At 43.4% G+C, this 133,648-nt stretch overlaps 7 protein-coding genes across 10 annotated transcripts; 4 read left to right on the forward strand and 3 right to left on the reverse strand.

The window, feature by feature from the left end:
- Positions 1-39,780: 39,780 nt before the first annotated feature.
- On the forward strand, positions 39,781-55,499 carry mrtfbb (myocardin related transcription factor Bb). The gene is made up of 14 exons (XM_083649435.1): positions 39,781-39,991; positions 44,714-44,779; positions 46,365-46,420; positions 46,519-46,594; positions 47,044-47,205; positions 47,567-47,748; positions 48,316-48,456; positions 49,969-50,216; positions 50,600-50,762; positions 50,932-51,882; positions 52,674-52,811; positions 52,910-53,041; positions 53,141-53,201; positions 53,300-55,499. Exons 1-14 carry the CDS (start codon positions 39,892-39,894, stop codon positions 53,779-53,781), a joined length of 2,958 nt encoding a protein of 985 aa, XP_083505561.1. The 5' UTR covers positions 39,781-39,891; the 3' UTR covers positions 53,782-55,499.
- Positions 55,500-56,003: 504 nt separating this feature from the next.
- Positions 56,004-60,376, reverse strand: LOC310787644 (uncharacterized protein). Its single transcript, XM_083649122.1, has 6 exons — positions 60,359-60,376; positions 58,907-59,108; positions 57,655-57,786; positions 57,484-57,567; positions 56,675-56,796; positions 56,004-56,477 (listed from the first exon to the last, which is right to left on the reverse strand). Exons 2-6 carry the CDS (start codon positions 59,052-59,054, stop codon positions 56,436-56,438), a joined length of 528 nt encoding a protein of 175 aa, XP_083505248.1. The 5' UTR covers positions 59,055-59,108; positions 60,359-60,376; the 3' UTR covers positions 56,004-56,435.
- A 261-nt stretch (positions 60,377-60,637) lies between these two features.
- snrnp25 (small nuclear ribonucleoprotein 25) lies at positions 60,638-63,917 on the reverse strand. Its single transcript, XM_083648828.1, has 5 exons — positions 63,532-63,917; positions 61,651-61,741; positions 61,432-61,537; positions 61,259-61,333; positions 60,638-61,167 (listed from the first exon to the last, which is right to left on the reverse strand). The coding sequence occupies exons 1-5, from the start codon at positions 63,760-63,762 to the stop codon at positions 61,110-61,112; spliced, it is 561 nt and encodes a 186-aa protein (XP_083504954.1). The 5' UTR covers positions 63,763-63,917; the 3' UTR covers positions 60,638-61,109.
- A 322-nt stretch (positions 63,918-64,239) lies between these two features.
- Positions 64,240-65,827, forward strand: polr3k (polymerase (RNA) III (DNA directed) polypeptide K; the record flags this gene model as incomplete). The annotated part of the gene is made up of 3 exons (XM_083648805.1): positions 64,240-64,498; positions 64,946-65,033; positions 65,700-65,827. The coding sequence occupies exons 1-3, from the start codon at positions 64,388-64,390 to the stop codon at positions 65,825-65,827; spliced, it is 327 nt and encodes a 108-aa protein (XP_083504931.1). The 5' UTR covers positions 64,240-64,387.
- A 1,952-nt stretch (positions 65,828-67,779) lies between these two features.
- cdip1 (cell death-inducing p53 target 1) lies at positions 67,780-85,096 on the reverse strand. Of its 3 annotated transcripts, none has more exons than XM_083648804.1 (5): positions 85,016-85,096; positions 74,780-74,932; positions 72,554-72,706; positions 70,055-70,331; positions 67,780-67,912 (listed from the first exon to the last, which is right to left on the reverse strand). In XM_083648804.1, the coding sequence occupies exons 2-5, from the start codon at positions 74,862-74,864 to the stop codon at positions 67,801-67,803; spliced, it is 627 nt and encodes a 208-aa protein (XP_083504930.1). In that variant the 5' UTR covers positions 74,865-74,932; positions 85,016-85,096; the 3' UTR covers positions 67,780-67,800. The 3 variants fall into 3 exon arrangements, with proteins under 3 accessions (XP_083504930.1, XP_083504928.1, XP_083504929.1); XM_083648802.1 differs by having other exon boundaries at positions 72,554-72,709; XM_083648803.1 differs by lacking the exon at positions 85,016-85,096 and adding an exon at positions 77,332-77,373 and having other exon boundaries at positions 72,554-72,709.
- A 2,948-nt stretch (positions 85,097-88,044) lies between these two features.
- On the forward strand, positions 88,045-104,414 carry mgrn1b (mahogunin, ring finger 1b). 2 transcript variants are annotated; one of them, XM_083650176.1, is made up of 17 exons: positions 88,045-88,387; positions 89,696-89,814; positions 89,992-90,080; positions 90,202-90,348; positions 91,187-91,304; positions 91,511-91,577; positions 94,011-94,054; positions 94,165-94,212; positions 94,762-94,830; positions 94,939-95,098; positions 95,241-95,350; positions 95,677-95,891; positions 97,196-97,307; positions 97,390-97,435; positions 97,587-97,691; positions 102,350-102,395; positions 102,668-102,774. In XM_083650176.1, the coding sequence occupies exons 1-16, from the start codon at positions 88,300-88,302 to the stop codon at positions 102,388-102,390; spliced, it is 1,578 nt and encodes a 525-aa protein (XP_083506302.1). In that variant the 5' UTR covers positions 88,045-88,299; the 3' UTR covers positions 102,391-102,395; positions 102,668-102,774. The 2 variants fall into 2 exon arrangements, with proteins under 2 accessions (XP_083506302.1, XP_083506301.1); XM_083650175.1 differs by lacking the exon at positions 102,350-102,395 and having other exon boundaries at positions 102,668-104,414.
- A 25,104-nt stretch (positions 104,415-129,518) lies between these two features.
- Positions 129,519-133,324, forward strand: LOC310788434 (uncharacterized protein; the record flags this gene model as incomplete). Its single annotated transcript, XM_083649991.1, has 3 exons — positions 129,519-129,701; positions 131,430-131,608; positions 132,829-133,324. The coding sequence occupies 3 exons, from the start codon at positions 129,519-129,521 to the stop codon at positions 133,322-133,324; spliced, it is 858 nt and encodes a 285-aa protein (XP_083506117.1).
- Positions 133,325-133,648: the final 324 nt, after the last annotated feature.

Raw genomic sequence — 133,648 nt, forward strand, 5'->3', positions numbered from 1 at the left:
TTTGCTATTTTTGTAAACATGTAATTAAAACTGATGTGTGAGATTTATCATGGATTGAAAAAGTAAAGCTAAACAGCTTGGAGCAACATTCTGAATCAGTTAATTAAAGGATAATTATAGTTCTACCTTAAGAGACTACACAACGCCGACCAAGCTTTAACAATATTTATTGAATGTAAGATTTAACAAGATTTATTGAATGTAAGATTGTCTTTGGCGGAGAGCTCCTTGGCCAAAAGGGGGATCAGCCACGTGACCGGGAATCGGCCACGTGACGGATGATCAGCCACGTGACGGCGGACCTGCCATGGATTGGCAGGGGCGTCGGAACCCTCCCCCTCTAGGAAAGGAGCCTTCACCTGGTGGTACTGGGGTGGAAGCCGGGGAGGTGGTGGGTTGATGCTGCAATGCATAGGAGACAAGAGCAATAGACAGGTAGGAGGGGCACTCCTTTTAACCAGACCGCTTGGACGAATGGCAGGCTGTTATTGGATAATTGAATGTGATGACGTAACTAGTTCCGTCTCTTGGTAGAACTTCCGTAAACTCCCATTTCTACCTTAAGAGACTACACAACGCCGACCAAGCTTTAACAATATTTATTGAATGTAAGATTTAACAAGATTTATTGAATGTAAGATTGTCTTTGGCGGAGAGCTCCTTGGCCAAAAGGGGGATCAGCCACGTGACCGGGAATCGGCCACGTGACGGATGATCAGCCACGTGACGGCGGACCTGCCATGGATTGGCAGGGGCGTCGGAACCCTCCCCAAAAGTAATTTGACAAGACTTAGAGAAATGTAATTATGGACTTACCAGGGCAGTGCTGATGTGAGCCTGATAGTTAAGTGGACACAGGCTACTTTAGTAGACAGAAATGAGAGTGAGATTAATGTACAATGCATGGAGTGAACAGGCCACCCCAGACCACCAGTAATTGCAAATGAAGTTTAACGATGGATTTTACCTTTTAAAAAGCCATGGATTAGATCGGCAGTAATTGCAAGTCGAATTATGATTATGAATTTTACCTTTTAAGAGTCATGGATTTCTGGGCCTTGAGGCCGGAGGTAGGATCAGGCCTCACGTGAGAGGCATGAGTGCCAGAGGACCGCCTTCCCAGGAGTTTGGGATCCCGGTACCCCTGCATGATGGATATGGTTGCTGATCCTATTCTTAGGGAGTAAGAAGAGTAACAGTGGGGAGGAAGCCCACAGTGTTTCAGCAGGGAGGGCAAGTGAGAGAACCAGGTGTTTGAGGAAGACCTGGGGAAAGGGGGTACATGGTTAGAGGAAACGAGACCGAGAGGAGCAGGATCTCCAGGGTGATGGAAGAGTAGGTGCGCCTTGAACCTTTGAGAAGTAGGCAAACCGAAGGGTTAGAGCATTGCCTAGGGAAAGAAGGGTCAAAACAGCGGGTGAAGTTAGGCCTAGGATGCCGGGGGTTGCAGTTTGCTAGATTCAACAGACACACACTATGACGACAGAGACAGACAAGGGGAGCACTGGCAACAGAAAATGTGATGAGTGATAAGGAACTGGAAAACTGGATTCGCCCTGGAAAGCTCTGAATTGAGGCAGGAACAATGGCGACTCTCGTGTACTGTTTGGATGAGGCAAGGTGATGCTCTGCTGAAGCCACTGGCTGTGACCGGGGATATGCTTTGCTGAAGCCACTGTGCTGTGACCGGGGAGGAGTGCTGGAGCCACTGTGCTGTGACCGGGGATAGCTTTGCTGAAGCCACTGTGGTGTGACCGGGGATAAGCTTTGCTGAAGCCACTGTGCTGTGACCTGGATATGCTTTGCTGAAGCCACTGTGCTGTGCCCGGGGATATGCTTTGCTGAAGCCACTGTGCTGTGACCGGGGATATGCTTTGCTGAAGCCACTGTGCTGTAACCGGGAATATGCTTTGCTGAAGCCACTGTGCTGTGACCAGGGATATGCTTTGCTGAAGCCACTGTGCTGTGACCGGGGATATGCTTTGCTGAAGCCACTGTGCTGTGACCAGGGATGTGCTCTGCTGAATCTACTGCACTGTGACCGGGGAATGAGCTCTGCTGACCTGACCAGTTATGCCTGACAGAAACCCGTGTGATACTGCACTGCACCTTAAAGCCACGGTGGACTGGGAGGAGCACCTTTTGTTTATGATCGAGACTGTAGTTTCGTATACATTTGCCATACCAGAGTGAATCTTGTAGAGGAAGATCGATTCCCTACTGGGAGGAAGTGGGGAACTCGTGGTGCCACTTTTCTGCGCCATTCACCTCTAAAAATACCCCCCAAAAACCACTGATGGAGCCACATCAGTGATCTCTTCTTTTGAAGAGAGCGTTCACCCAGATTACTGATTCGGCCTGCTTTCTGAAAAAGAAAGAACACCATTTAAGTAAAGAATAAACCATACAACAATTTGATGTGGCATATGAGGATTACATGCCTGAATGCCAGCTGCTGAAGCTGGTTTATTAATGAATTGAGTGAAAGAACCTCTACAATGATTCACATCGTGAAGCCATTAGCATGTGAGCTTCTCAATGTGAATTAACGCCAGCTGCTAAAGCTGGCTGCAGACAAGAATATGAAGGCAAGATATGACACTCTTTATGCTTTAAACAACTGCCCTGGTGCCATTTTGGCTTGAACCAGAGGGGGACCACTAGGATGATCATTGTTTTATTGTTTATTGTTTTATTGGATCCCCATTAGCTATCACAATAGTGAAAGCTAGTCTTCCTGGGGTCCTAAAATATATTAAACAGCATAATTAAAACATTTCTCCTCTTTGACTGATCAGACCTGATTCCGTCCGGAGCCTGTTATAAATATAGTCACGTTATAGACAACTAACCAATGCTGGTGGCCCTTATGGGAACAATGATATTCGAAATGGTTAAAAGTTATACAATTTGGTCATTCAGTGGCATTTTACCGCCATGAAAAGTAATGTTAGCTGCTGCATTAGCCACAATAGCTGACTACCCCTGCTGCATTACATTATCCAAACACCCGAACGGCTCACGTTGCTTTTTAATGCATAAAACGAAGCCGATATACGATTCACATTGAAGAACACCACGTGTAAAACCACCGTAACGTAACAATGTACCAAAATCCATTTAATTGAGGCCCCGCAAAAGCAGGTTTGAACCCATAGAGGGCACCTTGTGAAATTGATGAAGATTGTAGAATATCTAGCAGTTTGGTCTCAGATGTGAAATTCTGGCCAGAATTCTAAACAAAAACACCCCCGAACCCATATATATATATATTGGTTAAACCTGGAAAAAGTTTTGGGTTAGTTAGAAACATTAATGACATTATAAACTGCTGAGGCAAGATAACGCACAATTTTAGAATGCAAATTTAGAAAATGAACTTGCAAAAGTGATGTGATTCACTGAGAATGTAGCCTATGAGCTGCTTGCTGTAAGGAAATATAATACAATACCTGCAAGGATAATTGTTATCACATTAATGACAGATAAACAGCAAAATCTGAAACGTGATGCCCGTGTTACGGTGCAATGCAAAGGAACAATGATCCACATCATACTGCATTTAACATGTGCCTTGTGAATGCTGAAGTAAAGCAATGAACTACATTTCCCATCATGCTTGGTGCTGCTCTGGTCTCTGGGTAATCACGTCACCCGGAAATGCAAGCTGCGGTGTTTTGAAAGAAATCCGTGTTAAAAGTTGGAATACCTCGCTTCTGCGTGAGGGAACTTTGCATCTGGCAGCCCTGGATTAGCCAAAGCAAGGAGTTTGGAGGACTGCTACTCTGGCACTAGGCTTAATGGATCTAAATTTATTACTTTTGCCTGAAAGCATGCAGCGGAAGACCGACCGAATGTGTCGCATCTTGCTTTGCTATACACTCTTTGGCAACGCTAAACCAGCCACGCGCATGCGCAGTATAGCATGGAAGTCGGTGGCTAACTGAGAAGCTTGCGCACTACTTAGCATAGACCGGAAAGTTTACAAGGGTTATACTTTATCTAAATGACTAGAATTGGACCAATAGATTGGATGCATAGGAGAGGAAACATGTTATGAAAAAGAAAAGTTGGCTGAAAACTAGGACTACAGAGCATGTTGTTAAACTCGATTGGAACCGGGAGAGGAATGCAGCCGCAGCAACATGGACCGAGTTGCTTGTTGGCTAGAGGTTGATACTACAGCCGCCGTAAAATGGATTTGCTTGTTGGCTAGAACTGCCGCAGCAAAATTGATTTGCTTGTTGGCTGAATTTGCTTGTAGACTGGAAACTGAGACTACACAGCCGCAGCAAATGGATTTGCTTGTTGGTCAGAACTGCCGCAGCAAAATGGATTTGCTTGTAGGCTAGAACTGCCGCAGCAAATGGATTTGCTTGTTGGCTGAACTGGGACTACACAGCCGCAGCAAATGGATTTGCTTGTTGGTCAGAACTGCCGCAGCAAAATGGATTTGCTTGTAGGCTAGAACTGCCGCAGCAAATGGATTTGCTTGTTGGCTGAACTGGGACTACACAGCCGCAGCAACATGGACTTGCTTGTTGGCTGAACTGGGACTACACAGCCGCAGCAAATGGATTTGCTTGTTGGTCAGAACTGCCGCAGCAAAATGGATTTGCTTGTAGGCTAGAACTGCCGCAGCAAATGGATTTGCTTGTTGGCTGAACTGGGACTACACAGCCGCAGCAAATGGATTCGCTTGTTGGTCAGAACTGCCGCAGCAAAATGGATTTGCTTGTAGGCTAGAACTGCCGCAGCAAATGGATTTGCTTGTTGGCTGAACTGGGACTACACAGCCGCAGCAAATGGATTTGCTTGTTGGTCAGAACTGCCGCAGCAAAATGGATTTGCTTGTAGGCTAGAACTGCCGCAGCAAATGGATTTGCTTGTTGGCTGAACTGGGACTACACAGCCGCAGCAACATGGACTTGCTTGTTGGCTGAAACTGGGACTACTGAGGCATGTTGTTAAACCCGATTGGAACCGGGAGAAAATGCGGCCGCAGCAACATATACCGTTGCTTGTTGGCCCCGGCCTGAAATGAGTGCAGGAGTAGTGCCGTACGTTTGACTGAAACCAAGGACAAATGTTTGTTTGATACTACGTGCATGTTTTGATGATCCCCGATTGCACACGGGAGGGAAGCGGCCACTGTTAGCCGGAACAGATTGCTCTGGGATTGCACATTAAATGCAGCCGCAGCAAATGGATTTGCTTGTTGGCTTGAACCTGGGACTACAGAGACATGTTGGACAAATGTTTGTTCGATACTACATGCATGTTTGATGATCCCCGATAGGACTCGGGACCCGATTAGACACGGGCAAATTTGATTATCCTGATTGGACTTTCGTAACTATAAACCACAATATGAATTTAAAGATGCAAACCCAACATGAATCAGTGCTGCAATGCAATACGATGGTTCCTCCAATTGAATTTTAAACAATTTACCCAATAAATTAATCAGCATTTCGTCCGACATTTAAGCAGCAACAGGAATGTAAACCAAAATGTAACCCATAATCACCGACCATTGGAGTCTCGAGAATGAAACTGAGTAGAGGTTTTTGGTGCTTCTGGGTGCTTCTGCCTTCTGTGCTTCTGGTTGCCTGACTTGACTGACTGAGTGAGTCAGCTGGTGAGTGAGTGGCTTGTTCCAGGTGCACTCAATCTCGTGGTAATGAGCGGCCATTTTGCTGCTGCATGTTTGGGAAGTGTAGTCTGCTGGTGCAGTGTTGAATGTGAGTTTAACTCGAACAGACTGCTCTAAGATTACACACCCAACATGAATGAGCGCTTCTCTGCAGCGTGATGAAACATTAGCGTTTAGCGATAGCTACCCACGATTTGGGCTCGCTACAATTGTGAATGAGGAAAACAGCGACTGAATGCTTGAGGGGAATCAAGCTCAAGACTGACTCACGTATGCCCAGACCGATCAGAGCTGGTCTGACTTGGAAGACAGACCAAGTGGAGAAGTCGACAGGAGAGGAGAGCCTTGAGCTGCGGCGGAGCGACGTCGGTGGGTCATCCGACCTGGAGCTGGTGAGTCTGACATGCTTTGATGCTGCAATGCATAGGAGACAAGAGCAATAGACAGGTAGGAGGGGCACTCCTTTTAACCAGACCGCTTGGACGAATGGCAGGCTGTTATTGGATAATTGAATGTGATGACGTAACTAGTTCCGTCTCTTGGTAGAACTTCCGTAAACTCCCATTTATTGTAGGAGCCAAAACAACAGTTTTGTTTGTATTTAAAGAATAATAATTATAATTTCAACGGTGTGGTGCAAGCTAACATAAGGAACTGGGAAAAGTCTGAGAGACAATTAACCTATTTCACTTCCCACCCAATTCACTCATTTGGGCCCCGGCTCGGATCACCTACATGGATTGGAAGTTGGAAACCCTCATTAATGTTTTGCTTGCACCTGTGTTGCTTCCTGCACAAAATTGGGTAGGAAGTGAAAAAGGTGAATGGAGTCCTGGCTTTAGTTGAGCGCAAACAGTTTTTTAACCATATAGTATCATCTCGTACATCTATCATCTATTTTCTGTCTTTCACACACACACACACACACACACACACACACACACACACACACACACACACACACACACACACACACACACACACACACACACACACACACACACACACACACACACACACACACACACACACACACACAGGCCACTGACTTCACTGTAAAGCTTTATGTAGCTTCAGTTCACCACCCGGAGGGCAAACATGTCCTTTCAACACAATAACAATGGGACATGCTTAGAGGGCGGGGCCGGCGCCATGGGGCTTTGCACCCTCAGTTCAATTTTCTGCCCCCCCACTTAAAGTTTGATCAGTTTAAGTTAATGTACCTTCTATAAACATAGCTCTGTTGTTTCAGAATTGGCATGGAAGCGCTATTTGCTGTCAGTTGGTTGTCAGAGATGTATTTATTAGATTTGAGCCTCACTGCATGTTGTCGTGATCATGTGATTTAAAAAAACAAACAAACAAACTGACCAACCGACACAGACGGAGCATGCCAGAGAGAGCTGCACGCCCGGTTAAACTTTTGTTTTCAGCTAAACCAAAAAGCACAGGATGGATATCAGAACGTGGCTTTCTAAAAAGAAAAAGGAAAAACACAGTAGAGACATCCGAGGAGGCTGCAACTCTACTGAGGAATGGTAAGAGAATTTAGCTGGTTTATTTTTCTGTTGCTGGCATGTCAGACAGACAGAAACAGATGCGTTTCATAGGGCTGTGCGGCGCTGTCCGCTTTGCTGAAATGGGATGGAGGAGAGATAAACAGATGTGTTTCATGCATGTTATAGGGCCGTGCGGTGCTGTCCGCGGTGCTGAAATGGGGTGGAGGAGAGATTAGATACATACACACATCACTTTGTTTGGTTCAGCCTGCTTTTCATGGGTGTGAATTGAACTTTCGGCCCTAATTCTAGGCTATTTTCTTCTCCATTGTAGCAATCCACATTGCACATTTGTAACCTAGGGGCCTAGTCTAGGGACTCTATGCCAAAAAAACAGACAACACAGGGGAGACCAACCATACATTTAGAGGGTCTTTTGCCTTTCCCATGATTATTAAACCAATATAAATTATCCATCTTTTAGGAAAGGACTTCTCAAGTACTATGGTGTCAGTCAGTTCTGTTCTGGTAGAGGCTGTGATCTTTTGAGGAGACAAAGTTCATGGCTAAGCCTTTGTTCAGCTGTTAGCCATCGACTTGGCAGTGATTCCACAGGTTTGTTCAGAGCCCTTTAATTTTATATTACTAACATGAAAGAACAAGATCTCCAGTATGGTCAGAGGTTTCCATAATTTATGTGAAGGTGAGCATATTGTCCACAAGTAGATGTGAGGAGAATTCTATATAAAATACATAAAAATATAAAATAGATAAATGGATGCAGAGGGACAGACAGACAGACAGACAGACAGACAGACAGACAGAGTTTTCCTCATTCTATAGGCTGCTGTGCACTTGCAGTTAAGTTGCCCACACGGTTGCTCAACTTCCCGCCATAACACTTGTCACTCATCTTGATGAGGTATCATACCAGTAGCTGCTCCCCACTAGAACCTCCAAACAACAAGCTCAACAGATATCTAGCCTGAGGCTGATAACCAGCATCCATGAAGCCACCACAGGCATTGAAGAAGCGAAAGCAGACTATCTGCAATCAAATAAAGCAGCAGGTCTATCTGCTGCATGTTTTGCTTTGCTGTTCTTTCTTTTCTTGCTGCTTTCTGCATAAGTATGGCTTCACTGCACTATGACTACTGACCTCACCAAAGGTCACAACCATATGACACACTCTAAATTCTCTCTAAATTATACACTCTCCAATGTCCTGTACATTAGGGCTGCAACTAACGATTATTTTCATTATCGATTGATCTGTTGATTATTTTTTCAACTAATCGATTAGTCATTTGGTCTATAAAATGTCCCAAAATGGTGAAAAATAATGATTTTTCCCCACATCCCAAGATGACATTCTTAAATGTCTAATTTTGTCCTGACTAGAGTCCACAACTCAAAGATACGCAGTTTACTGACATAGAAGTCTAAAGAAACCAGAACATTTTCACATTTAAGAAGCTGGAATGAGATAATTTTAATATTTTTTTATTAAGATTAATCAATTATTCAAAAAAATTGAATCGCAGATTAAATTTCTGTCAATCGACTAATCGATTAATGGACTAATCGTTGCAGCTCTACTGTACATAATTGAAAAGTCTTTTTCAGGTCAACAGTCAGGGAATTTAGGGATATACAAACAGGATCACAGACTCAGTGTGTAATACATTTATGTATTTATTTATTTATTTATTTATTTATTTATTTATTTATTTATTTATTTATTTATTTATTTATTTATTTATTTATTTATTTATTTATTTATTTATTTATATTTTTTGTTACATATTGTAGCTTTTAAGTCGAGTTTTATCAAAGTAACAGTACTACTTGAGTAGGAGATTTCATATTGTTTCCACCTTTGGTAGGGCTTAGGACTATAGACTTCTGCCATGATGCCTTTGTCACTTTCAATATCAGTCATTTGGCTGTTTGCTGCCATAGTCAGTTTTGGTCAGGTGGCCAAATTGTCTGAGAGTAAATCAGAGTTGGTCCCCACATTTAAAGGCACAACATTATGTCATTTTCTAGGCAAGGCCACTTTTTGATTGTCCACTGGGGCTTCCACAGCTGAGGCCAGATTGTTATCTTGACACTATCAACCTGCAACATTGAATCCAGGCATCCAGGAATCAAACCAGTGCATGATGCCTTCATATCTCTGCTCCATTCGCTCAGAGGGAAGAGTTCTCAGACCGTAGGTGCTGAATCTGATCAGCGTTTATTAAGGTATACTGAGTCAAAACTGTGAGCTTTTACTCCTGACTGTTGGCCCCCAAAATGCGGCCATGCCATCTTTAAGTACAGTACACCCCCAACCTAAAATGAATCTCCTCATTTTCAGTCAGTGCTCTTTGAATGCACTAGCAGATTGCCACTATGCTTGATTTCATATTTCAATCATGAGAGACCGGTCGGAAAGGTTTAACAAGAGACTTTATTTAGCAAGTGGCGTGCATGGCAAGTACTTTGGCGTATGACTCCATTGCAAGATGGCGCTCCCCCCACCCCCCCGGGATTCTCCAGGAGTCAAGACCCGTTGGTGGTGGACTGGGGAGGTGGGTGGGGTGAAATGACGGCTTCAGAGGATGGTTTCAGGGGAATGAACAGCCGCGATGCCGGCTGCTGCCCAGAGTTTGGGGTGATGTAGAATCCTTGCTACAGTATATATAGCGGAGGACAACTGATGTCATGTCTGACGTCACGGGCTGATCAGGTAATACAGATATGACGACCTCTCAGCTTGAAATTTGGTATGGATACCTCACTACTTCGGTCATACAGGAGGTACTGGAATAACCAAGGAGATCCAATTATGCTGTCTAGTTTTTAATTTTAGAGGGTTTTGTAGGATTGAGTATATAAAGGCTTTTAGTTTGGACAGGACAAGTGGAAGGTGCACCATTGTAAGTGATATTTTTTAGCTGGGGCCAGCAGGGGCACTCTGTTGGTTGGTCCACAGAAAGGAAATTCTGTTCGCAGATATTGTGAATTCACGTTTGTGTTTGTTTTTTGTTGTTGTCTGAAGGTCCATTGGACTCTAATGCCATGCCACAGATAACCACTCATTCAATGCTGTGGGCATGTTTTCTGAATTAGAATCCACCATGCACAATCAAATTCCCTTGAGATGTACTGAAGAGCCCTGATAGCAGCTTTGTTGGCAACCAAACTGAAGAACTATTAGAAATGGAAAGCAGTTTTCATAATCCACAACAACAATATCATTATGACATGACATTTTGAATGTCTTTCAGTGTAGTGTTACTATTGAGCCTTGAAATCACATTTTCCTGAAAATAAAAACGAATTTAACTACCATTAAAGTTATATTCATTTCATTTGTATGACAAGTTAGTTGATATGTACAGAGACCTGTATGTAACAGGTGTCTTCCACCCTGCACCCGGTCTGGTCCCGGACCCTCTGGTACGACCGTCCGCTCGGCAATCCCCCTCTTGGCCAGCTCGTGTTGGGTTGCGTTGGGCCGTTGCCTCAACATGAAAGGGGACTTCAAAAAAGGTGAAAAGTCTAGCTCAGAAAATGGTCACAGGTACATTATTCCATTCGTAAATCCATCAAAGGGTATTATTCTACCAAAATCCCACACATTCAACATTAAAGAAAGAAAGAAAGAAAGAAAATAATAATATTCTTGGTTTGTTCTGGATGAGTTTTCTTTTCCAGATGATTTAAGATGGTTCAGAGTGCCCGAAGCCACCTGGATGACATCCCAAACATGTATAATGTGCTGTTTTTATCACAGCAAGCCTTCACAGCTCTGGGAGAAGCTGGAGTATTAAAAACGATTGAAAACTAATTCTGCTTTATGAGGCCTCTGCCTCCCACCAGGTGTGAGGGCCTTATCTAGACAGGCACATTCATCAATGGGTCCTCCTTGTGCCCATATTTCTCTCTTTGGAGTCTGTGTTGCTAATCCTCTTGGCTTGGTATTTTCCCTTTGCTAAACTACTTTTCTTTTTTGTAATACTCCAGTCTTCCAAAAGCTCCCCTGCTTTCTGCTGTTTGTGTGAGTTGACCTTTTAGACTCCTCACTTTGTAATAATGGATGTGGTTTGTCTGGCAGCGCCCACAGTCCAGAACTCTGAGACATTTCAGGGGTTGGTGGCACCATTGAAACCAGACCTGGAATGCACACCATGTGATTGCTTTTATTAATGCAGGAAGACAGTGATGATCTCCTTTGAGATGGAGACAGACTGTTCAATGACTGTATAATATCTCACAGGGATCTTAAAGAAATGAGTGTGCATGATTATTTGCTGCTCCCCTTAGTTAGTTAGACTGGATCTCTACTGAAAATGCACCAGTGCAATATTACAAGCAGTCTTTGAGACCAGATGGGACCAATTTCAATTATTGGATCTAGTGCTAAATTACTCAACTCTGTGTAAACTCTGTTGTGTTTCTAATCCCTGTTGAACACAGAGGCTAATTCTTCTCTCATGCTGTCAACTATGGATCTATGTTTCCAATATCAATAGATTTCGGTTGTATTTTGATTAACCATTGGAGAAGCATCATTTGAAGGCCTTTTGAATCAACACACATCAGTTCAAGTTTTGTGGACAAAGTAGGCCAGTCTGTAGTGACTGGTTGTTCATCAATGTTCCCTTGCTGTCTGACATTTTCCCCTGTGTCTTCCTGTTCATTTGCTACACAATCAGAAAACAGAGGAGTGCAGAGAAATGTTGTCATGGTAACAGATTAAAAAATAGCCTGGATGACCATACGTGAGGAGCCTGACAGCTCAGTGTATTGTGCACAGTGGTTCATGACCTGCTACTGCAATGGTGTGATATTAAATTGATATTTCCTGCAGATGAAAAATAAGTTGTAGAAAGCAGTGTCCTTCAATGATCAGACAGTAGACAACAGACAAAAGGCTATGGTTTAGTTTAAGTTTAGTCAGAGCCAGATTGCTATACTCACAGAGGTTCAAGGATTTTTCTGTGTGTGTGTGTGTGTGTGTGTGTGTGTGTGTGTGTGTGTGTGTGTGTGTGTGTGTGTGTGTGTGTGTGTGTGCGTGCGTGCGTGCGCGTGCGCATTTGTGTACGCGTGTGCATGTATTAAGCACTTTTTTCATCTCACAGCAAAAGCTGCAAGGCCCAAATACATGAGCTTTCAAATGAGAGGGTCATGACGGCCTTCGACACAATCATCCAGGCCATACTGCACAACCTCTCCCTGGGAGTGCCTGAGTCCATCTGCAGATGGTCCACAGACTTCCTTCCTTTTGGCACTTGTCGTCTACACCATCACCGTCGAGTCCATCCTCACCTCCTCCATCACCGTCTTTTATGCTGCTGCTGCCCGCAAGGACAGCTCCAGACTGCAGCATCATCCACCATTCTGGTGGTCAGGTGCATCCTGCCATCCATTCAGGACCTACACACTGCCAGGATGCTAAAGCAGTCTCAGAAAATGATGGCCGACCCCTCCCACCCATAAACTCTTCAGGGTCCTCCTCCTCCCCCATGGCAGAAGACTGATGTCTAGCAGTACCAGAACCTTCCATCACAGGGACAGCTTCTACCCAACTGCCATCCGCCTCTTCATTGAGAAGAAAGCCCCCACGAATCATGACTTTGCACTTTATATTTTATAATTTGAGTTTTGTTTTTTGTTTTTTTATTCATCTTCTGCTATTGATGTGATCGCTGCGCTGCATACTGCACAAAGTCAAATTCCTCATTTATATATGATTACTCACTATGGCTATTAAAATGAATCTTGAATCTTGAATGATCAAAATGTCTTTTGAGTGTGATGAGGAAGCCCATGAGAAATGGGAATTTGTGAATGTACTCAAATGGTGGAGACAGTTGAACTCGCCTGAAGTGAACTCAAAAGTACAGTCACTCATGTGTCTTTATTTCCATCCTAATATTAATGTATTTATATTACTCAGAAATGTGGTGGTGGGCTGAGTCAGAGATGGGTAAGAAATATTTCACAATCTTTGGCAGGCTTCTGTATGGAATAGCCAGAAGAAAGACTTGAAGCTTAAGAAACTGCTTACTCGTCTTAGCGAGTTTAAAGCAGCTGTTTGGGGTATGTATATGTAAGTAGAATCTATTAGAGTTAGACATTTTTTATGTTTTTATTCAGATGGTTATTTTAGGAATGTGCCACTGTTCTTTTGGCTCCTCTTTCTTATTGTCTATTACCTAACCCAGTGATTCTCAACCTTTTTACACCAAGTACCACCTCAGAAATGACCACCATATTACCGTATGAGAGGGAGGGAGCCCTGCGTACCACCAGTGGTACCCGTACCACAGATTGAGAACCACTGACCTAACCTATTACCTCCCTACCTTTCCTGTCTGTCTACTGTCCTATCTAATAAAGGTGAAAATGCAAAAAACAACAACAAAAACATCTGCATACATCTCAAAATAACAATGGGGCCTAATTAACTCGAGAGCAGCACAGTTCTCCAAGCAGTCAGAACATATTCTTTGAACACTTCTCAATCATCATGTCTAAATTCGCCCTGTAAGTTAGAACTAAATAAAACTGTATTGTATTGTATTGTATTGTATTGTATTGTATTATTTCAATATTACTGTAGGCCTTGTATTACACAAAATATAAATATAAACACAAAAAGCAAAGTAAGGCAGCGGCCAGTGTGGAAAGTCTTGCACCACTCCAGGTATCTGGAGAATGACTGTATAGATACGAGTGAGATAGAGAGAGGAAAAACAAACAAACAACAACAGGAGCAAAGTAAGCAAAGTGAACTCGATCAGCCTCCTCTTTTGCTATAGAAACAACAAGAGCATCCAACAAGAAATCAGCCCTGGACCAAGTCAGGAAGAAACCCTAAATGAAAACTCTTGCTTTTCTTTGGTGAAACTTTACACTTGAACTTGAACTTGAACTTAAGGTCAGCACACGCCGCAGAGAGCAGTGGAGCCGACGATGCATGTCAGTAGACACTTAACGCAGCCCATTCAGACAGCCACCAGAGGCTGCGTTCACATTCCCAGTCAGCTGCAGAGCAACAGGGTGTCTGACAAGCTCCGGGTTGGCCTGCTTCCTGCCGGCACGCAGGTCTCTGGTGGGACAGCAGGCTCATTACAGCAGGATGAGAGTTCACGTCTCCTCTAAGTGAGTGAGCTTTACAGGAGGTAATGAAGCGCCGAGCCGAGCCATTGGGAGGAGAAGCGTGTCTAGCCACTGCAGGCTGTCTGCATGCAGCGAGGGAGCCATCACACTTTGTATTCTGTCTCTTTGATGCTGAAAGCCTGCCCAAGGATCAAAGATCAACCAGTCTCACAATTCACAAAGTTGCAGTGTTGTACTGTAGCTATTAAAAATTATTGTGTTGTAGCATTGTCATATTTTGCTGACACAATTGGAGTAGATTTATAATACCACGGAGGCAAGTCATTCATTTGATTACAATAATAGTTTGACTTCAAAGCTTGGAAACTTTTCCCCTCCCACTGCTGACAGTTGCTGCTGACAGTTCAGTACAGCTAACATATCTACAGACTAGTCACTTGTTTTATTGTAGATAGGTTTTAGTCCATTGCCAGAATGGCGCTTGGAGATGCTTCTTTTCAAAATGTCAAGGAGGATTCATTTCACCTTTCTAAAGCAGTCTTGCTGGAGACAGTGAATTTGTGGAGCATATGTGTGAGCGACTTGGAGACGGGGGACTGTGGCGGGGGGAGGGTTATAATGCTGGGAATATTAGCTGCTTGGAGGGGAAGAACTGTGGACCTGCCACAGCAGAGATATCCAGAAGTGGTCTGCCAGCTTGGCATGCATCCCAGCCAATTGTGACTTAACTGTGACAGTAATGTTGGAACGTTGGTCCAGTTTGCTCCCAGGTGAGGCAGCCTACTAAAATGCCCATTACTGTGTTCACTGTGCTGCTGGGCTTTTTTGATTATTTATAGTATGGCTTTCCAGCACAAGCATTAAAAGCAAAGTCATACTCAAATCATATTCGTATTTTAATACGAAGAGAAAACAAAGGAAAGAACAAACATCTTGTTATTCTGAGACCAAGATGAGAGTATCATATTATGATATTATTTATCACCTATTATGTATATTGTGACCTAATATTTAGCGAAGAATATAAACTCACAAAGGGCTTCATAGTCCATAAGTAAATTAATTAAAAACAAACTGATAACACATAGGCAAATGTCCACCATTAATGTATGTTTGGAGAGGAAATGTGCACATTTCACTAACTTTGGCTTTTACCCAGTAGTTGAAGCTGGTGTGCATCATGCAGTGTGGTGATGGTGATGATGATGTGACCTTCATTTCTGTCCTGTTGCATGATATTCAGGAGAGGAGACCTCAGTCTACGGAGCTAAAGAGGACATCAGTGAAAGTTTGAGCTGCATGGGAAGGCTTGGGTCTCCTGTGCAATGTAATATGAAACACTATTCTTCGATCAGGCCTATTTTCAGCCCACACATTTTACTGGAGCAAAGCTGATCTCCCTAACATGCACTCTGGGAGAATTTGGCACAAGTGTGCATGCACGCACGTGTACACACACACACACACACACACACACACACACACAGAGCAGACACTTGGCTGGCTGGCTTACTCAAGGTCTCGTCATCTATGACCAACTGCAAACAACTGCATTAAGACCAGTGCTGTCGTCGAGTAGGACTTGACTCGAGTCCGAGTCCGAGTCCTGGACTCATTTTCAGGAGTTGTTACTCGACTTGGACTTGCATTTATGCATTCGGACTCGGAAGGTGGAGACTCAGACTCTGACTTGTTAATTGTTTTTACCACGGCGCTGGGCCAGAGGCCCCGCCGGGGTCATAAGATGGAAAAGTCAGGACAGTCACTCTCACTAAAGGGCCGTAGCTAGGGATGGGAAGGTGGTAGAGAGTCAGGATTCGAGGGGTGGGTAGGATTAGTGGCTAGGGAGATATGGTGGTATTTGGCGGGGAGCATGGGGGGGGGGGGGGGCACGAGGGAAAAGTGGTTCCGTGGTCTAAAAGGTTTGCACTTGTTTAATAGGCACGAAGAATTTGGCATAAGATATTGATAGCTATATTAATACTGTGACATTATTCAATTTCGTGCAAGGGCAGGCACGTGTGTTCCTTACACCTACATGCAGATTCACGCTCATGTTCAGTAACTCTGGACTCGGACTCAGGTAATGGGGACTCAACTCAGACTCTTCTTTGGTGGCTCGGACTTGGACTCAGACTCGAACACTGGGGACTGCTCAAGTTGGACTCAAGACAGTGACTTTACTAACACACATTGAACTGGTTTCCTGTATGTGCTTTGACACAGACAAAATTAATTTACAATATGTATGGAGTCCATCCCTACTGTTTAAAAGTAGTGTTTGGGTGCCACTCTCCTTGGTCTCCACTTTTCTCTCACTCAATGGAAATGCAGGTTTAATCCGGATCACATACAAATTGTCACTCCTTTTGCAAATCGTTCTTCCATGAATCCTGATTCCTGAACAACACTTGATCATGTTTTAATTAATGAGCTGTATCGCTGCACGCCACTACATTTCAAAGCCTGGATTGTGACATTGTTTCAACAATGTGATCAAGCAACCCAATTTGTCTCAGGGCTAGGAGACTTTCCAATTTACGTTTCCGACAAATTGTGCTTTTGTTCCTGTCATAGCGATTGTACAAAATCCCCCCACCAGCTCAGCCTCACCTGATCAGTCACACCTGGGGCCCTGATTGGGCCACACCTGGGCTCAATAAAGGACGGCTGATTGGGTGAGGCTCAGTAGGCTCCAGACAGCAGTGGAGGAGGCTGCGTTGTCCTTCCCTTGATGGTCACCAATGTGCAGATGCATCATTGCCAGTAAGTCTTGTTATAGTTAGTCATTTCCTTTGTATATTTGAATTAGATGTATTATTACTTTACAGTTGAAGTTTTCCCTTGTTTGTTTGAAACCTTTGTTAATACCTTTTTGTGTTTAGGTAAAATCATCTGCATCTACCATCTGTTATTGGTCTACACCTGTCTGATGATTATCCATCTACAAAGGGATTTGCTTGAAATAAAACCCTTGCATTTGGTTCCTCTGAGTCCTCATTCTTACCGATGCCCCACTTGCTGAGGCTATACCTTTAACCAACACCTCAAGCAGTTTCTACATGGTCCTTCGAGCCGGATAGGCCTCAGCAAGTGGGAATGGACCAGAGGAACCAGCAACCAGCAGAGGGACCAAGGTGGGCACCTGGATACCATCAACAATATGGATATTATCCAGCCTTCTACTCTACTTCAGTAGCACAAACCTTCCAACCCCATCCCCCAACACAGTGTAATTGCCATGTGGTCGGGCATACACCTGGGAGACAGCCTAGCCAACCTGCACCATATCAACTTAGTGAGCACCATAGACACCTGTTGATGCAGGTTAGCAGGAGGCTTGACACGATAGAGCAGAGTGTGTACCGAAGAGGAGCGGCCCCTGCACCTCCTCTGCCTCGGGTGTTTCCTGCACCTCCTCTGGCTCAGGTGTTCCCTACACCTCCTCCACCTCATGTGTTCCCTGCACCTCCTCTGCCTCAGGTGTTCCAGGTGCCTCCTCTACCTCAGCTGTTCCAGGCACCTCCTCAGCCTCAGGTGCTCCCTGCGCCACCTCCTCCGCCTCAGCTGTTCCAGGCACCTCCTCAGCCTCAGGTGCTCCCTGCACCTCCTCAGCCTCAGGTGCTCCCTGCGCCACCTCCTCCGCCTCAGCTGTTCCAGGCACCTCCTCTGCCTCAGGTGTTCCCTGCACCTCCTCTGCCTCAGGTGTTCCCTGCGCCTCCTCAGCCTCAGGTGCTCCCTGCACCTCCTCAGCCTCAGGTGCTCCCTGCGCCACCTTCTCCGCCTCAGCTGTTCCAGGCGCCTCCTCAGCCTCAGGTGCTCCCTGCGCCACCTCCTCCGCCTCAGCTGTTCCAGGCACCTCCTCAGCCTCAGGTGCTCCCTGCACCTCCTCAGCCTCAGGTGCTCCCTGCGCCACCTCCTCCGCCTCAGCTGTTCCAGGCGCCTCCTCAGCCTCAGGTGCTCCCTGCGCCACCTCCTCCGCCTCAGCTGTTCCAGGCGCCTCCTCAGCCTCAGGTGCTCCCTGCACCTCCTCAGCCTCAGGTGCGCCCTGCACCGCCAGTCCCGGTGGCCCCCCTGGCTCCAGTCCCAGTGCCCCCCGCACTGCCAGTTCCGGTGCCCCCCGCACTGCCAGTTCCGGTGCCCCCCGCACCGCCAGTCCGGTTGGCCCCCCTGGCTCCAGTCCCAGTGCCCCCCGCACTGCCAGTTCCGGTGCCCCCCGCACTGCCAGTCCCAGTGCCCCCCGCACTGCCAGTCCCGGTGCCCCCCGCACCGTCAGTCTTGGTGCCCCCCGCACCGCCAGTCCGGTTGGCCCCCCTGGCTTCAGTCCCAGTGCCCCCCGCACTGCCAGTTCCGGTGCCCCCCGCACCGCCAGTCCCGTTGGCCCCCCTGGCTTCAGTCCCAGTGCCCCCCGCACCGCCAGTCCCGGTGGCCCCCCTGGCTCTAGTCCCAGTGCCCCCCGCACTGCCAGTCCCGGTGCCCCCCGCACCGTCAGTTCTGGTGCCCCCCGCACCGCCAGTCCTGGTGCCCCCCGCACCGCCAGCCCCGGTGGCCCCCCTGGCTCTAGTCCCAGTGCCCCCTGCACTGCGAGTCCCGGTGCCCCCCGCACCGCCAGTCCCGGTGGCCCCCCTGGCTCCAGTCCCAGTGCCCCCCGCACTGCCAGTTCCGGTGCCCCCCGCACCGCCAGTCCCAGTGGGCCCTCTGGCTCCAGTCCCAGTGCCCCCCGCACTGCCAGTACCCGTGCCCCCCGCACCGTCAGTTCCGGTGCCCCCCGCACCGCCAGTCCTGGTGCCCCCCGCACCGCCAGTCCCGGTGGCCCCCCTGGCTCTAGTCCCAGTGCCCCCTGCACTGCCAGTCCCGGTGCCCCCCGCACCGCCAGTCCCGGTGGCCCCCCTGGCTCCAGTCCCAGTGCCCCCCGCACTGCCAGTTCCGGTGGCCCCCCTGGCTCCAGTCCCAGTGCCCCCCGCACTGCCAGTTCCGGTGCCCCCCGCACCGCCAGTCCCAGTGGGCCCTCTGGCTCCAGTCCCAGTGCCCCCCGCACTGCCAGTACCCGTGCCCCCCGCACCGTCAGTTCCGGTGCCCCCCGCACCGCCAGTCCTGGTGCCCCCCGCACCGCCAGTCCCGGTGGCCCCCCTGGCTCTAGTCCCAGTGCCCCCTGCACTGCCAGTCCCGGTGCCCCCCGCACCGCCAGTCCCGGTGGCCCCCCTGGCTCCAGTCCCAGTGCCCCCCGCACTGCCAGTTCCGGTGGCCCCCCTGGCTCCAGTCCCAGTGCCCCCCGCACTGCCAGTTCCGGTGCCCCCCGCACCGCCAGTCCCAGTGGGCCCTCTGGCTCCAGTCCCAGTGCCCCCCGCACTGCCAGTACCGGTGCCCCCCGCACCGTCAGCTCTGGTGCCCCCCGCACCGTCAGTTCCGGTGCCCCCCGCACCGCCATCCCTGGTGGCCCCCCTGGCACCAGTCCCAGTGCCCCCTGCACCGGTGGCCCCCCCGGCTCTAGCCCCAGTGCCCCCTAGACCTCCTGCTCGGGTGGCCCCCGCACCTCCATCCGCTCCCTTGGCACCCATCCCTCGGCGCCGACCTACCGTGGCACCATTCCACCACCAGCATCCAGGTCGGCCTCCGGAAGGGTGCTGCTACCTGTGTCATCAGCGTCTGGGCCATCGTCCAGGGTTGCACCACCCTTCTGACCTTCCCCCTGGACGCCCTCCGTGGTGCCTTTCAGCCATCCTGCCTGACCTGGAGCTTGTGAACCCAAAATTTGTTTTCATGGGGCGGCGGGACGCCCATCTCCCTTGGCTGATGTATGGCAGCCTTTCCTCCTACAGCTAACCCTGGATTTTCTGGACCCTGACCTGAGTTTATTTATCAAATATAATGCTATATTTGAGGGGCGGCTGTACAAAATCCCCCCACCAGCTCAGCCTCACCTGATCAGTCACACCTGGGGCCCTGATTGGGCCACACCTGGGCTCAATAAAGGACGGCTGATTGGGTGAGGCTCAGTAGGCTCCAGACAGCAGTGGAGGAGGCTGCGTTGTCCTTCCCTTGATGGTCACCAATGTGCAGATGCATCATTGCCAGTAAGTCTTGTTATAGTTAGTCATTTCCTTTGTATATTTGAATTAGATGTATTATTACTTTACAGTTGAAGTTTTCCCTTGTTTGTTTGAAACCTTTGTTAATACCTTTTTGTGTTTAGGTAAAATCATCTGCATCTACCATCTGTTATTGGTCTACACCTGTCTGATGATTATCCATCTACAAAGGGATTTGCTTGAAATAAAACCCTTGCATTTGGTTCCTCTGAGTCCTCATTCTTACCGATGCCCCACTTGCTGAGGCTATACCTTTAACCAACACCTCAAGCAGTTTCTACAGCGATATTTCACCACAGCAAAGATGGACATTTATTTTGCTCGTTTTTCTTTGGCTCTGCAAATTTACTTTCCCCAAGTCATATATCTCCCTGCCTTTATTGCCCAATATTTTCTCAGCTTTATTGCTCAAGTGGTTTGTTGGAGTTAAATTGAAACTGACAACTGCAGGTATCACAGCTATAAATCTGGTCCAAAAGTAGCATTTTCATGTAGGTTTCTATTGACAGCACATACATATCTATTTGCCATTGCACTCAAATGACATACAAGTAAAATATACTAATGATCATAAAGTATGCTGTCTTATTGGCATTTATCTCACTTATTCCCCACCACTGACTCACAATCAATATTTTTTCAAATTGTATACCTTTTAGTATGTATTAGATTCCATGGATTAAATTCTGTGTTCAGCAGTTAGTGAGCATTAAATGTTCACATCCAACAGCAGAGATTACTGTCTCTCTTTCTCTCTCTCTGTGTCTTCTCTCTCTCTCTGTCTCTCTTTCTCTCTCTCTCTCTCTCTCTCTCTCTCTCTCTCTCTCTCTTTGTCTCTCTGATTTTCACTGAGATTTACACAACCTTTAAGTTAGTATGCAGCCCGATGCAACAGTTGGCGCTAACGGACCCCGTAAGCTATGTAACATTGTCTGGGCTGTAAATCTCTAACTAATCTCTATCTCAAAGTGACACATTATCAGATAGCACAAATCATAGTCTGCCATTGTCTAAAAGTAAAGATACAAATACACATACAGCAAGGAAACACCTGTAACCAAAGATATCTATGGCTGTAACCAGCCAAAAACCTCTTGAACACACACAGTTGTTTGTGCAATTTCAGTTTGTGTGTCTTTTATTGTGAAAAAACGAATGAATAACTATAAACTGAATGACATATGGAGGAGGGGCTAGATAGAAAAATAGGCTTTTCCATTTCCATCCTCGTCTTTTTAAAACAAATATCATGCTTCTCCTCTTCAGAATCCTTGGTGGCTCGAGAATCTTTGCCAAATGATCACAATATCTTCCCTCTAAAGTTGACTTGACATTTAATTCCAGTGTAAGTCAAGTTCAGTTTATTTGTATAGTGCAGAACACTGATCAAGTCACTCCCTTCATTACGAGTTCAACTTAGGCTATTTTTGAGATAAGCCACAGAGCAAGATACTTTCTATTGGTTGATGACTTTTGAAACTAAATTATACTGTGTCTGACATCCTGAGGTGTCAGTTACCAAATTGATATTGAATGAGGCTAATGGTTATTGCCATGGAAAATTGACTTGAAATATCAGTTACACTTACAGTAAGTCATGTATTAAAATAACATGTTTTTGTAGGTGCTCAGACCATCCGATGAAAATGGAATGTGGCATTTCCCGTATGTTACAACTTGTAACTTGTAACTTACAAGACATATCAGCAGCAAAATTCTTGTTCCAAATTTATTCTGATAAAAGGTGGAAAAAGCAAATAGGGAATCATGTTGAACAGACTTGCATGCAAATGGGGCACAACAAGGTGCATGATAATAACATGCACCTTGTTGAAAGTTGAAAGTTACACCAGTGATGGGGAAATGGATTTAATTATTATTTGCATAATCAGAAGTTGCCAATTACTGTAATAAGCATTTTTCTTGCCAGTTATATTAAGGTATTTGCAGCAAGTAAAGCAGCAAATGAGCATAACTGACATCCTCTAGTTTGTAAAATCCCTCAATCCCTCAATACTAGGTGTTAGGCTGACTCAAACGTACTTTGTGTACGTTTTCATCCTGTAATAGTTCCAGATCACACTACACAAAGATGATATAGATCGAAATGAGCAAAGTGATAACATAGTTTCCATTGTGTTTAATAGAAATTTAAATAGTTATTCTCAACATGGACACCTCAGCACCCGTTATATGAGCACGGCTGGACATTTCAGAACACATCCCACAGAGTCGTGCTGGATACACTCCATGATCCTCCTCCAGGGAAAAACTCACTGACTAATATTATCACACTCTTCATGCTTGGTTCTATAATTGAGACAAAGATGATGAGGGGCATATGGACTGAAAATATGTTATTCAGTGTTAATGAAACAACACTTTAGATTTAATTTTAACTTCCCAGATTCAGTGGAGCCAAGTGACAACACTCCTACTCATAAAGACTTCACTGCCCCCTTGTGTCTGTCACAACTGTAGCATCTGGTCCTCACCTCAAAGCAACACTGTCCAGTCTGCCACTTGTCCAATAAATGCTATAGTCCGAGATTATATTTTGTCATCCTCGTAACCCCATAAATTGACACTGTTTCACCCATTTCACATGTTATACATTTAAATCAATACCTGAAAGGAGATATACGGTTTTAATCCGCAAACTGAACAAGTATTATGTATTCTGAATGTGTTTTAAACCAGTTTTCAGTGAAAGGGCTTCCAACTGTTTTGTGGATGCTTGTTTGACGTTTGAGGGCTTTGGGGGGGTAAAAAAACACAAAAAATGCTCTAAAGCCAAACTTTGACCACAGCACTTGACTTTAGCCATGCCCAAATAAATCTGGATTTACCAGTTGTTTTTTAATGAACAGTGAGATAAACTCACATCAACAACCACACTGAGCACCCCCTGTTCTGTAGTCTCTAAATCAATCCTTCATGGCCAGTGGTGCCCAACATTGTTTGTGTTTATGTACCCTTGAGCTGTTTTGCCATGCAAATAGTGCTCCCTCACTCATGCATGTCGATGGTTCTCCTAAATGTGTCCCATTAAACTTATATCAAACTTTTAGTAGGCCTCTCCAGTACATGTTATTATTAAATGAAAATAATTTGAATGACTCCCCTTTATACAATTCTGACAGTTTTCAATTTGAAAAAGTTGTCAGTTTTACCAAGATGGGCCGATGAAATTACTTGGAATATTGTTTTTTTAAATCATTTTTGAAAGAAATTGTAATCCCCAATCTACAGTACCCCTAGGCTACACATACCCCTGGTTGGGAATCACTGCTCCAGGACTACAGATACAGCCTCCTAGTGGGCAATCTGTGTCTGTGTGACTGTCGCTCAGAGAATCCCTAAGGTGTCTCATATGGTGGGGCCTCGTGCAAAAATCATTGGCCCTCCTTAGGGTGAACTGTAGGCTTTGATGTGGTCGTACAGTAGGCCTATGTCTGATGGTTGTAGGATGTAGGATATTCTGATATAGCTACAATATTTTAGCATGTGCAAATTTAATTGATAATAAATAAATAATTAATTAACAATAATTTCAATGTATTGTCTATACTTGACCAGACATGCCAGTTTAAACATTGGAGTTTATTTGGACTCCCATTTGGAGAGGGGGGGCGGGGGGACTGTAGACAGAAACATCACAACTTGCATTTCTCACAAAGTTAAGCATCAACAGTCACCTTGTGCATCCTGGGCAGCAGAGGGCTCCTTCTCTCCACTTTGTGTCACTGTTTGGAGAGAGGATAGCTTATGCAGACCATTGACATAATGCAGACACGCACCTCTAGGATTTCAATGAGCTCAAGACCCACCAAATTCCTAATCACTGCACTAGATGGCAGTGTAATCCAAATGATAATTAGCCCGCTGATTAAATTCTGCTGAATTCTCACTTGGCAGCAATATTCAGAGCTGTCGGGATAATAATAATAATAATAATAATAATAATAATAATAATAATAATAATAATAATAATAATAATAACAACAATAATAATAACAATAATAATGATGATGATGATGATGATGATGATGATAATGATAATAATAATAATAATAATACAATCTGTCATTGGTATCATTTGTGCCACATCGAGTCATTTATAACGTTATAGGCTATAGCCTAATCCTATCCGTGTTTTCAACAAAGGTAAAAAATATATATATACAGTACCGGTATATACACGCCCACGCCCTCCTGAGTGAAGAGTCGTTTATAGCCAACACGAAGGGTTAACTTTAATTACATCATTGCAGTCCAACCGCTGAGCAGCCATCTTCCCCCAAGAGCAGTTCATTTTCGAGTGAAGTTTGTTTATCAATTAATTATTGGAAGATACGGAGAATACGGAGCGCAAATGACGAGCTGAAGTTGTGATAACTGGTGTAGCCATCAGGTAAGACTTGCTCGCCGCCGGAGTCGTGACGCTTGACACTTGATAACGACTCGTTATCAAGTGTCAAAAGCCGGTTCGTGATGTAAAACTACTGTCAATGTGTAAAACAGTGGAGTGAACCCAACGGCTTCACAAAGGGACGCTAAATAAAATGAGAACTGTCCTAATGACAAATCAATTTAATATAAAGCTACTTTTTTGGAGGTCTGAGCCATTTTCAATAGTGAGTTGTTTAGTGAGTAACCCAACCCCCCCCCCCCCCCCCCCCCCCCCCCCACACACACACACACACACACACAAAAAGCCCCCGAAAAAGAGGCTATTGTGTATTTTTCCATTAACGGTTAAAGGTGAGATAGGGCTTCACACTGTGAAACAAAATAGGCTAATCAATTTAGGCTAAGTAGGACTGCCCCAGAACTGCACACTTGTAGGCACAGTATTTGCACAAAAACGTTTGTTCACTTATACAGTAGCCTACATGTGGCTGATACACTGTAGATCAGTTGTGGATACAGTGTTGCTTAAAATAAATTGTTAATTATTGCATTTATTTACATTCCATGTGTGAAAGCAGCATGTTTATGCACTCCTATATAAGTAATGCACTAGTTCAGATCCACTACTACTGCAGTATCTAGTGTGGTAGCTTGTCAGCATACCGGTGATACTGTATATCACAAAAAGCAGGAGAATCCTCCTGCATCAGTGGGCTCCCATCCAATGTTCAAAGATAGCAGAACTGTAGTCAGAAAAATCACAGCTGGTAGTTCATGCCCCCTCTGGTGGAGTGTGAAAAAGTCCAGCGTGTTTATCTGAGACTGTCCAATATACAGCATGCGATTTTCCTTGATAGTTTGAACTAATTTAACAAGGAAAAATATACTAGTATGCTTTAGGAGGCCCCAAGCCAGAGGGGACCCGTCAGAGAGTTCAGGTGCTACTGTAGATACAGCAGGGTTTCTCAAACCTTTTCATATCAAGGACCCCCATTTGATGAGATTTTGTCTCTTGGACCCAGTCTGAGAATATTTTGTATTGTTATGATTTTGTCCAGAATTTATCTTTATTGTAGGTAGAGAGATAACAGAGAAATGATCAAAACGGTAATTCTTCCGCATTGTGTTACCTTCTTGTAAATGAAATAATGGTGAAGTTTAACAGTTCATCAACTTTCTGGAGACCCTTGGACTCCCCTCAAGCACCCCTGGTGGTCCTCGAACCCCACGTTGACAACCACTGATATAAGCTAAAGCTACACCAGCATCGTGTCTGGTCGGGGATCCCAGTCAGTAATTTGAAAGTGAAACAAAAGTTCAGTTTGGAAATCCCATCTGACCTGATGGGAGTACTTCACTTTATCACGTCTCTTCCCGAGGAATACCATGTAGTCTGTGTGGATTGAGAAGGATTCCTCTCCCAGGAACCTCTGACCCTAGCAGCCTACGATGCACATGCGATGTGGGTGTGGGATCTGGAGTTTATGCTGCTTCAGGCCTGAGTAAATACTGCAACCATTCCATGCATTGCTGTGAGTGATGGAGGAAGGAAATGTCTGTAATCAGAGTGACTTCACTGTTTCCCATAGTGCAGGCAGGAAGTCAATCAATTGGTGGGAGATGACAGTCGATGAATAGAGGGAACATGTCCGACAGACAGAAAGAGGGAGGTAGTGGGTAGGCTTTTAGTCTTTTGAGACCCAGTACTACAACCTACCCCTTTCTATTATAGCTTTCTTTCCAGAGAAGCAATCTGCTGCTTAGACGAGAGTAGTGGAAAACAGCTTAGGTCTGTACTGGCCTATAGCATTGTAGGGATGTCCATACTAAACACTTATAGTCAACTACTGCACTACAGCTGCTGTACATGGGATATGATATAATGCTCATAAACAAACCTTTTTCTTCAGTATCAAATCCTTTTTTTTAATGCCAGAGAAGAGAAGTGTCTTTTGATGATCAAACATGACTTTTCTTTTCATACGGGCTATTTGGTTATTTGTGGTGTTTTCAGTAGACAGGCTGTATTAAAACGTATTGTGTTTGTCTGGAAAACAACATGCAGCTTCAGAGTCAGGGCGTTTTTAGTGTTGGGTTGAATGCGTCCCTCGAGGCCTGGACTGTGTTCCCTCAGCCCGTCTCTCTCCAGGCTGGAGGCCACATTTAGTGTTATTGTTACCTGTTATTCCAATGAACAAATGTTGTTCCCAATCTTTTCTGGGGACAGGAAAATGTACACGTACCGCTAAGCCGTGTTGATGGAGACTCTAGGAGAGTTCAGGAAGGAAGATAGTCCAGGCTCAAAACCAAGATTTATTTTAGACTCACTTGTCTTATTCTTTCTTCTTCTTTTGTAGTTGCACACCAAGACAGTCTCCCCAACCTTCCAAACCAAATGAGTTGTGGTGTTTTGGTCAATTGAGAGTACTTGAGCAGTGGGGATAAACTTTTGCTTCTGCAGGTCTGGTCCAGTAATTTTGGATAACAACTTTCTTTACACCTTTAGGAGCTCCAACTTTCCACTGGGAGCTTTTTGGATGACATCATCACAACAGGCAGGCGCCAAACCCTAAGACCAGGTTTCTGTTGATGTCAATTAGATGAAAAGCACAGAAATCGAATGCAGTGCGAGGGCTTTAATGAACATAAAGTGAGAAGCTTTTCCTCGGAGTCAGCAAGGCTGCAGGAATGTGACTGTGTTCCACCAGGGACGACTGAGCTCAGTGCATTAAGAACTCTAATGCTAAACTCTTCAGGTATCTTAAATTACAGACAGGAATGGATTTACGAGTCCTTGCCATCTTTTCCCCCCTCCTCGCCCCTCAGATGTAGACAGATGGAGTGACGTAAGCTAGTAGGCATCTGACGGACGGATGCACAATATTATTTCAGTATTTTTATCCGATTCCAATAACCCATTTGATGTATTTTGCCGCCTTAATATGATTGTTAAAGTTACTTAATAGTTCCTCTGTTATCACTAGGATAAAACCGCTTTTCCATTTTGTGTTTATATTTGACCACAGATTGTCTTAATAGCTTAAGGTTCCTGCTTTTGTTTTTTGAAGTCCCCCCAACCCCCCATTTTCTCCCTAATTGTACTTGGCCAATTTCCCCTGCTGTCCCAGTCGCTGCTGCACCCTCTGCCGATCTGGGGAGAGTTGTAGACTAGCACCATGCTTCCCCCAACACATGTGCAGTAGTCGCCAGCCACTTCGTTTCACCTGACAGCGAGGAGTTTCATCGGCAGGACGTAGCATGTGGGAGGATCACGCTGTTCCCCATCACCCCCAAACGGGCGCCCCGACCGACCAGAGGAGGCACTAGTGCAGTGACAAGGACTCATACCCCACCGGCTTCCCACCCGCAGACACGGCCGATTGTGTAGGAATGTCTGACCAAGCCGGAAATACTGCTGCCGGTAATTGAACCGCTGGTAGGCGAGTGCTTTTACCTCTACACTAGCCAGACACCCGCGCACTTTTGTTATTTTAATGCAGGCTGGCCATGCCGGACAGTCATCCACAGAGATATTAGACAAAAACAGATAGCCTGCTCCCTCCCAGGCTCCCAGACCCACACCATTGCTCTCAGCATGCCAGTGAGCAAGCATGAGGCTATTTTTATCTGTGGTCCGTCACTCCCCACAGTCCCCCCCCCCCCCCCCTTCCTCCTTCACCACTGACTCATAACCGACCCCCTGCCAAGTGCAGTGCTGCCTGGGTCCAACCAGGAAAGAGGGGAGGGTCGTGTAGCAGCCTCTTAGTAATGGCCACTGGAGAGTTAATTAGACTTATGGGAAAGTTACGGTTGTTGAAATCAGGGAATGTTAGAAGGGAAGTGTGAAGGAGGAGTCGCCGTCCCTTGACTCTTAACTGCAGCATTTTGTTGTCTTAGATGCTGTCCAGATTGTGGTGACACCATTGTGCCCCAAGACAGAAACGGAAAGTTTTTATTTTTTATACCCCTTTTCAGCTGCTTATTCTGGCTTATAGTAGCAGCTATTTTTAGCTGCACAGTCTCTCCCTGCTTTATGGTGCGGAGTTAATGACTGGTTAATGCGGTTCAGGGTCGTTTGTTTTGTTTTATGTGGATTTCTTCCCCCTACGTACTAACATTTTCCTTTCCTAATTCTTTTAATATTTCTTTGCTCTTGTTGCTCTGTTCACTTCACTGTGTCATCGCTTCCTGTCTGAGAAGTGTCCGGCTGGCACATTTCAAACAGCAACAGAAGCTTACACAGGGAGATAAATCCTCAATTCTCAGTTGTCTTCACTATGCAGGAGACAATCTGCATTTCTGTCATTTAACTTGCTTTATTTATTTTTTCTGGTCCCACTTATGATGCATCACATTCCATCCATCACATTTAACAGTTAAAATCTGTTGCATGGTACCATTACACATATCTGTCACAATGATACAGTTGGTTTTATTGAACTCAATCAAGGCCATGGTGGCCATTAAAGAATGGTTGAGGGATACAATCAGAATGAGAAATAAAACAAAACTGAAATGGGTGGGATGTTTCTCAGCAAATTACCACACATATTTAAATAAACGCAGCCATCTGATGCTCTGACGCAACTCTGTTGTATCCTGGCCTCATTGCACCAATATGTAGTTTAGTCATAGTTTTGGAAAATCAGTAGGCTACAGTCAGGTTCCATGGAAGTTGACTGGCAGCCATTTCCAAAATCGAGAAAATCTGTGATGATCTTAATGCAAATATATCTCTAATGTCCTGACATTCGATTATTTTATATCACCAAATGAACAATTGTACAGGCCTTATTAAACTTATTGTTCACAGTACATAGGTAACACTTGTTTGGCTGTTTGTACTTGTAAAAAACTAGGGCGGCCGCTGCCGGCCTCGCCCGCAGCTCGGCTGCTGCGTGGCCTCACCTGCTCTATTGGCATGCGCAGCGCACAATTGCTCAACTTCGCATCACTGATGACAATACTGTCACTGATGATGTCACAATGCCTATGACATCATCAGTGCCTATGACATCACCGATGATGTCACAATGCCTATGACATCATCAGTGCCTATGACATAATCATAAGATGATTTTGGTCAATAATAATGTCACTGATGACATCACTGATTGTGACATCATCAGTGGGACAAAAATGGAAACAAACAGATAGACAGATTGCCCACTTGCCCCTTTTATAGATATAAACATATAGATAGATAGATAAAAGAAGTGTGGTAATTGTGGTGAGGCAGTTGTTTGAACTGTTACGACCTTATGCTTCTGTTGAGAGGTGGAAAGAAATGTCCATCCTCTGATTGCCCGGCTCATGTTACAGCTAATCTATATGAGCGCAAACACAGTCGAATCATATGTGTGGTGACCTGCAGAAACCCTTCACATGTCGCTGCTACACATTGTTGGCAATGAGCCAAAGAAGGTTTAAAATGAGTTTGGCAGGTATTTTGAGATTTTGAGTGATTTGGTTACTTTCATCTCTGTAGTACATCATGGTGAATAATTATTTTCATGAAACAAAAGGGAAAGTATTTTTTTATGGTTTTGGTGGAATGCCACTGTAGAAAATACAACATTGTGGAATGTTTAAAGCCATTTTTCCTCACATTTTACTTTTAGACACTTTTAGATTAATATACTCATAACTTTGGTTCTGACAGCTATCTCAGTCATTCAAAAAGTTATTGGGGAGAGTTTTTAATTTAATTCCCACCATGTGAAGGGGTTTTGCAGACCACCACACATTATGTGTGTTGAGTTCATGTGTGAGTATACAGCATGTACTCTACGGCTGTGCGCGTCTTTACAGTTTCTGTGCACGCGCGCGTGTGTGTGTGTGTGTGTGTGTGTGTGTGTGTGTGTGTGTGCATTTTGTTGTTGTTTTCAGTGATGGATGTTAATGTGAACAGTGCTGCCAAAGGCCTGCCGTTTTTAGCCTCTCCTGGCAGCTGCGTGGAGCGCAGCTTCAAAGTGAACTCGGAGGCCTACAGGGATTTCCCTCTGGCTTTCCCACCATCTGCAGAGCTGCACAGAGTGCTGCTGCAGAGCGCTGCACAGAGCGCTGCTGCAGAGTGGCGAGCAGAGGGCTTCATGGGATGAGGACTGAGGATGCGATGGTAGTGGGTGTTTTGGAGGCTCCCCTGTGAAAATGATGTGTCAGCTTCACCGCAAGCTCTTCCAACATATCCGTCTTTTAACATCAATGTGCTCATATTTATCCTTTGAATCATGTACTTTTTGAAATCCTTATCTTACTTTTAGGGGCTGATGCTCAGGCACCGGCCAACATATAGCGTATAAATATACTCTGACTTGCATCCCACCAGTACAATGATCCTTAAAGCACCAGATTCTCGGTTGGGCGTCTTAGAAAGTACTTCGATCCAGGTGTTATCTGATATACCTAATGCCTTTACTGATGATAAGGCCATGGCAGCCAACTACACAGACCTCTCAAAAAAAAAAGAAATCTGTAATCTCAGTGTTTTATAACCCTGCAATCAGTCATACAGCACCTTCCACCCGATGCTCTGATAAATTCTCGATCAAATGTCAAAGTTCGATCCAGCTGACCATCTATCTCGGTGTGAACACTCAGCAGTTTGACAGCCAAATTCAAATCAGTCTTGCTCAGTCTGACATGGAAGCTCAGAACTGTCCAGGACCAGGCTTTGGAGATGCGGATGGAGCTATCTGCTGTGCATACCTGGGGTGAGATTACTTCAAACGTGTGTCTTATCCAGACCCTCCCCATGCGATTCATGCTGGAACCGCCCCAGTGCAAATCCACAAGGGATTTGACACTGTCTGGGCTTTGCAGCGCGCTGCGGAGCTGTGGACGACTCCCTCGCAGTGCATCTGAACTTGATTACAGCTCGCCCATCACCATCAGAGCAGGACAGAGTTCTTCTCAGAGCCTGTAAGTGGTGCTTTGGAATCGGCTTACGGTCCTTTCAAGCGTGTTATCACTGGCTACCTTTGCTGTTGTTCGTCTTACAGTATGTGCTGGAAGCTATAAACTTGCTGCAAAGTTTAGTTTGATCTTTGAGACTGAACTTTGAGCAAAAGGAAGCTCGAGTTCCAATGATTCAGTGAGTATGTGGTTACACTGGTTTGAAACCCGCACATGGGACTTGATGTTAATGAGATGATGTTCAAAGTAAACTCTCTCTGGGAAAAAGAAGTGTGGATTTTGGCTCTGAAGGCTAATTTGGCACCGAGGGTCAAGTCTCTAATGAGGTTGTCAGGATCACAGCAACGGGGCTGCTGTACACTTCCTCACCAGGACAACAATGTGACAGCTCAGTCAGCAGTGCAGCCTAATTGCAGCACGAAGTATGACATCATCAATAAAAATAACATTCGAAAACAGGAAACATTCTGCACGGTAAAGGGCTTTTGTTTCTAGCACATAGTGTAATTTGAGCCTTATCTACACACAGGAAACATGCAAGAATCATTGTTGTTTCAGTGACTGAGGACTGTCCTAGTATATGACTTAATGTAGCTGGATGATGAACAGGGGATGTGAAGTTACAGGAGGGTATGGCTCGATTGTTTGTATTATTGCTCTAAAAAGAAATTGTGTATTGGTACTTCTCAATGTCAAATAGACAGAATCATGCAAAAGAAAGCCTGGCATACAGAATCTACTTGAAGATGAACACTCGGTTTGACGTGGATACATTTTTAACAGCAGCTCTAAAGTCACTCGGTTGGACGGTCAGTCTGTCGGTCGGTCCACCAAACAATGTTGCTCCACAAAATCACAATGGAGTGGATGACGTGATTTCACATTACGTAGGCAGTTGACAGTTTGATTGGCGGCTCCTCCATTGGCTCCTCCTCCTCCGGTCTCCATTGCCAAAATCAGCGGCGCAAGCAGTATTCTTGGCTATGGAGACAATGTCATCAGTGAGTGATGTCATAAGTGATGTATCTGTGCTGATGTCATCAGTGATAATTTCATCAGTGATGTCACTCGAGCAATGACATCGCAATTGATCAATAACGATAACAAGGCTCATGTCTAGGGGTTAACTAGCACCAGTGACTCCATAACATGTAATACGAATGGGCTATCAAATGAGAGACATTAGCTCACCTGGTGAGTTCAGCTGGTTGTTTCAGCCCGGGCGAGGACTCGCAAACAACTCAGTCTGTTTGGGTGCGTGAGGACACCGTTGCAGTATTCCCTTAGGCGTTCGGTTGAACATTCAGCACACAGGGACAGGACAAACGATAGACCATGGGTGGCGCTAGTTCCCATCATTTTAAAGCATCTTCAACCAGAGTCATGTGATGCAGTGGTTCTTTCAAACAGCACAACACCCTAGAAACTGGAGAGATGAGGCTGGTGTCGCCCACTGGAGCTCCTAATTAAAGAGACGTGGGTGGCTCAGAATGAAATGGTGAAATGACTCATTCCACTGTCACACTAGCTAGGGTTTTCACAGGAAGACGAAATAAACTACCGGTAGTTATAATTATCATAATAGATAATAGGGTGTAGTAATGCCATCAATATAGTCATGGAAGGACTCATCTAAGAGGTTAAAAGAGAAGTGAAACTACACTCTTATCACTGTTGGGATGTATCCCACATGCTGACACATCATATGTGGGTTTTCGTAGAGTAAATATATCTGTCCATTTATGTGCCATCTGCTTTATAACATTAAACCTTAAAACTTCAAATATTTGTCCGACTCCTAGACAGTAGAAATGTGTATAAAGATTGATAAGTGACCTGATAATAAGTAGATAAAACAGAATCCAGACCGTTGGCAGCAATGTTAATGTTTTCAGTTCAAGCCTTTTACTACGCAGTACTTCTGATCCAAATTCAAACAGGAAACTTGAAGGGAAGTTCTGGGCACAGGCGTAGCAAATCACACGCCAGGCACACATGTCATGACTAATGACAGAAACTAACATGGCAGTGGACAAGCTCAACTTGGAATGACAAGACTATGATGTGCTGCAGATGCTTTCAAACAAGACAGATTCCTCAGCATGAGGAATCTATAATAAACAGCTATTTAACGGGATTGTTTAGGTATCACTGGCTTTTCAAATGGTAAAACAACATTTTTAAAACATTTCACAAGAATGAATGAATGATCATTATGAACAGAGATCACACTTGTTCTTATTATCTCAAACCACAAGCTTCCCCATTCTACAAGGGCATTGTCAGACTATGCCTCGTAGATTAGTGTACTTGTTATAAAACGCATCTTCCCCACAATGATTTGTTTGGGGATGGAGATTTTGGCACAAAATCTAGGTTAGTGATGAGTTGTTGTTTTTTTGTTTTTTTTTACATTTCCAGCAGGGGCAACAGCAGTTCGGAATAAATAGAACTCGTAACGTAATTAATTACCTACAGAAACTCAAACTTAATAGCGAAACTCAAAGGATAAAGACATCACAGTGCTGGGCACATGGTTTGATTGTCTTTGACCTCTTTGAAGTGCAGTGCAGAAACACCAAAATAATGACCGCTTATGACCAAAGGTTTTGCCAAAATATTACGGGAAAAAACGAGACTTGCCACTTTAAATTAACATGACAATGTTTGCTCTTTTTTGCAAGCCTTCATTCTTGTACAGTTGATTCATATCCACAAGACCCTCATCACACAACGCTAGTTAGACAAACATTTTGTATGAACTAGTATGAATAACACTGATTTCTATCTCCCAACAGAATTGCAGCTACTCCACAGCCAATCAGCGGTCGTGCTTCAGAGGTGTCCCAAGGCGGCCTGGCTCCTCCTCCTCCTCCTCCTCCAAGGCTGCCTGGCTCCTCCTCCAGAGCAGTCATGGAGTCCAGGCTGAGTCTCAGGGTCATTGGCCTGACGCTTCTCAGCCCCTGCAGTGAGGCTGTCACCCAGGAGCTAGAGGAGCTGTCCCTGCAGCCCACCTCCAACCCGCCTGTCACCCAGGAGCTAGAGTTTTCCCTGCAGCCCGCCTCCAGCCCGCCGCCCCTCAAAGAGCGCAAAGACGGTGAGTGAACCAAAACAGTGCTGGAAAAACACACTGGTTTACGCATATGCCATCCATTTAAGAGCAAGGCTTCTCTGACACTCGGAAAACAAACTTTCCATTTGTTTGTGAAGAGAATTGAGGAATTAGATCGGAATTGCCTTTGGAAGCCAGCACATAATCACAGCTTAAAGGAACACTTGCTTCACTGAAAAACAACACTGATTTATTATGCACATGCTCTCACACATATCCAAAAACTGTCAACAGTTTTCCAGTCATTCTTTTAGTTTGACAGATATTGAGAGTTGATTTGAGTTCAGTTGTGGACCAGTGATGTCATTCATACACAAATGACATCACTGGTCCACAACTTAACTCAAATCAACTCTCGATAACTGTCAAACTAAATGAATGACTGCAAAACTGTTTACAGTTTTTGGATATGTGTGAGATCGTGTGCAAAATAAATCAGCTTTGTTTTTCGGTGAAGTTCTCCTTTAAGCAGTTACTGAAATTGAACTTTGTTCTAAAGAGGGCATTCTTATCTATTCACAGAATATGCTGTTTTCCAGTAGCTTTGAGTATCACCATTTCCGTTTTTAGCCTTAATCTTAGTTAAGATTTGGCCTCCAGCCAAAAGTGTTTGTTATATACGGTAATTTCATTTAGTATCTTGGGTCTCACAAAGCGAGCCAGAGCCCCAGTCTGTCCGTCTGTCCCCAAGGCATGTCAATCTTAATAATAATGAGGTATGCTTGGGCACATCTGGTGGGTATAATTACTGTAGCAACACTGCCTGGCTCAATAGCAGGACCCAGATGGTGCACTTCATGTCATCAGAACATCTCAGCAAGTGTCACGGGCAGATCCATACTTTGCGGAGTGGTCTGATGTTGCTGTATTTGTTCACAACTCTGCTCTATCTCATACTGTACTTCTGTGGTACGTTTGAGATCACATCATGAATCAAATGCTGCTTTAGTAAATTGGTGTTTGATCCATTGTGATTTCCTCTCAGATAATAAAGAAAAACACCAGCCTCCCACCTACGCTACCTGCCTTCACTGTTGGTAATGAACAACTGTCAATAGTACCATCATTCAAATATCCTGAGGATGGCGGCATTGACAACGACATCCAGAGCCGCATTAAACAGGCATCAGCTGCCTTTCGGAGACTTTGAGGGCATTTACACCTGGCGTTAACATGCGTTTTCTGCCATCAGATTGCAATCAGATTGTATTTTATCACTTCAGCCTGATTCCATTTACACCTGGCGTTATGCATTTTCTGCAATCTGATTGCAATCTGATTGCAATCAGATTGCAGAAATGAGTGTCCTCTCAATCTGCATACAGTTGCTGTATCCAGATTGAGAGGACACATTGCCTTTACACTTGTGTTCAATGTGTACACAATGCATCCCTGACCACCTCCGGAGGTGGTTTGGCCGATCAGATTGCAATCCATCTTCAATGCGTTTTGGGGGTGTTTACACCTGGCATTTCAAGTGATAAAACACAATCTGATTGCAATCTGATCACAGAAAACACATGTTAACGCCAGGTGTAAATGGCCTCAGACGCAGAGTCTACCAGAGTCATGGCCTTGGCCATGTGATAAGGATGCCCCCATGCTGGTTACCCCGCAGAGTGTTATACGGCCTGGGCCACGTGATAAGGATGCCCCCATGCCGGCTACCCCACAGAGTGTTATAGAGAGGCAAAGTGACTGCCTACTTCCTGCTTCAGCACTGTACCAGAGATTTTCAGCCGCCATTTATTTTCCCATACGGATTTCGTAAAATGCTTATAAAAATAGTTTTACTGGTTCAAACCAAACGGTACAGATATATTTAGAAACAGGAGAGATCGCATAATATTTCACTGGGACCAAAACGTAAAACAAATGCGGGTTTAAAGAAAATATTTTTTCAATGTTTTTTTTAAGTTTTGGTCAGAGTGGAAATGTTCTATGGTCTCTCCCGATTATAGCGTTAGCTGAACAGTTTGGTTTCGATGAAGTAAAACTATTTTATAAGCATTTTACGAAATGTCAATGGGAAAAAAATGGCGGATGAAAATCTCTGGTACAGTGCTGAAGCAGGAAGTGACGTTCCACTTTGCCTCTCTATACGGCCAACTACATCATGGTCTACACTCAGCTGGAGGGCCAAATAAGTGCTATAAGGACCAAATAAAGAATGCCTTGAGGAAGATCAGCCCTGGAGAATGTTGCTGCAGACCGCACTATTTTGCGACAACTGTGTACAGATGGGGTTTGCACAGTGGAGACCGAGAGGACAACCAGAAGACAACAGAAGAGAGCCAGAAGAAAAAGCAGCCATGGGCGCCACCACAACCACCACCACCACCACCACCACATATACATGCCCCACCTGCAATAGAGCCTGTGGGTCCAGGATAGGACTGTTCAGCCGCCAAAGAACCCACCGTTAAGAAGTGGACGTCTTCAACGGATCTCGATGGACCCACACTGGATGTGTTGTCCAGCACCTCCTGTAGAGTGTGGGGGAGAAGGCGGTGTCTTCCCAGATTCTTCCCAGAGCATCTGCCAGTTGACACCAGTCTTCTCCGGGACTTCTTCCCAGAAGAGTGGCGCCACACCATTCGTCCATGGGCTCCCGGCTTCTTGCTCTTCTTGGCATGTCGGTTCCCTTTGATCAGCCGACGGAGAGTCGATCGTATCGTGACTCATGTCTTGTGCTGTCATACGCTGTTTATATAGCCTCAACGTATGACAGCGTATGACATCAAATGGTAAATGGTAAATGGTCTGCATTTATATAGCGCTTTTATCCAAAGCGCTTTACAATGAGTAGATAGTCTACATTCACCCATTCATACACCGACGCAGGGTGCCTACACACCATTGGGAGCAAGGAGGGTTAAGTGTCTTGCCCAAGGACACAACGACAGCAGCTGGGAGGGAGCGGGGATCGAACCGCCAACCCTTGCGTCATTGGCCGACCCGCTCTACCTCCTGAGCTAAAGCCGCCCTCCATCACCGCTGATGTCATACCACGTCAGCATTGATGATGTCATATTGCCGGCTGGATGGTTACGACATCATACATCATTGGTCATCATTGAAACGTCACATTTGATGATGTTGTAGGTCACATTGTGATGTCATCGGTGATGATGTCATTGTTTGCTGCTGCGGTTTCCATTGTGACGGCATCAGTGATGATGTCATCATTCTCGATAAATCCAGGAATAGTTTCCACGGAGCTGGCTGGACCCGGAGGCCCAGACTAGGCCCCCGGAGGTGGCCATCCAGCCTTGAATCGGCATTGGCGCGGGAACCTTTCTAACAGAACAGTATATAGCTATTTTGAAATATATTCTTCTTCTGAATGGAAAACATCTCCAAGCTACTTGTGGTTCAAGACTGGAGCTAAAAATGTTTAATTGCATTGACAATGAGACAGCATTGTTCTCAACTGGATCGTGAATCTGCGTCCCGTGCACACATCAAACTTCTGCGAGTGAGAGAGAGAGAGAGAGAGAGAGAGAGAGAGAGAGAGAGATGTTTTTGAGTTTAGGACAAAAGAGGTGTAGACATGAGTAGAGCCTTCACAGCATGTGTTGTTTTGTTTCCATGGACAAATGAATCATCACCAATTGACTTATGTAAAGTGTGAACTCTTAAGATTGCTTTGTTCATGGATGGGGTCACATGATGAAAGATGTTCTCCCCATGCCTGATGACTCCCACTACTATTCCATATTTCGTGGTCTTGTGACAGAGTTCTTGATATTGCCACAACAAATACCATCCCAATGGTGAGCTGTCACCAAACATTGCGCCCGACTGCGCCGATGCCATTCGCTTCATCGATTCCATCTTTTTTCCTATCCCGCGTGCTGTTTGTCATGCATAGTTTTTGATCCCACGTCTGAACCCCATTAATCCAGACCGCAGTGGCACTCTTCTCTCCGGCAGACACTGTCATGCTCACATGCTTCATAGTTCATTCTTCATAGGCTGCAGGACTAAAAGGATCCTGTAGTAGGCCTACCTCTGCTCAGAGGAATAACACTTCACGTCACCGTTACTGGATCAGACACTGCTCTGGAAAGGAACGTGCTTTGGCATATTCTTCTCACCAGCATTTCTGACCCACTGAGACACATGGCACCCGCTACAATTAGCATAACTTCCTTTGATCTCACTTCCTCTCAAAGCGTTTAGTCAAGAATGGCATCTAGCCACTATTGTACCCATCGACTGGGAGCGCTTCGTACCCACTGCTGCATTTGCTCATCTTTGTCCCATCTCTTTGATTTGTTTTACCCACCTTTCCATTTAATTGTCCTTGTCACCCCTTTGAATAAAATACATATTTTTCACATACCTGTTGGATTTGCTTAGAATAAATACAACAGATAAGATCAGGTTGACATTGGCTGCAATGTCAGTATTTTTACAGTGGGGGGGGGGGGGGGGGGGGGGCTGGGGGTAACAATAATATTCACAATAAATGTCAAAAAAGCCATAGCTAATCATCAGAAACCTGGTTAAAGATAAACATCCATGCCCCAAAGGGCCAATTGTATTTGTTCTTGTCATTGTTATTTAGTGCTACAACAATTTATATATAGAGGGGGAAAAAGCCACGTCGCTGTTTCTCATAGAAAGTTGGCCTCTAAACATTACCAACAGCTTGTTTCTGTCAACACTATTGTTGACCCAAAAAATTATTTGGTCCCTTGCCGACTGAAATTACTCAAATGATAAATATTGATCAACATTAATGCCAGAAGTTGAGGTTATAGGAATGACAAACGTTTCCTGGGCTATTGTGTTGCTGTCTGATCAGCACTGTGGGGAGAGAGAGAGAGAGAGAGAGAGAGAGAAAGAGAGACAGAGAGAGAGGGAGAGAGAACCAGTGAGGGTTAACCCAGGCAGTGTTGTGTTCCCTCCTCCTGGCTGACGCTGGCTGGGAGCTCACACTCTCCAGTGAGGCAGCAGCAGAGAGCCGGGGAGGAGGGAGCGTGTGCAGCTCAGAGCAGCCAGCTGTCTGTCGTCCGCTCAGGGGCTTTTCTCTCCCAAACTCCTGCTACTAACCGCCCGTTTCCCCACCGGCCTTATCGCTCCATGGGACTCCAGACCTGGCCGCCAAGCCAACCACCTCTGTCCTCCATGGCCTGCCTTGATGTGGAGACCCCCGCCATCTGCAGGGGTCAATTTAAATCAGGTGCGCTCTCTCTCTCTCTCATTCCTCTCTAACTTGAGCTCATTTCATTGTGTTGTCTTTTGTTGTTTTGCTGTCTGCTTCCTCTTGTTTTTTCCTGAAAGTGATTCAGCAGCAGTGTGCGTCAGCGTAAAGTTTTCCAATCTCTCTAATCTTCACTGATGCTGCTCGCGCTGACAGGGGGTTGCAGTGACGCAGACACAGATCCAGCAGGAAATGACTGGGCAATAGTAAAGGCTCATCACCATGATGTGTGCCAAGCGTCATTTTCTGATGCAGACTAAACCAACCCTGTGTGAGGAAATGTGTCTGAAGTAGAAGTGGGAGAGAAGTGGAGATTTTACAGATCACACTCTTTAGTTTATCCTCTTAACCTGCAGAGTAACATGTTAGGATGTTAACCTGCACACTAACATGTTAGGATCTTAACCTGCACAGTAACATGTTAAACTCTGTAAGTATTATGTTTCTATTGGCGTTCTGCTAATAAATTATTAGGGTTTGCTGTCACATCATGTAAACCTGAATTCACTCCTGCAATGCTCAGTATAGACACAAGCACAGGGAAATGAAAAGCTTATCCAGAAATGTGGTTGGTCAAGATTCTGATCATGATTTGCATGTTGTTAGTCCTCCTGCTAACATTCATCAGCTACAGATTCCTTTCATTAGACAGGATCGTCACACACCTGTCTAAATAGTCTTATGGACTCTTTGTTTTAACTCCTCAAAATATATAATATAGACAGCAAAGTGTTGCTTTTAATAGATGTAGCAAAATATAATAAATTCCCCCACGTCAGTCACATCATGCAAGAGTTCACATTAATGTCAATTCATTATTGCTGACCTGAATGTAAATCTCACAGACTTGATCCAGACCAGTTTGCTGGCATACATGTTGGAGGACAAAAGATCATGGAGGAAACAAATGTGCATGAATCACTCCGTTTTGGTGTTTTACTCACTGTTGTTAGACAGATAGAAAGGTATAGATGATCCAATTTAGTGTTTTTAACCAAACATTCATGATGAAGTTAATACATGTATCCTCCATTCACTTTACATGGAACAGCTGACAGCAATTTGGCTTCCCAAGCATTACTCAGACATCTAACTGAAGTTGTTAATGTAATGCTTTACCCCTGCCGATAAAAGTAGTTATTAAAATGACTACATGATAATCTGAGGAATGATATTGTTTCATTTTAAAACATGGACTAAATTGTTTGATGCTTGCTAGTTTGCAGTTTGATCCATTTGAAGCGAGCCTGTCTTTTTCCAACCAACTCTATCAATAGCAATAAAATGACAACTAATTAGCTAATGAGTTTATAGACCTTTTAAGCAATAAAGGGCACATTACAGTAGTTTTGGAAATGTATTGACCATTAGAAATGTATCTAATCTAAATTAAATTAATTTAATTTAATCTAAATCTAAATTTGATTGAGATATTTCACCCCCACATCAGCATACAATGTGAAGGCTCCAGAAAAAGCCATTTACAGTATTATCTAAATACTCACAATTTATATTTGTCATAAATCAATTCATCATTTTAATGGGGTTTGCAATTGCACACTGTCTCCACATGTAGTTGGCTGAGTCTCCTTGCTACAATGGGACTGTTTTTAGAATCATTGGTATTTACAACAGCAAAGTCAACATAACCCAGTCAACATAACCCAGTGTCAGTCTGTTTCTAAACACACTTCTGTTCTTTCTGGACACAGCATCTATAGCCATACCAAAACCATGACACAGCATCTATAGCCATACCAAAACCATGACACAGCATCTATAGCCATACCAAAACCACCACACACGCACGCGCGCGCACACTTGCTTTGGGTTGTCCATCGAGATCCGATGACGACGTCCACTTCTTAATGGTGGGTTCTTTGGTGGCTCAACAGTCCTATCCTGGACCCACAGGCTCTATTGCAGGTGGGGCATGTATATGTGGTGGTGGTGGTTGTGGTGGTGCCGATGGCTGCTTTTCTTCTGGCTCTCTTCTGTTGTCTTCTGGTTGTCCTCTCAGTCTCCAGTGTGTAAACCACATCTGTACACAGTTGTCGCCAAATGGTGCGGTCTGCAGCAACATCCTCCAGGTCCCCGGGGCTGATCTTGCATTTCCTCAAGGCATTCTTTATTTAGTCCTTATAGCGCTTCTTTAGCCCTCCAGCTGAGCATAGACCATGAAGTAGTTGGCCGTATAACACTCTGCGGGGTAGCCGGCATGGGGGCATCCTCATCACTTGGCCCAGGCTGTATAACACTCTGCAGGGTAGCCAGAATCACGTGCCCCAGCTACTGCAGTTGTCGCTGGGTGATCATGGCCTCAATACTTCTGCAGTTGTTTTAAGTATTCGGTGTGGGACACATGATCACGCTAGGTAGTTCCCAGTATGCACTGGAGGCCGCCTATATGGAAGCGCTCCAGAGATTTTATGTGGCGACTGTAGGTTACCGAAGCTTCACAGCTATGAAGGAGTGTGGTGACACAGACCGCTTGGTATACAGCGACCTTTGTGGAGAGATGGAGGTTCTTGTTTTGGTAGACTGCACCAAAGTCTCCCAAATGCCTGTTTAATGCGGCTCTGGATGTTGTTGCCGCCATCCTCAGAGAGAATGCTCCCCAGATATTTGAACGATGGTACTATTGACAGTTGTTCATTACCAACAGTGAAGGCAAGTAGCGTAGGTGGGACGCTGGTGTTCCATTGGCAGACCACTTCTGTCTTGGTGGTGTTGACAGTCAGCCCCATCCTGCTGTACGCTCTCACCACCACGGCAAGGACGGTCTGGAGATCCTCACACACACACACACACACACACACACACACACACACACACACACACACACACACACACACACACACACACACACACACACACACACACACACACACACAGACAACAGACAAAAGCGTCTGACAGGAGACCTCCAGAGATGATTATTGGAGGGGAACATGGATCTGGGGTTAGAGATGACATCAGGAGATGGGGGTTTCAGTAAAGCCTGCGCTCTGTGTTTCTCGAGTACCTCTGTTTCTGCTCTGCTGGTGAGCAGGCGAGCGGAGCCGGCTTGCATCACAGGGAGGTTAGCCAGGGTTCACGCTCAAAGCACCAGTATGACATCACTATGACACGAGCGAGGGAGGACCCCAGGCGTGAGGTGTACTGCCCTAGTGTTGCTCGAATTAAACTCTGCATTCCCCTGTGGTGCTGGAAGGCCCGTTTTAATGCATTATTGGACCTCATATATTTCCCTGCCCATGGTGTTCTGTCTTAGTCACAGCGGGTAGGAATATTGAAACAAACTGATGGCAAGTTTGTTTTTTTACAATCTCCTACTCAGATCTGTTTTAGGCTGAGCCTAACCCCTTGGCCTGGACATATAATAGGAAAGAAAGCAGGCAGGGTAGGCACACTATGTTCTCTGCCCCGGCCTGTCAGAGGCTGTGAGAGTGGACTCTGCGCTCCCTTGCCCACCAGTGGAAGTTCGTGAAAGTCCCCTTTGCTCTGCATATGACTGTAGACCCCCCCTCCCCTCCTCCCTCCCCAATAACTACCCCCAAATCTCATGGTTCCCAGGCCTTGTTCTCACAGCTGCCCAGTTTATTTTTGCTGGAGTGAGTCACAGAGAGGCCTGTACAGACGCAGTGCCTTTCCCAGGAGAGTTGAGCAGGTCTGTGTGTGTGTGCGTGTGTCCGTGTGTGTGTGTGTGCGCACGCACGCGCGTGTGTGTGTGTGCGTGCGTGTGTCTGTGTGTGTGTGTGTGTGTGTGTATGTGCGTGTGTGTACGCGCACATGTGTGTGTGTGTGCGTGTGTCCGTGTGTGTGTGTGTGTGTGCGTGTGTGTGTGTGTGTGTGTGTGCGTGTGCATGTGCGTGTGCGTGTGCGTGTGCGTGCGTGGTGTGTGTCTAACTGTTCCCCGGAGCCAATGAGTAGATCTGGCTAAGCTGGCTTCGCTAAGAACGCGGCGCAGCGCTGACGATAAGAGCCTGGCGTAACCTCACACTCGCTGCCTCATTTGTCACCATCACCATCACCCTTCCTCTTGAACCTTTTTCCTCCCTCTGTGTTATTCTACTGAAATAACATGTCCACGCTCGCTTGTTTATCAATGTTTAAACTGGGGATGTTACTACAGTTTATAATGGTGGAAAAATAACAGTGCGGACCATCTGAGCGCTGTATGTGCGGCCTGTGCACACGCCTCGACTTCTCCGTGTCTTTTGATGTTCCATAAACGTAACTGATCTCTGCTTATCCCTCCAAAGCAAGATGGAGTATTTTAGCTGCACTAAGAGACACACAAGTCGCTCAGCTCTCGGATGGCGTCATGGCAAGTCTCGCTCATTGTTGTGACTGTATAGTCTTCACGTTGGTGCCTCTGTTGGACACAGTTTTATCTGTGTGTGTTCTGCACTAGTTACTGGGTTTTAATTCACTCTGCATTTGCATCCCACATGGAGATACTAGTTGTAAAAGATGTGGCACTCTCAGAACCTGAGTTACAGCCATGCAGGAAGTGAGTAGAATGTCTCCACTGGTGAGTGGGACTGTCCGGGCCTTTGGGGGACAGCAGGTGGACATACGAACTTGGGCAGATTTCACGGTTTTAAAGCCAGAGGGTTATCGGTTGACTCTGCGGAGTTTGGCTCTGAATGATAATAGTTGATCTCTGACCTCTCCGTTCTCTCTGCACTCCCACAGTCCTGCAGCTCCGCTTGCAGCAGAGGCGAACCCGGGAACAGCTGGTGGAGCAGGGCATCATGCCGCGTGAGTATGAGCATCGCAGGACACGGTTCACTCGCAGGTGTCTGAGTAGTGTGGGCGTCTAAAAGCACTCGCCTACCACCGCAGAGACCCGGGTTCAATTCCCGGCAGCGGTACTTCCGGCTTGGTCAGACATTCCTACAGACACAATTGGCCGTGTCTGTGGGTGGGAAGCCTGGGGGTATCTAGCACTAGCACTAGCACCTCCTCTGGTCGGGGCAACTTCTTCACAATGTTTGGGGAGGAAAAGGCCACATTTACATGCACACAAAAACTGTAATTGTAATGCGATTAAGACACCAAGGTAGGAGGACCCATGTAAACAGCATATTCCAATTAAGTTAGTGTGATTACAGTGTTCTTAGTTGGTCTATAGGTGTAAGTGCAGGGACTTACTGTACTCCAATTATACTTGCATTTGAGAACAGTCAGGATGTGTTTCTTAAATTGTCATCAAGCTGCACATGTGTAATTGGCGACAGAGCTCGCATTGTTCTGTCAAGGCCACCAAGTTCAAAAAGATAATACTCAATAATATAACATGTAAACTGGATTATTAAAAGTGTCACTTTCTAGAGTCATGCAAGCCGTTTCATTGCGCTCAGACTAATGGTACTAGTCATATTATTGTGCTCATGTAGACATTGATAAAAATGGCTCAGTGTTTAACACAGATGACTCATTCCCAACCTTCCCTCGGTCAGCCGAGTGCTCTTTATGAACAGGCCGGCACATCTAATAAAAGAGATAAGGTGAATCAGCGACAGGCTCGTGCTGATAGCTGGAAAGGTAAACTCGCTGGCCCGGCCCGCGCCGTCTTGGGAGTCCTGCTCCAGCCAGACTGTAAGCTCCTCTCTGGCTCCACACGGCCACATGAGTCAGCGACGGAGCCTGTATCTGGGGTCAGTCACCTCCTCTGTGGGCCGGCGGCCAAGCATGTCGTGCACAGAAAGCTCTCTGGCCGTTTTCCACCGAAGCACTCGGCCTCTCCCACACTGACGGGCTTACGGTAGGTATGCGGCAGGTTAGGGTGACGAGCAGGAATGTTTTGCTTTGCTCCGCTGACACACTCCTCAGAGATGCCCTCCAGGCCAGTGTGCGCTCAGAGCAAACAATGCTTTGCCATAGCAGAGGTGGACTACTCAGTGAACCAGACCTGGCCAAAGGCAGGATGAGTTTATTCTGCACGATCAAAGACTCATTCTCGGCATGGGTCTCACTGCTTGAATCAGTGAAGCTGACACTTCCTGTTGGACTCCCATGAGCTGCCGTTTATTTCTGTCACGCTCGTAAAAAAAAAAACGACAGTAAAAAAAAATGACAAAGATCCCAACATAAGAAATAGTCACTTAGTAGCAGCTTCATTGTGCCGAAGCAAGTGTCTTTATCAGTGGATTACCACCTCAGAGCCACTTACACTGTTACAATACTATGCAATGCAATACAATAATGTTAACGTTGTCATTAACAAATGACACTGTAGAAATATGTACTGAAATCACCGAAAGTAATAATCATATATTGTAAGTTGTATGTTTGACTCATACACTGTAGGACTCATGGATGTTGTTGATTTCTCTTCCCACAGCTCTGAAAACCCCTGCTGCCTTTCATGAGCAGATCCGCAGCCTGGAGAGAGCCAGGGTAAGACCACAGCTAACCCCACCAACACTGCAGTCCACCAGGCTTTCCTTCAACTAAACCTACATAATGCACCCAATAACCTTCCAATCTGTCAACAGACTGGGACCTTCTTGAAGCACAAATTCTGCAGCAGACCTGAACGCTCTGAGCTGGTCCGTATGCACATCCTACAAGGTAATATCTCACTGTGTGTTCTTGGTAATGGCGTCTAGATAAGGGAAATTAATGGGACTCACTAAAAACACGCCATTTCACGGCAGAGGAGGTGGTTGGGCTTAGGCATGGTGTCACTGAAGTTATGGTCAAGGCTGTCGTAAGGTCAAAGGTCATGAAAAAGTAACGAGATGATCCAATGCGAGCTGAGGGGATCGCGCACCAGGCACACTACACAGGACGCATGAAATGGTGTGTTTTTAGGGAGTCCATGGAAATGAATAAGCAGCATATTCATCCAGCCTATACCCATTGTCTGTTGTATTTGCTTGAGGAAGAGATGAGTAGATAGCTCTGTTTGAGATTTGTGAGGTCTGACTGAGCCTCCAGTGACTCACCCTGAGCGAGCAGCTTTGAGGTGGACTGTGGCTGACTGGATCACAGCTGATTATCTCCTGTGTGTTGATCAGAGACGCAGGCTGAACCCTCCCTGCAGGCCACCCAGATGAAGCTGAAGAGGGCCAGGCTGGCTGATGACCTCAACGAGAAGATTGCCCAGCGGCCCGGTCCCCTGGAGCTGGTGGTGAAGAACATCCTGCCTGTGGACACCGGTGTCAAGGAGGCCATCGCTGGTAGATAGTTACCACCACTATTCCATCCTTGAACCAGACCTGTGTCAAATAGAGTTTGGAAATACTTTTTGTAGTTTGTTGTAGCCCACCTTTGGGCCAGATGGATGTAGGTGACAATGACTGGGTGAGGTCAACACTAACAGTCCGTCTAGTACTCAATTTTCAAAATGCAGGTTGAAACAAACCTGAATCAGTTGGAGATCACTGACAAAAATGCCTTAAAAGAATACCCACACACAGAATTCACTCCATTGCTGATTAGTCAACCGTGCTCAAAATTTGAAAAATGAATTCTTCCTGGTTTTCTACTCATCTTTTAAATGAATACTAAGCTTTAATTGCTCGGTTTTTGGCCCCATAGATGACAAGGTGACCTACCCTAAGATGCTGGATGTGTACAACTTTGATGAGGACAGCAGCGATGCCTTGTCACCCGAACAGCCCGCCAGCCAGGAGTCCCAGTGCCTCAGCGCCGCCTCCCCGAGGGAGTCTGGCAGGACGGAGGTCACTTCCACTTCCCCTCACATGAACTCCACCATGCAGGTGTGACGAGATGCACGGCTACATGTTCCAACCAACACACTTTCAAATGTCAACTGCCAGTGTCAACAAACAACATCTCCATCTTGACATGTCATTTAATCTACTAGTGAAGCAAACGTGCCAGTGGAGTGAGATGGAGGGTTATTTTCTTGATACTAGTGGGGTTATCAACCTTATTCTGCCCTTTTCAAGATAATGACTCTTCTGAAACATGTAAAAACTTCATTCTAAACAAGCAAAATAACTCCATCAGTACAATTTTTCACTTTAAAAAAACCAAACATTTTAAGACTGAATATGAGACTAAATAACTCCAATGGAGTGAATAGTGTTGCTCATTCTGTCTTCATATACACATAGTTTACTAACAAGTATATTCATCAAGATTTATAGGAACACTTCTTGCTCACTGTATTTTTCCAGTAATCTGTCTCTGGTTATCTGACTGTAGTCTTCTTCCCGTTGATGTGCCTTTCTTGTCCTGCGTGGGATGATGATGAACAGGCCTAGCTGCTCTCTTCTTCTTACTGGGCTCATGTGGTTTCTATCTGTCTCTGCTTATCTTAGCACTCCCCACCTAACTCCCGCTCCACATCAGATGTAGTCAACCTTGTCTCCACCAATGAGCAGCAGAGCAGCCGACTGACAGCCACACCTCAGCCAATCGCCACTGTTGCCCTCACTACACCAGGCCCAATTCTTGTGAAGGTGAGCTTCAAAAATGTAACACTATACAAAATAGTTTTGAGTTTGTTTAAGAGATAGGTTGTTTGTATGTAGCCTCGACGTGAGGCTCAGCCTTCATTCTTCAGACTGAGTCTCGGTGTAGCAACAACCCCTGAGTCAACTGCAGGCATCGGCTAAAATGGTCTCAAGCTACATACACGTTATCAAGTTTAAGCTCAAATTTGTAAAGAGTTCAGTACACCCTCCCAACCACTGAGCTCCCAACCGACACATCCGGCGCTGTGGAGAAGTTGAAACCTGAAATGACACAGCCGAAGAAGGCTGTTTTTGAGCTTAAACTTTGGCTCTGGCATGTGAATAAGGGCTCGGTACTGGAAACTGTGCAATATTTGGGGATACTCTTGTTCCCGATTTTTGGATAATAACATTGGTAGGTACAGTTTTATTGTGATTGCTAACGTGTAGCTTGAGACCATTTCAGCCGATGCCTGCAATTGACTCAGGGGTTGCTGAAGAATGAAGGCTCAGGCTTGCGTCAGGCTAGGTTTGTATGCTGCTTACATAAACCACAACATTGCAAAGTGTTACTAAATTAGTAGTACTGATTATTTAAAGGGTGAGTTTGTTGAAGCAGTTTATTTTGTCACAGTTAAGTCACAGCTCTCTGATCTCTGAGCTATTTCTCTGCACATTCATAGCCAGCAAACATGAAAGTCACCTCTGGTACTTGACTCTCTCTCTGATCTATTGGTTGTGGTTTTTATCGCTACTTCCTTTGGAACTGTAATGAGAAATACGATGTCAGGGGAGGTGCTACTTCCTTTGGAACTGTGATGAGAGATAGGATGTCAGGGGAGGAGACTGGATATGTGTTTTGTCATCCTGAAAGTCCCTTCAGTTTTAGGGGTGAAGTGAAAGTCAGCATTCAGCCGAGTCAAATGCAATTCAAAGGACAATCAGGGTCTAAAGTAGTTTCATAAATCCAGGGGCTTCAAACTGCCAGCCGCAGTTAGTCTTCAATTAGGGTCAAATGACAGGCTTGCCTTCCAAAGTCAGGCTGTGTAAAATGTAAGCGAAAAATCAAGAGACGGGAGTGAAGCAATAACTTGTGCATTTATCATAATCCTGTAGCCTCAGAGCACAAGATGAAATCTCTCCCTTCCTTGGAACAGTGTAGGGGAAGGAGTGAAACAAATGTGAGGTTATGTGCTGCTTTCAACCAGCTTGCATTGATGTTTTCATAGCTAGAGCAAGTCAGCCATGTTCCTGTGTATCCTGTAATTCCAGGTGGTAAAACAATAAGAGCCACATCACATCCATTTCCGCTCCCCATTTCCTCTTCCTGCCGCTCTCATCGGGTGTCAGAACAATGTTCCACCTATGCGGTTACGAAGTAGCAAAATGTCTCTCACAGTGCTGGTACTGGCCGTGTTGCCTGACAACCGCTGGCCCGGGATCAGTCAGAGTGATCACGTATCGTCCAGATGGGCCTCTGAAGTTTTACCTGCCCCTCCCTTATGTCGGGCTCCACAGCAAAGCCAGCCCAAGACGCCGGGTGATAAAAGCCGCAGCAAAAAGAGCAAAGAGGCCAAGCCGCGGGTGAAAAAGCTCAAGTACCATCAGTACATCCCACCGGACCAGAAGCAGGAGCTCAGCGAGGTGCCCATGGACTCGGCCTACGCCCGCCTCCTGCAGCAGCAGCAGCAGTTCCTGCAACTCCAAATCCTGAGTCAGCAACAGCAGCATTACAACTACCAGGCCATCCTGCCTGCCCCACTAAAGTATGGCCACATTCACTGACACCAACACTGCTTTTACACAGATATATTTCAGCTGGCCCACAAACAAACACTGCTTTTACACAGATATAGTTCAGCTGGACCACAAACTCTACTCTTATTTCTACAGGCCGACAGCTTTGTGCCGAGTTTATTACATAAGCTACTGTACTGTAACCTCCCTGAAGTGCAACCGTTGCTCCCTTGCAGTGTGAAGTTCTTATTCAAATAGCTGTTTAACCACAGCGCTGTTTGCCTCAAATAAATTATATTTCCTACCCACATCATCCTACACAGAAGCTGTTGATTGTGAAAAATGGGTCCGAGCTATTCAAGAGTCCCTCTCTCATCTGCACTCCCTCATTCTTCTGGTCCTATTATAACAGAGCAGGAACAGAGGGACAGACCAGCTGTTCCAGTCTGGCTCTGAGTGGGAACGCTCTGTCTCCACATGCGGTGGCACTGACCAGTACTCCCCCTGTGCGGCCCAACCAGACTCTGACCAGCCGCAAGCCGGATCATTTACCCGCCAATCTGGATGAGATGAAGGTGACACCTTGCCCTGCTGTCTGCAAACAGATTGGTTATATGCATATCATCATGCTTGCTGCACAACAGAACAGACCAAGCTACATTTTGTGAGAAAATAATATTTTCTCTCTCATTATGTGGTTGAATTGAAGTATTTTATAACAGCACTTTATCCCTACCTCTACAGGTTGCTGAGCTGAAAATGGAGCTGAAACTAAGAAGTCTGCCTGTGTCCGGCACCAAGACAGATCTGATAGATAGACTTAAGCTGTATCAGGGGAGCTCTAACATCCAGCCCGCCAATGCCATGGAGCTGACAGCCAACACAGGGGCCCCACTGTCTGGAAGCATGAAGTTAACACCCCCTGTGTCCCCTATAGCCTCCAAGGTGTCCCGTCTGGGCATAGAGGATAGCAGCAGTGTGGCAGACCCCCCGAAGCCTCCAGGCGCTCCGTCTCCAGCTCCACAGGAGAACAGCCCCATGGAGAGCAGGGCCTGGGAGAAGGACCAGCAGAGCAGGGCCTGGGAGAAGGACCAGCAGAGCAGGGCCTGGGAGAAGGACCAGCAGAGCAGGGCCTGGGAGAAGGACAAGCGTCTGCACGAGAAGCAGCGTCAGATCGATGAGCTGCTGAGGAAGCTGGAGCACGAGCAGCGGCTGGTGGAGGAGCTCAAGATGCAGCTGGAGGTGGAGAAGAGGAGTCAGCAGGGGGAGTCTCCATCCCGGCTCAGCCCTCCCGCTCCCGTCCAGCGCGGGGTGTCTCCATCCCGGCTCAGCCCTCCCGTTCCCGTTCAGGTCAAAGAGGAGAACAGCGTCCTCTCAAACTGCCCAGCGTCCTGTCGCTCTCCTGGTCTGCTGCCGGTGGTCAAACAGGAGGAAGCTGCAGATGAGAGAAACTCAGCTCCTCCTCATCACTTCCTCATCAGCCACCGACTGCTGCCTGGGAGTCGCACACAGCCTGAAACCCCGCAGAGCCTCCTGCCTGTGTCACTTCCTGTCACTGTCCAGGTCCCTAACGATGCTGTCAAATTACATGCAGCCCCAGGCCTCATCCAGACCCCTGGACTGCAGCTACAGAACATAGAGGCATCAGCAGCATTGCAACAGAGATGCGCCCCTCAGTCTGAGCCCCCGACACAGGTAAGAGAGAACACCTTTTTTCAACTTCAACAATCAAAATAAATACAGTTGCTGCCTTTTTGCCTTGGTCTGTCTTTGTTTTATTGTGATGTTTCACATTCAGGTCCAACAGAAAAAGAACCGTAATCAAATCCCCCACCCCCCACCATCCCCCAAATACCAGCCATACACATAAACATTATAGCCTACATAGCCAGACATCCATAAAAGGACAATAAATAACTATTTGTGTTTTTTGAGTCATTCGGGTTACATAACTTTCCATTGCACGTCATACTGTACATCTGGTGCAATGTGTTGTGATGGCTCTGGCCCAATCACAGATCTTGTGGCTCTCGGTGTGTTTCTTGAGTGAGGAGCTTCCCTCTGACATCTCTGACACACTACCTTGGTTGATGTGTCTGCGCTGTTGTCCAGGTAATAACAGGCCTCTGCTGGGTGATGAATTCCTGCCCTGATCACATCAGAAGAGGGCCTGTGGAAGCTTGGGTTACGGGAGCAGGTGCTGAGTGAGAGCCAAGCAGGCGGCGGTGCCCCAACTGCCCCCTGTCTGCCCTCGGCTCTAAGCCCGACAGCCAGCCAGAATTAGCAACAGTAACCGCAGCTCAACGCTGAGGAGTGCGCTCATCAGCTACGATGCCCTGACTGCTAGGAGAAAGCATGTTTATGTTTGTGGCTGTGTTGCAGTGGACCACTTACCCCATGCCTCTAGGAGAGACAGAGTGTTCAAGAGCACCGGCCAGCGCTAAGCGTTAGATAACGTATGCTGACTGTTCTCAATTCCTCCACAGACCGGCCCACTGAGCTCCTCCCCAAGTTCAGGTTTCCAGTTCAGAGCAGATCAGAGTCAAGCCAAGGAAGACGCACCGCAGCGTTTGCTCAACACCTTCCCAGGGGGCGGCTGCCCTGCAAGAGCCTCCACAAACAAGGTAGATGATCCATATGTGCAGCATCTATGATGGGGCTTTATGTCCGATATGACGTGTTTGTACTTGGTGTTACCAGTGTGTTGTCTTCTGTCAACCAGTCTCCCCGTCCCAGCCAACCAGCCTTGATCTTGCAACAGCCAAAACTCACAAACCACGCGTCCAAGTGTAAGGACCCGCCCCGCTATGAGGATGCCGTCAAACAGACCCGCAGCATGCAAACGGCTGTTCAGGTAAAAAATATAATGCGAATGAAACACATTGCTGTAGCCTATCCTTTAAATAGCCAGTGTTATTACTCAGGCTTCTACTGGTCTTTTGTTTTCCTGCAGGTTCCCACCACGACTAGCCAGCATATGGACGACCTGTTTGATGTGCTGATCGAAAGCGGCGGTGAGAAATACGCATGCATGACCCTTTGTTCGCACTGTTCATTCAGGACTCAAATGACAGAATAACGAACCCTCACCGTCCTGTGCTTGTTTTTCCAGAGATCGCCCCCTTCATCAGACAGGACCCTCCCTGCCGGGACAAGCTCCTCCCAGTCACGGCCAGTGTAACCACCCTGCCCATCAACACTGTGTTGTCCCGCCCCCCAGCCCAGATCCAAGTGGCTCAGCTGCCGGCTCCCGCCCTCAACCCTGCATCCAGCCTGCCTGCCCTGGACACAGACACCCGGCTGGACACCCTGCTGGATGGCGCGCTGGTGTCCGGCACGGAGCAACGGACGCTCAGGCTGATGGAGGAGCTGCACTGCCAGCTGCACCCCCACTCGCCTATGGACTCCATGGAGTTGGACTTCAATGACAACACGGCGCCCGCCGCTTTCCACCTGCAGAACACCAACTTGGACAACATGGATTGGCTGGACCTTACCATGCCGGTGGCTGCAGAGGGAGTCACGCCCTTGCCAGGGGGGGTCTTCTCTTCTGACTTCCTGGACTCCCATGAACTGCAGTTGAACTGGGACTGAGCAACTTCACTGTGATCCCTTATTACTATGAGATAAACATGCTTTTTATGCAAGGGAGCGTAGGGCTGTTATTTTCCATGTTGAGCAGTTGGGGGTTTATTGTGCAGCTCTGTACTGCTTTTTGGCCAGAGCTTGTGTAAATCAGCTTGGTATGGCTCTCATCAAGTGGCGTCAGTGTACAGCTCGCTACATTCCTGCCTTTGAGGTATGTAAACCATTAAGCCGTCTGATTCTATGGAGGGCATAAAGTGGGTCTGGGATTGGCAGCTTGAGCTGTCCATTAGCTCACTGTGGAAGCAGCTTGAACAGAGTCTGGGTAGACTCAGTGATGGCCATTCAAACCCAACTTATACCACTGTTTTACTCACTTCTCATCGTTCTGTTTCCTCTTTGTCTTTGGATCAATACATCGCTGAGTGCTGTAAGGTAATTCCCATCACTCCATCCTGGCATGAGTATCGGTGTCTTGTTCCAAAAAGATTCAGTACACTTTTGTGTTTTCGCCACACACAAGAAGGAACACTGAACATATCGGAAGCCTTAAGTCTAAGACGCAAGGGAACGGATCATGTCTCCGGCAAAGCCCTGAGTTGTCTGGCATGACAGTATGTGAATTTTGAAGTACAAACTCAGAAATTTTTATTAATTTGAGGTGCAATCAAGGTGATATTAGACTTCTGGACTAGACAGCGGACAGCCCAGTGGCCAGTAACACTGGTGAACTGGCCCAGCCAACGCCTTTATGCTTTTTAGTGTTGTCACGATACTAGAATTTCTAACTTCTATACTGAGACCCAGGAAAATATCAACGATACTCAATACCATTTCCGACACCACATAATCTAGGACGATAAAATCTCACTTACACAGCAAATTACCCCTGCTCTCTAGTCATCAGCCTATCAGAACACTTTTAGCTTGTTGAAGCAACACATACCCACCAATGATAGGGAGAGGAAAATCAGTAGTATGTTTGATTTCTCATTAAGAGAAGGCACTGCTGGTATCAATACTGTTGCAAATGAGTATTGTATCCATTTCAAATTTTTAATATACTGTACATACAAGTTTATCGATACTTTTGACAACCTTACTGCTTATTACAAAAGCCTCTGAACATGATCTACTATTGGCTGCTAGGATAGGGTTCCTCCCAATGTACAGATCAGCTGAATTTTGTGTCTTTGTCTTTTGAAATCACATGAGTACATTACTTCGATATGCATTTTCCACTGTGCATCTCTACACTGTGTAGCTTATTGACATATTGCTTTTTTTTGTGTTCTGAGAAACGGCCAGAACAGTGAAACAACAGAGACACCACATGCCAAAACATAACAGTATCTAATCTGAATGGTCCACTGCTCTATGTTTGGATAGCTCATGTAGTGTTATCATGTAATTTCATACTGAAATAATTTCAGTGTATGGAATCAGATGGTGTCCTAGTGACATCTACTGGACAAATACAAAGAGTTGACTCAGAGTTGACAACTTCTGCCACGCTTTGAAAGGGATTGTGTGCTGGAATCAGAAATATTTTTACTTTTACTATACTGGTATAAACCCCCTTTGGAATGTCTTGATGCATAGTTAGTATGCCATTTGTTTTGCACATTGTGTATATAGTATTTTCTATATTTACCTTTTATACAAATGTAGCATACTGAGTTATTTTGTAAATAGCAAGACTGTTTGCAGTCATGAAGCCTTTAGTGCCTGGCAATAAAAAATACTTTTTAATTGATTTGACTTTTTGTAATTTTGTTGAACTAGTTCTGATACCCATTGGAGCACACAATCACTGGCCATTTAGTCAGGCCTTGCTCACAGAGTTGGCATGCAGCCTCTCCTCTCTCTTCCTAGAGGGCTTTCATAGTCCACTTTCCTGGCTGATTCCAACTCCGCTCAGGGGTGTTCCATCAGTAGCTAACGGATGGAGCTCTCCATGGTGCTGAACCTGTGTTCTTCACTCATTTTGGCCACTAATTAGGCATTTTGACATTTAGTTGGCCCTAATGACCTATAATTCAAAAATCTGGCCCTGTCACCATCTGTTCAGGATCCCTGCCGGGCCCAGGACCCGTGCCAAATGTGATGAATGCTGCCAGGCCAACGGTGTCCGAGGGAAATGAAACAGATACGTTGATACGTAGGTTTGCTCATTTATACAATAAACAGACGAAATCTACCACAGTCACAAACCTTGAGCTGGTCTTGCAGTTCTTACAGTGATCAGATCAAAGAAGTCCTACAGGAGATATATATACAAGTGTTCCCTGGGAAGCAGATGTAATACAGGTTTACATACAGGCAGATCTAAATCCACATGTCTCCTTTATGTGCTCCATTAAAACCAAAGCAATATCGCAGAAAGAGTTTAGTCGACAACATCACACATTGTTCCTCAAACGCACGAGCAGCCTTCAGTGCATCCCGCACAGTGTGACAAATATAGTGAGTGAATGCCAATGGGCCAAATCCAGATTGGAGCCATATGCTGCAATATTACTTGAGCATGAGGCCAAGGAAGGACACCATCTCACTCTGAGCTTTGCAGTTCAAACCCCCACCAGCCACTTGTCTCTCAGAGCCTTTTGATTGTGTGGATTGAAGTCCGACACCTGGGACACGTGTGTGTGATATCTTTGAACTTATCCACGCAGAAAGGAATGAGGCAGCAGCCAGCCACGCAGCTGCAAAACAAACAAGACACAGAATGTAAGCAAAACACAGAAACGAAAGCAGACACCGCTAACAGTGACATTTGCATTTGCGATACCAATCCAGATCCAACAAGCCATGATTATATTTACTCAAGTAAATAAATCTATTATATAAAGAGGGAGGATGGGAGGGGTTCATACCCAAATAAAGATGTCATGAAACACACCAGCCAGGTCACGCTACTGACAGAGGTCACGATCTCTGTGGTGATGAACTGCCGGCACTCTGGGCACTGGGTCTTGGATGGCCATGCCGGAAGATCTTCTTTGTCCAGAATCACTGAAGGGGCTGTGAGGGCAGGACAAGGTAGAGTCCAGTGTTGGTCAGCATTAGTGGCATACCTTCCATTTTCCGCATGCATTTCTTACTATTTTCAACCAACATTCTAATTGTTTCTAAACAGACATTTAAAAACATCTGAACTGCTTCATCATTCTGTTCAACAATACAGAAGAAAAATACAGAATGTGTAATTTTATAATGTTGTTTAAAGTAATGAAGTTAAATAAAGGCCACATCTAGACACAGCAAATAGTGATTAAAAAAATCCTGGTCGTGTCAGGAACATAAATGATGTGTTTAATCGATACGTTAGTATTTGTTGGTCTGTCATTTTCCATCAGCAGGAACTTGTGATGAATGATGTTTCTACATTTGTCTCTAAAATAGGATAGTTAGCATTTATTGAAACCAATTTGGGATGGAAATTTGCAGTGGTCAGTATAGTAAGGTCAATACACTGGCTACACAGGAAAGTGTTGAGAGAGAATGATCATTTGGTCAATGCTTATTAATATTTATAAATTAGTACAGTATTCCCCTTAAGGTCCATCAGATGGACCAATGGTAATTTGACGATTTTGCATTATTGGGGTACAAGGGTTAATCATTAAGTTCATGCTTATTAAGCATTAACTAACCGTTAATTAATGTACCCTTATTGTAAAGTGCTACCAACTCATAACAGTGACTCACCTGGGAGAGAGGGCGGAGCTTCGATGAAGAAAACTGAAGGATCAGAAGAATGTACAAGCTCCTGACCTGAGGTGGTGAAACTGACTAGAGGAGAAAGGAAGAGAGAAACGTGATCAGAATGAGGCTGAAGCACCACACACTCTTCATTTCGAGCAGGGAGTTTAGCAGCACCTTTCTTATGGCGTTGACCGTTGTTGATGATCTCCTCCTGGCATCTCTGCAGCTCAGCCTTCTTCTCAGACAGCTGGTTCAGTTTGTCATCGATGCTGTCGATCTCATGCTGAGGATTTGAGGCTCTTTCCTCTGGAGAGGGACATAAGAGCTTAAAAACTCAAACACACCATGCAAGGACTTTTTGGTCTTAAACAGACTCATGCAATATTGTCTTTAACACATGAAGTGTTTCCAGCCATGGTTTAAATAGCTTGTTACTTCATGTTAATTGCTCAACATTTAAAAGGTGAGGATGATTATGTTATCTAAAACAGTGGTTCTCAAAGTGGCCCAGGGGTCCTTGAGGGGGTTCCAGGGGGTCCCCAGCAAAAAGTATTTTAACTATAGGTCCATGCATAAGTAACACAATGACAGAACGTATGACTATTTTGGTCCTGTGTTTCATACACTTTCTGTAATAAAACATCTAAAAGCAAAAATCTTATCAGATGGGGGGGGGGGGGGGGGGTGTGAAGGGACCACTGGTCTAAAATACTTCTTGCATTGTAGGTCAATGCTGTCATAGAAGTAGCTGCTAATGTCATAAATATTTCATATGCTTCCATGCCAGCATTGCTGATGACCAATGTTGGGCAGTAACATACAGTAGCTACTGTAATTGTATTACTTTCCCCAGTAACTAGTAATGTAAGGGATTACAATTTCCCAAAAGTACCCTAATTATATTAGTTACTAATCCAAGTAACTTCAAGTTACTCCATTACTTTCTCCAGCGCTGGCACAGGGCTATAACGAAGTGTGGAGACAGTCTGGCTATGCGAGAATTCTGCATTGCCAGAAAGTGATTCATTTTTGTCCTATTCACCTTATGTTCCAACACAGGGGTCAGCCAGTTAAGTTACTGGGTCAAGTGGGTGGGGCTACATAAGGTGAAAAGGCAAATAAATAAAAGTAAGCAATTTGATTGTTGACTCCTCCTCCTGTAAGGTTAATTATTGTTCCAATAAAGTGGATTCATTTTTCAAAGGAGGAAGCTAAAAGGCTGTATTTACGGAAGGGGGTAAGTAGCTAAACTAATATAGTAAAGTAACAAGTAATGTAACTAATTACTTTTGATAAGCAAAGTAATTGTATTACTTTTTAAAGGAGTAATCAGTAATAAGTAACTAGTTACACTTCCTGAGTAACTTGCCCATATACTGCTCATGACAGAGTAGGATTGCTCACATGCTCAAAGTTCAGACCGTACCTGGGCCTTCACATACAACGTGGCCCTTGAACTCCTGAAGTATGCTCAACATTTTTCTCCGTTCCTGCAGTTGGTGCCTTTTGAGGGAGATGTTGTTCATCTCTGTGGAGATCCTCTCCAGCTCGCGGACCTCAGAGTCACTTGTCATGATGGATGCTGAGAAGAGGAAGGGTTGAATGTGTGATGTTGATGCTTCTTTGGTCTGCAGAAGGTGGTGAAAATATGACAGATAAAGTTAAGATAGATAGAAAGATCAAACTTATTTTATCATGTGCATGTTTACTTTTTAGGCTTTAGATCCATTATTTTTTGTGCAAATTAACAGAAACAGATTCACCACGTCATTGAAATAGATGTCCTATACCAAAGCCCCCCCCCCCCTCTATAAGCAGCGATAATCACAACTTCAGTGGGTGTGTTGAATATTGTAGAATAGATTAATGATGGTGGCAAAATGGAGATGTACAGTGTGTTGCTGTAATACTAATTTGCATGACCACATTGTTCTACGTGCTAATTTCTTCTCAAAATAAAGACCAGCTATAGGCTATTCATACCAGGAGAGTAATATAATTTATGATACTTTAAAAATATTGTTAGCATTACCATAAAGACTATAACCACATTTAAATGTTCACAGACTGAGTGGCCATTGTTTGTTTTTAACCACAATTTTGAGAAGATGATACTGTCATGGTGGCATTCTTAGTGGTTTAGGTATTACACAATTGTGTTATTTTCCCAATTTCTTTATCTTAACTTGACCACCCCATGGTGAGCTAAAAAGAGTTGGAGGATGTAAGTCAGCTATCATTTGACCTTAGACCTTTTTCATACATAAGTATAATGCATTTGGTGTAACTTGGTCAAATTGTTGATTTGGGTTAATTTTGTCAAATTCAAAAATTGTAGAAAATCCTCACACATGGACAGGTACTGTGACATGTTTGTTTTGTATGTGGAATAACTGATGGTGCATGTAATCTTATTTTTGTCATTTTCTCTGAGCTAGTTATCTATTACCTCTCATTGAATAGGTAGGCTATAATAATAGAGTTGCTGTAGATCTCCAAAGCATTAGATATTCAAGATTAAAGAAAAATATAAAATTCAGATCAAGTTGGTAAATGGTTCAGTGTCAGAAGAAACCAAAAACAAGAGCAGCCAAAAATGCAACACTGAACACAGTGAAAAGTGCTCACTCACTCTTCACCTGAATTTCCCCAAGAAGATTAACAAAGTGAGATCTTATCTACATCCATCTATTTAAATAGAATTATATTTCATCCAAAAAAAATCTTGAGACACAAAAAGTACCAAATGAAAAACTAATCTAAGACAAATCTAAAGTTCTATGCTGATAAATATGAACTGAAGTCATCACAAACTATTTTCCTAAGGATCCTTTCAAAATGTTTTTTTTAATTAGCACAATGAGAAAATGTGTTTTACCTCGCTACTCCAGCTGCTCCCAGCTCCAGCCGTTATCATGCATAGGGTTACTCAGACGGGAAAACAATGTCATTTTGTTTTCCCTCCTACCAGGAACCATAAATATTCAAATATACATTTTACATTTACACCGGGCGGCCGTACCTGGAAAATGTTTCCTAGTGTTGTTTTTGGCATGCAAGCTCAAGCGAAACACACCCACACAAAATCAAATAAGTTTTATTAAAATCTACAATTATACAAATCACTGGATACAGTGTAAGTAAAAAGGGAGTTTAACATTCAGTATTCCACTTTATTTCATTTACATCTAGCCTCCCTGAGAAATGAATGAGCATGCTTAAATCTCCTCTATCATTGGCTTTTTATTGGTCAGGGAAGACCTGTTGTGAATAGCTTTATATTTATATTATTCAAGTCAGGATACTCAAGTAGTACATGTTTCAGATGGTGCATATGCATTATAAGAAAACCTGGGATTTATCGATATTAACAGGCATACTGAAGAATGTAAACATCTTATCCCTTTTTCTTTTTCAACTTTGAGTTTTCAGTTTCAACTATCAAACTCTGTTAGTAATATTTTGAGTTTATTATATGTACAGAGATATTATAAAGTCAGGATATGAAGGTTTGAATATAAACCCCATACATAATAACATTAACTGAGACAACTGCTATTATTGTGAAAACTTTGTGTGTGTCACTGTACATCTGGGAGACAGGGAGCAAAGATGTTTTCTGTGCCGTTTCACTTTTTCCTGAGTCTCTTCATGAATGTCACATCATCTCTGTTCCTGATCCCATAGCTGAAGATGGAGAGGGTAAAAAAAAGATTCGTGATTTTCAGAGTCAAACTATGCCAATGCAGTAAATAGCAGCAATGTTTTATAATCTTACTCTTTCAGTCTCATTTTGTCATCATCAAGCTTTTCCCCTTGGAATACTAGATGATATGTCCTCCACACATATCTCCTGTCAAATAAAAATAAATGCAGCAATCAATAATGTAAATTATGCTATTTTTGGTATTATTTAATCCTCTTACAATGTGTTAATGTATGTGTGTTTACCAGCTAATATATTTGACCCCGCCTTCACGCTGCTGTTTCAGCTCCATGAACCTGCAGATGGCTTTCTTCAGGTCAAGCACAGTAGCGTTCTGCACCACCACTATGGCTTAGGGAGGAAGATTTTACACAGTATTGTTAACATGTTCAAATACACAAGAAAGTGTCACAGATTGTCACTCAGCTGTTGTCCTGACACAGCGAAACAGCCTGAACACTTACGCATGACCTCGCCATCCGCCTTTAACACCCTCACGGTCATCGCCTGGCCATACTCCAAGGCAATCTGAGAGTTCACCTCATCTAGGGTCACCTGGACAGAGATGTACTATTCAGTTATTAATGAAGTTTCTGCATTGATGAAGGCAGGAACATTTGGAGGTCTTCAGCTCTGAGGTACCATTGGTAGCCCAGAATGTCTAAGAACATTTTTCTTTTCAAAAAAAAGTAAACTTGGGTCACATGACTTGGTCTCAAGTCACAATTTGAACTGTTTGAGACTTAATGACTTGAGACTTGACTTGGCTTTTGGTGACATGACTTTGATAACTTGAGAAGGTTTCTAAAGCCTTGATAAAAGATCTTGTGTTGGTGTAAACAACTTAGAATGAAAATTATGAGATTTGATCCACCAGACGACTGAATTAAAATTTTGTTTTCTGAATTTGTATGGAATGATTGAACTCTAAACGGATTATACAAATTAAAAAGCATATGCCCTAACCAGGTATTTATACTGTTATAAAGAGAAAACATTGCATGGATGCAACTGGGACGTATCCTCAGTGATGTACCCTGGGGTCATAGGATGTTTCGGGTCTCGCAACATCATACACCCTCGCCCAGGTGACCCAGCCGGGGCTGGCCAAGCCCCAACTTACGTCCCAGTAGCTACCCACGGTCAGCCCTCTAGGAAGGGTCGAAGGTGGTCACGTGGTCAGGGCCACTCAATCCGCTGCTCCGGAACTACTCTGCCGGGACCGGGGGGGAGAAGGGCTCTGGTACGTAGAGGGACCGGGCTCTGTGGGTTGCCACCCGGCCGGGCTCCTCCCTCGTCTCACCAGGTCTAGGACCTGTGCGCTGCACCAGACTCCCCCGCTCCAAACATCTCATTCCGATGTAATGGTATCTTGGTGGATACCATGCAGTACCAGTAATTGGTGGCACTGCAGACTCCACTTGCGGCTTGAATGGCCCTCCTAGAAGGCCTCTCGTGGATTGTTGGGCTTCTTCCTCACGGAAGACGCAGGCTGGGGCGCTAACCCATACTGCTCCCGGGTGCCGTCCCTATAATGCCGTCCTTATAATGATATTGCATTGAAAAGTCCCAGATTTGTTTTTAATTGATAGTGGACCCTTGATTTGCTGTTCTACATTTAGACTTGACATTAATAATTAGCCTAGGTAAACCCAGCCCCCACGTGACCTGCTCTCTCAGTTCCCAGTCACTAGTGACTGAGAACAGGTCTGAGAGCAGGTCACGTGGGGGATGGGTTTACCCAGGCTAATTAATAATGACATGGACTTGACCAAATCTGAGACTTGTGCCTCAAGACTTAATTGAGACTAACTTGGGACTTGGGAAAGTTGACTTGGTCACACGGTAGCTACACTTCTGTATATACTATGAATGTCAGCTTCATGGCAGTAGGGCTGCAAGTTCCTGCAACTAACAATTATTTTCATTATCGTTTAATCTGTCGATTATTTTCTCGATTAATGAATTAGTTGTTTGGTCTTCTATAAAACGTCAAACAATTGTGAAAAATGTTGTTGAGTGTTTCCCAAAGCCCAAGATGATGTCCTCAAATGTCTTGTTTTGTCCACAACCCAAAGATAGTATGTTTACTGTCATAGAGGAGTAAAAAAAAAAAAAAGGGTATTCCCATTTACGAAGCTGGAATCAGAGAATTTTGAAAATTACTCAAAATGATTAATCGATTATCAAAATAGTTGTCGATTAACTTTCTGTCGATCAGTCACTAATCTATTTAATCGTTGCAGCTCTAACGTTACATGCCAGCCTAAAAAGGTGAGATTACAAACACATTCTGGTCCCCTCCCCTCTATTAAAGAAAAACATAATAATAATAATAAACCAGCCTGAATAGGAAGGTCGCAGAGTAAAGGGTCCTGCACAAGGCGAGCAAGTCCCTCCTCGAAAATGTCCAGTATCTCCGAGTGGGGCAGAGCCTCTTCATCCTCCTCCTCCTCCTCCTCCTCCTCTGGTGCTGCAGCCTCCATCAGGTCCGTCTCTTCCAGCTGTGTCCTGACATCTTCCTCCTCCTTCACAGGCTGATTCTCACCCAGAGACTTATCAGGCGGCTCCTCCATCCTGCAGCCAAGCTTATTCAGTCCAGTAGTAAACGGTAAGGTAGCTAGTTGACAACAGCTAGGCTACTGGACAGGAAGACGACTACAACGGGGTTTTTTTTTTTTAAATACGCGACTCAAATTACACTACAGTGCACCAACAAACCGTGAATGTTTCATGGATGTATTAAAAGAACGGAATGTTTACATTACATTGTAATGAGTACCATTATACATTACGTACCGGCTGGAAACAGCAACTCAGTATAAATGGATCCCGGCAGTGAAAATAAATCGCAGTCACCGTTTCTCTGCCCTTTCGTTGATGAGGAATAACCTGCTAAATGTAATATTAAGTAACAATCATATTGTAATTTTATGTTACGTTATGTTATATTTGGGGGGGGCTGATAGTTGAATTACTACAAGACAATTTCCTTTCGTTTTATTTTGTTTCCCACCGAGCAGAGAAAAATGCAGCACTTGCCTTCAGCTCATCTTCCGCTACTCCACATCATGGATGTGCTCCACATGCGATAAACTAAACTATTAAAACACCGAACTACACATCGAGAAAACGGACGAGTTTTAGCTATTGTGCTCACGGTACTTTGACTCTGTTTTTGTTTGTATAAGTAACGGTAACATGCTGCTTTTCTGTCCAACATGCGGGAATGTTTTGATCGTCGAGGAAGGACAGAAGTGCCTGAGGTTCGCCTGCAACACCTGTCCCTACGTACATAACATTACAAGAAAGGTAATCTATCCGCTGCAGCAGCAAGCAAAGCATACGAACTCCTAGTTTATTTTGTGTAACTTAACGTTAATTTAAATGCCCGTCATGTAACACAGATACAGATAAGACCTTACAGTCGGTCATGTTGAACTCATAAAGCACTTATCTTCTTAGAAGGACCACAGCAAATGTATTTCATATTTCTTCAGTATACTTTATTAAGCTCTGCTGTCCTTCCAGGTTCAAACTAGCCAAGTAGTTTCTAGCCTCAGAATTCGACTTCCATTCAATCAACGAGTAACATAGTCGAATGGTGGGGCTAAGTAGATTCAGATATTTTGTAGTGTTATACATCCAGATATCAATTTAAGATATTGTTTTGCTGTCGGTCTCCATGTTTTGTATTGGAAGCGGCGAAGCGCATCTGCTGGTTTCTGCAGGCTTGACACATTTCTTCACCCATTACAGGTAAACAACAGGAAGTATCCCAAGCTAAAAGAGGTGGATGATGTGCTTGGTGGAGCTGCGGCTTGGGAAAATGTGGATTCTACACCTGGTAAGTGGCCTCTCTAAAACACACCTCTAGCCAGCCCAAATGGTCAATTGGAGGAAGTCTTCTGCCTTCAGCTCTTCACTGCTGATGGTGTGTTTGTCTGTGTCTTGTCAACTCTACAAAAGATTCCCATCACTTTGTTTTGCACTACCAATGCCTCACAGCCTTCTCAAGGCAGTAAAACCCTGCCAGTGCTGATATGGGCCGGGCCTTTTGTCTTTGAATGGATACTTGTTTAATCTCCCGTGACACACTGTCTTGTTACATTTTGTATTGCACAGTGTCAGTCATGTATTATGTAAACTGTCTTGTGAAGTGTCAGCACCAATTGACCAAATCAAATTCCTTCAGTGCCCATTATACTTTGCAAATAAAAGTAATTCTGACACAAAAGCCAGATGTGTAAGCAACATTTTTCACTAGAGTGAATAGAGATTGAATACACATTTTCATGTGATCTATTTTTTCCGATTGTTTTGTTCCTCATTTACGCATTCATTTCACTCTTAATTGCAGAGGTTTAAAAACCTTTAATGGATTTCCCCAACCGCACAATTTGTCATAACCTTTAGCCGCATTATTTTATGGACAGAATGTTGCAAGTCAACTCCTCTAAATCCTTGGTCGGTATTCCAGGGTAACTCATCATATTTGTATTTCTGTTTACAGAACCTTGTCCTAAGTGTGGGCACGCTCGGGCGTACTTCATGCAGATTCAGACGAGGTCAGCAGATGAACCAATGACAACGTTCTACAAATGCTGCAATGCCCACTGTGGACATCGATGGAGAGACTGACACCTTTGCACATTAAACATCTTAGTGCTCATCTACCATATAGTTCTCCATAACTCCATAACTTTCCACTCATTTTTGAGCCTATACATTTTTTGCTATCAGTCTCTGGTAGTTCTTGAAATTGCATTGTGCACTTTTTTATTTCCTTTTGCCCTTGGTATTTACATGAGTTATATCGTTCAATCTACAGCTCCTTTTCAAAATAACTAACATTAAAAATAATCAATTTCAATGGAAAGTCTGAATCATATTCTGATTTTTATTGATAAAATAGTACCTGTATGCAACAGTCAAACAAATTTTGATTTACATAGTTATACATATCACATACATTTAGAGAGCAATGCAGAGTTTGCAGACCAGCATTAGCCACAACAATGGCATACATACAGTACTTCGTATTAAAAGTTTCAATGCAATCCTTCAACTCAAAATGTACTGCTTTTCTTGCACAAACTAGCCTCAAGTCACGTTTCTGTAAAAAGATTCAAAAGCACACCAAATGGTTCATGCAGAGATACTCCGCATCTGATGGGCATGCTGTGGCTCAACAGACTGATTGCCATGTTGTTGGTATTAATATCGTTGATGGAATCACAATGAACATTTGTGAGATGTCTCAATGAAGCTTATCCTTAGCAAAGAGTTAATATTAGTAGGGTGTGTGTGTGTTTTTCTTTTTACAATATTAGAGTCAAGACATGTACCTGTATTTGCTTTAGGTGTTATCTAACATGCATCCGAGCAATGCAAGTTAATCTTAAAGGGATAATGTATTAGTTTGATTACAGGCCTACCGAGAGAAGACATAAGATGACTGATGTCCTGAGCATCTCCATCAATAATACTGAAACCCTGCAGCAGAGCACATTTACTGCCAGCATTGCTTTCATTCCACTCCATTCTGAACAAATACACGTAAAGTGGGTTTAGCTCTGGGCTGATGAATCAATTGACAAAACAGGCTCTGTAAACCCAAAATTATATACTATTTTTACTACTTGTGACTTGATAAACCATTGGATTTTTCTTAACCGAGGACTCCCAGACAAAAGGGATTATGTTGTGGCAATGTTGTTTTCATAAATGCATTAAAGTTTACATTGGGAAATCTGAAGTTCAACTCAAAGTGCAAATGTTTGCTTTATTATCAAAACTAACTACAGTATGATGAACAAAGGGCATTGATGTGTAACAGCTTGACCTGAATTCACTGAACATTTCCACTAGTGACTATAGCCCAGAAGATTCATTAACATAGTGAGTAACAGTTCAATCTTGGTAATTTCCAAGCAAGCAAATAAATTTATAGAGACAAAAATAAAAGTTTAGTAAATTTACTCACATTCAAAGAGGGCCTTAGGAAAAACTAGGTGAATTAAAACATACATAATGATCAGACATGGACGAAGATGTTTATAATTCTCATTAACATGTTAAAATAACATACAATATTTAAAATAAATAGAACTAAAACAATGCCCCAGCGAAAATTAAATTGACTTCAATAACTTGCTTCTGAGCAAGATTCACAGATGATTTCATCTAAAATAAAGTGACAATTTTCACAGCTTCCCCTAAGTGAGGCTGATATATATATATATATATATATATATAAAAAATCCAATGCCTTTTCCTCCACCAATTGCTGCTTCTTCCTTCATTCATATCATGTATCTGTCTGCCACTTACTTATCCATCTCTGTGGATGTTTTGGTGCCCTTGATCTCCTGTAGTCCAGTGTGAGATTTGTACATTTGAATGACATGTTTCCACATAAATGCAGAATACTGAAAGATAAATTATATACAGTAAATCCTCGGTGAACTAATGATAAAACCGCATCTCCTAAAGAGGGCTACACAACACTTAGCAAAAATGGGGGGAAAACCTGTCACTACCAGCAGGAGGAGCTGTGAATTTATGTGTGTGCATATACTGTACATGTCTCTGTGGAGCAGAGCTGTCGGTGGTTAGCAGATACGCTTGTATGTGTAGATGTAGCCCTTACAGTAAGGGCAGGTGTGTGTCACATCTTTGAGGTCATCGATCAGACAGGGAATCAAGCAGCAGCCAAGATCGCACCTGGAATTGAAGAACAGACAGATGACACATTAATGTTACAAATTTCTAAACCCTGTGAATGAATGTGACACAATAATCAATAGAACGTATTTCAATAACAACATATAAAGATATCTGCTAAATTATGCAAAATAGCATGTTAAATAATCATATTGATGTCCATTGCATTGAAATAACTGCATGGTTATATATAAAGTTTGATTGAACTCTGTCATTTTTAAATAGGATTTACGAATTTGTTGTGAGATACCGGCAATTTTGTGAGAGATTTACTTTTATTTAAGTATTTGCTTTTCTCACTACTTGTAGAGGACATCATTTTGTATCACGATCAAGCCAATAATATCTCATCACAATATATTCTATTGAAACTTCTATTTATATTGAACTATTTATCAGCCCTACTGAAGAGATGTTCTTAAATCAGAAATTTAAAGATCAAAACATATTAGAAACAAAAGAAAAAAGGGAAAATAAATATATAATAATTTAAAAAATTAGATGTAAACACGCCTTTCATGAAACCCAAGGACACTGTACAGACAGACAAACGGAAATAAATAAAAGTGGCAATGAATGCCAGGGATGAAAGAAAGAGAGAGGCCATAGGCCTTGGTGAACAGGTGGGTTTTCCAGGTTGTCTTTGAAAGTGGCCAGAGAAGGGGCGTTGCAGATCTCAGCCGGGAGAGTTCCATAGGGTGGGGGCTGCCACACTAAAAGCTTGCAGGAGAGTGTGGGGGACGGAAAGCAGACCCCTGTCAGATTACCGCAGGTTCCGGGAGGGGGTGTAGGAGGTCACATAGATACTGGTGGGTGAGAACCATGGCAGCTAAACCCAACTGAATATACCCTACTACAGTAAATGTTCTGCCTCCTCTGTGTGGTCCAACCCTATTAAGCCTAGTCAAGTCCTATTGGCTGTCATCATAATCCTTTCTTTCTTGATTGTAGCAGTGTCATTATTAAGATAATATATTCTTAACCTTCTGTTATCCTTTAAAGTTCATTCAATGTCAATATCCATTCACTTCCATGTAATGCGGAACAGAAATAAATGGGTATTAATTACTTTCTGCAAAGTCCTAAAACATGACTGGTCAAATGTTTTCTATATTTCTTTTCCATATTACTGCCACTGTATCCCTTAATTCAGATTAATCAAATGTAAGTTGTGTATACTAAATTCTGTGGTGACTTGGGAGTGGAGGATGCCTTAGTCATGATAAATACAACTTCAACTCCACTACTTGAAAACAATCCTGAAGCAAATTATGTTACCCTGACACAGAACATCTGAAAATAAATGAATCGAAAGTGTATAATACAGGAAGTTTAAAACTTCAAGGACAGGCAGAAACCCATCCTTGGAAACTTGACTCTCCCCTCTCTGTACAACTCGCTCCCTAACTGATGTTTCCACCCAAGCCTCTCTTGACAGCCAGAAAAACCCTGTATGTTGTTACAGAGCCACTGTCGTTGATGGAAGGCTTTAAACTGCTGTTCCTGTTGTTTTGACCATACATGCAGCATATGTACACGTACATAATCCACAATATACACTTTCACATGCATACCTATAAGCAGGCATGTAAGCAACAAGCATAATAAATATATACTCCTACTGTATATACTCCTTTGGATGAGACATTAAACCATGGTCCTGACTCTCTGTGGTCATTAAAGATCCCATCAGCACTCTGTAACAGCGATGTCATGGCTAAATTCCCACACAGGCCTTCCTTCCATCATGGCCACCTAATCATCCCTTGTTATCTAATTGGCACATTCAGTCCTCAACTCTCCACCGTGATAGCTGATGTGTGGTGAGCGATCTTTCACAAACCGGCTGCTGTGCATCACCTAGGTGGTTGCTACGCTTCGGAGGTGGATGAGTTTAGTCTATCCCTGTGATATGTGAAGTGCTTTGAGTACTTCAAAAAGCGCTATATAAATGCAATCAATTATTATTATTATCATCAATTACTCTTACTTATGTATGGACATTACCATAACGATACACTTAGGATGTCTATAAATGAGGAGCTGGGAGTGAAGCAAACGATAAAAAATCAACATCAATGATTTCAGCAGGCACTGAAGCAGCATGTTACAGTACACATGCTCTGCTCGTCACTTGCTCACCCCACAAAGAAGCAGAAGAGGCAGAAGAGGGTGTTCATGAGGCCGACGTCGTGGGAGATGCGGGTGATGATTGCCTGCTGGCAGTGCGGACACACGGTCTGCACCGGTGTGGACTGGAACATCTCCCCCTGCAGTACGGTTACGGTGGTGGATGTTCCTGGGGGAGCCAAGACGGTAGCTGTGTGGCCTCCCACATGGGTGAAGTGAGGGGGAGCGGGGCCCATCTGTCCTGGCATGGGGTGAGGAAAGTGACCGGGTGGCGGTGGATAGAAGCCGCCTGCAGAGAAACAAACAACTTAATTGAGGTGCTATATTAATATACATATCTAGGGACAGGTGTGGTTGACTGTAGTTTACGATAACTATACAGGGTTTTTCCTGGCTCCGAATGGGCCTTTGGGGGGTGACTACGCCAGTAAGCTTGATCGCTTACAGTCATGCATAGCCTACATTTGACTTTTGGGTTAGTGTCATGGTTATCCTGAATACAAATATCTCAGTCATTGTCAAAAATTATGCAGCAATGCGTTTTCACAGCAGTTATATATCAGTCATTGTCAGAACTTATGGAGCGACATGTTTTTACACTACAGCACCCCAAGTTTTAGAAAGGAAGCTATTTGAAGGTACAAATGTGAGACTTTAACTTTGAAATTCTCTAAAAGGATAGTGTTAATATGCTTCATTCTGAGTTAAGGCCTGTGGGGGGTGGTTAAAACAATCTTTGGGGGGCCAAAAATCCCTCTATGCAGGAAAACCCCTGAGATAACTATAACTATAAATCATTAAAAGTACCGTAAATTCCGGACTATAAGCCGCGGCTTTTTTCCCGTTTTTTGGCCCCTGCGGCTTATATAACGGTGCGGCTTATCTATGGATTTTTTCAGAAAAATAAAATAAAAATACAAATAAAATCTCTCTTTTTTAGCACTCTTTCTAACTATAAATCCACTTCTGTTTTAATTTCCTCTCTTGCCCTCTTTTCACCACACCGCGGACACTGTGTGCACTGTAAAAATAAACAACGGTGGTGTTGTGTTATGTTGTTTTGTTGAAATGTTACGGTAATACGGTAAATGGGAGCTTCCTCAAACAGCCATCTCTTTCCCGACAATCCCCTCTGTGCGTGACCACTTACATATGGTAATTACGGTAAGCAAACGGCCACTCGGCCAACAACTCCCTCCCCCGACTACCAGGAGAAAATCACAAACTTCGGCGAATTCACACAAAGGAAGATCAAGGAATATTCACAACAAGACGAGCAGTAGAAGCAACACTCTCACTTACCATGGGGAAGGTACGCAGAAATTCACACGACGCAGCTTTCAAGTTGAAAGCAGTCAATCTCGCATTAAAAGAGGGAAACAGAGCAGCCGCGCGTAACCTGGGCATCGATGAGTCAATGGTGAGGCGTTGGACGGTGCAGCAGGAGGAACTGTCTCAGTGCAAGAAGACCAAAAAGTCCTTCAGAGGTCATAAAAGCAGATGGCCCGAACTTGAAGATTCCCTTGAAGATTGGGTGTTGACCCAGAGAGCAGACGGCCGAGGCGTTTCCACGGTGCAGATCCGACTGAAGGCCAAAACAGTCGCCACCGAAATGAAAATTGAACATTTCATAGGTGGCCCATCTTGGTGCTTCCGATTCATGAGACGAAAGGGACTGTCCGTCCGGGCGAGAACTACTGAACAACTCCCTCCCGACTACCAGGAGAAAATCACAAACTTCGGCGAATTCACACAAAGGAAGATCACGGAATATTATAGGAGTGTGAAAACATCCACAATCACCAACGGGTTCCAAAACGCTGGACTGCTGCGGGATGAAGAGGATGACGCCGCCACAGCTGGCGCTGAGGGCCGTCAGAGGCTTCAGAGGCTGTTCGATGCCGACAGTGACGAAGAGGAGTTCGTTGGTTTTGAGTGACAATGAAGGAGAGAGGAGAGTGGTTGACGAAGCCACCCTGAACCTGTTCGTTTCCGACACTGAAGATGAGGACTTTGGTGGTTTCAGTACGCAGGAAGAAGAGGAAGACGAGGATTAGTGACTTGACTTCTCTGGTTACAGCCGTTTGCTGCACATATAGCCTATTGTTGTGTGATTTTGTCTGGGGATTAGTGACCTGACTTTTGTTTTGTTTTGTTGAAATGTTAATAAATGGGAGCTTCCCCAAACAGCCATCTCTTTCCCGACATTCCTCTCTGTGCACGAACCCTTTCATATGGTAATTAAACATCAAAACACCCGCGGCTTATAGACCGGTGCGGCTTATATAAGAAAAAAATAGTCAATTTTGGTCCTGCGGCTTATATACCGGTGCGCCTTATAGTCCGGAATTTACGGTAAATAGAATGGCTCTCACACTACAGCTATAACTATAAAACACCCAAAACAATATATTTTGGGGGGGGGGTTTATTGCTAGGGCAGCCCACCTTGACTATAAAGTTATTGGATATCAATTGTGTACAAAAGGCATTTTCAGAAAGGCTCCAGTACCTGGTGGCATTGGCATTGGCATTGGCATGGGCATGGGCCCTTCTCCAGGGACATGAGGGGGTAGGAAGCCCGGCTGTGAGGCCTCGTAGGGTGGAGGACCATAGTCTGGAGGCAGAGGCTGTCCCTGTGGAGGACCTGTTCTTATAGGAGCTGCTTCTGAAGGAGAACACACACACACACACACACACACACACACACACACACACACACACACACACACACACACACACACACACACACACACACACACACACAATAAAAAAAAAACATGTCAATGGATCCAATTCCACAGAGGTTTGAGTCTCGGTAAACAAATTGATATCTTTCATGTCATGAATTGCAATAGTGTAGCTTAAATGCAATTATAGCAGTATGCAAGTGTAGCTTTAACACATACATGCATGCATGCACACACCGAGACAACGCCTGTGAATCAATGTGTCTGCTTATTTGCATAACTCTAGTCGTGTTTCCATTACCCTCAGAAATGCGCAAAATCTAAATATCGCAATAGAAATTGGGTAATGGAAACACGTAAATTTCGAAAAACCTCCCAAATATCGCAAAACGTTTTTGCGCTCTCATGAGGTGGTTTTTCAGACGTGTCGATATAGCAGTTTATCGCAAAAGTGTAATGGAAACAGTTTTTTCGCATTAGCACGTCATGTGACCCATTCTGCTTTGGAAAAGCAGCGAAAAATGAGGAAGAAACGGTTCGATAAGCCGTGGCAAAACCTCCGCAGCAATGGAAAACTTTGAAGCAACGCTAGCAGAAAGACGAGTGTTATGCAAATATATAAAATAGATAATGTTTAATGGCAGAAATCGGTCCATGGTGACAGGCTGCCTGTGTGCGCGCATTTGGCACAGCGCGAGATATAAGGGGTTGAAAAGCAAGCACACACCGGTGCGGTGCGTGCTCCTGACTGAAGTGAATACAGTGACTGTGAGTAATACATTACACACGTTTCAGGTGCAGTGTTATAATTATAATAGCTACACAACATTGTGATTATTGACCAAATCAGCCTTTTCCCCCCTCCATCTCTAAATCGGACCAGTTGTAGGCTATTAGGCTATTAGGCTTTTTTCCTCTGCCTGTCGCGCTCACTGCATTCACCGCAGCCAGCAACATTTTGCGACTCATTTTATTTTGAATTGATAATCAGGCTCGTTTATATGCGTTGTAACTTCATGTTGTGATTTGCATTGACCATTGGTTGGATTTGAGCATGCAGGGGACGGCATATGGGGCAGATCCACTGTGGCAGGCAGCTGCTGGTAGGCTAATGGGAATTGCGTTCAGGTGTGCGCTCCGTCAGACCAAAACTCAACTTCAATGGAAACGCCTACAAGTCGCAATTGTACATTGTCGAAGTTGTAGAAATATCGCAATTATTTTGCGAAAAACTGTAATGGAAACACAGCTACAGACAAGGGGTGTTCTCTAGGTGGCATTTCTGCATTTTAAGCTGTTGGTATACACATGGATGATGTGCTTTCCGATGCTTTTAAGCTGCTCTATAGCAAGAACAGTGTTACATCTGTGTCACCAGAGCCATTCCCTATGACCCTGTATGGATGGATCAGCTACTAGTTCTGTATCATCATCATACTACAACTCCCAACGATTTATTGACTACTTTGAAAGTTTAGACATCAATTCATAATGTGAAACAAGGGATGTCAATTTTAAGCACGTTCCTGAATCAATCCTCGGTAATGTTAACGATCAATCAATCAATCAATCAATCAATTAATGTGTTTTTTCTTTATTTCCATAGCAGCAATGCATATTCCCACAGCATTGCATAGCCATTTACTGACTGCTAGAACGTAATATGAGACTACATTGTTTGATAGTCGATCCGAGGCAATTTCGTTTGAGAAAATCCTTAACAACCAATTCATCGCTCTTTGATTAATTGTTGACATCCCTATGTGAATCCAAAGTCTATCTACCAAATTATTTTCAAGTCTCCAAGGTGACGCTTCCCCCAAGCCTTACCAACTAATTATTCAAATGAGGTGTTCAGAGGCATGTGCCAGGGCTTGAGGATATTGAATCTTTGGAACCATTACCATATTTCATAGTTATGAAACAAATAACAGATTTCAACAATCTAAACTAAAAAAATGAACATTATTATTCATCACAACAGTGGTTCTAAATGAGCTTTTAAATTAACATGTTTAGTTAGAGATGCTTCGACAAACTTGTATTACCAGGTTGTCCAGTCTTCTCCTCGATGAGCGGGGCACTGGGGCCTTCAGGGCCTCCAGGGTAAGGAGGAGGAGGGTCGCTGGACATACTGGCCGGATCTCTGGACAGGGATAAGGGGTTGGAGATGGAGCTCCACTCACAACTCTCCTTGGACTCTGAGAGGAAAGCACATACAGTGAAAGTCAGTCGTGGTTCATCATTACCCTCACACACGGCTGCTTCTCCCAAGTCACAAAGTGTTCCAACATCGAATGACTCAGACTTGGACTCAAGCATTCAGAGTCAAAAGTTGGTAATGAGGACTCGGACTTGTTAATTGATATTTTATAGACCTTTTTTTTTGTAATAGGCCATAATAATTTGGCATAAGCTATTAATACTGTGACATTATTCAATTTTATGCAAGGGCAGACACGTGTGTTCCACCTATATGTGGATTCACGCTGATGTTCTGTAACTCCGGACTCAGACTCAGGTAATGGAGACTGGAGAGTCGAATCAGACTCTTCTTTGCTGACTTGGAGTCTTGGACTCTGACTCAAAGACTGGGGACTTGAGAATCAAGACTTGGACTTGTGATATAGTTACTTGACTGCAACACTGGTGTGTGGTGTGTATGTTATCAAGGAGGTTTAATAAGAACTGTGTGCAGTGCTACACAAAATGCGTGTCAGATTCATTTTCATTGCCGCTCATCGTAACTTTAGCATTTATCTTTTTCGACTTTCATCCTACAATTAATTTACATCCTCCCCGACCCTAGTTTTATCTGCCCCGGGCTGCTTTAAAGCAGCAGCTATGGGTGAACTTTCACTTAGGTTAGAGTTAGTGTTTATTGTAGCGGTGCCTGTGGACAAAAGCAGTACTGTTCACCTGGAACGAAAATGCCTTTTCCGAACAACAAGGCACCTCGTGCTGGCTGCACAAGCCTGTCTGAGCCGTGCCAGGCCTGTCTGAGCCGTGCCAGGCCAGGCAGGGCTTCTCTGAATCAGCGAGCCTCCCCTGCTGTTTTATTTAATGCATAAGGCTGACGTCACTGCTTCATTCACAGGCCGGAACAAAAATTACAATCAGTATATATGGACGTTTGTTTGTTTGTTTGTTTATTTATTTAAGAAAAGGGACAATGCACATTAATTAACATGAGCACGTGAGTCCATCATGTAAATGTGCCAGATTTAACCATACAGGCTAATTTTCATCTGCAGTCCCTGGCAGGTTGATGTTATATGTGAAACATTAACAAACACATGCAATAGTACAGAAGACATAAGTAGACAAAAGCATATAAAAGGCATACAATTTTGAGGCCTCAGTAGTCAGATTGTTCCTGATATATTTGAAATTTGCCAGGTTGAATTTGATTCGGTTGGCAACTTTTTTAACTTGTTTTTTAAATGTTAGCTGGGAGTCTATTATTATGCCTAGGTATTTAAATTCTTGCACGACTGCAAGACTGCTCCCTGCTACCAACACATCTGGGTCTGGATCTCTGTTTGCAGACTTGGAAAAAAACATACATACAGTTTTGCTTACATTGAGGTGTAGACATGACTCAGTTAACCAGTTTGATATATTGACCATTGCAGCTGACAGATCTGCTGCAGCTTGTGCCTTATTTTTTGCATGTAGATACAGTATATGATCGTATCGTCAGCATACATCTGACAGGTTACATTAGGTGGACAAACATCAGGGAGGTCATTTACATATAACATAAATAATAATGGACCAAATATTGGTCCGTCACGTTACACGTGACGGACGCGCATTTGGAATAACAATATAGAGATCGCCAATCTCCTCGCCGATGGTCTCATTTGCCGATGCAAGTAAGATGTGAGGCATCAGTATTACATTTAGACTGTTTCATAACAGGTGAAAGTTCCTTGTAGCTGTTTTGAGCTAGAGCCCTGAGCTAGAGCTGTTCACATCAGCTGGTCACTATCTACTATCTACTATTATCCAATAGCACAGCGACACATCCTCACGCTCCTTCATTGTTAGCCAATCATCTTGCTGCTGTCTTTTTTAAATGTCTCTCTGCTTTAGCCTGCTGCTGTCATCATCGCGCACCCCTCCACCTCCCCGTCAACGCCCAGCCTTCACAGATTCATCAGCTTCATCAGTCTCAGGAGAGTCATTAGCCCAGGCTATCATTAGCCTGCACCACCACCAGTGCCTGGACTCCACAGGGGGTTTATCTGGCTACTGCTCAGGGCTGGTGCCCCTCAATCACAATAGCTCCCTGTAGTAGAGTCTAAAGACCAAAGACTTTCATGTAGGGCTGTACAATTAATGGAATATTAATCATAATCAAGATTTTGGCTTCTCACAATCATGATGAAAACAAGAAAATCGGAAATCGAGATTCCGTTTAGCTCTCGTTTTGTCTCCGACTTGTGTTGTAAATCCAGCAGCGCACTCCCTCGCAGTGGTACGCTCTGCCCCCGCTCCAAAGCTCAAACACGCTGTGCGTGTAGTGTACTTTGAGCTTGGGTCAAAAACAGAGAAAGTGGTGGGGCAAAGTGCAAACAAACCAACTTTACCTCACTTTATTAAACTGACTTGCTTCTCTGTGTCTCTTCTCTCTCGCAGCACTCTATGCAAACTACATCCTGTTGCATTAGTCGTTTTGACTCCGCCCTTGACTTCCTCTTGGCATTTCCCCTCAGGGGAATGCTCGCTGCTGCCATCTTAAGTACCATTCCATTACTCTTATAATTCAAGTGAACCTTCTGAGATCGACTCTTCAAGGGCTGAGGGAGCGAGTTAACTGGGAATTATAAAACGAATAGTTCCGGTCCTTGATTATGATTGGCAGCTATTAGGTGTGATGTTTCATAGTTAAAGAGAAATTAATTTTCACAATATAATTTTCTTTTAATTAATTAGCTACTGCTTAAAAGGCCCTGTTCACATTTTATTTCTCTGTGATATTCTACATTGAGAAACTGGTGCATTACAACTTCCTGTCACCAGCTCTGTCCTTCACTAAATTACTTGACAATAGAGCTGCAACGATTAATCGGTTAATCGATTAGTGGATCGACAGAAAATTAATCGACAACTATTTTGATAATCGATTAATCGTTTTGAGTACAATTTTAAGAGAAAAGGTCTAAATTCTCTGATCCCAGCTTCTTAAATGTGAATATTTTCTGGTTTCTTTACTCCTGTATGACAGTAAACTGATATTATCTTTGAGTTGTGGACAAAACAAGACACTTGAGGGCGTCATCTTGGACTTTGGAAAACACTGATCGTCATTTGCTACCATTTTATAGACCAAACAACTAATCGATTAATCGAGAAAATAATCGACAGATTAATCGATTATGAAAATAATCTTTAGTTGCAGCCCTACTTGACAACCACAGACCATCTGAGAAATACTGTATGGACAGTCACCATGACGTCATCCACTGGTTTTTGGACTTCCACTTTGAAGCCTAGTGTGGCCGTCGCCATCTTGGGGTTCTTGCACAGGTTTCGCAAGACAGCACAAGACCAGGGCTTTCCCAGAGCCGCAGCTCCACCACGATATTGGTTGATTTGGTGATCGGCATTGAACCAGGCTGTAAACATGTCCATCCTGGTGTTGTAAAGATGGGGATTTTATTTGGGGGGAGGGTTGACAGTCAGTCAGTGTTATTGTAAGTCGCTTTGGATAAAAGCGTCTGCCAAATGACGTAATGTAATGTAATGACAGCAGCACGCAGGTATAAAGGTGTCATCATTGGCTTTAGAACTAGCCAACCTCATCATCTTCCTGCCACTTATGGCCAGTGGGTGAAAGCATTAGTGACTGACCATAAACTACGACATCTTGAAAGGTCACACATTTAATTTTTAGTTCTGACTGTGATAATTAGCATTAACCTCTTGTTTTTAGCAATCACTAACAATGTTATTGATCATCAATATGGAGGGAAATTGACTGTCTCCATAAAATAAAATGTAAGCCATTCATTCAATTTAGTAAGAGTAAAAATAGAAATTGCCTGTTTAGACTTGGAATTGATTCAAGAGATTTGTTGGCTGTCAGTGTCCCCTGCCGAGAGACTCACACTGCCATTGCTAAACGACATCCACAACACTTGATACTGTGTGTGAAATCAAAACGTCAGAAGTATAATTAGTAAAATAGGCTGTGTTCAAATATATGGGGCACGCTGGACACCAGCTTGGTGCCAGTTGATCCTTGATACCTGTACAATAAAACACAATTCCATGTGTCCATCCATGTATGGCAACTAAAAACTTGCAACTTTGTAGTGTGAGCTCACTTCTAAACGTGGGACTGCTCAAATCATCAAATCAATCAATTGTCTTTGCTGTGGTACTGTGATACAGTAATATTTTGATCTTGTCACAACACAACACTAGCATCAGAAAGTTTAGGATATCCCGAAAACCTCTGTAAAGGCAAATGTGTAAAAATAAATAAAAATAAAATAAACCCCCCTCCCACCAACAAATGATATTTGCAAAAAATGTGTGCATGCACAAACAAAGAACGTTAACCAAAAGTCTAACAACCTGTAACAGCAAAAGTTTACAAGTCAGTTAATCTGGCTGATCTGCATAATACATTGTAGCCTAAATGGTAAACATCAAAACAGACAAAGTCATAATTCATGGGCAAAGCCTACAATAATTTATCGGGGTTAAATTGTTAAATGACTGCTATCTGGAGTGCACTACCCAAATTAGCCCCATATGTTCCCCAGTTCTCTGTTCCTCTGTGACCCACTCTGAATCAGGGTCACACAGCGTTCTATAAGGAAATTGGGGGGGTAGAGCGTTTTAAATTCTCTCCTACCCGTCTCCGATGTCCGATCTCAGATCCAAAGATATAATAATCTCCCTACGGAAGCCAGTAATATAGGCGGGGCTGTTAAAGGAGAATTTCGTTTTTTTTTTAACCTGCAGCCCTCTCCTCACATTAATTATGATCTGACGACTCACCCAGTGCTCTCCGCAGCGTTTTTGTCCGTCCTATGCGTTGTTTTGAGATCAATAGCGTCCAAGCCAGTCCTAGAATGGAGCTCCGTGGGGGCCAAGTGGCAGCATGCCAAGTGACTGCATTTCTCCCCCGGGCTCTTTTCACACAACTCTCGTCAGGAAAGTCTTGCGGGACTTTCCTGACGAGAGTTGTGTCTCACTGACCCGACAGGCAAAAATGGGATGCCTGTAACTAGTGAAAAGAGCCCGGGGGAGAAATGCAGTCTGATCGTTCCTTAGGGAACAGTTTATGACGATATGCGTCGAAAACGGGAATAAAACTGTCTATTTAAATGGAGGAAAAGCATGCTGCCACTTGGCCCCCACGGAGCTCCATTCTAGGACTGGCTTGGACGCTATTGATCTCAAAACAACGCATAGGACAGACAAAAACACTGCGGAGAGCACTGGGTGAGTCGTCAGATCATAATTAATGTGAGGAGAGGGCTGCAGGTAAAAAAAAAACGAAATTCTCCTTTAAAATGATTATTGAAAATTTGAAACAACCGTTTAAAAGCCGTCTTGTGCCAAATTTACAGCAGGGTCAGGTGTGGTTGATCTTATGGTGCACCGCTTGCATGCGGTGAGCAAACAACATTGCAGACACATGGATATGCGGCACAGTAATCAAATCCAGCACACCTGGGAAGCAAATAGGGATGCACGATATATCGGCAATCATATCAGTATCGGCAGATGTTAGTCATTTTTAACATAACGGCATCGGTCCGATGTTGCTATGTTAATATCGGTTATCGGTATGAGCCAAAATTTTCACATTGAGAGGAAAATCTATGGGCTTTTCCAAATGTTTTGGAAATAAAGAGATTCATTCGTTTTTCAAATTCAGTGTTTACATGTGTTTTTCAGTATGTACAAAATTGTATTATTATAAAAAGTTTGTTTTTTATAGAGATCATATCGACATCGGTAAATATCGGTTATCGACCGTAACAGCAATGTTAACCCTTGTACCCCGCTAGTCCATCTGATGGACTTTTCCTGCATTCGCGTATGGGCCGTTTCGACAGTTTTTGAGTAAATGGTCTTACACTAAGGCTAGGTATTTTTTTTGGGGTATTTGACAAAAATCAATCATAGTTATCATTTTTATACGCTCCTAAGACCTATTTTCAAAAATACTCCTCAATTTACTACTGGTCCATCTGATGGACCCATTGACTTCCATTGAAACCACTCTATTGGTACTCCCAGCAAATTTTCACAAAATTAATTTATTTCATTTATTTCAGCGGGCATCCTGGACCAAATACCTTGAACTTTGACCTTAATATCTAACCTTGGAGTTGGTAGAAATTTTGGGGGAGTTACATGGTCTCAAAGTCCATTGCATAGTTGTCCCATTGATTTCAATGTTAATTTTTAGAGATGGGCCGATACCGATACTGGTATCGGTACTCGGTGCCGATACCGTACTCAAGTACTCGTATCGGTATCGGGAGAACGTCCCGATACTCTGGCCCGAGTACTGTGTAATTTACAATTAATACAAAAACTCAGAGAGTTACAGAGAGAGTTACAGAGAGTGACTACTAAGCATTTATTTGACTGTTTACTATTATTTAACATACTGTTGTACTCAATTCTGTTTTGGGTTTTGGCTGTGCTGGTGTGTGCTGCTTAAAGAAGGTAAAGAAACTGTAAACAAATAAACAGTATCTTAAGAATCAGCAGTGTTATTATTTTCATTGTGGTAATTGAACATTACAGTATCATTAAAAGTACAAGGCATGACAATGAAACGAAATTCGGGGAAAAAAGGGGGTAAAATAAGTGGTTACTCAACAAAAACAAAAAGTACTTGTATCGGTACTCGGTATCGGCGAGTACCCAAAATTAAGTACTCGTACTCGTACTCGGTCTGAAAAAAATGGTATCGGCCCATCTCTATTAATTTTGCACAAAAAGAACTTTTTTTTTTGACTTCCAGCAAATTTTTCAAAAAATCATTATTTCCTTGATGTTACACATCTCACCTTGACTCAAGGGGTTAAAATTGTAGTTTCTACTGTGTTTGCCTATTTCCCCATATTCCCCCAGTTTTGGCATTAGAGCTGCAACTATCGATTCTTTTAGTAATCGAGTATTCTACCGAATAATCCATCGATTAATCGAGTAATCGGATAAGAACCCTTTTTTGTGTTTTCAAAGGCTTATCGTAAATATACACCAAAAAATAAGATAAATCTCTTCAAATAAACAACTACATTAGTTTCTTTCTTAGAAAAAACAACATTTTGATTTTTAAATTGCATAGAACTGGCAGTGGCACCATTCATCTTTTCAACCTGACGTTTGAGTTCTTCCAGTGTACAGCAACTGTTAAATAATATGAATGAATGGCTTACTAGCTAGTTTACATCCTTCATTTACCTTACAGCTGCATGACACACACACTCTTTCTCTCTCACACACACATACTCACTCTCTCTTTCTCTCTCACACACCAACAGGCTAGTGTGATCACACACACACACACACACACACACACACACACACACACACACACACACACACACACACACACACACAAAACGCTGTTAAATTAGCCGCTAACGTTAATGTTAGGTTGAGCTTTGTATTTCTCACAGAAAACGGTCCAAACTTCTCAGAGAGAGCGGTCGGTATTCACTAAAGCCTTCATATCTCAGGCTCTGTAGTACATAGAAACATAAAAATAAAAAGCATTTGAGAGCTTAACCCTTTGGCTTTTCGTATTATATTTGCTCTAATGTTCATTAAAAAAAATCTTAAAAATCTTTAACCCCAAAAAATAAAAAGATTCTAATGCATTTTAAGACATGTTAATAAAGATTACGGCAAATGTAACCCTTCCAAATAAAAAGCCACGGGTTTAAGCTGTCAAATGCTTTTTATTTCATGTTGATAGCTACTATACAGGCTGAGGAAATACGTTATGTTGAACCCTTGACAATTACTGCAGCAACGTTAACGTTAACGTTAACGTTAGCGATCTCTGTTTTGCAGTCGTTGTGAAGACAGTGAAAAGCCCCGTTATCTAACAACTACAACTGCAGTGAAACAACTTATCCAGCTAACGCTAGCTAATTAAATAACGTTATCTGATGTTGTAGTCGATGCCTCTCTCAACGTTACAGCTCAAGGCGGTGGAGGTGCTGCTAACATTAGCTGCGGTGCGCTGCCTGCTTCATTCACCCTCAGCCTATCTAGTAATACGTTACAGTCTTCAGCATTTAGCTACTGTAAATATATCTTGTGTTTGACCATGCTTCCTCAAGTTTGAGGTGTTTCCCTGGCCAGCTTTGCAATTCACATCACAAATGTTGCAACCAGTGTTGTCTGAGTCTATCTTGGGAAAGTGTAGCCACATTTTCGGCTGCTCCCGTTTGTTGACGTTTCAGGTAGAGTGACGGAATGACGTAACGCGCTCTCACGTGTTGCCTTAAGGTTCCGTCGGAATTTCTATTTTACCCACTCTCTTCTATTACTCAGATGCGTGTCGAGGCGAATCATTTTGGCCTCGATCAATTTAATTATTCGAGTTATTCGAGGTACTCGAGGAATCGTGACAGCTCTATTTGGCATAGCAATCAATTCCATACAGTTTACATGAAATGTAAAAAAAACTGATTCCTATGCCAAAAATATTAGAAAACTGAATTTGACAGTCCACACTACTGATTTGAAGCCTTTAGACCAGGATAGATGCTGGACTAAAGCTCGTTTGTGTTTTTTGGGGAAAATGGCTGGAAGTCCAAAACATGCGCTTTTTGGATTTTTGGCTCAAAATATGAAAAAATACTATTTTTACAAAAAATCACAAAAAATACAAAAACCCACTGATGATGTCACAATGTCTGTGACATCATCAGTAATGTCATCAGTGACATATTATTGACAAAAAATCATCTCATGACATCACTGATGATGTCATAGGCTAGTGATGTCATAGCTATTGTGACATCATGCCTGCGAATCTTTGATACTAGGCATCTTGCAGTGGTGACTTTTGTAAAACACCCCAACCTGCCCATAATATCAGACCCAAAGCCAGTTTGTCTTTATGGAAATAAAAAAAAAATCACTTTTTTTTTTTTTATGTACTTTTTTTTTTTTACTGTACTTACTGTACACTGGCATTTGAGGGGTTAAAATTCGAATAGGTATGAAATGTTGGTATGAGGTATTAGGGAAGAAGTTACCAATGAATTATAAACAGTCAAAATTTTTAAAATTTAAATTAATATTTATAAATTAGTACACGATACCCGTTAAGGTCCATCAGATGGACCAATAGTAATTTGAGGATTCCGCGGCAGTGGGGTACATTTAATCAAATGGAACCTCCAACTTTAAAATGTGCTAAAAAAAACACACACACGACTACTTTCAATTATTAGCCAGAAAGAGAGGACTCAAGAACAGGGATATCACATTTGGTCGTTAAATGGTTCTAACAATGTGATGGATTTCATTATGGGAATTGCTATTAATAGACGTATGAATAAATAATGCAACTTTGATCAGTCTTCTGTTCAGTCTCCTAAGGTTAGTTTACTTTCCCTTTTTCATTCCAGTACGGACAGGTGCCCCCTCCTGTCCTGTCCCAGCCCCTCTAATCGTGCTCGTACACCACCACACGGTGACATATTGGATACAGTAAAAACAAACAAGGTCGCAAACCAGTGCCAATCAGCGACCCAGTAAATGCTAACGTTAGAGCTGTTTTTATCTTAACCAGATAATCCAACCCATCCCAACACTAACGTTACTTTCACAGCTAACCTACCCATTAGCGTTAATAACTTAGCGTTACGTAACGTTAATGATGGCTAGCGTTGTTAAAGCTGTTAAAACTGGGGCGCTGACATTTCAACGTTAATCAGTAGCCTTAGCTAGCAGCTAGTTAGCTAACGTTTGACAGCTCAGCGATAATTTTACTAGCCGAGGACCGACCAACCGAGTGTCGTTGGATTATAGCTAGCAATTTAGACAACTTGACTAGCAATGCTGTATGTTTAGTGTTCAGCGAAAGTATGTTAATGTTTGCTAGCTACCGTTAGCTAGCTAGCGTCGCTACTCTCTAGGCACAAAAACAACACTGACGTTACCGTCACTCACACTTAATAACACTGTTACAGTTAGCGTTACAGCGTTATGCTATATAGTTTCAGAGCGTGCGTATAATATTAATAGTGTATTTGTTGCTGTATTTAACGTTAAATTACCTGGTTTTGTTGGAAAGGTATAGCCAACCCGTGGTCAGACTGAAAGTTGCTTGACGTTAGGTTAGCAGCTAGAGCTTCTCCTTTCCCCTAACAAAAATCAGTCAAGCCCATGGCCAAGCTAGGGGATTTTCACCTGACGTCATACTGATTACTTCGATCACGTGGTTACTTTCGATGGGTCAGCACCATGGTCAGCACCCCTATTTTTTATTGAAAGAAGAATGTACAACTGTACCTTTACATGGAAACACCAAATAATAGCTAGCCTACATAGAATTGGGGGTGTCTAGATAGCCTACTAGATTTCGATTTTGTTCATAAAAAGCAATGACTTTCAATAAGACAAATTGTGCATACATTGATATTAACATTATTTAATAACTAGTGCAGTGCCCGTTCCCCCCGCACACACACTCTGTCAGGTGGTCCCCCTAAGCGCAAGTTTGAAGTCGATCCGACGCGAAGGACAGACATACAGACAGTCCTGGAATAAGTCCAAATTGCATGAAATGCGGCGCCGCACTCCATCGGAGTCTGAGCAGCGCACTCCGCAAGTTTGAAGTCAATCAACAAATGTTTCTCGAGATAAACTACTTTTTATGTTGCCAGTAGGTGGCGCTATGTCAAATTGCAAGAAATTCAGCGCTGCACTACTTCGAGTTCCCAGGAGCACACTCCCCAAGTTTGAAGTCAATCGGATGAACGGTTCTCAAGAGAAACCACTTTTTGTGTTGCCAGTAGGTGGTGCTGTGCCGAATTGCACAAGATTCGGCACTGCTCTATGTCAGGTTCCCAGCAGCGCACTCCCCAAGTTTGAAGTCGATCAGATGAATGGCTATCGACATAAACCACTTTTTGTGTTGCCAGTAGGTGGCGCTATGCCAAATTGCATGGAATTCAGCTCCCTGCACTCCATTGTCCTAAGCGCACAACACGCGTGCGCGCACACACACACGCATGCACACGCGCGCGCGCGCGCATAGGCGGATTATGACATGATGGGCCCCTGGGCCTGGATGCATAAAGGACCCCCCTTACACCGCACATATGCACGATTAAGGCCAGAATAACATAACATACCTGCATCTCAACAGGATTTACAGCACAGCCACCTGGACACTCAAAGCCAACAGCACAATAACAAGAAATAATATTGATCTCTATCTCAATACAGGCTCCAAAATTAACTTTTTTGTCCACCAGCCAAATGGCTAGTCAATGTTAAAATTTTACCAGCCACTCAATAGAGTACCATTGTTTTTTTGTTGTTGTTTTTGCTGGTGAGTGAATCAAGTCAATTAAAGCCAAAAGCACAATAACCCTCCAATTGACCATAAACATATTGAACATTTTGTAAAAAATAAAGGGTTGGGGGCCTAAAGCTTAATTTATACTTATTATAAAGTGTCGCTCAGCACATGGTCGCAGACGAAAAAGAAAGTGTCGCTCATGGTGTTGTATTTATACTTCTGGGGCCAGTTGCACCAAGTGGTCTTACGACTGGTCTTAAGTTAGGTTGGTCGTAGCTTTACGACCTAACACCTACGCCGGTTGCACCGACAGGGCGTAAGCCTTTTTCTCACTAAGACTGGTCGTAAATATTACACCTGGTCAGGAGGAGGCGTAAGGTGCCTGTGCCTGTAGAGATCTCCGTGGTAGACTGGTAGTCTATCAGCGGAGATCTGCTGTGATTGAGTCCTCACCGTCCTCATCGTCGTAAAGTCGCCTTCGAAGCATGACGTTCGATTATAACGAACTAGTTGTGTGGCTTAGCCTTCCCAAATGTTGAGGGTCGTTTTATAGAATTTAATACATAGAATTGGGAACGTTACATTCAATTTCATTCAGACTGTCTGGCACTCAATCGCCGCCATTTTCCCCGGAGCGAGGGAGGGTGGGAAGCGGTGGGAAGAGGGAGGGTGTAGTGATGTACATACAGTAGTGGCTGATAGAGCGTAGTGGCACAGTGACACTCCAAGCAGGTCGCGAGGCACATTTTTGCAACATCATCCAATCAGGGGGCATTCCCCGGCAATTCACATGGACGCGCATTGCTACGACCGACGTAGTTAAGACCAGACGTAAGCCCTGTTGGTGCAACAGGCGTAAATCCACTCTAAAGACTGGTCTTAACTAAGACCGACGTAGGAGTTATGACCAGGCATACAGTAGTTAAGACCACTTGGTGCAACTGGCCCCAGAGGCCGTTCGCCTTGGGTCAACGGTCACGTGACACTCGAACGCTATAAGCAGACAGCCAAGAGAAGAGAGGGAATGGAATGCACAGTGAAACCACCTCGGAGGCAAGATGTAACGTACTTGGCTGCAGCCGCATATAAACAGCACACAACCACGCAACTCACCTCCTCTCTCTCTGGGAAATTGGTCACAATGTTCTTTATGATTTTCACGAAGTCATACAGCAAGGACAGCGTAGTCAGCGACACTAGACATTTCACCAGGTAGCAGACACTGCTTGCCGACACTTGAAAGTGTCGACTCAAGTCCTCATTTCTGTGGCGACGTTTCAAAAGTGTCGGCAGACAAAGCATAAATTGAGTTGAAGGGATTTTGGTCCCAGGCCCGGGCAAGATACGTGTTGGCCCTGTGAAGAGGCTCTGGGTTACTTATGGGCCCCCTGAGCTACTGGGCCCCTGGGCCTGGGCCCAGTAATACATTCCTGCACGCACGCGCGCGCGCGCGCGCGCACACACACACACACACACACACACACACACACACACACACACACACACACACACACACACACACACACACACACACACACACACACACACACACACACACACACACACACACACACACACACACACACACACACACACACACACACACACACACACACACACACACACACACACACACACACACACACACACACACACAGAGCGAACATCCCCCAGGCTGTGAGCGTGCTGACGTAAGACGTTGGGTCTGACCACGTGAGACTACGTACGTAGCACAACCGAGCACAACCTTGGCAGGCAGTGGGCAGAACTGCAAAACAACAGCATCTCTCTCCCTATTTCCTGTTAGCGCTCACAAGCTAGCTGACAAGAAAGTGGACGTGTAAAATGTTTGATTAAGAAAAAACGCTTGCTGACAGTCGATATTATTTATCGTTGTCTGGGCAGTTGTGTACGTTGAACGCAGCGCTAACCAGAGCCGTCTCGTTAATAGCTATTGAGCTGTCGCGTTTACTGTCGTTAGCTGCAAAGCTGCTAGCTAGCTGTAGCTAACGTTGGCGATCTAGCCAGAGAAAGATGGGGTCCATCCTGAGTCGCAGAATCGCTGGTGTTGAGGATATCGATATCCAGGCCAATTCGGCCTACCGATTTCCACCTAAATCTGGTAGGTCATTAGCAATCTATCTTGGTTGAAAACAGTAACGTAAACCATAAACGTTAGCAGACACACATAAACACTGAGACACACACACTAACACCTAGCTAAGCTAGCGAGATAACGGATATCTGTTTACTAACACTACTAGTGTGGAACAACCATATCTATTTAACTTAGCGAACGTTACATACTGACTGGAATTACTGTTACAATATTGCTGTGATCGCATGTGTCAAAGAGGGTACATGTCATATCCCAGACCGTGATGTCTTGTTTTACCTGTAACGTTAGTTTGTTTCATAATCTCATACTTGACAATATCAGAAAAGCTTGTGATGCTTCAAATACATCCTACATCTAACATCTTTTGTCACAGTACCTGGAATGTGCAGTGTCCTGTCAACATTACATCGCATTCGTGACCTATTTTTCAGATGCAATATAAGTGTTGAATCCACACATTCGAAATGTCACCAAAGGCGCAAAATATGCTTCTTTTCAGAAGAGAATAACATGACACTGTTGACTTGACACATGTGTCAATAGATGTTTTTCACATGTCAAATGATGCAAAACATTGAGCTACTATTTTAGGATGTCAGAAGTAAATAGAACAGGCTAATCCTAGGGTCTGTACTTACACCATCAGTTTTACAACCAGTTTACAACCTAAACATCACAAGATATTTTATTGTCTACTGCAAGTGATATAAATCCTCTTGTATGATAACTTGTATGAGTTGGGGATCATGAACAAAATAAGTCTAATGTAATAACTTGTTTATGGCTGGTTAAAATGACTACACTTCAACAAAGATCTGGTTTATGAATCTAAATTTGAATGAGTGCACGTTATAGTTTAGAGGGAGAATAATTAGTAAGGAGAGCCAAATGGTGAAGTGATCAGTGTCTATCCTGACACTGTGTGGCTGCTTGATGTATATCAATCTCAATCCTTTGTGTTTGTTTATCCCTTTTAGATAACCATGCAGCTGCTTTATTCCATACTGTGTCAGCCAGGGTAATTTGGAGCTATGAAAGTGTTCTACAGCTAAATTATAGACATATGAAATCCAAAAAGAGAAGAAAATCTGAAAATGTCTGCTGATGTTTTGTGCTTTAAAACAGACAATCTGTATATCTTAACCATTTTGTTGATCCAAAAATTTAAATACTTTTGAAATCACTGCATGTTATTTCAGCAATTTATTACACAGTGTAAGGCTGCTTTCCAGAATTAGCATTGTAATTTTATTTTGTCGCCATTGTCCACAGTGACTTTTCAATTAATCTTTCTTTCCTTCTTGCCCCCAGGCAATTATTTTGCAAGCCACTTTTTCATGGGAGGAGAGAAATTTGACACACCACATCCAGAAGGATACCTTTTTGGGGAAAACATGGACCTAAATTTTCTTGGAAATAGGCCTGTGCAGGTGAAAACTTATGCTGCTTCTCCACATCATCATCTGGGAATTAGCAAGTCTATGTTCTCTCACATCTTTAAGGACATTTGCTTTTGTGTGCATGTGTATTTTGTCAGAAATGTGACTAATTCAACAATACTTAGAAATCAAATTATGAATGTTGTTATTGTTGTCATTATTTCTTAGTTTCCATATGTGACCCCTGCACCCCACGAGCCTGTGAAAACCCTCAGGAGTTTGGTCAACATTAGGAAGGACTCTCTGCGCTTGGTCAGGTAAGGTTCTGGAGGCTAGGGTTTCTTAGGATGATGGTGAAATCAGAGTAAAAGTGTTATTTATTTATTTATAGAGCTTCCATTGTGGTGACCTCATGACTGTCAAACCTTTTCTCACTAGGTATAAAGACGACTCTGACACACCAACGGAGGAAGGGGGGAAACCAAAGGTTCTGTATGGTGTGGAGTTCACCTTTGATGCTGACGCTCGGGTGGCAATCACCCTGTACTGCCAAGCTTTTGAGGAATTCTCCAATGGGATGGCAGTGTAAGAATCTCAAAACTCTTGATTTATCGGACTGACTAAGATGATGTAGATGATGCTTCTCATATGGGATATTGGATCAATACCAATTGAAAAATTTAACCGGTGACCTTATAGTCCTGATCAAATCTACTAGTCCTGATCGCATTTATTGAATTCACTTTGTTGTTGAAGCGATTGCCTTATCTTTTAGTGGTCACATCTGAATTGATTCCAATAAGAATGAATGAAATGAACAAGGTATTCAAATCTCCTATTTGAGCCATAGAGGGATAGGTTGATCTCACTGATACAACAGTGTCTTTTTATTGTAACCGCTGTGCTAAAGATGTCCAAACTAACTGTATTGAGATCCTAACCTAAGCCTAAAGATGAAGCAGGATGTGGTGGGTCCTTAGCAACCGCCAGTCACCATGGATACTCTGGATAAGGCCGAGGAAAAGATGAAAATAATGTTTCATGCTGCAGCTGTAGTTAGTGTGTCATGATAAATATTGCATTGTGACAAATCTCCCCATGACAAAATGAATTAATATGAAAGGCCCATTTCAAAAAGAGGAGATAGGCTTGTTTTATATTGAGAGTTTGAGAGCAATCTGCATCCTTCAAATGTTTGTGTCTGTTCTATTTAGTAGAAATCTGACACTAATGAATGGGCTGGTTATATAAAGCAGCATTTGACAGCGTTAAACTTTCCACACTGAGAAATGCCCAAATGTCAATCTTTGCTCTCGCCCTTTCAGAAACACAGGATGCTTGTTGCACTGTGCGAGGGACTGGAATGACGGACTCGAGTCAGTCCTCCTTGCATCTTGACCATTGTCTTCTCTGCCTTGTGTAGGTACAACCCCAAGGATCCAACGATGGTCTCTGAAACTGTACACTACAAGCGAGGGGTGAGCCAGCAGTTCTCCATGCCGTCTTTCAAAATTGATTTCAGCGAGTGGAAAGAGGAAGATGTAAGTATCTGTTGCAATCGTGTCACCAGCTCACATGAAACAAAAACAAATCGGTGTCCTTCCGCACCATTGCTTTGGCCAGAAGACAACATTTCATAAGACACACACACACACACACACACACACACACACGCACGGAGAAAACAGACTGTTTACAACTGTGCTGTATTGAATATTGAAACTTGTGTATCTTTTTTCCCTTATAGCTCAACTTTGACCTTGATCGAGGCATTTTCCCCATGGTTATCCAAGCTGTGGTTGATGAGGGGGATGGTAGGTTACTACAGCTGCATGGCACTGCATGGCAAGAGATCTTTTCTGTTGGTGCAAACATACATAAAAGGCAAATGTCTCTCTGAACTGCCTCACTGAAATAGCTCAGCAGGTATTTTAGCAGTTCTATTCAGTTCAGTGATAATGCTGAAATGCTGCTATCAGTGTAGGAAATTAAATTTATTTTGGGGGCAACTTTTGCTCCACTGTCTAAAGAAATGTGGGCATTTACAACATTTTGGGGCACTTAAGTATTAGTGCATGAAGTTCAGTGTTGTCATGGGTCTGGAAAGTACTTGAAAGTGCTTGAATTTATAAAGAGGTCCTTAAAAGTGCTTGGATTTAGCCTACCAGAATCTCTGAGTTTGAGCCTCGTGCACTCTAATCAGTAGTGCTGGGCCAAGCTTGATGCACTTTCTTCCAACCTACGGTATCGCTGTCCGCTGAGCTGTTATTGGCTGTTGTCCTCTCTCATAGGTGTTCTTAGCTCACATATGCTGCTGGTCACCTAGGTCAGTGTTTCCCAACCGGGGGTACGGGGACCCCTAGGGGTACGCAAGCACATTGCAGGGGGTACGCGGAAAGATTAGGGATTAATACAATTTATTTTCAGATGAGAGGAGAGAGAGAGAGAGAGAGAGAAACTCCGCACCGCAACTATTGCGGGGGAGCCCCGGCAGGTCCCCGGAAGGTGTTAACTGTGACACCTCTACTCTGTGAAAAACAAAAGAAGTCGTTCACGCTGGCTGCAGGTCAAACAATAGCTCTCTCGTTCAGGATCTGATTCTCCCTGCAGCCCTGATATTAGCTGATCAACAAGAAAGCAGCAGACGCTCTCAAACAACACGGTCTCCCGTCGGATCGATATGTCAATTAATATTGTTGGACAAGTTGTGAATAAAATGAAGCAAGCAGGTCAATTCGCTTTGCAGTTAGATTAATTTTGCCTGGTAACAGCTGCCCCCAGAACTGTCAAAGCTTATGAAAGACAAACTAGCTCAGGCGTCTTTTTAAAGGTGCCAAGTGACTGAATAAAAATAGTTGAAACTGTTACTGTGTGAGTCTGAATATATCTATCTCTATATAGGCTATATAATATTTTGTTCATTCTCAATAAGTGTATAGCTATTTGTATTAAAGGGGAGTCATTCAAAATGATTTTAATTTAATAATCAGTTGTGTTGGATAGTAAAAGTTGAATGAGATTAATGGAACAAATTTGGGAGAATCAACACGCTGTCAGGGGGTACACTTGGCATGGCAAAACAGCTCAAGGGGTACACGGTAGGGATGGGCATTTCTAGCAAAAACACTATTCGAAATTCGCTGGCCAAATTAGAATTTAATTCGAAATTCGAAAATAAAAATAAAAATGTAAAAAAAATTAAAAATTTATTTCTTTATTTTTTTTATTTTTTTTGTGAGTGAAATGTTGCATTGTCTCCCCTGATTCTAAGTCTACGGCTTTATTAATTAATATAAAAAGCTTCTGCTGTGGATTTTTAGCTCAAACAAGCATTGCACCACTGAATTAAAGAACATGTTACATGACATTGACATTTTCGAAAATAAAAAACAGTTTTGACAATCATGAGTGGTTCATTAAATATTTAGTAGGCTCAGGTCTGAGTGCCAAAGGGGTGCCAAAGTCACCCCCTCTCCCTCTTCATGGGATTTCATCCGCCATTCATTTTTCCATAAACCTTGCTTAAAATGCTTATAAAAAAAAATTTACTTGCTCAAACCAAGCGATTTGACTATACTTAGAATCAGGGGAGACAATGCAACATTTCACCAAAAAAAAAAAAAAAATCTTTTTTCGAATTTCGAATTTCAATAATAAAAGTCGACCTTGATAATAACAACGATTATTCGAAAATTCGAAATTCGATGCCCATCCCTAGTACACGGCGCGGAAAAGGTTGGGAACCACTGGCCTAGGTAACCTGCAGTGGATACCTTTTTGTTGTTGTATCCCCCCCCCCCCCCCCTAGGCTTTATTGCTTGAAAAGTCCTTGAAATGTATCAAAACAGTGACAACCCTGAAGTTGCTAAAGTGTAGTGGGTGTCTGTGTGAACAACAGCAGTGTTTGTGTTCTGGCAAACAGCTTGCAGGTGCCAAGTGTGTGCTAGAGATGGAAATGGAAATTGAATGAATTGGATGGAAATAAAATGATCCAAATCTTGGGGGCAATTTTTGCCCCTCAATCACGGTTTTTAGGGGCATTCTGAGATTTCTTGGGGCATTTTTTGCCCTTGTCCCTGGCTAATTTCCTACACTGGCTGCTATTCAAATACATTTTATTATTAGTAAATGGAATGTAGCGAGTTTACAATTCAGTCTGATACCAGGCTAGAAATGCTGAAAATGTTTGGTAAAAACATCTACCAATTAAGATATACATTCTTTATTAATTGTGTGTTCTTTTCAAGATTGCCTTGGACATGCTCATGTACTTTTGGCAGCCTTTGAGAGAGTAAGTACTACATGTCTGACTCTGAATGAACCGAATTAAATTTTTATGTGATATAATCGAAACTTTTTCTAGTTAAGCTAAAACATGTTTTGTTTTGTTTTTACTTCCAGCATGTTGATGGCAGTTTCTCCGTCAAGCCTTTGAAGCAGAAGCAAATTGTATGTTTATGAGCATTCTTACTCTGATATTGATTTTCTTTTTTATTATTATTATCTAGCAAATTCTAAAAGGCACAAGTGGAATGTATTTTGTCACATCTGCAGTTTAGAGGTCTGCATGGGCTTGATTTGTTATTGTAACACCAGTCTCCTCCCACTGCTTTGCTGTGCTTGTTTATTTACTTGACCAGCCCAGCCCATTCCTGTCCATTTTCCTGTTACTGCAACAGCTTGTTTTAAGCCCACATTGAAGCCTGTGCTGCAGGGTAATAAATAATACCCGGGTAGTAAACTAAGCAAACAGGAGCTACAGTGTGCGGCCTCTACTTTTTTCATTTGCTGAAAATTTGCAAGCCCCACAAATATTGCGGAGGTTGGTTGAATTTGCATTGATTATTGCGATCGCAAAGTAGCAACGTCCTGGAGGGACTGATATCAGTGGAGCAATGTATATCAGAGTTTGAGGATTGTCTCCCTGTTTCTGGATATCAAAATGTCAACCTACACTGTAATTGGTGGATGAAACTTCATATTTCTGTATTGTAACAGGTGGATCGTGTGAGCTACCTGTTGCAGGAGATCTATGGGATTGAAAACAAAAACAACCAAGAAACCAAGGTTTTCATATTACCTTATGCGGCATTACTTTATGCTTTATACTGTAAAAGTTCGGCCATATTTTATTTCTGAGCCTTATGATTTATTTGTTTTCTCTTGCTCCTCCAGCCATCGGATGACGAGAACAGCGACAACAGCAACGAGTGTGTCGTCTGTCTGTCTGACCTGCGAGACACACTCATCCTGCCCTGCAGACACCTGTGTCTCTGCAACTCCTGTGCAGACACTTTGCGTTACCAGGCCAACAACTGTCCTATCTGCAGACTGCGTAAGATGACGCGTTACATTATTGCAATGCAATTACTTTTTCTTTTCTTTTTTGATCACTTGAGAGACGCTATTTTGATAAGTAACGTTACAATTAAACTGAAATTATGACGTTTTCATGCATAATGTGTTCCTCCGGCCAGCCTTCAGAGCCTTGCTGCAGATCAGAGCTGTGAGGAAAAAGCCTGGAGCTCTTTCCCCCGTGTCCTTCAGCCCCGTTCTCGCTCAGACTATGGACCACGACGAGCACTCAGTAGGTTCCACTAACCTAGCAAATTACCATACATGCACATCATTGCAGTTCATAAGGGTCCCAGAATCACAATTAGAATCTGCTGAGGTAATTGTGCCTGTTCCTGCACATATAGATGAAATATGAGGATATTATCGAGCGGCAATGTGTATTGTGCAAATATATACAGTATGCGGTCAGATCTATTGTGGTGTAGATCTCTGACCCCTCAGTTGCCAGTTGGCCATCACTGGTCGAAATGATTAAATCTGCAGCCATTTGTTGAATGTTCATCAAACGTGCACTGTCGTCTGTCGGCACTAATCTTTCTGTGCTTCACTCTGCAGAGCACAGACTCGGTTCCTCCCGGCTTTGAACCCATCTCGCTGTTGGAGGCACTCAACGGCCTGCGGTCGGTGTCTCCTGCCGTCCCATCCGCCCCCCTCTACGATGAAATAAACTTCTCAGGAGGCCAGGGAGGAGAGAACAGACAGCTGGGCTCCCCGGAGCATTTAAGTGATGGAGGCCTGCAGAAAGGCAAAGTCAGCAAATCTCCTGACAGGTAATCTCACAGTGTGGCCTGCTCTCTGTGCTATTAGCTAGCTAGGTAACATTTGGATACACGTGTCCTTGAGCAACACACTGAGGGGCTGCTCTATGGTTAATCTTTAGAGGGGAACGAGAAAAAAAAAAAAAAAATCCTATCATTGCAGACATTTCCTAATGATCCTTAAAAAGCAGTACCGTAAATTCCGGACTATAAGCCGCGGCTTTTTCCCCGTTTTTTGGCCTTTTTTGGCCCCTGCGGCTTATATAACGGTGCGGCTTATCTATGGATTTTTTCAGCAAAAAAAAAAAAACGGAATTCTCTCTTCTTTAGCACTCTTTCTAACTATAAATCCACTTCTGTTTTAATTTCCTCTCTTGCCCTCTTTTCACCACACCGCGGACACTGTGTGCACTGTAAAAAAAAACACAGGTGGTGTTGTGTTATGTTGTTTTGTTGAAATGTTAATAAATGGGAGCTTCCTCAAACAGCCATCTCTTTCCCGACAATCCCCTCTGTGCACGAATCCTTACATATGGTAATTAAACATTAAAACACAATTAAAAAAAAAAAACATTAAAACAACCGCGGCTTATAGTCCGGTGCGGCTTATATATGTAACAAACAGTCAATTTTGCTGCTGCGGCTTATAGTCCGGTGCGGCTTATAGTGCGGAATTTACGGTAGTCGTTCTCTCTTCATCCACCCCCTCCATAGGGGCGGTCAGTGTCAGCTACAGCAGTGGTTGGTAAGGATTCTGTGTGTTTTCCAAGCACACTGCAGCAGGTTAGATACTGTACTTGTGGTGATTGAGCTTGAATCTGGGCCTGCTGTCTGAGTGACAGACTCCCTCCTCACTATACCAAACTACTGCCAAGTTTTGATCTGTGGTATTATTGTGGCTGTATAATGTGGTTTCTCCACTCAACTGGCCTAGAGCCAGAATAGAGAGAGGCTTCCTATTTAAGTTATGCTGAAGACTGTAGCATTTAGGCATAATCTTCCCTATTCATCACAATACCACAGATGAAGTCATCCCATCCTTGGCAGTCTATCTTCCTTAATATAAGCACCTGACTTTGCTTTGGGAAGACAACAGTGTAGGAATTTTTTAAACAGTGGGGGCAACTTTTGCCCCCCACTGTTTAAAAAATGGAAATGGAAATTAAATTAATTGAATGAAAATAATTTCCTAATTTCCTACACTGGAAGACAATGGCTTGATTAGAGCGAATATCTGCTCATGTAGGTACCTCGTGTAGTGAATCGAGCCCTGTGTCCTATGAACAGCCTTTTCTACTTCCCCCTCCCCTCTGCAGCACCCTGAGGTCTCCATCATCTCCCATCCAGGAGGAGGATGAGGAGAAGCTGTCAGAGATGTCTGACGCTCAGCCGAACACACTGCTGTCCAATAGTCCCGCCCCCACAGAGGTAAAGACGCTGCTTCATCGCCTTTGATCTCTGCCTCCTCTGCAGCACACAGCTTTAACAATATCTCCTTCCCTCTGCCCAGGCCACGGCAACCGAGGATGTAGCCGAGTCCCTGTCTCCAGATGATGGTGAGTTCTCTCCTTTTGGACTAAATAATGTCTTTGGGGTGGCACAAGCATAGATCTGCTCTGCTCAGGAAAAACAACAGCAGTTGACTCGACTTGGCTTTGAGGTCGATTCAGTGACATTTGCCTCTCCTCTGCCTCCTGGGTGAATCAGATGACAGGCTGCACTCTGGAGGGGAGATCCTGCAGGACTGCAGCAGTGAGCACAGCAGCCTGACCAAAACAGAGAGCGACCCGGCAGGCGACCTGTCTCTGCCAGGTGAGAAATAGTCAGACTCCGCCGGGAACAAACATCAAATAACAGACTAGTCTTCTTAAAGGATCAGTTCACCCAAAAATGAAAATTCAGTCATTATCTACTCACCCCATCCCGGTGGGAGATCAGGTGATGTTTTTTAGTCCACAAAACATTTTTGAAGTTTTCCAGGGAAACAGAGTTACAGCATTCATTTGCCAGAGTGGGAGTGGGAGTGGGGGGGGATGGTTTAGGGATGCCTCCATACAGTACTGCTCGTCTGGCATAATCCAAGCCTCTAGAAGCCCCGAGATGCTGAAGTTACTGGAAAATACATTATGTACCTGTGAGCTTAAACTGAAAGTGAAAACAGGACTTTCAGCTCACGACGACAGTGAAGATTTCAGCTAAAAACAGGGTGTAAATTCAAGTCAACTCTGCATCTCAGGGGATTCTGGAAACTTGGCTTACACCAGACGAGCAAGTATGGAGGCATTTAATGTTTTGATTTTGTTTGTTTTTAATGTTTGAAAGTTGGTCACCCTTCACTTCAATTATTTAGGAGAATGCTGTACCGTTTCCGTTTCCCTGGAATACTCCACGAAAGTTTTGTTGACTAAAAAATGTCACCCGACCTTCCACTGGGATGGGGGTAAGTAGATAATGTATAGATTTTTGGGTGAACTTATCCTTTAAACATGAAAGGAAAGAAAGGGAAAGGAGTAGTTGGAGTTGTTTCCTCTTCACCCTTTTACACGGATTATGTTGTACATAAAAGCTGATGACTAACTAGTGCTCCTACTGGTCATGTTAATTCGTGAGAAAAAAACATTCAGCCATGAAATCGGTTAACCATGCACTGTCACTGGAGCTTCTAAAAGTGATGACATCAACTACAACTAGAGGTCAATGGGAATACCCGCACACCAGATGTAACAGGGCTAGAAAAGCCAGAGGCTGAGATCAAGCAAATAGACTTACTTTATTTTCACATAGTGCAAAACAAAACAGTCCAAAAAAGAAAAGATGGGTTTAAAAGGCAGCAAACGTTTCAGTCTGTGACTATCATCAGTGCTACTAGCATTCAGGTCTAACAAGTCAAGTTTATTTGTATAGCACATTTCATACACAGAGGCAATTCAAAGTGCTTCACATAAAATGGTTGACAGGATAATAAAAGAAGAGAATAAAATGGACATTTAAAAGCATCACAACAAAACTTTAAAAAATAGTATAAAAAGTGCATTAAGCGACAGGCGCAGCAGTTGCAAAAAGAGCTAAAAACGTATAGAGGACTCATTGGGTTTGCATAATAGAATAAATCAATTTATCTATATTGAGTCCCCCGACATGACTATGAACATGACTACACACATAAAACTCAGGTCTGGGTACGGTGTCCTCTTTTCCTCTATACTGCAGTTTGGACGCCGAGCATACCCCCACTTACCTACCTTGCGTCATCTGTTGCCGGTCGACAAACAGGCCATTTTTTATATCTAAACCTTGCTTAAAAGGAGTACGGCTCAAGTAAGCTCCCCTTACGCGTGCGTCCCTCCTGACGCATCACCTCACCCTCTTGTGAGTATATCTGTATTACGGACAAGGACAGGTTAAATAGACAGGCAGGCACATCATGTTGCTCAGGTGCCATCAATCAATCAGCTTTCATTGCTGATTGCATGTGGGCCAGACAAAGTCAGATCATTGTAAAAGTAAGGTTCTTCAGCAAAAACTAGAGATATTGACTTTACACTACAATATGCACCACAAATGTACAAAAGTTGCCACAATACATTCATCAATGGAGAAAGCAATGGGAGGCAGAGTAATAAAGAGCCAGGAGGACATAGGGACATGCAGACACTGTCAAGAAGCCTAGAGGAAACAGGCTAGAGACAAAGTTTCATTCAGCCCTAAAGGCTGTTCACTTTTTAGTTTAAAGATCCATTTACTCTCACATTGGAGAAGTTTGGTTTCTAGATATGTGTGTCTACGATTGGGGTCGACCTGATCAATACCACAGAATCTCAGAGCAGTGGCTGGATGTTTAGCTTCCAGGAAGTGTCGAGCTACAGGTGACTTGAGATCACCTCTATGGATGGAGCTTCTGTGTTCATTGATTCTGGTTCTGAGCTGTTGATTTGTTTTCCCCACGTACTGAAGCCCACAAGGGCAAATAAGTAGATAAATAACATGAATAGAACGGCAAGAAATACATTTATGGATCTTAAATTCTTTCTTAGTTACATGGCTGACAAAAGAGTTGGCCTTCTTGTGGTTTTGGCAGGAAGTGCAATGGAGGCAAGGAAAGAAGCCAATAGGGTCGTCAATCCTCCTACTTTGTCCAGCATGAAAGGTGTCCGCAATGCACCAGCAGGTCACGAACATTGCGGGCTCTGGAATGCACAAAAAAAGGAACTAAACTAAAAAGTGAACAGCCTTTAGGGCTGAATGAAACTTTGTCTCTAGCCTGTTTCCTCTAGGCCTCTTGACAGTGTCTGCATGTACCAGCATGTCCCTATGTCCTCCTGGCTCTTTATTACTCTGCCTCCCATTGCTTTCTCCATTGATGAATGTATTGTGGCAACTTTTGTACATTTGTGGTGCATATTGTAGTGTACAGTCAATATCTCTTGTTTTTGGTGTTGAACCTTACTTTCAGCTAGAGAAGAAAATGGGGAGAGAGGGCTACGGCGTTCTGTCGAGTGTAGGCTTTCTCAGAAGGTGCTCATTGGATCCATAGGGTTGAAGATTCAGTAGAAAGAACAAAGGAAGTCCAAGGCAACTCTTCAAGAATATTTTTAAAAAGCCTTTAATAAAATATGGCTTCCACCGACATGTTTCGGCCAAACTGGCCTTTCTCAAGGTGATTTACAGAAACAATGAATGAGCTAGGTCTTTTGTTTGTCATACAGTGATTGGGTTATGATAATCAGCTGGTGCACTCAGGGTGTGGCACCCAAGGGTGTGTAGCAATACTTCCAAGGGTTGTCAGGCCTACACATGGCCCCCTAGTGGTCAGTGAGAGTAATCATTTACTGAAATAAAATCAATATATTAGCAAACAGAATATCACATCAGTTACAATACATAGAGGAGCAGATGGCAAGTAGCAGGCAGGGACCGGCCAAAGTCTAGCGTAGATCAAATAAAAATGAAATCATTGATATATCAAAATACATTATGATACATATGAGAATAGCAAGAGAGAAAAAATATCATAGGTAGCAAATAGTACTATAAAAATGCTGCCATATCTAGCGAATCATTCAAACCAGGAAAAACAGTGGCCTGGAGTCTACATATCCAGCGGCTTTCCTTCTGGTTGAGGGCTCTCTGTATGTTTCCTCTTCTGGAGGTCATGGGGACACAGTCAATACCTATTGCTGTAAAAGAGCAAACAGCTTGGTGAGCATCTTTGATGTGTTTAGCCATAGCATAGTCACTATTGTTGATCTTAATAGCGTATCTATGTTCAGCCAAATGGTCCTGTAGCCGTCGCTTTGTCCTCCCTACATAGAAGGCGTCACACTTTGAGCATGAAAGTATATATACCACATGCGTCGTTTTGCAGTTAATAAAACTGTTGGTGGTGTACGTCCTTTTTGTAACTGGATGGGTGAAATCTTTAGAGCGGGCTAGGACGTCGCACTGTTTACAATGGCCACATTTGAACTTTGAAGGTGCCTACCGGCTTTTTGGGCAGCCAAGATGCATTCTCCTTGGCAGGCAGATGGCTGTGCACCAACCTAGGCAGATGGCTGTGCACCAACCTATCTCCTAAAGTGGGGGCCCTTCGGAAAGAGAAAAGGGGAGGTTCACGAAAAACAGATCTTTACTTTCAGCTAATTGACAATGATCTGACTTTGTCTGGCCCACATGCAATCAGCAATGAAAGCTGATTGATTGATGGCACCTGAGCAACATGATGTACCTGCCTGTCTATTTAACCTGTCATTGTTAGACCTGAATGCTAGTAGCACTGATGATAGTCCTCGACTGAAACGTTTGCTGCCTTTTCAACCCACCTTTTCTTTTTTGCACTGTTTTGTTTTGCACTATGTGAAAATAAAGTAAGTCTATTTGCTTGATCTCAGCCTCTGGACCTCTTCTGTGGCTTTTTTAGCCCTGTTACATCTGGTGTGCGGGTATTCCCATTGACCTCTATTGTAAGTACTTTTGTACCGACACACCCAGCCGAACTTTTTTAGATGTCTTTTGTCGGCGCAGTCTGTATGGCGCGTTTGTAGCTCAGGAGGTAGAGCGGGTCGTCCACTAATCGCTTTGGATAAAAGGTCGGTGGTTCGATTCCCGGCTCTTCCAGTCTGCATGTCGAAGTGTCCTTGGGCAAGACACTGAACCCCAAATTGCTCTCTGCGTGGTAACCTGCCGCCATCGGTGTGTGAATGTACCTACTGACTGTAAAGCGCTTTGGATAAAAGCGCTATATAAATGCAGGCCATTTACCAGTCTCACAGCCTCTTCCCTACATCAACTACAACTAAGTTGTTTATCTCCATTCTGGTACTATATCCAACTCTTTTCGTTGTATTCTAAGAGGCTGTCCTTCTCTGCGCTTTGCATCTAACCTGTGTGCTCTTGTGCTCCAGTGTGTTTTCCTAACATTCTTCCTCTATTCCCTGTCATCCTGTCCCTTCGTACCGCCCCACTCTGGGCAGCTCTAGGTCCTGATTCCTGCTCTATTGGTATGGAGGAATAACTGTGGTATGTAGGCTTTCCTGTCTGTCCTGCTTCTCTCTCTGAGCTCTACTGCTGTGAACCCTGTTCTCTGTATCATTCGGAAATCCACTCCTCTCTATCAGAGTAATCATCATCCGTTTAAAAGAATACAAAAATCCAGCGCGTTATTTATCATGGAAATTGGCATATCCGAGGCATAGCTTAAGTGCTGTATCTTGTAGGCGTCCGTATTCTTATTTGGATGTCTGACCGACAGTTTGAGCCTCACCGCTGATCCGTCGCTTCTTCGTCCGCAGGGTCGTCGGAGTCGACGGAAAGCCTGAAAAGTCAGAGCACTAACTGCTCCAGCCAGCCGCTGCTGTGCCCCCCAAGCAGCCTTCACATGGAAGACGAGCACCTCAACCCCTGACTCTCTGGCTCAGCCCTCCCCATCCCATCATCCATCTGCACAGCTTTATGCCTCGCCATCGTCCCATATCCCACATTTCCATTTACACTCAATGGGCCCGGAAAGGAAGCTCACGATGACAAGGGAGAACTCTGTATTTATTCCATCAACATCTCTTGAGATGGGAAAAGAAAGTCGATGACTCCTGCATAGATGCTCTTTTTACCCTAATCTGTGTCTATCAATGTGTAAAAATGAAAGCATTATTCCTGCTTTAGCAAACATTTCATTGACTGTCAGATGTTTGATTGTGGTCTAGTAACGTGGAGTCCAGCAGAGATACGTCACTACCTGATATGGTGGTGCTTTTAAGCACACTTACTGTAACTTAACTCTATACCTACTGCTTGACACTACATTTAGAAGAATTTATAAATACCATTTGTCTTTAAATATTGTAATCACACGTAATTGATTAATAGATTTAGACCTTTCTTTCCAGTCCGCTTGATTTCAACTATGAGTGGAGATTTGAAAACATACTACTTATTTGTGTGTCCATTTGAAGCGGTTTCGCACTGTTGACGAAATCTTTTATAATCCATTCCCTGTAATGAGAGTTTATGATGAGATTAGTTTCAGTTGTCTGCAGTCTTAACATCTAAGTTTTTTTTATTCTGAAAGATGTGATATATGTATCATAATAACTGTACTAGAATCCTATGTAGTTACTTGCAATATTGTATACTTGCATATGATATACTGTAGAAGAAAAGAAATCCCGGTATTGAAGTAATGGAAGTAGAATTAGCTACATGCACATTATTGGACACTTTGATAATCGATAAGTGCTACACCTTCACATCCTAACAGCTGAACTCAAAGATAGCTAAAGCCTGCAACAAGCATATATGTTACAGCTCCAGAATGCTGACTCATTATGGCACAATAAGTGTGCTTGTTGTAGATGTGGCAGATCTCTGTACTGTCTTTTGTGGCAATGCCAGCATCTGCTTATGTGACGTAGCTGCAAGATGGTGTCAAGCATCTGTCTGACTTTCCTTGGTCCTGTGTTTGTAGCGCCATGCATATAGATCTATGTGCCTTGAATCGCTATGGCTGCTTGTTGCATTTGGCATTAGTGTTCTTATAAACGCTAAAATACACATTTTCCAGCCTGTCAACACGGTTTTTGACGATGTACAGAGCCTTTTTTTTCTATTGCAAATTTCATGCTACTGCAAAATTATTATTGAGCAATGTCTTAATTTACTATTTTATGTCCATGTATCAATTATGCATTTAATCTGAGAACTATTTAGGTTAAAGTGGATTCTCTTAATGTATGTTTGATTGGAAAGAACACGAATCCAATGCAATAAATGCAAACATTGCATTTTAATTATTGGGCTAGCTCTTGCATGTGGATTTGTAGAGCGGTTTAAACCTCTCACTGCTTTTAAGTAATGTGATTATTTTGTCTTTCCTCCTATGTGCCATTTCAACTTGACACTGTGCCTTCCTCTTCCTGTTCTGACCACTATTGACCTGGTATCCAGGATAACACCACAGAAGGTGGTTTGTGGCTCTCTGTAAAATCAATACCTGTCTTTCCTCGTGTGTATAGCAGCATGTGTACAACAATAATGAATAAAGGTTCAATACTTTGATTAATGCTTGTTTTTGTGATCGAGCCACACTAGAATTTAGGCCACACAGGAAGATCTGTGGGGCAAGTAGTGTGTGAACAAAGTGACTTCAACCACCTTAGAGTGACTGTGCATCTCCATGGGTCATATGTTGTATGACCCATAATATTCTCACTCGTGTGAGAGTGGGGGTTATGGGGCAGGCGAGTTCCAGTGGGCCTTTTTAAACAGGTTCTTATTGAGGATAGTGACAGCTGATGGAGTGATTCTTCCTGGCCATTTGCCTATTTTACTTCCCACCCAATTCACACATTTTGTGTCTAAAAGGCAGGAAGTAACAGGTGCAAGCAAGACACTAATGAGGGTTTTCCAATTTCCAATCCATTAGGTGTTCCATCCAGGCCCTAATTTGTGTCTTGCTTGGACCTTTGTTACTTCCTGCCTTTTCGACACAAAACTCGAGACAAATACTTCAGTTTTCCCTTCCCCATGTTAAAGAGGACACGAAACCTTTGATCATATGACTCTAGTTCATTTGCATTTCACCTCAGACAAGACAGGACACTGCTTTCAAGTCTGAAATGTACCTATTTGCTAGAAAGATGAACAACATTTCAGCTTTTTGCCAACTAGGCGCTGCTATGATGTCACTAGGTTGACTGTACAAATGAACTCGAGTCATATGATCAAATGTCTCATGTCCCCTTTAGGCGGTAGTGGTAGTAAGAGAAGTGAAACCTTAAGAAACCCTCCCACATTCCCTGCTCTGCTATCCCCAACAACAGATCTTACACTGAAGAATGGAAGCTTTGAACAACCCCACCACCTTAGAGTACAACTACTACTACAACACCACAACGTATGACTATGACTACGACCTTGACTACAACATAGAAGCCGCTCGAAGTGTGACGACATGGATCATCACCGCCATCGGCCTTCCTTTGACCTTGCTGGCCTTCTGTGCTCTGTATTCCCTGGTGTGTGAGTTATGATTGATATATTTGTCTTTGTGAGCTCTATCGATATCAAGGCGATACAATTTATTTTATTATATGATTTTTATTCTGTCAAGTTCTGTTTCATCCAAGCCTTGATTCGTGTATTTAATTTACCAGTGGAACACCTGTCCCTGTGTTAGTTTTATTTGACAGAATTTTAAAACATACATGATCGGCTGAACATAATTTCAGTCCCCATATAAGATATTAAAAAATTGCAGATTTAAAAACACAAGAAAGCCTGATGGCTTATTTCGATTGTGATCCTCTTTCACAGTGCAAGATGCAGATAGAATATACCAGTGTCAACAAGAATGAGATTTTGAGAACAAAATGTGACTGGCCATTTAGTCAGGCCTCACTCACAGAGTTAGCATGCAGCCTCTCCTCTCACTCCCCAGAGGGTTTTCATAGTGCACTTCCCTGGCTGATTGCAACTCTGCCCAGATGTGAGATGGGCCGACTCAGCTGAGCTCCAGCAGTAGCTAACGAATGGAGCTCTCCATGGTGCTGAACCTGTGTTGACTCATTTGGGCCACTAATTAGCCATTTTTGCCTATTTAGTTGTTCCTAATGACCTAATTCAAAACTCTGACTCCGTTAGGCCACCCGCAGTGGTGGTCTTTACACTTCCTGAAAGATTCAGCACCATTGAACGTAAAATGGCATAGCTGTGGCCGAACACAATTCTGCTCACTCATTCACTCACAGACAGACTCATAGACAGATTATGACATGATGGGCCCCTGGGTCTGGACACATAAAAGCCCCTCCCCCTGAAAGCCCCCCTATACTTGAACAGTAAAGACACAGGGATCTTGTGCTTCAAATCATAATTTTATTGCTGTTATTATAAGAGAAGAAACACAACACATCTTATATTTTACTCACTGATAATTCATTATTTTAATTCATTTATTCAAATACATTTATTTTTACTTTTCCGGGTATTATTTTTAATATACCAATGTTCCTGTAGGTGCGAGGTGGTCAAGCTGCTCCGATCTACGTCATCAACCTACTCATCTCTGATCTCATCCAGATGTGCTGCATGGTCATCCTGGAGACAGCAGACCTTGACTTCAACATCTTGTACATCTACTACTTTGGGTTGATGGCCAGTGTTGGCTTCATGGTGTGTGTAGCCCTGGAAAGGTAACCAACCATTTGTGTGTGTGTGTGTGTGTGTGTGTGTGTGTGTGTGTGTGTGTGTGTGTGTGTGTGTGTGTGTGTGTGTGTGTGTGTGTGTGTGTGTGTGTGTGTGTGTGTGTGTGTGTGTGTGTGAGAGAGAGAGAAGTGTATGCGTTTGTGTTTCTGATGCATCTATCTATCTATCTATATTGTATTGCAGGTATTTGTTCATCACCTATCCACTGTGGTACCGCTTCAGACGAAACATCAAGGTCCCTCTGGTGGTCTCCTTCATGGTCTGGGTCTTCTCTATCGCCCTCTCAATTCTCATGTATTTTATTCACACCTCGTTACTATTAATCCTCTTTGCCATCTCCCTCCTCCTCCCGTTCCCCCTGCTCATCTTCTTCCTGGTTGGGACCCTCAAAGCTCTGTCTCTTTGCATCTCTGTCCCACCTGAAGAAAAACGGCGAATCGTTGGAGCCTTGGTTCTGGTGCTGCTAAACTACACGCTGCTGTTCCTGCCCACGATCATTGCATTCCTGGTGGAAGGAAGTTCGACTGAGATTCATACTGGCCTGTCTCTTATCTTTATCCAGTTCAGTCCTCTGGTAGACTTGGTTCTGTATGTTTTCATGAGGAGAGGAGCTGTAGACAAGCTACTCGCCCGCCTGTGTTGGTGCAGGACGACCAGGGATCAAAAGAGGGGACAGAGCAACACAGACAATGACACCAGGGTCGGCTCCATGTAGGAGGAGGAGAGGAATGGAGGTAAAATAGGAGATGAAGAGAAGAGAGAGAGCCTTCTACCATCTACAGTCATTTATAACCGAGAATAAAGTTAAAGGGAACAATTGTATGTCAATACTGTATGTCAACAAGGGGTCCCTAGATCTCTGGTGAGGGTTCTGGTTTATTGTTATGCTCACCAGACGATGCACGTTAAATGGGGAAACTCTGTATCTATTCCGTTCCATGTGAATAATGGGGTCTGTTAAGGAAGTATTTTGTCCCCTTTTCTTTTCAATGTTTTTATGGATGATTTATCTTCTCAGTTAATGCCTGTTGGTGAATTTCTGGAGATTATCTCACCATAGGTACACAGACGATCTGATGATTTTTTGTCCATATAGTGCTCGTCTTCAGCAGTTACTGAGGGTTTGTTCACAATATGGTATAGATTTCAACATCAGATATGCAAATAAGAGTAATACTATGATTGTCAGAAGTAAGGAGGACAGGAAATTTGTTTTTCCTGACTTCTTCCTGTCTGTTGTTTCTCTTAATGAGTGTAATGAGGCTAAATACTTAGGCCATTACATAAAAGACCTATCTGATCATGATAGGGACATGTCCAGGCAGACAGTGTCGTAAGATGTACGCGCAAGCAGACATGTTGGTTCATAAATTTAATTTTTGTTCTGTGGCGGTGAAGATCTTTCTTTTTAAAGCCTACTCTACCTCGCTTCATACTGCCCACTTGTGGCAGTACTACAAAAAAGGCAGCTTGCAGAGACTTACAGTGGCCTAACCTCGCGTCACCAGGCTCTTAACTCATTCACCGCCAAAGACGTCTTTGACGTCTTATCAGAAATAGCCATCCACGCCAAAGACGTGTTTGACGTGTTTTTGTTTTTATGAGTGCAGCGCGTAGTTGAAACACTTACCCAGCCTCTGACATGTCATCTGGTCCCTATCCTCAAAGGGTAGCCGACAGCACGTTATCAAACACATACCGCAGCTGTTGTTTGAAACGAGGAAGGAGGAAAAGAGGAAAAACAGAGAAACGCGCTTCCTTGTACAGAGGAAAAAACGCCATTGAAACGCCTCTCGGCGCGCTGCACTGCTGCCTTGCTGCAGGGCGAACCTGGATTGCCTAGTCAAACCCGTGACGAACATGATCGATCCGGTTCCAGCAGCGCCTGGTCCCAAAGCCAAGCCGCGGACCCGTTCCTGTGTCGTGTGACTCGTGTCGCAGCATTCGTCCCACTCCCAGCCCGAACGAGAGGAGGAAAACGAGCAGCAGAGGAGGCAAAACGCTGATGGGGAAGGAGGGGGAAGGAGGTGCGATCTAGCTGCAGGCAGCTGTGGACAGAACTCTCTCTCTGTGTGTGTGTGTGTGTGTGTGTGTGTGTGTGTGTGTGTGTGTCTGTGTCTGTGTCTGTGTGTCTGTCTGTCTGTCTGTCTGTCTGTCTGTCTGTCTCTGTGTCTGTCTGTACACTCACTCACACTGAGCAAACTGTATTGTTGAATGTAAAAAAAGCACTTCATATATATATATATATATATATATATATATATATATTTTTTTTTGTCATTTGTGTCATAATGAATAATATTTACATGTCTGATGTCAATACAGTTCAAAATAAAAGAATTGAGAGCGAGTTCTGCATGATATTGTGTGCTGTACATAAATGCCATTTTCTGCAATTTCTTTTCTCAGAGAGACATTTTGGGTGAAAACAGGGTGTATATAAATGGCTATAAGTAGAGTACAGAACATGCTAAAAGCTCACTTTTTTTTCCCTGGTGAACCCAGAGACGTACATCTTCATTTTGAGGTATTGCAAATCACTCTGGTGCTAATAGATAATTTACTGTGGGTCTTGAAAGATGACCAACAATTATGAAAATCTTTGGCCTGTGCTAAATATTGGCAGTCCTAAACTGGCGGTGAATGAGTTAACAGTGGCCTGTAATGACAGCATGAGGCTCCTGCTTAAAGCTCCAAGAAGCTGCAGTGCTAGTCAAATGTTTGTAAATATCAGGGTACCCACCTGCTCAGCTGTAATACAAAATCTCAGTTACAGATGCAAGTGCAGGTTATCAGACTCTACAAACAGTATTATTTTAGCGTTAACCAACCCTGTTTTGAGCTCTGTTAGGTTCTCATCCAGACTGTGGAACCACTGGCGTTTTAACCTATATGTAAAATGACCATGGTGGAATATCTTGTAATGCCTGTGTTTTATAATCTGTTCCTTTTTTAATATATATTTATATTTTTTTATATTTCTATTCTGTGTTTGTTGTTCTATGGACCCCCCTGAGCTGTGTTCTGAATAAAGTTGAATTGAATTGAATTTTCATCACAGATAATATCCACAGATTGGCTCAATGCCGATAACCTAAAGCTAGGCCCACTCTTCTGCATTTACTCGTTTTCAATTATTGCTCACATTTTTATATATATATATAAATGTAAACCACAATTAATTGTTTGTAATTCTGTGTATATCAATAAAGTGCATTGTCATAATGTCATTAGTCATATTATTATATTATTTTGAAAGTAAAGCTTATTGGTCCAGATACATTTCTTCTTGTTCACAGGAACGGTTTTACGGTAATACATCCCTTTCTTTCGGCTACAAGCTCAAGCTTCCCCTAAAGCCTGCAGCTCATCTACCCCATGCTCGTATTGGTGTTGGTCTAAAAGTTGTTTTGAAGAAAACTTTTTTCATCTGAAAACTTGTAAACCACATTAAGGGTGTGGATTATCTTAATGTATGTTTGATTGGAAAGAACACACATCCAATGCAATAAATGCAAACATTGCATTTTAATTATTGGGCTAGCTCTTGCATGTGGATTTGTAGAGCGGTTTAAACCTCTCACTGCTTTTAAGTAATGTGGTTATTTTGTCTTTCCCCCTCTTATGTGCCATTTCAACTTGACACTGTGCCTTCCTCTTCCTGTTCTGACCACTATTGACCTGGTATCCAGGATAACACCACAGAAGGTGGTTTGTGGCTCTCTGTAAAATCAATACCTGTCTTTCCTCGTGTGTATAGCAGCATGTGTACAACAATAATGAATAAAGGTTCAATACTTTGATTAATGCTTGTTTTTGTGATCGAGCCACACTAGAATTTAGGCCACACAGGAAAAGCTGTGGGGCAAGTGTGTGAACAAAGTGACTTCAACCACCTTAGAGTGACTGTGCATCTCCATGGGTCATATGTTGTATGACCCATAATATTCTCACGTGTGTGAGAGTGGGGGTTATGGGGCAGGCGAGTTCCAGTGGGCCTTTTTAAACAGGTTCTTATTGAGGATAGTGACAGCTAGGGGTGTCACGATACACTCAGTTCACGATACGATACGTATCACGATACTGGGTTCACGATAACGATACGATACGATACGATTTTAACAATATTTTTTTAAACTTGAATAATGACAATATATGACTGGAAAAGTAGTATTTTATTTGAAATGCACAAATACAAAACATGCTGTTGTGGGAAATTGTTATTACAATAACAACTAGAAAAAACATGAGATTGGAGATAAGGCTTATCTTGAAATAGAATGAGTTACACCGTCACTTAGATTTACTTTGAACTAAAAGGTTTCTCAGCAGTATAAATTCTCATTATGCATCTTCAGTTTTTCTTCAAACTCAAACAACAAGACTTTTCTTAATCTATTTTTTATGCATCTTCAGTTTTTCCTGTCAAGTAAACAGTTTTGCCAGAAACTCAATTGAATGGTTTCTCTCCTGTATAACTTCTCATGTGTCTCTTCAGAGACTTGTTCAACTGAACTACTTTCCACACATTGAACTTCAACAAACAAAGACGTTTCTTAGTCTATTTTTTGAAAAAAAAAAAAAAAATTTTTTTTTTTTTTTTTTTTTTTTTTTTTTGGCGATATGAGATTTCATCTCAACGATACATATCGTGACGTTTTACTATCGCGAAATTTCGTGGGACGATATATTGTGACACCCCTAGTGACAGCTGATGGAGTGATTCTTCCTGGCCATTTGCCTATTTTACTTCCCACCCAATTCACCCATTTTGTGTCTAAAAGGCAGGAAGTAACAGGTGCAAGCAAGACACTAATGAGGGTTTTCCAATTTCCAATCCATTAGGTGTTCCATCCAGGCCCTAATTTGTGTCTTGCTTGGACCTTTGTTACTTCCTGCCTTTTCGACACAAAATGGGTGAATTGAGTGGGAAGTGAAATAGTCTCTAATTGGGACTTTCAGTCTGCGGCCTGATGGCAGCAACTGAAATGCTGAGTGGAGCAGATGGGTGGAGTATAGGGGTGGGGGTAGGGGTGGGGGTGGGGGTGGGGGGATCGATACAGCATAGTATCGTCATATTTTGTGTGGCAATATATCATATCGCACGAATGCCAAGTATTGTGATATTTTATTATACAAATTGTCAAGTGCATGCAACATTTATGAGAGGCTTTTATGACAGTGTCAGTCTGACTGCTTGACAATGCTATTTTTGCTCCAATAAAAATGAAGTAATAATATCGTATCGTGGGGCATCTGGTGATTCCCCCCCAACCCATAGTGGAGAATGGGTGGGGGTAGGCTAATTACGTAATTGTACATCTGGATTGGGAAAACTGTTTCTCTTTCCTTTCCTGTTCTAAAGCAGTTTAGGATAAGTCACATGCTAAGAAACCCTCCCACTTCCTGCTCCCTGCTCTGCTATCCCAACAAGTTTAACAACAGATCTCACTCTGAAGAATGGAAGCTTTGAACAACACCACCACAGAGTACAACGATTCTTACAACTACGATTACGAGGACGACGACAAAGTCATAGCAGCCGCCCGAAGTGTGACGACATGGATCGTCACCGCCATCGGCCTTCCTTTGACCTTGCTGGCCTTCTGTGCTCTGTATTCCCTGGTGTGTGAGTTATCATTGATATATTTCTCTGTCTGTCTTTGTGAAGTACATTGATACCTATAGGCAAGGCGATACATTCATTAATTTTTTTCCAGTATGCCTCATGTTAATTTCTGCTCAACCTGCTAGGAGGAATACAAATATGAATATGAAACATGTTATTTCCTGTTCCTAATTTTAGGACTCCTACATTTTTGGTGTAAGAGTATTTCACAAAGCGTTTTAGTGCTAAAACCAGCTCTTAAATCTGTGAAAAGTTAAAAGTAGTCAAGAGGACTCACTAAGAGCAAATCACAAGCAATCCTAAAATGATAAATACAATGCACCAATATCTCATGCTTGTTGGTGGGTGGTTGTGTTGACACATTTGACCAAATTGACAGAGTAAAACTAAAGACTTTCTGTATTTTATTTTATTTTATCTTAGTTTTGTAAGTCCTACACAATATCATTACACTTTTTTCCTCTATGCTATGACTATGCACGTGTCCAAATTGCACAAAATTAAACACTGCACTTTGTCAGGCTCCCAGAACACCCGTCAAGTTTGATTGGACCAACGGTTGTTGAGATACAGTATGCGAAGGAAACACAGATGGTCCTGCCTTTATTAAGGAGATACTCTCTTTTTTCCTTTTTTTATGATTCGTAATTTTTTCCCCACTGTTCCTTCCTATAGGTGCGACGTGGCAAAGTTGCTCCGTTCTTGATCTACATCATCAACCTCCTCATCTACGATCTCATCCAGATGTGCTGCATGGTCATCCTGGAGGCAACAGACCTTGACTTCAACATCTTGTATGGCCAGTGTGTGCTTCATGGTGTGTGTAGCCCTGGAAAGGTACCATATGTGTGTGTGTGTGTGTGTGTGTGTGTGTGTGTGTGTGTGTGTGTACTTAATTATTACCTGTCCATGAGTTACTCTTTTTGTGTACCCTATTGTTAAGTGAAAGATCATATTGAGTAGTTCATGAGTACTGAATCATTACTTATTACCTGTCCATTAGTTAATCTTTTTGTGTAGCTTATCCTATAAAGTGGTATATCATTCACGAGTACTGATTCATTACCAGTGTTGGGCAAGTTACTTTAAAAAAGTAATATATTACTCATTACTCGTTAATATTTTCAAAAGTAATATTATTACTTTACTTATTACTCTCTGCCAAAAGTAACTCGTTACATATCCGTTTTATTACTTTTCCGTTACATCCAACAAAATTAGTAATTGCATCCTTTGTCATCATAATTCACACTTTGCATGTGCGTACGTGTGATCACTTTGCCGGTGCCGCAGCTAATAATGACCAGTTCAGCCTATATGAATGAATCCATAAGTTACATGCTTGATAAGAGCACACCTGTTCAAAGTGATGACACATATCTTTTAAACAGCTTCTGTTTTAATAACACATTTGTAACATCAGCAGCAGTGTAAACACATGACGCATAGACGCATTCTCAATATAAAACGCTACATCTTTGCATGACACTTTGTGTCACAATCCCAAATCACTGCAACATTAACCTGAGTGACAATTACATAAATTATTTGAAAATAAAATTATAGCATAGCCTAAAACCGTTATACTAGGATATTGATTGCATCATTCTGCAAAGGTAAATCAAGTCATCATCACAACAGGACATAAGACAACACAATACAGGCAATAAAATGATCTTTCAAACTAACGTGGTTGTTGTCGCTTTGTGGGCTTTGCGGCACGTCGCACGGAAGTGACGTCAGTAATAAACAAAGACGAGTGAGTCGAGACAAGAGAAAGAACGGAAATGTAATAACAAGTCCTTTTGTCTTGGGGTAACGGTAATATTATTACTTATATTCTATAGTAATTCGTTACACTACTCGTTACTTGGAAAAAGTAATATTATTAGAGTAACTCGTTGCTAGTAACTCTGTTCATTACTTAATTATTACCCGTCCATTAGTTACTCTTTTTGTGTACCCTAATGTTAAGTGAAACATAGTAGTTAATGAGTACTGAATCATTACTTATATCTAACAAATAAATTCAAGAGCTGATACAGATGAGATTCGAACGCACAGGCCCAAGGTTGTTAGCCAGGTTCTCTACCAACTGAGCTAATCAGACTGTTGAATCAGGTCAGTCGGTAGAGCCTATACTATGGATCTGTAGAGCCCGAGACCAAGTATTATACTCAAGTGGTGGGGACATAAGGGCTCAGATGAAAAAACCTATCATATACATATACATGACCTCCCATGTCGTAACCACATCGTAACCATGTCATAACCACATGCTCCCCAGTTCCATTTGAAGGCAGGATAACACATGGGAGATGGCTTATGGTAGTGACATGAACATTCAATTTATGGACAACAGCTCTGGTGGACATTTCTGCAGTCAGCATGCCAATTCCATGCTCCCTCACAACTTGTGACATCAGTGGCATTGTGTTGTGTGATCAAACTACACATTTTAGAGTGTATTTTTAATGTGACAAGCCCAAGACACATCTGTGCAATAATCATGCTGTTTAATCAGCATCTGGATATGCCACACCTGTCAGGTGGATGGATTATTTTGGCAAAGGAGACGTGCTCACAAACATGGATAAACAAATGTATGAACAAAATATGAGAGAAATAAACCTTTTGTGCACATAGAAAAATAACTTATTTCAACTCGTGAAAAATGGGAGCAACAATCCCCCCCCCCCCCAGTATATTTAACTATCTATCTTGTTTTACAGGTATTTGGGCATCGCCTGTCCAGTGTGGTACCGTAGACGTGGACGAAACATCAAGGTCTCTCTGGTGGTCTCCTTCATCGTCTGGGCCTTCTCTATCGCCCACTCATTTCTCTTGTATTTTATTGACACCTCGTTCCCATTAACCCTCTTTGCCAGCTCCCTCCTCCTCCCCTTCCCTCTGCTCATCTTCTTCCTGGTTGGGGCCCTCAAAGCTCTCTCTGCTTCCTCTGTCCCCCCTGAGGGAAAACGGCGTTTCGTGGGAGTCTTGGTTCTGGTGCTGCTAAACTACACGCTGTTATTCCTGCCCACGATCATTGTATTCCTGGTGGAAGGAAGTTCGACTGATATTCATCCTGACCTGTCTCTTATCTTTGTCCAGTTCAGTCCTCTGGTGGACTTGATTCTGTATGTTTTCATGTGGAGAGGAGTCGTAGACAAGCTACTCGCCTGCCTGTGTTGGTGCAGGATGACCGGGGATCAAGAGAATGGACAGAGCAACACAGACAATGACCCCAGAACAATGTCCAGCTCCATGTAGGAAGAGGAGAGGGTCGGGGGGGGCGGGGTTGAGATGGGAGGAGCTAGAGTCAGTCATTTGCAATACCACAGTGCCTGTGGCGGTCATAAGGAGGCATTTTTGGGTGAGTCAGAGTCTGGAACACTTACTGAGGTGTCAACATTGGCACAAATTCCTGTGAGTTGGTACATTGCAGAGACATCAAATTTGGCCCAATGCCAGATATTGGTTTCCATTATTAGCTCCAGAAATATTTCCCCAATCGGCCTGATGGGCGCTATTATTTGTTAAAGGTTAAAATTTCAGGAAGGCCATAACTAGAGCTGGCCAGTTTAAGTGGATTGCATCTGGTATGAAGTATCTAGGGATCAAACTGTGCTGTGATATTGCAGATATAATACATGTCAATGTGACTCCCCTCCTCACCAATATAAAGCACAGTCTAGAGAAGTGGAAGACTCTCAATCTTATTAATTACCCTTTGGGGCAAGAAATGGTGATTGCTCCACAATTTAACTACCTATCGATGATGCTTCCAATAACAAAACCTGGAGAACTTTTCAAACAATACAACCAAATCATAAAGAATTATCTATGGCATGGGAAGCGGCCAAGGGTAAATTTGCAAAAACTTCATACAACAAGAACTAATGGTGGGCTTTCCCTGCCCAATGTAGAGCTGTACGGTATTTCCTTTGAGCTGGCTAAACTGGCAAAATATTGGATGAATGATAGTAATAATCACATAGGATGGACAGGAATAGAACAAGAACTTACAGTACTGCCCCCTTCAGTCCAATTGAGGCTTTATCACAAAATAACCAATATTTGAATAAGCCTGGGGGCAAAGAGAATAACCCAATTTTACAACACTCGAAGAGTGTCTCGACTAAACTTCACAAATTGTTGAAGATTTCACAGTATAAGCAGGTATACTCTTCGCCTTGGAATAATGGTAAAAGTGGGGTTATTAAAGGGTGATTTGTTGGCAGTCCTGGTGGTCCGGCGATATAAGAAGTATAGCTGACCTGGTTACTGATGGGACATTCAAATCTTCTCAAGAACTATGCACAGTTCAACCTAAAACATAAATGTGATTACTTTAGATACTTGCAAACAAAAAGTAGTTTGGGGAGCATAATTAAGCAGTTGCCTGGGGAGGATAATGTACAGCTCTATTTTAAATTTCCTAAAAACATTCAATCAGCTTCCACCTTTTATAAGTAAACTGCTAATGCAATGTATGGAAACTCTGAGAACCTCAGACTTATCTGGCAGAGGGATGTGAATTTGAGTTTTGAAAAGGAGACTTGGGCAGAGATCATTTCCAGTGCTGGCTGGCTCACAAGAGAAGCTTGTGGAAAATGTACACACTATAAGATACTTCATCGATATTACTGTCCGTCTTCATAAAATGGGTTTGCTAGATAATAATTTGACCTGGAAATGTAAAAGGCACAAAGGCACTTTTCTTCATGTAATTTTGGACTGCCCTCTGGTTCTGCCGAGAGAGGTGATCAAGACAGTGCATGAGTGGTTGGGCCTGTGCCTGAATCGTCTCAGCTTTAACTCTTAGGAAACGGGTCGTGATTTCCAAACCAGCATTTGCTTTGGCCCTATCAGGCTTTACCTCAGCTGCTAGGATCATCCTCCATCATTGGAAAATCCAAATTAGACCTGAATATAGAGACTGGGTTAAGTTAATGACAGAGAATGCATCATTTGAGTTTTGAGTTTTTGTTTTGTTTTGTTTGGCTTGTGCTACAGGGATTTTTCTCTTGTTTGCATGTTGGATCTGTGGATTGGGTCACATGATGACTCCTTCAAGGACTGATACTGCGCTGATGGACTTTATGAACACTGCAGAGATGATGCTGTGCTTTTCTTTAGTCTGCTGTTTTAGTTATGGTTTGTTCTTTGTTGGTTTGTTCTTTTTTTTTCGTGTTTTGTGCTTGTGTATTTGTTTATTTGTGTCAATATTCTTTAAAAGAAGAAGAAAAAAAACTACACAAGATCTTCCCTTCTGTCTCGCCACTATGCGACAGATGTCAGGTGTCAGAGGGCACACTATCTCATGCCTTCTGCTTCTGCTCTTCACTAACAGGATTATGGGCCACAATTTTTGGGTAACGCTTTAGAATACAGCCCGCAAATAAGCCTGTAACTAGAGGGTAACAAGATCTGTACTTATAGGCTAATTACAGGGTACCACACTGTAGTTATAGTGTAACTACGGGGTACAAGGAGTGAATTTAATCTGTAACTAGAGGGTAACAAGATCTGTACTTATAGGCTAATTACGGGGTACCACACTGTAGTTATAGTGTAACCACGGGGTACAAGGAGTGAATTTAATCTGTAACTAGAGGGTAACAAGATCTGTACTTATAGGCTAATTACGGGGTACCACACTGTAGTTATAGTCTAACTACCGGGTACAAGGAGTGACTTTAGCCTGTAACTGGAGGGTAACAAGATCTGTAGCCTACTTATAGGCTAATTACGGGGTACTACACTGTAGTTATAGTGTAACTATGGGGTACAAGGAGTGAATTTAGCCTGTAACTGGAGTGTAACAATATCTGTATTTATAGGCTAATTACGGGGTACCACACTATAGTTATAGTGTAACTACAGGGTACACGATCTATAGGCTAATTACGGGGTACAACACTGTAGTTATAGTGTAACTACGGGGTACAAGGACTGAATTTGGGCTTTAGCCCACCCAAAAATAGTCTCAGCCCACCCCAAAAAATAGTAAGATGGGCTGGTTGAGCCAATGTTAAAATTACCTTTATTTTTTATTTATTTTTGCTTTAAAACTATTTTTAAATTTTCTGCTTAAAGTTCATGAATAAAAGTGGCATTCTTGTTTTTTCCCACAATAATTTCATAATACCATTTGTAATGCCACCATTGTAGTGCTGTTGTTCAAAATTAAAGTACATTTTCTCAGATTTATTGGTGTCTTTCTAGTCACACAATTTAATAGTCAGTGTTTCCCATACACTGATCTATTTGTGGTGGTACACCCTACATAGATTTTGACCCCCACAAATACTGCCACATATTAATTTCAACTAGTTGACTGCAAACTCCTGCTTTAGTGCTTACAGTATATTATTATCTTGTCGGAATATTATTCCAGCCAATAAGTTAGGAAGTTCCCTTTTGATTTAATTTTACTTTTGTTTTGCCTACAAAGCAAAATGTTACTTTACTTGAAACTCCCCTGAAGTGATTTTGGTATTATTTATGCAAGCATAATTCTACCATATAGTAACCTGTATGCAGAATATATATAGTATATATAGGGAAACAATTATTTTTTCATCACTGTAAAACCACAGAACGGTAAAGAAGATATTGATGTGTGTAGTTCTTCATAGATCTAGTCTCTTCATTTTGATCTCAAAGTGTGCCAGTTTGATCCATTTTTACTTGAAAATGTACAAAATTTTCTTCCGGGGGGGCATGCCCCCGGACCCCCCTAGGGATTCAGTGGTCCATGGCCTTTGGGTGGGCTGAGCCCACCCAAAGCTCTGATGCTAAAACCGCCCCTGGTGACCATGCAAGGCAAGGGGATGAGATGGGGCCCCACAAGAGAGGTTTCCTACTGTGATGTCATTTCATTGCAAATCGCCCATTAGCTGTTTAAGGGGAAGGAGGTTGCGGTCACTGCTGTGGAGTACATTTCGTCAGCCATAGGGGGCCCCTAGTGCCCGGGAGTGACATGCTTTGGTGCTTTCCTATATTAATAGCCGTAGGCCTACTTCCCAGACAGTCCAGAGTTCTCGGTCATATAAACAGATGATAACACACCTCTTGTACTTCTGCCGGCGCCTCCTCATCTTCTGAAGCCATGCACATCTTCAAGCATACAGTAAGTGGTTCTTCTTCTTCCACCTCTGTAGTCATTTATAACCAAGAATCATAGTTAAAGGGAACAATTTTCATCACACAATATCCACAGATTGGCTCAAAGACCTGCCGATATTAAAGCTAGGCCCCGTCTTCTTCTGCTGTAACTGAGGGGGGAAAAATATCTGTTCATGCTACAAAAACCACATTCACTTCCTTTCTCTGTGGGATTTTTTCCAAGTAGCAAGAGCAATGCTACATACTTGTTTGGAGATTTAGAAATGATTTGTTAAGAAGAAGAAGAAGAAGAAGAAGAAGAAGAAGAAGAAGAAGAAGAAGAAGAAGAAGAAGAAGAAGAAGAAGAAGAAGAAGAAGAAGGAGGAGGAGGAGGAGGAGGAGGAGGAGGAGGAGGAGGAGAAGTCCTAGCATAGGTCTGTTTTGAAAACAAAGAGTTGTTTTAACGGGATCATGTCTATGTTCCCCGGGTTCTATGTTCCCCGGGTTCTATATTCCGCATTTTTCACTAACCTCTCCCAGCCCCCACGCCAAACCTAACCTCCCCCCATGCCTAAACCTAACCTCCCCCAGACCCTAACCCAAAACCTAACCTCTCCCACCCCCCACGCCTAAACCTAAGGTCGGCATTGCGGGTGGTCGGCATAGCGGGTGGACACCATTTGGGAAAAACGGGGAACATAGGACCCGGGGAACATAGGGATGACCCCGTTTTAACTTTTCCTTTGTATAAATCCTCCTGAGACCCGGGAATTCATTTTTGTCCACTATAGTGGACATGATTCTCTGGTCTCAATTTCAAGAATCATATTATGCTATCATGCTGAAAATACTGTACGACATGGTGTACTGTAGCATAAATATATGCCGCAGCAAACATAATAGTTTAGATTTGTTTCTATACATTATGTGAATACCATGTGAATAGGTTAACTGAATTGAATCTCAGGTAGACGTTTGGTTTAGGATTGGGACCTTCTGGGCAAGGTCTTCCCTATGTGCACACTTGTTTAAATGAAAATTCATGGTTGAATAAACTTGACTGTAACACCTCTGTCGACTCTAATAGGTGTCCCCCGACTTCAGCCCCGGCTAGCTGGCCCTGCTCTGGAACAGGGTTATCCCCAACTTTTTGGGGATAACTCCCGATTTTTGCGGATAACCCTGACTTTCCATCTAAACACACATGGCTAAAAGTCGCCAGTGTGAAATGGGGGTTAGCCCTACTCTTAGCCCAGGGCTTAGATAGCCCTGGGCTAAGAGCATGTAGTGTGAAAAGCCCTAAAAGCATCTTTATTAATGGCTGTCGCTGAAAAGGTGAATTGGTATTGGGATCTGCTGATTTGATTATCTACTATATGCATAGAACTCTCTTCACAGTCATGCAATATGCATGCTTGGCTTTCTACCTAGACTAGTGGGTATCTGGGGGCACAGACCAGCAGGGAGTCTTGAGAGGGACCATCCTCCTTCTCCCGCCGTGGGGGAGGGATGTCTCCGTGCAGTACTGCTCGTCTGCTGGCATAATCTAAAATAGTCTCCAGAAGTCCCAAGGTGCCGAAGTTACTGGAAAATACTGTAGCGATGTGGGTTTTGTAAGTAAACATGGGTTTGTCTGGTTGTCACGTTAGTCCGGGGTTTGACATGTCTGTGGGGATTTACGGGGTTACGTAAAGGCAGCATACCAGCCAGTGGGTGTGGTGGCAGTGGCGTAGCCAGACTTGGCACATTGGGTGTGCCACATAAAGAGGGGGTGTGCCAGGGGGCGGACCATTTTTTTTTTTGCACCTTTTCAAGCCAGATTTAGAGGGAAAATGGCGACATCTAGTGGATAAAAAAAATCACTACATAGTGCCTTTAAGATAGGACGTGGAGGATGTTTCTCCTTCACATCAGTGCTGAAATGGCGGCAAGGCTGGCAAAATACAGCATCAACTTTAATGCTGTACTCTAGCCAACTGTATCTGTTGTACCATTTAGCTGAAAAACACCTACGTTTTCCAAAGAGTGTTCTAGTCGGGAAGAACGCAAGTTTGGTTGGCATGCAGGTTCATCTACTGCAGAGAGATCTGTAGCGTCAGTGTCCTCTGGCTCTGCACAAACCTCCGGTGTGTTGTTGGCTGCGTTCCCCGCTGTTAACGTCATTGTTTCGGCTGCATCATCATCTTCATCATCGTCTGTCTCTTCTCCACTGTACACCACCAATACAGGTGCGGAACGGGTGCACTACAATCCGCACTTGTTGAGGGGGAGGGTGACGACGAGTCACTGCTGGTGCTGGCTGGCGCTGCTGCTGCTGCTGTGCGTGCATTTGTTTACTTTACGTGGACGACAGCTTAACTAGTTTCCCATGATGCTCCGGGGCACATAGGGCAGCGGACAGTTGGACACAGTGCATGACAGCGTTGAGTGTGCAGACAAAACAAAAAACTTTTTTTACCCCATTTTTGGGGCCGGTGTGCAGCATGCACAGCAGGGCCCTTACATTTCACTCTGTCGCCCGCATTTGAGCACGGATCCAGGCCGAGTAAATGTCTTTCCACTTTCCAGTCCGGTAGGTGGCGGTAATGCACCTCTGGCTAATAAACACATCGTTGCCTTGAACCAATGGTGACTGGTGAAAAGTGAAAAAAAGCTCTCTCTGACTCAGTCTGCTTCATGTGTGGGCGTGCCGACTCCCGACACACAGGAGGACAGACACAGCGAAAATGGCAGCGGCTTCTAGGGATGGGCATTTTAAGCAATTTAAATAGTCGAGTACTCATCTTCTATTATGAACGAGTGCTCGAGCACTCGCGCGGGGGGCGCGGGCTGTGTGATTACTATGGTAATGACTGAGCAGGGGTAATCTGCTGTGTATGGGGCTGTTCACACATAACGTTTGCATTTTTGCATGGAAAAAGCGCTACCTGGAGCATTTTTTTGTCAGGAGAGGGACTGACTGTGATGATATTAGGTGACGCTAAGCTAACATCATTCTAAAGCCTACCTTTAGACAGTATCTCCGGTTGGAGTAGCGCTTTGGAGCAGACAAGTTGTGAAACAAGCGAAGGCATTTGATTTCCAATACATGTCCATTGTTGCTGAATAGTGATCACCATGATGCGATTGTCTCCCAAAAAGTGATTCTTTCTCCACATTTCTTGTGACTAACGTTATGGGAAACGACAGTGTCAGTAAACTAGTGCAACGTTTTGAATGAGTTTTATCGGGCGTGCGCTATGAAGAAGCGTGCTTCTCATTCGGGAGAATATCTCCAGGCAGCTTTTTTCGGGAAGAGCTGGAAAACTTCCGGTTAAAACTTTCAAAATAATGTTACTTAAACAAAAGTAAATAGCTTATTGATGCACGTTGGAGGAGAACAGGTATTTCAATGAATGAAGCAGCACACCTTGTATCAAAATACTCGTTGTGATGTTATATGGCGTGAAACTGTGGCTGTAACGCATTACTCAAAATAAATAAGGTTACAATAAGCGTTTTATTTTGAAAGCAACAAAGCGGATGACGTACTAGTACATTCTGGCTGACTTGACGCCCGGCCACCAAAGCGAAAGGCTCAAACACATCGAACCTGGCTAAACATCTTGCCGATAGGCACCCCGACCTGTTCAAAGAGTTTAAAGACCGACAGGTTAGCGAACGTGAACGATAAACATACATGCCCTCAAATAAGTCCAACGAGTATTGTGTGACAAGCGAACTTGTTCAGATCATCAGATGACTGCATACCATGTACAATATTTAATAACACTATGGCCCTCAATTCCAGTGTTATTAAAGCTTTTACATGGTAAGCAGTCATCTGATCTCACCTATCCTAATATTTACAATAATCCCAATTATTAATGATATACGAATTAATTGTAAAAAAAACACCTAGCCTACATGTATGGGGGGGGGGGGGGGGGCTGGGAATACACCACATAATAAGCCTACATTTCAATAGCCTACATTTATGTGTGAAAATAATATATATTACTAGATTAACCATAAATCTGGCACTTCATGTTAATGAAGCTTAAACCCAGGATTATTAACCCACATAGGCTACAAACAGCACAGGCACACTACACAAATGACTCAATACACCTTGGCAGAGTTCTGCACTTTACTGAGCACACCGGCCCTATGCCAGGTTTCGACCTGGCCTTGTTTTTAGGTGTGCCAGCGGCCTGTCTGGGTGGCATTTGCACACCCTGGCACACCCGTGGCTACGCGCCTGTGTGGTGGGAGAGAGGGGTTCACCTGTGATTGGCTGGGGGAAGGGGAATGTGTACGAGAGAGCGACAGCTCGAGGTTGTTGATGTGTGGAGCCTGAAGGAGACGGCTGGGTGTGTGGTGGGAGCTGCGAAGCTAGGAGAAGCTAGTGGGGTTTGGGAGTGTGGTTGTGGGGTGTTGGTGGCGTGGACTACGGCTGACAGTAGTCCCCAGAATAGCGTTCCACAATAAAGTGCAGTAACAAGATCCTGACTCTTTGACTGCTTTGTGGGAACGCTACAATACATTAGCTGTGAGCTTAAAGTAAAAGTGAAAATGGGACTTTTAGCTCACGGCTATACTGGAGATTTCAGCAAGAAACAGGATGTAAATATAAGTAAACTTCACATCTCGGGGGCTTCTGGAAACTTGAATTATGCCAGCTGAGCAGTATGGAGGCATTTAATGTTTGATTTGTTTGTTTTTAATGTTTGAAAGTTGGTCACCATTCACTTCAATTATTTAGGAGAATGCTATATAATTGTTTCCCTGGAATACTCTCTTTTTGTGGACTAAAAAACTTCACCCGACCTTCCACTGGCATGGGGGTAAGTAGATTTTGGGGTGAATTTATCCTTTAAACATGAAAGGAAAGAAAGGGAAAGAAGTCGTTGTACTACTCCAGAGAGTATTTTCTTCTTGCACGGATTATGTTGTACATAAAGCTGATGACTATTAGTACTCCTACTGGTCATGTTAATTCGTGAAAAAAAAACATTCAGCCATGAAGTCGGTTAACCATGCACTGTCACTGGAGCTTCTAAAAGTGACGACAAGATCAACTACAACCACAAATTTGTTGTTTATCTCCATTCTGGTACTATATCCAACTCTTTTTGTTGTATTCTAAGAGGCTGTCCTCTGCGCTTTGCATCTAACATGTGTGCTCTTGTGTTCCTGTGTGTTTTCCTAACATTCTTCCTCTATTCCCTGTCATCCTGTCCCTTCGTATCGCCCCAGTCTGGGCAGCTCTAGGTCCTGATTCCTGCTCTATTGGAATGGAGGAATGACTGTGGTGTATGCTTTCCTGTCTGTCCCGCTTCTCTCTCTGAGCTCTACTGCTGTGAACCCTGTTCTCTGTATCATTCGGAGAAATGATATGTAACATACAAAATAAAGGAAACTGTAATGTCTAAGAATGCAAAGACATGTAACTGGCTCGTTAAACTCGCATTCTAGGATGACGTTAACGTAAGGGGTCGCCCCATTAGCGTAGCACCACAACACGCTGAATCCCACTCGATTTGGGAGCGGAACACGCCAGGATTGGCCAACGCAGAATCCAGTCCCCACAATTGTCAAATCAAATCATCGACATGCTTTTATGGCCCGCCTCTCAACCCTGTCATCTCAGACAAGATTTGTTTTCAGACTCTGAAACGTCTCCAACCCTCACGCTACTTGGGTTCCATTGGGTTCAGTTCGTCTTTAAGAATGAGCACTGTATCTTGTAGGCATCCGTATTTAAGCAATATTACACGAGAGGGTGTGCTTTACTATCGTTAGTGGCACGACAGTGATGCGGCAGGACCAAGGCGAAGCCGAGGTCTGTACGCCTCACTGAAGTGTAATAATCTGATTATACAACAACAACCAACAAAATACAAGCTATAAACAAAAAGTGTTCATATTTTGGGGCAATTTGCTCTCAAAATAACAAACTTTTTCCCGAGTGTTAGTCCGAGACAAGAAATAGTCCCTGTTGAGTCAACCAGATGTCAGCCAGCCAATATGCTCATCACATTAGTTAAACTGTAACAAACACCTGTGCAGAAACAAGCAGCTAGCTTACAGTGTTGATGCAAAATGGATTGTTTTGTTGTTAATTTAAATTTATTGGGCGGACTTAGTGTTGACGAATGGTTGGAAGAAGAGATAAACAAACAAGCTGCTGGTTTCCACACAGGTGTTTCTAAAGGAGAGGGACGGTAACGTGTCAGACTGAAAATACTGCCTGTCTGAGACATGGATGTGTCTGAGATGAAAGATGGTTGAGAGGCGGGCCATAGCATTTGATTTGACAGTTCTGGGCATTGGAGTTGGCGTTGGCCAATCCTGGCATATTCCGCCCCCAAATCGAGTGTGTTCTGGCGCTAAGTGAGTGGGTTCCGGGAGAACCAGGCTCTCCGAGCCTCACGCCACTTACGTTAACATTATTCCCGGAATGCGAGTTTAACGAACCAGTTACATGTCCTATGCATTCTACATCAAATGAAAACATTACCGTTTGTTTTATTTTGTATGTTACGTACTCATTGCCTTGTATGAATGGGTATGAATGTCTATGAATGTTGGTGGTGGTCGGAGGGGCCGTAGGCGCGAAATGGCTGCCACGCTTCCGTCAGTCTTCCCCAGGGCAGCTGTGGCTACATCACCCGTAGCTTACCACCACTGGTACGAATGGTGTGAATGAATAATGATTTCTGTGAAGCGCTTTGGGTGTCTAGAAAAGCGCTATATAAATCCAATCATTATTATTATTATTATTATTATTGGCCAAGTTATTAGTTAGTTTATGGGCTAGAAATTCTGCCAGGTTACAGGCACTATAGGCAGCCATCTTGCCTGCAGAATTTTGGCCGCTGCTGTTTTCTGCTGAACAGACCGGCCGGTGGAGTGATATTTTAGTGATGAGGTCGGTATGCTGTTATGCTCATTTGAGAACGGTCCTTGACCAATCAGATTGCTTGGTCGGAACTACATGTTATAATCTTATTTGGAAGTCTGACTGACAGTTTGAGCCTAGCCACTGATCCGTCGCTTCTTCGTCCATAGGGACGTCGAGGTTGACAGAAAGCCTGAAAAGTCAGAGCACTAACGGCTCCAGCCAGCCGCTGCTGTGCCCCCCAAGCAGCCTTCACATGGAAGACGAGCACCTCAACCCCTGACTCTCTGGCTCAGCCCTCCCCATCCCATCATCCATCTGCACAGCTTTATGCCTCGCCATCGTCCCATATCCCACATTTCCATTTACACTCAATGGGCCCGGAAAGGAAGCTCACGATGACAAGGGAGAACTCTGTATTTATTCCATCGACATCTCTTGAGATAGGAAAAGAAAGTTGATGACTCCTGCATAGATGCTCTTTTTACCCTAATCTATGCCCAATGTGTAAAAATGAAAGCATTATTCCTGCTTTAGCAAACATTTCATTAACTGTCAGATGTTTGATTTGAAAATTATTATTTATTTTTATTTATTTTTTGCTCACCATTGTAAATCTCCATCTCACTGTCTGGCTGAATATGATCATACAATTTATATCCACTTTGACAAGAATCACAGGTATCTCTTTGCTAAAGCTGTGACAGGGGGGCCTCTGACAGGGCCTGCAGCTGCCCCCTCCCTCTGGAATGCCCTCCCCAGTCACATCTGACAGGCCAAAACTCATTGTCTTTCATACTCATGATGTCATCTTTCCAAAAAAGCCCTTTTCACTGTTGCCTTTGACCTATACTATTTCTCTCTCTCTCCCCCTCTGTCTGTCTCATCTATTTTAATATTTTCTCTCTTTATTAAAGTTGTTTTATCCTGTATTTGTAAAGTGTCTTTGAGCACGGTCAAAAGCAACAGTGAACAGTGAAGTACTACTGTATATAATATACATTACATTACTAAACATTAGGGGTGTCACGATACACTCAGTTCACGATACGATACGTATCACGATACTGGGTTCACGATAACGATACGATACGATACGATTTTAACAATATTTTTTTAAACTTGAATAATGACAATATATGACTGGAAAAGTAGTATTTTATTTGAAATGCACAAATACAAAACATGCTGTTGTGGGAAATTGTTATTACAATAACAACTAGAAAAAACATGAGATTGGAGATAAGGCTTATCTTGAAATAGAATGAGTTACACCGTCACTTAGATTTACTTTGAACTAAAAGGTTTCTCAGCAGTATAAATTCTCATTATGCATCTTCAGTTTTTCTTCAAACTCAAACAACAAGACTTTTCTTAGTCTATTTTTTATGCATCTTCAGTTTTTCCTGTCAAGTAAACAGTTTTGCCAGAAACTCAATTGAATGGTTTCTCTCCTGTATAACTTCTCATGTGTCTCTTCAGAGACTTGTTCAACTGAACTACTTTCCACACATTGAACTTCAACAAACAAAGACGTTTCTTTGTCTATTTTTGAAGAAAAAAAAAAAAAATTTTTTTTTTTTTTTTTTCACGATATGAGATTTCATCTCAACGATACATATCGTGACGTTTTACTATCGCGAAATTTCGTGGGACGATATATTGTGACACCCCTACTAAACATACAATAATGAGTATTAATGTTCTGTAATTCTACACATATTCTAATATTTCTTATATTTCCATTCTTATACTTATTAAACAATAATTAGAGAGAGACCATGATGATGCCAGCCTTAAAATGAGATATTCCTCTAAATCTGGCTTCAAACGGGCAAAATTTCAAATGTAAAACGGCCAAAAGAAATTTGCCGGCAAATGTATGTCTCCTGCAAAAGTGGCCCCCCAAAGCTAAAAGTCAAACTCGCCTATGGCTGGCAGGCTGAACAGGGTCTGATTCCCCAAAATGATCTTTTTGAAGAACCTGGCCCATAGAAGAGGCAGTTTATTTGTACAGCACATGTCATACACGTGACAATGGCAAAGTGTTTCACATCTATCTATCTATCTATCTATCTATCTATCTATCTATCTATCTATCTATCTATCTATCTATCTATCTATCTATCTATCTATCTATCTATCTATCTATTTGTCCCACTGATGATGTCATAGGACGCATTGTAACATCACTGATGTCGTGATGTCATCCGTGTGAGCCCGCACAGCGGTCGAGCTGCAGGGCGGGCAAGGCCGTGGCCAAGCCTAGGAATTAGAAATCTATTATATCTATAAAAGGGGCAAGTGGGCAATCTGTCTGTTCTCTGATTCAATTTTGTCCCGGAAGTGATGTCACTCAACTGGAAGTGACATCTTCAGTGATGTCATAAGAGCAGGTGTACCTGCACATCAATGCCGCGCAGCGGCCGAGCTCCATATGTGAGCTGCAGGGCCAGCTCAGTGAGCTGCAGGGCGGGCGAGGCCGCGCCTTAGCCAAGCCTAGGAATCGAGCGCACGTGGCTAGTAGCCTAAAATAGATGAAAGAAAAGGGAGCTGTAGGGACCAAATTACACTTTCTAACAGTCTCAAAACTAAAGAAATATTAGGGAGGAATTCTTTCAAAAAAGAAAAGAAAAGCTTTGAATTGTGAAGTCTGACAGAAAGCGAGAAATTACGCCTCTCATTCTGGGGGAAAAGAAAGAATGAGAAAGAATTAAATATATCACTTCCTGCCACAACGAAAGAGACAACCAGTGGATCCCATGGGACCCTCTTTCGGAGAAAAAAAAAATCAGATGCAGATTACTTTATAGTATTAAATTGACATAAAATGTGAATTTGTCTTTGGCACTGGCATAAAAGACAAGATATAATCTTAAAGTGACGAGTGGCAATGGCAGTGATAAAAGTGGGTTGAACTTCCTCTGTAAGTCCATTACATCAAGGCATATTACACCCTAGCAGTACTTACAATAAATACATAATCTACATTAAAACGGGCGGTGGAGTTTGTGCGTGCGCACACACACACGTGTGTGACAGTGGGTGTTAGGGGGGTTAGGGGGCAGGCGAGTTCCGTTGGGCCTTTTTAAACAGGTTTATTGAGGATGGTCACAGCTTCTTCCTGGCCATTTCAACTTTCAGTCTGCGGCCCTGATGGCAGGAACTGAACTGCTGAGTGGAACACATGGGTGGGGTAATCGGGTAATCTGGATGCATGGGAAACTTCTGTTTCCCGTTGGTGGTAGAAATCACACCCTATGAAACCCTCTCACTTTATCCCATCTGCATTCCCCAACAACAGATCTCACTCTGAAGAATGGAAGCTTTGAACAACACCACCACCTTAGAGTACAACACCAACGGTTATTACAACTACTCCGACGACTATGACGATGTCTACCACAAACGCATAGCAACCGCTCGAAGTGTGATGACATCTATCATCACCGTCATCGGCCTTCCTTTGACCTTGCTGGCCTTCTGTGCTCTGTATCCCCTGGTGTGTGAATTACGATCAATTTGTCTGTCTGTCTGTCTGTCTGTCTGTCTGTCTGTCTGTCTGTCTGTCTGTCTGTCTGTCTGTCTTTGTGAACTTCAGTTGTATATTGATATGTATAGGCAAGTTCTGTCAAGTTCTGCTTAATGTTTCATCCTAGCCTTGATTCAGGTATTTAATTTATTTGTGCCTTTGTTCAACCATTATTTCATCAAGTGATCATCACTGTAGTGATACCTGTGTCATTGAATTTGCACTTGAAAAGTAAAGACACAGGTATCTTGTGGTTCAATTCATAATTTTATTGCTGTTATTATAAGAGAAGAAACACAACACATATGTTTTACTATATGTGCTAATCCTTTCTTTTAATTCATTTATTCAAACGGGTGCAGTGCCTGTTCACCCTGCTGCTCCACAGAATGCTCTTTGCCCCACCTGCAAGGAAAAACCCCTTTAACGGGGAAGAAACCTCGAGCAGACCTGGCTCTAGGTGTGTGTGCATCTGCCTTGACCGGTTGGGTTGAGAGAGAGGAAGAAAGAAAGAAAGAAAGAAGAAAGAAAGAAAGAAAGACCGGGGTGCACAGTAAAAAAAAAAAAAAAAAACTCTCGTAACGGGACAAGCCCCGTATTTTATTGTCACACGAACACCACAACACATGCATGCAGCCACAACACACTCATGCTGACGGTGCCCGGTGAAAAGTGTCCTCTGCATTTAACCCATCCAGGCATGTCCTTTCCTCCGGGGGGCAGGCCAGGAGCAGTGGTCGCTTTCTCGTACAGCGCCCGGGGACCAGCTTCGGGTGTTGTCGTCACTGGTCAGATGACGATGACGATCTGATCTTCTGCATGTTTTTTTTAGTGGGGGGGTTATATACGGAGGAACCCCCTGGGGGAGCACGGGGAGAACATGCAAACTCCACACAGAGAGAAAGGCCCTTACGACGAGATACCCCACCTGGGCAGTAGGCACTGAAGATATGGGGGGGAACACAACCACAGCGCCCAGAGTGTCCCAGGTGAGAAACGAACTCAGGACCTTCTGACTGTGAGGCGACAGCTCTACCACTGAGCCACCGTGCCCCTTAGCGTGCCCCAGTAGCAGCACTAACAACAAACGACTATAGAGCTCAACAGGCACGTGACTTTTTGTGACGTAATTTGCCCCGGAAGTAAGTTCCGTGTCTATTTTCTCCATAGACATTTCGGTAAATTCAAATATAACGAGTTTTAAGGCTCGAACCAAGCCAAAAGGTCTTCCAGAGAATCTTCAGTGACCATAAAACATTCGGTTTAAGCGAGAACAAAAAATAACAACGGGAAGGAAAAAATCGATGCGGTCCCCCCCTTCCTAAGATGGTTTTAACTTTACAACAAAAACATTCTAAATTGAACACAGAAACATTACATTAATCCAGCTTCCCACCGCAGACACGACCAATTGTGCCTGTATGGATGCCCAACCAAACCGGAAGTACCGCTGCCGGGAATTGAACCCAGGTCTCAGCGGTGGTGGCTTTAGCTCTAGACTACCCAGATGCCCCACTTTCTTTTCTTTTCTTTTTTTGGATGATTTATTTATTTATGTATTTATTTATTTATTTATTTATTTATTTATTTATTTATTTATTTATTTATTTATTTATTTATTTATTATTATTATGTATTATATATTATTTATTTATTATTTTATCATTTATTTATTTATTTATTTCACTGTTCCTATAGGTGCGAGATGGCCAAGTTGCTCCGATCTTAATCTACGTCATCAACCTCCTCATCTCCAATCTCATCCAGATGTGCTGCATGGTCATCCTGGAGGCAACAACATCAGACTACATCTTGTACATCTACTACTTTGGATTGATGGTCAGCGTGGGCTTCATGGTGTGTGTAGCCCTGGAAAGGTACTAACCATCTGTGTGGGTGTGTGTGGGTGTGTGTGTGTGTGTGTGTGTGTGTGTGTGTGCATGTGTGTGTGCGTGTGCATGCGTGTGTGTGTGTGTGTGTGTGTGTGTGTGTGTGTGTGCGCGCATGCGTGCATGCATGCGTGCGCGTGCATGTGTTTCTGATGCATCTATATATCTGCTGAACAAAAATGTAAATGCAACACTTTTGTTTTTGCTTCAATTTTTCATGAATTGAAATAAAAGACCCAATACTTTTTCTATGCACACAAAGGGCTTATTTATCTCAAATTTGGTTGACAAATTTGTTTGAATCCGTGTTAGTGAGCACTTCTCTTGACAGGTGTGGCACATCCAGATGCTGATTATATAGCATGATTATTGCAGACACCTGTGTGCCTCGGGCTGGTCACAATAAAAGACCACTCTAAAATGACATGGGAAGTTGTAGACACCATAATATCGTGAACTCAGAGCTTTCAGAAAATGTCCATTTCCGAAGCCGTGACCGCGTTCATATTATGGATTTTCGTGAACACGGTAAACATGACCCCATTGAAGGTAGCATTATTGTGACCAGCTCATGGCACACCTGTGCAATAATCATGATGTTTAATCAGCATGATGACATGCCACTCCTGGCAGGTGGATGAAGGCCGGGTGCCACTTGGTGTTGAGAAGTGATCAGATGAAAATGTACACAACTTCCCATGTGGTAACCACATCGTAACCATGTCATAACTACAAGCTCCCCAGTTCCATTTGAAGGCAGCATAACACATGAGAGATGGCTTATGGTAGTGACATGAACATTCAATTTATGGACAACAGCTCTGGTGGACATTCCTGCAGTCAGCATGCCAATTCCATGCTCCCTCACAACTTGTGACATCAGTGGCATTGTGTTGTGTGATCAAACTACACATTTTAGAGTGTCTTTTTAATGTGACAAGCCCAAGACACATCTGTGCAATAATCATGCTGTTTAATCAGCATCTGGATATGCCACACCTGTCAGGTGGATGGAGTATTTTGGCAAAGGAGACGTGTCATGCTCATGAACACGGATAAACAAATCTATGAACAAAATATGAGAGAAATAAACCTTTTGTGCACATAGAAAAATAACTTCTATTCCAACTCATGAAAAATGGGAGCAAAAACAAGTGTTGCATTCATATTTTTGTACAGTATATATAGCTATCTATCTTGTTTTACAGGTATTTGGGCATCGCCTGTCCACTGTGGTACCGTAGACGTGGACGAAACATCAAGGTCTCTCTGGTGGTCTCCTTCATCGTCTGGGCCTTCTCTATCGCCCACTTAATTCCCATGTATTTTATTGACACCTCGTTACTATTAACCCTCTTTGCCAGCTCCCTCCTCCTTCCCTTCCCTCTGCTCATCTTCTTCCTGGTTGGGACCCTCAAAGCTCTGTCTGCTTCCTCTGTCCCCCTTGAGGAAAAACGGCGATTCGTGGGAGTCTTGGTTCTGGTGCTCCTAAACTACACACTGTTATTCCTGCCCACGATCATTGCATTCCTGGTGGAAGGAAGTTCAAAAATTGAAATTTCTCCTAGCCTGTCTCTTAGCTTTGTCCAGTTCAGTCCTCTGGTGGACTTGGTTCTGTATGTTTTCATGAGGAGAGGAGCCGTAGACAAGCTACTCGCCCGCTTGTGTTGGTGCAGGATGACCAGGGATCAAGTGAACAGATAGAGCAACACAGACAACACCGCCAAAACAAGGGCCAGCTCCATATAGGAAGGGGGTCAAGGGGGGGGAGGAGTTGAAGAGATGGGAGGAGCTTTTTACCACCTAGAGCAATTTGCAATACCACAGCGCCTGTGGTGGTCATAAGGAGGCATTTTCGGGTGAGTCAGTCACTCAGTCCGGAACACTTACAGATGTGTCCGCATTGGCACACATTCCCGTGAATTGGTACAGATACATCAAATTTGGCCTAATGACAGATATTGGCATCCATTACTAGCTCCAGAAATATTTCCCCAATCTGCCTGATAGGTGCTATAGTTAAAGGTT

Source organism: Poromitra crassiceps (assembly GCF_964638095.1).
Source record: "Poromitra crassiceps genome assembly, chromosome: 13".
In the NCBI taxonomy this organism is placed as follows: domain Eukaryota; kingdom Metazoa; phylum Chordata; class Actinopteri; order Beryciformes; family Melamphaidae; genus Poromitra; species Poromitra crassiceps.

Coding starts and splice junctions, on each gene's coding strand:
- mgrn1b (XM_083650175.1), top strand. CDS start 88,300: ATGGGGTCCATCCTGAGTCGCAGAATCGCTGGTGTTGAGGATATCGAT. Junction 95,099..95,240: donor CTGTCCTATCTGCAGACTGC/GTAAGATGACGC, acceptor TCCTCCGGCCAG/CCTTCAGAGCCTTGCTGCAG. Junction 97,308..97,389: donor ATAGTCCCGCCCCCACAGAG/GTAAAGACGCTG, acceptor CCCTCTGCCCAG/GCCACGGCAACCGAGGATGT.
- LOC310787644 (XM_083649122.1), bottom strand. CDS start 59,054: ATGACAAGTGACTCTGAGGTCCGCGAGCTGGAGAGGATCTCCACAGAG. Junction 57,787..58,906: donor CGTTGTATGTGAAGGCCCAG/GTACGGTCTGAA, acceptor GTCCCTCTCCAG/AGGAAAGAGCCTCAAATCCT. Junction 57,568..57,654: donor CGGTCAACGCCATAAGAAAG/GTGCTGCTAAAC, acceptor TTTCTCCTCTAG/TCAGTTTCACCACCTCAGGT.
- mrtfbb (XM_083649435.1), top strand. CDS start 39,892: ATGGGACTCCAGACCTGGCCGCCAAGCCAACCACCTCTGTCCTCCATG. Junction 46,595..47,043: donor CCGTATGCACATCCTACAAG/GTAATATCTCAC, acceptor TGTGTTGATCAG/AGACGCAGGCTGAACCCTCC. Junction 47,206..47,566: donor TGTCAAGGAGGCCATCGCTG/GTAGATAGTTAC, acceptor TTGGCCCCATAG/ATGACAAGGTGACCTACCCT.
- cdip1 (XM_083648802.1), bottom strand. CDS start 74,864: ATGTCCAGCGACCCTCCTCCTCCTTACCCTGGAGGCCCTGAAGGCCCC. Junction 72,710..74,779: donor GGAGAAGACTGGACAACCTG/GTAATACAAGTT, acceptor GTTCTCCTTCAG/AAGCAGCTCCTATAAGAACA. Junction 70,332..72,553: donor GCCAATGCCAATGCCACCAG/GTACTGGAGCCT, acceptor GTTTCTCTGCAG/GCGGCTTCTATCCACCGCCA.
- snrnp25 (XM_083648828.1), bottom strand. CDS start 63,762: ATGGAGGAGCCGCCTGATAAGTCTCTGGGTGAGAATCAGCCTGTGAAG. Junction 61,742..63,531: donor TCTGCGACCTTCCTATTCAG/GCTGGTTTATTA, acceptor ATCTCTGTCCAG/GTGACCCTAGATGAGGTGAA. Junction 61,334..61,431: donor GGGGTCAAATATATTAGCTG/GTAAACACACAT, acceptor TTTATTTGACAG/GAGATATGTGTGGAGGACAT.